This window comes from Hemiscyllium ocellatum, chromosome 6, assembly GCF_020745735.1.
Source record: "Hemiscyllium ocellatum isolate sHemOce1 chromosome 6, sHemOce1.pat.X.cur, whole genome shotgun sequence".
NCBI lineage: Eukaryota > Metazoa > Chordata > Chondrichthyes > Orectolobiformes > Hemiscylliidae > Hemiscyllium > Hemiscyllium ocellatum.
In genome coordinates this window covers 62221550-62361411 of record NC_083406.1, presented here as the reverse complement: position 1 = coordinate 62361411, position 139862 = coordinate 62221550, and the positions used below count along the sequence as shown (strand labels likewise).

The following is a 139862-nucleotide window of genomic DNA, read 5'->3' as shown; positions in this document are numbered from 1 at the left end:
TTCAAACGTCTTACTGAAGTCCATATAGGTCACATCCACCACTCTGCCCTCATCAATCCTCTTTGTTACTTCTTCAAAAAAACTCAATCAAATTCATAAGACATGATTTCCCATGCACAAAGCCATGTTGACTATCCCTAATCAGTCTTTGCCTTTCCAAATACATGTACATCCTGTTCCTCAGGATTCCTTCCAACAATTTCCCCACCACCGACATCAGGCTCACTGGTCTATAGTTCCCTGGCTTGTCTTTACCACCCTTCTTAAACAGTGGCACCACATTAGCCAACCTCAAGTCTTCCGGCACCTCACCTGTGACTATCGACTATCGATGATACAAATATCCCAGTAAGAGACCCAGCAATCATGTCCCTAGCTTCCCACAGAGTTCTAGGGTACACCTGATCAGGTCTTGGGATTTATCCACCTTTGTGCATTTCAAGACATCCAGCACTTCCTCCTCTGTAATATGGACATTTTTCAAGATGTCACCAGCTATTTCCCTACATTCTATATCTTCAATGTCCTTCTCCCCAGTAAATACTGATACAAAGTACTCGTTTAGCATCTCCCCTAACTCCTTTGGCTCCACACAAAAGCCACCTTGCTGATCTTTGAGGGGCCCTATTCTCTCCCTACTTACCCTTTTGTCCTTAATGTATTTGTAAAAACCCTTTGTATTCCCCTTCATCCAATGTGCCAAAGCTATCTCATTTCTCCTTTTTGCCTTCCTGATTTCCCTCTTAAGTGTACTCCTACAGCCTTTATACTCTTCTAAGGATTCATTCGATCTATCCTGTCAATACCTGACATATGCTTCTTTTTTTTTCTTAACCATACCTTCAATTTCTTTAGTCGTCCAGCATTCCCTAAAACTACCAGCCTTTCCTTTTACCGAACAGGAATATATTGTCTCTGGACTCTTGTTATCTCATTTCTGAAGGCTTCCCATTTTCCAGCCATCCCTTTACCTGTGAACATCTTGCCCCCCAATCAGCTTTTGAAAGTTCTAACCTAATACTGTCACAATTAGCCTTCCTCCAATTTAGAACTTCAACTGTTAGATCTGGTCTATCCCTTTCCATCACTATTTTCAAACTAATAGAATTATGGTCACTGGCCCCAAAGTGCTCCCCCATTGACACCTCAGTCACCTGCCCTGCCTTATTTCCCAAGAGTAAGTCAAGTTTTACATCTTCTCTAGTATGTACATCCACATACTGACTCAGAAATGTTTTTTGTACACACTTAACACATTCCTCTCCATTTAAACCCTTATCACTATGATCTGGAGATGCTGGTGTTGGACTGGGGTGTACAAAGTTAAAAATCACACAACACCAGGTTATAGTCCAACAGGTTTAATTGGAAGCACACTAGCTTCTGGAGCGACGGTCCTTGACTATCACCTGATAAAGGAGCATCGCTCCAAAAGCTAGTGTGTTTCCAATTAAACCTGTTGGACTATAACCTGGTGTTGTGTGATTTTTAACCTTATCATTATGACAGTCCCAGTCTATGTTTGGAAAGTTAAAATCCCCTACCATAACCATCCTGTTATTCTTATCGATCTCTTTAAAATCTTGAATTGTTTCCTTTTGCATGATTTCCATTTCACTAGAAGTTTTCTGGCTGCAGGGCCTTTTCTTCATTTTTAAGGTGATGGAGGTTCTGTTAATTGAGAATATCTTTTAAAGTATTCCAGGTGACCACACTAATAGCACTCCGCTCATTCTGCTGGATATTCATTGTGTTGTGATTCTGTTTGAATCATCATCCTGCAAACCTGATATGGTCAATGTTGTTGATTCTCCTATGGTTTTCTGGTAGGCTTTTGGGAGGATGACATACCACCTTTGGGCCAAAGTATCCAGTCATATCAGAAGAATCTCTAATATTTCCTCATAGAAATCATGAACCAAATCAGTCAGTTCTATCAGCAGAGTGAATTGCCTGAATAAATGTCAGCTCTCCTTTGATTTGAAGGAATTCTGATGCTTTCTCATCCTTCACACTGACTACTACATAATTTCTAATAAACTTATCTTTCAAAGCTCTCTACCTGCAACTTCCTACTAGATGACATAAATCTGCTTCTTTTGATTCTTCCAAATGATCACTGATGGATCCTCCCTCATATTGTCATTAAATTGATTTTACAACTACAGTACACAATGCTTTAATCAATGCATCATAATCCATAGTATTTTCTTTTATCCTTTATTTTCCTAGGATGTTGTTAGCTATTTGACATTCAGCATATGAAAATATTTTGCCTTGCATGGCACTGCTTCTTCACATTTAAGTCTGAAGTCATTCTATAACATTGAATCTACTGCTGGCAGAGCTTCTGACCTCATTGCAATCTCAAATCCTTGAGATAACGGCTAGATCTCTATCGCAACTGCCATCTCTAATGACTACTTTGCTTAACTGACATGGATAGATAATTGGGTTTTCCTATTTTACTGCCAAATTGTTCTAATCTTGTATTTTAGTCTCCAGAGTTATGCTGGTTCATGCTTTGAAGTCTTCTAGGATGTGCTTTCTCTTGTGTGTTAGAATCTTCCTTTTCTGTAACATTGTAATTGAAGTCTTGACCTGCTCCTGAAACCCTCCTGCACCATCAAAGTTTCTCAGCTCCTACTCTGACTTAAGAGTCTCCCCATTTCAGCTGTGTCCTTCAGTCTGTTAACTTAAGGTTGTGGCTCAAGAGTGTTTTCCCTCATAGCTGCCACCAGACTTTATCTTGGGCTTTAAACCAATATTTCTACTTGCATATTGGGCTACAAATCTGGGGTATTTGAGAATGTGATGATTGTACATATGTTGTCACTGAGGTTGCTGGCTTCTTTAACCCTTTATGAACCTTAACACTTTTATGTCATCTGTACATAGTAGGTTCTCAAATACAGCTCTTGTGTCTTCTCTGTCAGTGCTGTCAGAGTAATGTGCTCAGTTATATCATCATGATTTCAATGTGTCTCATCTAATCACAGTTCAATTTTGCATTTGCATTCATGATAGTATGGTGGTGGCAGGAACAAGTAGGGCTTTCAAAAAGGGACAGGGAGGGAATGAGTTACTTTCGCCTGGAGCTGGATGTACAGGATAGGCCTGAAGCTCTTCTACTGCAGTGCAACCATTGTATGTTTCTTAAAAATTCTACTGTTTGTAGTGATTGGACCTTTCCAGCTTTTACCACAGACTTTCATTTCAGGTTAAAAACTTGAGTAATTTATGGCAAAATCTGGAAATGGATAAAAAATCTGATTGAAAGGTAAGAAACAATGGAACCTTGTTAGCTGATGTTAGAATGTAAGGAGGGAATGCTAGGTGCATTGCTTCTGTACTATTTCGGATTTAATTTACATTGTTCAGAAGGTCAGTGCATACAGAAAATGCAAAACATGGGAATGCGTCATTGAAACTAAGGATGCAGTCAATGCCAAAATTTTGATCAAATATATTGGCAAAACAGTGACAGAAACAGTGATGTGCTGGGGTCAGAAGTGCCATCTTTTTAATAAGGTACCAAACTGAGGCTGTTCTGGATAAATCCCCAGGACCTGATCAGGTGTACCCTAGAACTCTGTGGGAAGCTAGAGAAGTGATTGCTGGGCCCCTTGCTGAGATATTTGTACCATCGATAGCCACAGGTGAGGTGCCGGAAAATTGGGGGTTGGCTAACATGATGCCACTATTTAAGAAGGGTGGTAAGGAAAAGCCAAGGAACAGTAGACTGGTGAACCCAACATCAGTGGTGGGCCAACTTGTTGGAGGGAATCCTGAGGGACAGGCTTTATATATTTGGAAAGGCAAGGACTGGTCAGGGATAGTCAGCATGGCTTTGTGCCTGGGAAATCATGTCTCACAAACTTGATTGAGTTTTTTGAAGAAGTAAAAAAGGATTGATGAGGGCAGAGTGGTGAGTATGATCTATCTGGACTTCAGTAAGGCAGTCGACAAGGTTCCTAATAGTCGACAGGTTAGCAAGGTTAGTCACATGAAATACTTGGATACAGAACTGGCTCAAAAGTAGACAACACAGGCTGATGATGGAGGGTTGTTTTTCAGATTGGACGCCTGTGACCAATGATGTGCCACAAGGATCGATGCTAGGTCCACTGCTTTTTGTCATTTATATAATTGACGTGGTATGGTTAGTAAGTTTACAGTTGAAACCAAAATTTCAGGAATATGGACAGCAAAGAAGGTTACCTCAGAGTACAATGGGATCTTGATCAGATGGGCCAATGGCCGAGGAGAAGCAGATGGAGTTTAATTTAGATAAATGTGAGGCAAATTAGGACAGAACTTATATATTTAATGAGGAGTGTTGCTGAACAAAGAGACCTTCGAGTGCAGGTTATTAGTTCCTTAAAAGTGGAGTCACGGGTAGATAGGATAGTGGAGCTGGCATTGGGTATGCTTTCCTTTATTAGTCAGTGCACTAAGTATAGGTGTTGGGTAGTCATGTTGCGACTGTGCAGGTTAGGCCATTATTGGAATATTGCATGTAGTTCGGGTCTCCCTATCATAGGAAGAATGTTGTGAACTTAAAGGGTTCAGAAAAGATTTACAAGAATGTTGCCAGGGTTTGAGAGTTTGACCAATAAGGAGAGGCTGAATTGATTAGGGCTATCAGAGGCTGAGAGGTGACCTTATAGAGGTTTATAAAATCATGAAGGGCATGAATAGGGTAAATAGACAAGGTCTTTTCCCCAGAGTGGAGCAGTCCAAACCTAGAGGGCATGGGTTTAAGGTGAGAGGGGAAAGATTTAAAAGGGACATAAGGGGCATCTTTTCATGCAGAGGATGATGTGTGTATGGAATGAGCTGCCAGAGGAAGTGGTGGAGGCAACTGGATGGATATATGAATAGGAAAGGTTCAGAGGCATGTGGACCAAATGCTGGAAAATGGGTTTAGATTTATTTAGTCAAAAATCACATGACACCGGGTTATAGTCTAACAAGCAAGCTTTTGGAGCCCCCTCTCCTTCCTCAGGCAACTAATGAGACAGAAAACATCAGACACAGAATTCATAAGTAAAAGATCAAAGGATCATACAACTTTTGCAAATGTGTTGAACAAACAGAGACAGCTATTACTTTTTAATCAATTAGAATGGAAGTGCAGGTTTCAAATGAATAGTTCAGCCTCCAATCTTTGTGTAAACATCCTTCAAGACACACTCCGGGACATGCAGCAATGCAGAGTTGTTATCAGAGGCTGATAACCATGTTCAATACCCATGAGGATGGCCTCAACCAGGATCTTGGGTTCATGTCACACTACAGGTGTGCATCAAGGCCTCGTCTTCTGCCTTGGGACCTTCCAACCACATGGCATCAATGCGGCTTTCACCAGTTTCCTCATTTCCCCTCCCCTACCTTACCCCAGTTCCAGCCTTCCAACTTAGTACAGTCCTGATGACCTGCCCCACCTGTCCATCTTCCTTCCCACCTATCCGCTCCATCCACCCTTCTGACCTATCACCTTTACATCCATCTCCATCCACCTATTGCACACTCAGCTACCTTCCCCCCAGCACTACACCCCTTCCATTTATCTCTCTATCCTCGACTCTCCCAGCCTCATTCATGATGAAGGGCTTTTGCCCGAAACATTGATTTTCCTGCTCCTCCGATGTTGCCTGACCTGCTGTGCTTTTCCAGCACCACACTCTTGACATATACACACACACTCTCTCACACAAATACACACACACAGACCCTCTCTCATACACACACACTCGCACTGAACACTCTCTCACAGGCATATTCTCCCTCACAACTGTGCACACTCCCTCTCAAGCACACACACTCTTACACACATTCATACACACATTCTCACATGCATATACTCCCTCACACCCACTCCCTCTCAAGCACACACACACACTCACTCTCAAGAGCGCACACATACCCACACCCACATACTCGCCCTCTCTCTCCCTCACACACTCACACATTCACACACCCTCTCACACACACACTCTCTCTCCCTCATACGTACACGGGCTCACACACATATAAACCCATGGGGTGAATTTGCATTTGCAGATACATTTTATTTTGTTCAAAAAGCACATGATCTATGGACAGTCAGTCAATGTGGCACTTCAGAAATTCTTACTTTGGAAATAAAACCTGTCTGGCTCCAAGTTGAGATACAAACTGACTTAAAACATGGCCTCACACCTAAAATGCATTGTCTGACCTGAGGTGTACCTTTATTCTGATAAAACCTGAAGTTATCATGGAGGAGGGACTTGAAAGAAATTCTTGGATTTACATATAAAAAACCTGCACCTCCAATCTAACTGATTAAAGACTTAATAGTCATCTTGGTTATTAAGACTTGTTCAACTTATGATCTCATAATTTGTATGACCCTGTGATCTTTTACTTATAAATTGTATGTAGTCTCTTACACTAGCTGCATTCGACGTTTCGAGCATAAGCCCGCCCCTCCCCCTAGTCCCTCCTCCCTACCCTTTATCTTAGCCTGCTTGGCTCTCTCTCTCTCTTATTTCTGATGACTCTTATTCCTGATGAAGGGCTTATGCTCGAAACGTCGAATTCTCTATTCCTGAGATGCTGCCTGGCCTGCTGTGCTTTGACCAGCAACACATTTGCAGCTGTGATCTCCAGCATCTGCAGACCTCATTTTTTACTCTTACACTAGCTGCCTGAGGAAGAGTCAGGGAGCTCTGAAAGCTTGTGGTTTTAAATAAGCCTGTTGGACTATAACCCGGTGTTGATTGATTTTTGACTTTGTCCACCCCAGTCCAACACCGGCACCTTCACATCACAGATTTATTTAGGACATCTGGTCAGCATGGGCGAGTTGGATCGAATGGTCTGCTTTCGTGCTGCATATCTCTGTGACGATATGACTCCAAGTAGATATGAAATACTTCACAGCAGAACAGAAACAGCATGTTCTCCTAATATCCAAGCCAACATTACTCCTTTGACCAATATTGCGAAGAGCTGATCAATAATTTAATTTTCTGCAATAGTGATTACACTTATCAGCTGTTAATTTTACGTAACAAATTCTTGGGCATCTCAAGATCACGAAAGGCACTATACAAATGGAATTCTTTGTTTATTTTATTTATGAGGCGTTGCTATTTGTAAATGTAATATTTTGTGGTTCTTCATTACAATTGCTGCATGTCAAAAGAAATTCATTAGTTGTGAACAGATGCCAAATATTCTTGCGACACACGAAGTTTATATACAAATGCTATGCAAATACTTCTTTATTAGTTTTTTCTCCTATTTCAATTGAAGTAGGACAATTTAAATTCATATTTGCTTAAAATGTTTTGTTGAATTGCTGGAGTCTGATACGTAACTAGAACAACTATGTGTCTGAAGCTCGTAAAAGAGCAAATATTTACATTACCCTTATTATAAAATCAGAAATATAAATAATTAAACAATTAATTTTAGGTTTTCAACATTCAAAAACTGGAAATAACATGTTTAAGTACATGTATAGATAAATGATAAAAGAAAGCGCAAGGCATTTTGACATGACCTAAGTGTTAGAAACCTAAGAATAACTATAACTGAAAATATTTTGTCTCAGTTACAAAGCAAATGTTTGTACCTGTATATGTGATGGAAGCAAAGACAAGCTCTTGACGAAGATATCTCAAAGTAACTACTTCAGAAGCACATTGTTAAATTTTATGCTTCTGATGAATATCACACAGTAGAGTCATAGTCCATATTGGGCGGCACGGTGGCACAGCGGTTAGCCACTGTGCCACCGTGTTCAATTCCTGCCTCAGGCAACTGTCTGTGTGGAGTTTGCACATTCTCCCCGTGTTCTTGCAGGTGCTCCGGTTTCCTCCCACAGTCCAAAAGTGTGGGGGTTAGGTGAATTGGCCTTGGTAAATTGCCCATAGTGTTAGGTGAAGGGGTAAATGTAGAGGAATGGGTCTGTGTGGGTTGTTCTTCGGAGGATCAGTGTGGACTCATTGTGCCGAAGGGCCTGTTTCCACACTGTAAGTAATCTAATCTAATCATACAGTAGAGTCATACACATAGAGTATGGAAACAGACCCGTAAGTCATGCCAACCAGATATCCTAATCTCATTTGTCAACACTTGTCCCATATCCCTCCAAATGCTTCCTATTCACATACCCATCCAAATGCCTTTTAAATGCTGTAATTGTGCCAGCCTCCACCACTTCCTCTGGCAGCTCATTTCATACAAGCACCACCCTCTGCATGAAGAAAGTTGCCCATGAGCTCCCTTTTAAATTTTTCCCCTCTCACCTTAAACCTAAGCCGTCTAGTTCTGGACACCCCCACCCCAGGGAAAATACTTTATCTATTTACCCCATCTATGCCCCTCATCATTTTATAAACCTCTATAAGGTCACCCCTCAGGGTGCTCCAGGGAAACAGCCCCAGCCTATTCAGCTTCTCCCTATAGCTCAAATTTTCCAACCCTGGCAATATCCTTGTAAATCTTTTCTGAACCCTTCCAAGTTTCACAACGTCTTTCCGATAGGAAGGAGAGCAGAATTGAACACAATATTCAAAAATGGCCTAACCACAGCCTCAACATGACTTCCCAGTTCCTATGCTCTGACCTATAAAGGAAAGCATTCCAAATGTCTTCTTCATTCTCCTACCTACCTGCGATTCCACTTTCAAGGAATTACTAACTTGAACTCCAAAGTCTGTTTGTTCAGCAACACTCCCCAGGATCTTACCATTAAGTGTATAAGTCCTGCCCAGATTTGCCTTCCCAAAATGCAGCACCTCACATTTAACCAAATTAAACTCCGTCTGCCGCTCCTTGGCCCATTAGCCTATCTGATCAAGATCTCGTTGTACTCTAGAGTAACCTTCTTCACTATCCACTAAACCTCCAATTTTGGTGTCATCTGCAAGCCTACTAACTGTACCTTCTATGTTCACATCCAAATCAATTCTATAAATGATGAAAAAGCAAAGAGTATTAGGATGTAAGTAACCAAATGTGATAAAAGAATCTCTGTTTCCACTTCTTTCTATTGGTTTCCATGACTTTCACAGGCATATCCAGATCAACCTCTCCTTAATGGTGAATGTAATGCAATGTGGAAAGCAAACCTTGTATCCAAATAGCATCCCAAGAGTCTTTAGAAGTACATATATTTTACAAAATCAAAACATGGAGACTGAACCAAAGAAATAATTTGGAGATGCTGATTTTGGACTGGGGTGTACAAAGTTAAAAATCACACAACACCAGGTTATAGTCCAACTAGCTTTTGGAGTGCTGCTCCTTCATCAGGTGGTTGTGCAAAAAAGTAGGTTTCAAGGACAACCTTAGATGAGGAAAAGAGATGCTGAATTCTTGCATAAAGACATTAATACAGTAGTATATAAATGTTGATCCACTGATGTAATTTAGAAAACCATACATATGCAAACATGATTAACCCATCATTTAATGAAATTGGATTGAAATTTAAGTTTCATCTCTTCTCCTGGCAAACTGCTTGAAGACTTAACTGAGTCAAAAACGTCAATTCCTGCATCAAAAGGAAGACTGTTCTTTCAATGCATGCAGCAAAACAAAGATGAAAATTATTGCATGGTTATTTATCACCATGCTCAACAGAATAATCAACCAAGAAATTCCTCTACAAAATTAATGATCAAAGCCCAGATTACAACCTCCCATTCTGTCCAAGCATTGGCCAAAATATACGAAATCAGAAACTGCTAGAAAAACCCAACAAGCCTGGCAACATCTGGGGAGAGAAATCAATTAATGTTTCAGGCCCAGTGACCCTTCTTCAGAACTGATTCTAGGAAAAGGTAACCGAGAAAAGGTTAGTATATATTAGATTAGATTACTTACAGTGTGGAAACAGGCCCTTCGGCCCAACAAGTCCACACCGACCCGCCGAAGCATACACCACCGAGACCCATACTCCTACATTTACCCCTTCACCTAACACGACAGGCAATTTAGCATGGCAAATTCGCCTAACCTGCACATTTTTGGATTGTGGGAGGAAACCGGAGCACCCGGAGGAAACCCACGCTGACTCCACACAGAGAGTCGCCTGAGGCGGGAATTGAACCAGGTCTCTGGCGCTGTGAGGCAGCAGTGCTAACCACTGTGCCACCATGCTGCCCAATGCCACCGTGCCGCCCAAATATATGGTGGATGAAGGTGTGGGGGAGGTGATGGAATAAACAATAGGCGGAGCTGGAGCCCAGAGAGAGAGAGAAAAACAGTTGGGCAAACAAAGGAATAGTAACGGTGAGCCTGGAAGAATGAAAAGCTGTTAATGGAACTGTTAGAGGCTGAAAATGGGTTGTTTGTGGTAGCAGCCACATGATGACAAGACCTAGTGTATGGGAGTTAGGCGAAGGACATGGGAGAAAGTGTTCAAACCTTAAAATTATTGAACTGGGTATTGAGTACAAAAGCTTTCAGAGTTTCCAAGTGAAAAATTAAGTGTTGTTCTTCCAGTTTGTTCCGAGCTTCACTGGAACTCTGTAGCAAGCCTGAGATAGAATATCCTTTATTGTCACGTGCATTCAAAATAAAATACACTGAAAAGTGTACACCGCTGCTCATATATATAGGTGCCATTCACAAAATATAATAAAAAAGATAACTTAAAGAGAGTCCAACTTTTCCTTTTCCACTGCCACAGTCCTGCCCCATGCTTCCCAGCCCATGCTGTACCATATAAAGATTCCCACTCCAGGTTTTTCATCCCATGCCATGCTGCAGAAAGTATCTGGCTCTGGGCTACACCAGCCCATACCATTATGGTGAGGGAGTATCCTGCTCCAGGCTATACCAGCCCAAGCCACACTGCCGAGAGACTGTCCCACTCTGGGCTACATCAGCCAAGCCATGCCATCAAAAGAATGACCCACTCCATGCTGCCATCAAGGGCCTACTCCATGTAGACGCAAGAGTCCTGCTCCAGGCTTCACAGGCTGACCAAATGTCTCTGTAGCCACCGCTGCCTCTGAAAATGCCACTGCTCCTCCAGAACTCACTGAAGTCGCCTCCTGACAAAGAGCTTTCTTTATTAGATAAGTTTGAGGAAACAAAAAAGGTAAAAGGGAAAAGAGAAAAAGAAAAATGCAAACGAGGAGGACAAACTCGGGCACAGGAGCCCAAATGCTGCCTACCCTGCCATGTTGAGATAAAGATTATGGCCAGGGAACATGGTGGTGTGTTGAAATGGCAGGCAACAGAAAGCTCAGGGTCATTTATGTGGACAGAATGTAGGTGTTCTGCAAAGGGGTTGCCCAGTCTGCACCTCTTGTCTCCAGTGTAGAGACCACACTATGAGCAGTGAATATAGTACTTCGTTCAAGCTAGTCAATTGCAATCTGCTGTACCAGTCTTTTCAGCCTGAGGTTCACAGCTCCATACATACCAACTGCTCAATGTAAGCTTTTTCCTGCTCTGAAGAGTCTAGTCTTTCCCCATGTTCTGGATATTGTGATCCCTCTCATTCAAAGAAAGGCAATTCTGGTTTGTCACTATTAACCCTCCTCACATTCATGTTCCTATCCATTAGCTTTGTCAGGTTACTGCCATGCTCAAAAACCCTCATCAATACCCCAATGATCTATTGGACACATTTTTGAAAAAATCTGTACCTCTTCCCAGTATTTCCCAATGGATTTTCTGCACAAATCCAATTCCATCATAAAACACTGCCAACTCACTCGTGTAGAGGCCCCTGAATGCCAAGACCAGCTGTATGTATGCCCTCAATTCAGCCTTTTATCACTGGAGCATAAGGTGTTCCAGCTGTTCCTTCAAATCTATCATTTCCTACTCATCAGCGAGTAGAATATCCAACCAGGAGTACTGCATTCTTCCTCCATAGTATCAAGGAAATGCATAAAGGGAACCTTTGCCTGGCCTTGGTCCCATGATCTGATCTCCTTCGCCATGCCTGAGTCTTCAGTGATCTCAAAATAGCTTCAGCCTCCCTCTTGGAATTTGTCAGTTTCAATTCCTCACCCATCTGCCACACCTCAGAGACCAAGATCTAGGCTTCCTCTGTAACTGGATACTTCATTCTTGATGAAGAGCTTTTATGTCTGAAACATTGATTCACCTGCTCCTCGATGCTGCCTGACTTGCTGTGCTTTTCCAGCACCACGCTCTCGGCTCTGATCTCCTGTATCTGCAGTCCTCATTTCTCCTTCCTGGCCCATAGATTGCAGTCAGTAAGAATAGGAGACAACACCTCTTCCACATAATCTTCAATACTGATGCCCCACAAGGCCATGTACTCAGCCCCCTGCTATATTTCTTATGCACTCATGATTGTATGGCCAAATACTGCCCTAACTCAATTCACAAGTTTGTTGATGTCACCACCATTGTAGGTCAGATCTCAAATAACAAGACAGAATACAGGAATGAGATTGAGTGCTTCATGAAATGGTGTAAAGACTAAAAACTTCTCATCAATGTCAGCAAAACGAAGGAGCTTGTCATTGACTTCAGGAAGTGGCATAGAGGCAACACCCCTGTCCGATTCATTGGTGATGAAGTGGAGATGGTTAAGACCATCAAATTCCTGAGAGTGATGATCACCAACAATTTGTCCTAGTCCACCCACATAGACATGACAGTCAAGAAATCACAGCAAAGCCTCTACTTCCTCAGGAGGCTAAGGAAATTTGGCATGCCCACAAAGACTCTCACCAATTTTTATAGATACACCAGAGAAACCATCCTATCTGGATGCACCACAGTGGTATAGCAACTGCTCTTTCCCAAGACTACAGAAGGCTACAGAGAGTTGTGAGCAGAGCCCAGTCCATCACGCAAACCAACCTTCCATCCATTGACTTTATCATACTACCTGCTGCTTTGAGAAAGCAACCAACATATTCAAAGACCCCTCTGGTTATACTATCTTCCACCCTCTTCTGTCGGGTTGAAAATGTAAAAGTTTGAAAACACATATGAACAGTTTCAAGAACAACTTCGCCCCCATTGTTATCAGATCTTTGAATGGACTTCTCAAATGTTGATGTTGGTCTCTCTCTTTCTGCAGGCCTCCTCTGCAGTCGTAACTCTGTATTCTGCTCACAGTTCTGCTACCCTGATGCAATGTGTATGGTATGATCTGCCTTTTTGGCACACAAAACACTTTTCACTGTATGCTGGTACATGTGACAATGACAAATCAAACTCAAACTCAAATCGTATTTTCCATGGCTTAATACCTGTGCTGTTTAATCCTACCAATTATTCCAGAAATGTAACATGTGATTTGAACACAGAGATGCCCCAAATATCATAAATATCATAATTCTTTATTACACAGACATCAGGTATTACAAACATGTAAGCAAGTTAAAGTTAAATAAGGAAGCTTTTATGGTACATATACGGAATGAAGTCTGTGGGTTATTTTAGGCTGAGGAACCCTTTGTCTGGCTGCTCTTCCCACCAGCTAATCCTTCCACCAATGACACCCTTAATTCCAGTGAGAGTCCACTTGACTGCTACAGCTGCCGTCCCTCACCATTACCACATACTGATGGAGGTCCTTTTACCCTAAGACTGAAACTGAATTAAACAGGATTTTTGGGTTGCCTTGCCCTCATTCAATAAGCATCAGGAGAAAAAAAAAACAAAAAAAATTATATCAAACAATATATCAAAGTCTCGGATTTAAAGGGAAAAGAACATATAATTCAAATTTACCCATTTTTCCTTTGACTGTGACTATTCCAATTCCCTTTTAAATGCCTTGATCGAAGCTGCTTTCACCACATCCTCAGCTACACCATTTCATACTTTAATCATTTAATGAACACATAAATTGAATCAGAAGTAGGCCCACTCAGCCCCATGAACATTCTCTATCATTTACTATTATCATGGCTGCTCTGATTAGTCAACATTCCCACCTAACTTCAATCATTTTGCAACCTTTATCGATTATTGACGTACCTCTGCCTTAAAAAGATTCAAAGATCTGCTTCCACACCTTTTGAGGAGGAGCATTCCAAAAACCTTTTATGAGACAAACAGAACAACATTGAAACAGGAATAGGTCATTCAGATCCTCAAGCTGGTTCTGCCTATCATTGAGATCATGGCTGATCTGTGGCCTAACTCCAAATACTCGCCTTTGGCCCATAATCCCTTAATATCTTCATATAACCAAAAAATTTACCTATCTCAGATTTAAAATTAACAACTTATCTAGTATCCACTCATTTTTATTGAAGGAAGTTCAAAACATCTACCACCCTTTGTTGTCAAAGTGCTTCCTAACATCTGAATAATCTGGCCCTAATTTCTAGAATATGCCTCCAGTTCTAGAATCCAATGGAAACAGTTTAGCTTTATCTACCTTTTTTTCCCTGTTAATACCTTGAAAACTTTGATCAGATCACCCCTTAACGTTATAAATTCTAGTTACCCCAGAAGTCCAAGTATCATTTTTTGTAAATCTATGTTATACTTCCTCCAAGGCCAATATATCCTTCGTAAGGTGTGGTGCCCACATCTACTCACTGTGCCCACATCTACTCTAAGTGAGGTCTAACCAAGGTTTGGTATACCTGCAGCTTATCTTCTGCAATCTTGTGGTCCAGTCCTCTAGACATAAAGGCCAGCATTACGTTAGCTCTCTCGATTATTTTCTGTACCTGTTATTGGCATTTTAAAGATCTATGCACCTGAACCCACAAATCTCTTTGGACATCCACTATACTTAACTTCATACTTTCTAGAAGGTATCTTACTCTATTCTTTCTTTGATCCAGAATGGATAACGTCACACTTGCTCGCACTGGACTTCATCTGTCACAGTTTTGCCCATTCACCTAGTCTATTACTATCCCTTTGTACTTTTATACTAATTACATGCCAGCATCCAACATATTTTCTTCATCTTTGTCTTACATGGGTGACCCCTTATTTTTAAGGCTGTATTTATTCTCAACACCATTGTTGGGTGTCAAAATTAATACATGTGAGCAGAACCAAAGTATTACCGGTCAAAGCCACTACCAAACAACAGAATGGCTGCTGCCCATCACAAAGACAGCACTGCTGACATACTCATGAGGCCTGGATCTTTTAAATGTGGTCCCATTACAATAAAGTGTTCAGTAATATTTCAAACTACACATAGAGCAGCCTATACCAAGAAACATCCTAAGTAAAGTTATCATGTTGTATGTATAGTTTCAGCAGTTTCTAATCTCCTGTGTTCAGATTGAAGTTGTAAAGGGACTTTACCCACCAGTGTTACCATTTCACACTGAATGCACCAAGAGGGAAAGTGGGGATTTAATTAATGTTAATGGCCGCTCAACAGACATCATTTTATTGCAATTTAAGTTCTGTTCAGAGAGATCTGGTTCCTCTCAGAAGAGCCTTGTGTTCAGATTTTTATCTGTTGCACTCTTTGTATTTCTTTCAAGTTGGTCTTGTCCAAATGTTTTCCTACCTGTGCAGGTCTTGGATTTGGGAACTCACCTCATATTTTTTGAACACTTACTCGTGGCTCCTGATTCTCCTAAAAGAAGGAGCATCCTTTCCACATCACACTGTCAAGATTCCTCAGGACCTTAAATGTTTCAATAACGTTGCCTCATATTCTTTAAACTCCAAATGATACAAGCTTAACCTGTCCAGTACTTCCCCATAAAACAACTATTCATTCCACATTGTAGTGACTTTAAGAATAGCTTATAATATCTTTCCTATGACAGGTGTTCACCTAACTGGCCTTTAGTTTTCTGCTTTGTGCCTTCATCCCTTTTTGAATGAAGGAATTACATTCACCATTTTCCATTGCAATGGAACTTTTCCCAAATCAATGGAATGGTGAAACATTAAAACCTGTACATCAATCATCTCAGTAGCTGCTTTTTTAAAAACCTGAGGATAAAGTCCAGCAGGATCCAAAAATTAATTAACCTGCAGCTCCAATAATTTGCTCAGCACCACTTTCACAAAATTATAATTTTCTTGAGTTTCTTCCTTCATCCCTTCCATTTTCTTAGTTATATTCAAAAGTTCCCGATAACAATGGAAACCAGAACCAATGATCACAGTTTAAGGATACAGGGTAGGCCATTTAGGACTGTGATCAAAGGAAATCTCCTCATCTAGAAAGCAGTTGGGACAAAAATAAAAGAATGCTTTCAAGAAGGAGATAAATATAGTACTTCGGGCTAAAGGGATTAGATATGAAGAACAGGGTAGTGAGTTTGATGGCACACGAGTGATGTGATCAAGGCCACCTGCTCACCAGCATCACCATTGTATAAGCAGCCGTGCTTCTAAAGATAGAATTCTTGTGCTTGGATCTGTCTGATAGCATCCTGTAATACACTGTTGCAAAATCTCAATCATTGAGATGGACAGCTGCATTCTGCATAACATGGATCCTCGAGGGAGGATGTAGAAGTGGAGATGGAAGAGAAATTGGAAGTGGGGGCCATGGTGGTGGTGGTGTGGGTGGATGCAGAACCCAGTGATGTTCCAGCTGTACAGAAAGGTGACAGGGTGCAGCATGGAACATGATGATCTGGTCATATGCCATGACGATTCATATGATGCAGGAACATATGAACTGAGCCCTTCTGAAAGACGATGAGCAGTATGAAATGCAGCTCACACTAAGGTACCTGTGCTAAAACTTATATTGAAGCAGCCAATGTCTTCAATTATCCCTCCATTCAGGTGAACTTCAAAGTCTAACCCAAGCTACATGTGCAACATGCATCCTATATACATATGTATGTGGTTTCCACATGGATTTAGAATGCTGATGGACATGGTTTTCCATGAGATTGGATAGTCTCCCTGTGAACTCATACACTCAACATCCTGAGCTTTAAGAGCAGCAAGCTCAGGCATGATCCCTCTGCTCCTTCAACCCTCATAATAAATGCCTCAGGGAACTCTAACATGCGAGAGCACTTCTGCTTTTGCTGGTCTAGGCAAAGTCTTCTTTACCATGACTCATGAGACCCAGCATCTGTGTCGAGCTGAGCAGGGCAATGTCTGTCCTCCTTCCTCTGAGGGGGGAACTGTTCACAACTGCCATTGTCTCTGGCACCTTCTGGTGCATATTCATGCCAGGTTCCTGACCAAGTGATGGTTCACTAAACTGGTTGGAGGCACAAGACCTTGCAACTAGGAGTCCCTCAGCTGAGAGGACTTCCAAAAAACAGCAGAAAGCTAATGAATGATCAGATTTATGTATTCTCCTTGCTTTTAGGCCTACAGGACATCCAACTGTCATTTCTGGATGCCAGCCAGAAGGCCTTGAGGCTGGGAGCTGTTCATGCCACAGCAGACCTCTTACAGTATGACCATTTGACATACTGCAGGTTTTAATTGCCATTTTCCATGGTCCACGAGATTTACTCTGGATATCAAGAAACTAAGGCAGTTCTAGCAACAGGACATACCTAATACCTTCATTAGCACAAAGTACAAAACAAATTATTGCAAAAAGATTTTACTCATTCAGTACTTACAATCACAAGTGTACCAGCTTATGTGAACTTGTTCATGGATCAGACCAGGATAGATAATCAGACTGCTCCAACCCAACCTCCAGCTGTTTACCAGACAACCTTCTGAATTAGCTAACCATACACTGAGGCAAGCTTTAGAGTCAGAGAGTCAAAGAGATGTACAGCACAGAAACAGACCCTTTGGTCCAACCCGTCCATGCTGACCAGATATCCCAACCCAATCTATTCCCAACTACCAGCACCCGGCCCATATCCCTTGAAACCCTTCCTATTCATATACCCATCCAGATGCCTTTTAAATGTTGCAATTGTACTAGCCTTCATCACTTCGTCTGGTAGCTCACCCTCTGCGTGAAAACATTTCCCCGTAGGTCTCTTTTATATCTTTCCCCTCTGAACCTAAACCTATGGCCTCTAGTTCTGAACTTCCCCACCCCAGGAAAAGACCTTGTCTATTTATCCTATCCATGCCCCTCGTGATTTTATAAACCTCGATAAGGTCACCACTTAGCCTCCAACACTCCAGGGAAAACAGCCCTTGCTGATTCAACCTCTCCCTACAGTCTAAATCCTCCAACCTTGGCAACATCCTTGTAAATCTTTTCTGATCCCTTTCAAGTTTCACAACATCCTTCCGTTAGGAAGGAAACCAGAATTGCACGCAATATTCCAAAAGTGGCCTAACCAATGTTGCAACATGACCTCCCAACTCCTGTACTGAATACTCTGACCAATAAAGGAAAGCATACCAAATGTCATCTTCACTAATCCTACATATCTGCAACACCACTTTCAAGGAGCTATGAACCCCTGCACAACAAGGTCCCTTTTCTCAACAACACTCCGAAGGATATTACCATTCAGTGTATAAGTCCTGCTAAGATTTGGTTTCCCAACTTGCAGCACCTCGTTTTTATTTGAATCAAACTTCATTTGCCACATCTCAGCCCATTGGCCCATCTGATCAAGATCCCGTTGTAATCTGAGGTAACCTTCTTCGCTGTCCACAACACCGCCAATTTTGGTGTCATCTGCAAACTTACTAACTATACCTCTTATACTTGCATCAAAATCATTTTTATAAATGATGAAAAGTAGAAGACCTAGCACCAATTCTTGTGGCACTCCACTGGTCACAGGCTTCCAATCCGAAAAACAACACTCCACCACCACCCTCTATCTTCTACCTTTGAGCCAGTTCTGTATCCAAATGGCTAGTTCTCCTTGTATTCTATGAAATCTAACATTGCAAACCAGTCTCCTATGGAGAACCTTGTCGAATGCCTTACTGAAGTCCATATAGATAATGTCTACTGCTCTGCCCTAATCAATCCTCTTTGGTGCTTCTTCAAAATCTCAATCAAGTTTGTGAGACATGATTTCCCACGCACAAAGTCATGTTGACTATCCCTAGTCAATCCTTGCCTTTCCAAATACATGTACATCTTGTCCCTCAGGATTCCCTCCAACAACCTGCCCACCACAGACGTCAGGCTCACTGGTCTATAGTTCCCTGGCTTGTCCTTACCACCTTTCTTAAACAGTGGCACCACGTTAGCCAACCTCCAGTCTTCTGGCATCTTACCTGTGACAATCGATGATACAAATGGCAAGAGGCCCAACAATCACTTCCCTAGCTTCCGGCAGAGTTCTAGGGTATACCTGATCAGGTCCTGGGGATTTATCCACTTTTATGCATTTCAAGACATCCAACACTTCCTCCTCTGTAATATGGACATTTTTCAAGATGTCACCATCTTTTTCCCTACATTCTATATCTACCCTGTCCTTTTCCACAGTAATTACTGAGCCTCCCTCCTTTGGCTGCACACAAAGGCCACCTTGCTGATCTTTGAGGGGCCTTATTCTCTCCCTAGTTACCCTTCTGTCCCTAATGTATTTGTAAAAACCCTTTGGATTCTCCTTAACTCTATTTGCCAAAGCTATCTCATGTCTTCCTGATTTCCCTCTTAAGTGTACTCCTACTGCCTTTATACTCTTCTAAGGATTCATTCGATCTATCCTGTCTATACCTGACATATGCTTCCTTCTTTTTCTTAACCAAACCCTCAGTTTCTTTAGTCATCCAGCATTCCCTACACCTCCCAGCCTTTCCTTTCACCCTAACAGGAATATACTTTCTCTGGACTCTTGTTATTTCATTTCTGAACATTTTCCAGCCATTCCTTTACCTGCAAGCATCTGGCCCCCAATCAGCTTTTGAAAGTTCTTGCCTAATACCGTCAAAATTGGCCTTTCTCCAACTTAGAACTTTGACTTTTAGATCTGGTCTATCTTTTTGCACCACTATTTTAAATCTAATACAATTATGGTTGCTGGCCCCAAATTGCTCCCCCACTGACACCTCAGTCACCTGCCCTGCCTTATTTCCCATGAGTAGATCAAGTTTTGCACCTTCTCTGGTAGGTACATCCACATACAGAATCAGAAAATTGTCTTGTACACACTTAACAAGTTCCTCTCCATCTAAACTCTTAACACCAAGGCAGTCCCAGTCTATCTTTGGAAAGTTAAAATCCCCTGTAGGTTCTGTAGATTCTGTAGGTTCAATCTGACACTACTCAGTCTCCAGCAAATGATCAGTTTGATCGATCCAGCAAACATTAAAACATGCCTTGCTTTCCCTGGCTAGTTTAACTCATTAACATTTGCTGATTTTCTCTGGGAAATAGTTCACCTCTTAGACTTAATAAATGTTTACCTCAAGCTCAGCTTGCTCATGCTGTTATCACGTTTATTTCACCCAATCAATTGTATGATATGGACCATATTTTCACATCTGATTCACTGTACCTGTTTTCAATCATGATTCCAGTCTTTCAAATTTACTATAACCGTTCTGTTGGCTACTGCTGAGTTACAACACTTAATCTAACCATACATGTTCGTTCAGCAAAACACAGAAACAAATTAAAACCAGTGACCTTTCTAGTCATTAAGTCGTCACCAGATTCATATCCTTTTTCTTCTCATTTTGTTTCATTTCATTTTGGTTAACCCATCAAACTTGAGGTTAATATCTACATTCAACTGGAGACTTTGGAGGTTGGATATCAACTTTGACACAGAAATATAGGTGAAATTTAAATACTGAAAGCACAAGTGCCTCTCAAAATATTGCTACTATTTCTGCAAGCACTCATAATAAATGCGTTTGATGTAAATCCTTTCTGGGATTGTAAATTCATAACTGGGCTGATATAGAACAAAGAAGTGTAAGGTAAAGGATTACATCCTAACATCTTAGGTATACAGTACATTGCAGATAATTAAAATTTATTGTTCTTTTAATAATGAATAATTCCCGATTGTGAAACCCAAAATTGAAAAATCAGACTTTAGAGTTAACATTTATTTTTGGGAGCTGATTTTCTGACCTCATGCTTTCAGCCACATGCATCAGAAGTAGGCACTGTTTGAGTAAAAACCGAAAGAAATGTGGATGCTGTAAATCAGAAACCAAAATAGAAATTGCTGGAAAAGCTCAGCAGTTCTGACAGCATCTATGAAAAGAAATCAGAGTAAATGTTTTGGGTCCAGTGACCCTTTCTCAGAATTTGCTTGAGTGTCTATTCTCATACGTTCTCTCCAAGCTCTCCTTATTGGGAATGTGATTAATATCAGGTATCCAATTTGTGTTTTAGAAATTTACAGACAGTTATTCAAAAATGAAACTGTTTGTTTAAAAAGAAATAGAGATAACATCCCTAATCTTTTCCTTGGGGACGGTATCATTTGGTGTGTTGTCTTTGTGTCAAAGGCTAACCTAAGAATATACACGTCAAGGTTTAAAGTCTGCTGGGTATAAATGACGCAACCTTTAGATATTATAATCAGTAGTCTGGTCAGGATTACTATTGTTAGAAATATATTACATTTTATTGTCAATTTAAATACTTTTAGATGCATAGGATGATGTCATTGTATGATTAATTGAAGTTGACAAATTAAGCAAACCATTTATTTTTCCTTGCAATCTAAAAATGTTTCATCTCAGGTCATCTTCCAAATTCAGTGATTGCTCAAGTAATTGTACATTTCACCAAAGCAAATCTAATCAGTTAGCATATAACAACTGCAGAAAGATAGTATAGAAATTCTCACCACTACCTACACAATAGTATCTACAGCTGAACAATAAATGACACAACCGCCTGATGAAGGAGCAGTGCACCAAAAGCATGTGCTCCCAAATAAACCTGTTGGACTATAACCTGGTGATGTGTGATATTTAATTTCGTACACCCCAGTCCAACACTGGCAACTCCAAATCACAATAAATGCAGCATCCCTATCACAGTTGGCATTTTTTTAAACAACACTGATTTTAAACTATTATCAGAAGAATGAGTAAGACAAAAACATAGATTATATAAAACACTGAGCAATAAGTATCAGGTATTAAATTACCAGATTGTTAGTTCCACTGTTGTCCTACCAGAATAAAAAGCTTTGATTTAAAAAAAGCAGCAAAACTGTGGTTTAATTTTCTTCAAGACATTAGTGTAGATTAAAAGAGAGTTCATTCTTTGAGCAGTCTTTTTCATATAATTTCTTGGTGTCCAGATGTCAGTCAATTAAAATACACCTACAATAATGCTATTGAGTCATTTACAATCCTTCATAATTACCAAAGAATAGTAATGAAAGATTTATCCAGTTATAAAATTCCTACAGTGTGGAAACAGACGATTTGGCCCAATAAGGTCATACTGACCCTCCGAAGAGTAATCCACCAACACGTTCCCCTGCCCTATTACTCTACATTTACCCCTGACTAATTCACCTAGTGTACACATCCAATTATGGCCAATTCACCATGACCATTTCACCTAATCTGCACATTTTTGGATTGTGGGAGGAAACCGGTGCACCTGGAGGAAACCCACACAGATGTGAAGAGAATGTACACAGACAGTTACCTGAGACAGGAATCGAACCTGGGTCCCTGGCGCTGTGAGGCAGCAATGCTAACTACTGAGCCATCGTGCCACCCATAAATAGACATGACACCAACCAGTAGAGAATTTTCCCCAGACTCCCAGTGACTCCAGTTTTGTTAGTGCTCCTTGATGCCACATTTATGCAAATGCAATATTGATGTCAAGGGCTATCACTCTTACCTCACCTCTGGAGTTCAGCTCCTGTATCCGTGCTTGAACCAAGGCTTAATGAAGTCAGGAGCTGAATAGCCCTAGCAGAACCTAAACTGCGTGCAACTGAGCAGGTTATTGCTGAGCAGGTGCTGCTTGATAACACTGTTGATTAGACTTAGATTAGACTTACAGTGTGGAAACAGGCCCTTCGGCCCAACAAGTCCACACCGACCCGCCGAAGCGCAACCCACCCATACCCCTACATTTACCCCTTACCTAACACTATGGGCAATTTAGCTTGGCCAATTCACCTGACCCGCACATCTTTGTGACTGTGGGAGGAAACCGGAGCACCCGGAGGAAACCCACGCAGACACGGGGAGAACGTGCAAACTCCACACAGTCAGTCGCCTGAGTCGGGAATTGAACCCGGGTCTACAGGCGCTGTGAGGCAGCAGTGCTAACCACTGTGCCACCGTGCCGCCCACTGTTGATGACACCTTCTATCACTTTATTGATGATTGACAGTAGACTGATGGGGTACTAATTGGCAGTGTTGGATTTGACCTGCTTTGTGTGTATAGGACATACCTGTGCAATTTTCAACATTGTTGAATAGATGCCAGTGTTGCAACTGTACTGGAAGAGCTTAGCTAGGGAGTGGCAAATTCTGGAGCACAAGTATTCAATACTATTGCAGAATGTTGTCAGGACCCATAGGCTTTGCAGTATCCAGTGCCTTCAATTGTTTCCTGTTATCCCGTGGAGTGAACTGAAGACTGGCATTTGTAAAGCTGAGGATTTTTGAAGGAGGCTGAGACGTATCATCCATTTTGCATTTCTGGCTGAAGATTGTTGTGAATATGGGAAGCTAGGGAAGTGATTGCTGGGCCCCTTGCTGAGATATTTGTATTATCGGTAGTCACAGGTGAGGTGCCGGAAGACTGGAGGTTGGCTAACAGGTACCACTGTTTAAGAAGGGTGGTAAGGACAAGCCAGGGAACTAAAGATCAGTGAGCCTAACATTGGTGGTGGGCAAGTTGTTGGAGGGACTCATGTGGGACAGGATGTACATGTATTTGGAAAGGCAAGGACTGATTAGGGATAGTTAACATGACTTTGTGCATGGGAAATCATGTCTCACAAACTTGATTGAGTTTTTTAAGGAAGTAACAAAGAAGATTGATGAGGGCAGAGTGGTGGATCTGATATGTATGGACTTCAGAAAGGCATTCGACAAGGTTTGCCATGGGAGTTAGATCTCATAGAATACAGGGAATTTGGATATAGAACTGGCTCAAAGATAGAAGACAGAGGGTGGTGGTGGAGGGTTGTTGTTCAGACTGGAGGCCTGTGACCAGTGGAGTGCCACAAGAATCGGTGCTGCGTCCACTACTTTTCATCATTTATATAAATGATTTGGATGTGAGCATAAGAGGTACAGTCAGTAAGTTTGCAGATGACACCAAAATTGAAGGTGTAGTGAACAGCGAAGAAGGTTACCTCATTTTACAAAGGAATCTTGATCAGATGGGCCAATGGGCTGAGATGTGGCAGATGGAGTCTAATGTATATAAATGCGAGGTGCTGCATTTTGGGAAAGCAAATCTTAGCAGGCCTTATACACTTAATGATAAGGTCCTAGGGAGTGTTGCTGAACAAAGAGACCTTGGAATGCAGGTTCATAGCTCCTTAAAAGTGGTGTTGCAGATAGATAGAATAGTGAAGAAGGCATTTGCTATGCTTTCCTTTATTGGTCAGAGTATTGAGTACAGGAGTTGGGAGGTCGTGTTGCAGCTGTACAGAACATTGGTTAGGCCACTTTTGGAATATTGCATGCAATTCTGATCTTCCTATTGGAAGGATGTTGTGAAACTTGAAAGGGTTCAGAAAAGATTTACAAGGGTGCTGCCAGAGTTGGAGGATTTGAGCTATAGGGAGAGGCTGAACAGGCTGGGACTGTTTTCCCTGGAGCATCGGAGGCTGAGGGGTGACCTTATATAGGTTTATAAAATCATGAGGAGCATGGATAGGATAAATAGACAAAGTCTCTTCCCTGGGTTGGGGGAGTCCAGAACTAGAGGGCATAGGTTTAGGGTGAGATGGGAAAGATATAAAAGGGATCTAAGGGGCAACTTTTTCATGCAGAGAATGGTACATGTATGGAATGAGCTGCCAGAGGAACTGGTGGAGGCGAGTACAAATGCAACATTTAAAAGGGCATCTGAATGTGTATATGAATAGGAAGGATTTGGAGGGATATGGGCCGGGTACTGGCAGGTGGGACTAGGTTGGGTTGGGATATCTGGTCAGCATGGATGAGTTGGACTGAAGGGTCTGTTTCTGTGCTGTACAATTCTATGACTCTTTGATTTATCCTCATTTTTTCCATTGATATGTTGCATTCGCTCATCATTAGGATGGGGATATTTGTGGAGTCTCCTCCACCAATGAGTTGTTTTGTTGTCCACAACTGGAAATGCAACTGAACGTGATCTGGCAGGACTGTGGACTTAAATCTGATCCATTGGTTGTGAAATTGCTTATCTCTGTCTATTATTTGCTGCTAATGTGTGTTGGCACGCAAGTGTTTGGATATTTTGCATGTTGTCGACTCACCAAGCTGAGAGCTCATTTTTAGGTATGCCTGGTACTACTCCTGACATGCCCTCCTGCACTCTTCAATGAACCAGGGTTGATCCCCTGGTTTGAAGGTAATGGTTGAGTGGAGGATATGCCAGGCCATGAGGTTGCAGATTGTGCTGGAGTACAATTCTGATGTTGTTGATGGTCGACAGTGCCTCATGGATGCCCACTCTTGAGTTGCTAGATCTGTTTGAAAACTATCCCATAAAGTATGGTGATAGTGCCACACAGCACAGTGCAGGATATTCTCGGTATAAAGGCAGGTATTTGTCTCCACAAAGACTGTGAAGTGGATGCTCATAGACAGATACATCTGCAGCAGGCAAATTGGTGAGGATGAGATCAAGTACACTTATTCCTTTATCCCATCCCCATTCTGAAGAAGGGTTACCAGACTCGTAATGTTAACTCAGTTTTGTCCCCACAGATGCTGCCAGATCTGTTAGGTTTCGCCAGGATTTTCTGTTTTTGTTTCAAATCTCCAGCTTCCACAGTTGTGGGCGGCACGGTGGCACAGTGGTTAGCACTGCTGCCTCACAGCGCCTGAGACCCGGGTTCAATTCCCGACTCAGGCGACTGACTGCGTGGAGTTTGCACGTTCTCCCCGTGTCTGCGTGGGTTTCCTCCGGGTGCTCCGGTTTCCTCCCACAGTCCAAAGATGTGCGGGTCAGGTGAATTGGCCATGCTAAATTGCCCGTAGTGTTAGGTAGGGGTAAATGTAGGGGTGTGGGTGGGTTGCGCTTCGGCGGGTCGGTGTGGACTTGTTGGGCTGAAGGGCCTGTTTCCACACTGTAAGTAATCTAATCTAATCAAAGTTCTTTGCTTTATTTTTACTTTTCCCTCTTGTTTTTTTTAACCACAAACTGCGGATCCAACCTCGCAGCAATGTCCTTTGGACTTGATAGCTCAGTCAGTTGTGGTGCTGCTGAACCACCTTTAGTGACTGGACATGAAGTCCACAACCAAGAGTTTTCATGTGCCCTTGTCACTCTCAGTACTTCCATGAAATGGTGTTCAACGTACCAATGGGTCAGGACATACCCAGAGATTGTGATGGTGTGGTCTGAGAAATGGCACGGTAAGACTCCTTAAGCAGGACAATGTCAGGCTATTGCTTGGGTAACCTGAGACCACTCTCCCAGCTTTGGGACTAGCCTCCAGATGTTAGTGAAGAGGACTTTACAGAGTCCATAGGACTGTTCTGCCATTGTCATTTACAGTGCTAGATGATCTGTTCTTCTCTGTTCCTTTACAGAGGCTTTTTAACAGTTTTAAAAACTAAGTGATTTGCTTGGCCATTTCAGAGGGCAGGAAAGAACTGGCCATATTGCTGTAGGTCAGGAGTCACACATATGCCGGATTAGCTAAGGGTTTCTTCCTCAAAGGACTTTAGTGAATCATTAGACAATGAATTCTAGATTTTCTTTCATTCAAATTTAAAATCCACCATTTATTATGGTGGGATTCAAAGCCAGACTCCCAGAGCATTATCCGGGTCTCTGGTTTCCTTGTCCAGCGACAAAATCATTACATCAGTGCCTCTCTCTTGACAGTTGTTTCAAATCTGGAAACCAAACTGACCCTAACTTCAATTTGTATCTAACATTTGTCTAACAGGAGCATACTTAACAATTTGCCCTGTATCCTTATTGCTCCATTTGAAGCAGGAGAAAGTGAGGACTGCAAATGCTGGAGATCAGAGTCAAGAGTGTGGTACTAGAAAAACACAGGAGGTCATGAATTCTGATGAAGGGATAATGCCCAAAACATTTATTCACCTGCTCCTTGGTTCCTGCCTGACCTGCTGTGCTTTTCCACCACCACACACTTGACTCCATTTGAAGCAGAATGATACAGAGGCGCTTATTGTATTTTCCTCTGTTTTATGTGGAGGACCAGAGTAGGAACACCCGAAAGCTACAGATTGTAGTAGCAATTTGATCTTCATATCAACAATGTGGGATCCCAACTTAAAGTTGTGAACACAACCCAGTCTGTTACGCAAGTCAACCTTCCATCCATCTATACTTCTCGCTGCCTCAGAAAGGCAGCCAACATCAAAGACCCCTCGCAGCCGAGTTATAATCTCTTCCAACCTCTTTCATCAGGTAAAAGATAACAAAACCTTAAACAGACGGACCAACAGATTGTTTGTACCATACTCTGGGTAAGATGTAACCCGTCTTTATCAATCCGGTTACTGAAATACCCAACTGTCATCACGTGTGCATATGTGAAGCTGAACTAAGTGTCTTCCAAATAACACGCTACTTCCTGAATTCCTCTTAAAATTTTTGGAAAATTCTGGGGCCTGAAGAAACATCAAATGGCACTCTCTGAAGCTGAAACTGACTCGTGTGTATTAATAGTCAAATATGACTTAGACTCATCAGTTAACTCAAGCTGAAGATGGTGACTTGTCAGAACCAATTTTGAAGGAAGTCCACTGCCCTGACAACACCATGAACAGATCCCCCACATTTGGTCATCCTTTGGGGCATCAGCAGTCAGAAGTGTACTAAATGCCTGCTTTCTCAAAAACAAAAACATTGTCACATCAGGTGGCAAATTTACAGATGGAAGAACTTACAATACTCCATGAGGAAAAGAATATCAAACAAAAGTGATTTCCTTGGCTTCATATATCGGAGCTTTGTAATTATTCTAGGGTGACTTGTGACAGTGCAAACCCAATGTTCCCTATAAGGTGCAGGATGTGTGGATTCACAACAACTGGGAACACAAATAGGAAACAGACTGGCAAACATCACACATAACTTGCTGCCCATTGCAGTGTTTTAACAGCTCACAGAAAACAGAAATGGGAAGGAGCTATTGACACTCATTTTCATTACAGTTGGCCCCAGTCGAAAGAATCAATGAGCATAAGGTATTATCCTTAAGTCTGAGTTTATTCCAGGTATGAGTACTTTGAAAATAATAAAATTTATAAGTTGAAACAAAAACACAAATACCATGGTTGCTCTTTAGACTATACCCATATATCTATACCTGTAAGTATATCAATCTATCTATATATACACACACACTGATGCCTAGTTTCCATGATGCCTAGTTTCTGTGTCACGGAAGACTAATGGATAAGGCATTCTGTGCTGCATTATCTACTAGTTCCCTTATGTATGGACACTGACCTTCTGGTGCTCTCTGAAATGGCAAGTGACTGTTTCATGAGCTGCCTCAGCTTTGATTGTTTTCCCATCTGGACAAATCAACACTTATGTTATCAGTCAAGAGAACCAAACCTTGTGCCAGAATGTCTTTGTGGAGGTTATAGGTTTGACAGCCGTAAAGATAATTGTGAACAATTTGAGGGTTTGGCAAAATGACTGTGATGGACTGAAGAGCAACCCATAATCAAAGAAAGACTCACATCTATATTGTAGGAACACATTTAAATTGTGCTGTTCACAACCACCAGAGGTCTCAACGTGCTTTAACGCCAAAGCAGTACTTTCAAAATACAGTCGCTGAAACCAAGGTTTCCAATTTGTGCTCAGCAAACTTTCACGCACAATAATTTGATAATGATTTGGTAATGTGTTTTTGCAATGTTGACTGAGGGATAAATATAGATCAATACACCAGGGATAATTCCAACACTCTTGTTCAAAATAGTACCATGTGACCTTTTTTTAACAATCCAATAGGGTTCAACCTGCAATCTGACATTTGTGTCTCTGACAGTACAATAATCCCTCAGCAGCCAACAGGATTGAATTAATCTCAAAACAATTATTGGGAACAGAATTAGTAATCTCATGGAAAAATACAGTTTGATTCAGAAGAGGTGGCATTGATTTGTTAAGCAGGTAATAGAGAGGGTTGATGAGAGGAAGGCTGTTAATGTAGTGCACATATACCTTCTTAGGGCAGTTAATACAGTCAAGTAATTTGTTAGGAAAGTTAAATGTCATGGAATTTCAGATTCAATCGAGGCAGTATTCAAGATTTGCAATATGGATAAAAAAATGGATGAGTAATAGAAAACAGAGAGTAACGGTTAACAAACACGAAGAATGCAGGAGAAATTCAGCAAGCATGGCAGCAACTGTGAGAAGAGACAGAGTTAACATTTTGTGTCCAAGATGACTCTTCTTCAGGATTGGATTAGAGGGTAGTGGTTAATGGATACTTTCAGATTGAAAGAAGGTTTATAGTGGAATCCCCCAGAGTTAGTATTAGGGACCTTGACTTACAATTTTAAAGTCTCCCACTAACCTTGGGAGAATTGTAAATTGTGACCAGAATTTCAAAAGTATGCTGTCACACAAATGGAGAAGCTGGTGAAGTTTAACATGGAGAAGTGGGAGGTTTTGCACCTTGGTACAATGAACGTGGAATGACAGGATAAAATAATGGGTATTATATACAAGGGTATGCAGGAACAGAGAGAGATCTGTGTGTATCTGTCCATAAATCATTAAATGTGGCAGAATAGGTGGAGACAGCTGTCAATAATGCACTAAGTATAAATAGGGGCAGAGGTTATGATGAACTTATATCAGACAATAGTTAGGTCTCAGCTGGCCACCTCACAATAGGAAAAATATGCATGTTTTGGAAAAAACAAGTATGACTCCAGGGAAGATCAGAAAAGTTAGGACTGTTTTCCTTGGAGGCTTAGTAGAAGCCTTCAAAATTATGAGGTGCCTGGGCAAAGTGGATAGGAAAAAACTGTTCTTATTTGTAAATGGATCAAAAACCAGAGGGTAGAGCTTTCAAGATTTTGCAAAAAAACAACAAATGCAAAGTGAGAAAAAAAATTATTTTTCACACAAAGAGTAGTCTGGGTTTGGAATATATCATCTGAAACTGTGGTGGAGGCAGGTTCAAGTGTGTCTTCCAAGGGGCCATTGGACAATTACTCAAAAAGGAACAATGTGCAGCTAATGGGCAAAATTTAGGAGATTAAGGCTAAATTAAAACGTTTAGAGAGCCAATGCAGACAATATAGGTTGAGTGACTTCCTTCCACACTTTAATGATTCTGTGACTCAGTCAAGTATCAGCCTTTACTATTGCAGTCAGGTTCTGGAATGGAATTTTAATGTACAATCTTGTGATGCAGACTCACAAATGCTATCAAATGAGCCATAGCTGACACAGCCCGATGCGCAGACTGATAAACATGGGACTGATATGTTTAAAATAAAGTAAACATGGGATTAAGCAGGCACCGAATACAATTGCATGATGGGGGCTCTTCTGGTGTCATGGTAGTGTCCCTATGTCTGAGCCAGAAGGTCCACAGGGTGAAAGTGAGGACTGCAGATGCTGGAGATCAGAGCTTACCAAAATGTGTTGCTGGAAAAGCGCAGCAGGTCAGGCAGCATCCAAGGAACAGGAGAATCGACGTTTAAGGCAAAAGCCCTTCTTCAGGAATGAGAAAGGTGTGCCAAGCAGGCTAAGATAAAAGGTAGAGAGGAGGGACTTGGGGGAGGGGCGTTGGGAATGCAATAGGGGAAGAAGGTTAAGGTGAGAGTGATAGGCCGGAGAGGGGGTGGGGGCGGAGAGGTCGGGAAGAAGATTGCAGGTCAAGAAGGTGGTGCTGAGTCCGAGGGTTTGGATTGAGATAAGGTGGGGGGAGGGGAAATGAAGAAGCTGGAGAAATCTGCATTCATTCCTTGCGATTGGAGGGTTCCGAGGCGGATGATGAGGCGCTCTTCCTCCAGGCGTCGTGTTGCCATGGCCTGGCGATGGAGGAGGCCAAGGACCTGCATGTCCTTGACGGAGTGGGAAGGGGAGTTAAATTGTTCAGCCACAGGGCGGTTGGGTTGGATGGTGCAGGTGTCCCAGAGGTGTTCGCTGAAACGTTCCGCAAGTAGGCGGCCTGTCTCCCCAATGTAGAGGAGGCCACATCGGGTACAGCGGATGCAGTAAATGATGTGTGTGGAGGTGCAGGTGAACTTAATACGGATATGGAAGGATCCCTTGGGGCCTTGGAGAGCAGTGAGGGGAGAGGTGTGGGCGCAAGTTTTGCATTTCTTGCAGTTGCAGGGGAAGGTGCCGGGAGTGGAGGTTGGATCGGTGGGGGGTGTGGACCTGACGAGGGAGTCGTGGAGGGCGTGGTCTTTCCGGAACGCTGATAGGGGAGGGGAGGGGAGGGAAATATATCCTTGATGGTGGGATCTGTTTGGAGGTGGCGGAAATGACGACGGATGGTACGATGTATCTGGAGGTTGGTGGGGTGGTAGGTGAGGACCAGTGGGGTTCTGTCCTGGTGGTGATTGGAGGGGCGGGGTTCAAGGGCGGAGGAGCAGGAAGTGGAGGAGATGCGGTGGAGAGCATCGTCAACCATCGTCTGAGGGGAAATTGCGGTCTTTGAAGAAGGAGGCCATCTGGGTTGTTCGGTATTGGAATTGGTCCTCCTGGGAGCAGATGCGGCGGAGATGAAGGAATTGGGAATATGGGATGGCGTTTTTACAAGGACAGGGTGGGAGGAGGTGTAATCTAAGTAGCTGTGGGAGTCGGTCAGTTTATAGTAAATGTCTGTGTTGAGTCAGTCGCCCAAGATAGAAATGGAGAGATTAATCACGCGGCCGCTGCAGCAACCACCGCCATGAACGATGATGTCACTTCAGTCCCCACCGACCATGCAGCCTCCTCGATCGCTGCTCAGACAACTGCCTCCACAATTGCCAGGAAGACCATCGCTGACAGATTCACGGCCTCCACGGGATTGCGGCCTCTGCGAGATCCACAGCCACCGGGAATAACACCGTTTCTGCTGTCGCCGCAGCCACATCTCACCCCGAAGTTGCCTTCGCCACATCCATTTCCGCCCCCAGTGATGTCACTCACTTGCACAACGACCAAGCCGCATGCACCTCCGCCCCCATGCTTAACTCCACCCCCAAAACGATCCCCGCCCCCATGCCGATCTCCACCCCCACACCTAACCCTGCCACCACGCCGGTCTCCACCCTCCCCCTGCCCAACTCCGCCACCACACCTAACCCCATCCCCACTCCCAACTCCAGCCTCATACCAGGTCGTAGCTCCCAGACCTGCCGTATTTTCACCATCCCTCCAGACCTCCCCCTATTTGAGGATGAAAGATCAGTCCTCAGCAGAGGCCTCATCTTCATCCCCCTACATTCCCAGATTAACGAGTTTGACACGCGGCGAGACATTGAACAATTCTTCCGCTGCCTTCGACTCAGCGCCTACTTCTACAACCAAGATTCTCGCCTACCCTCTGATGACCCCTTCTCCCGCCTCCAACACCCTCCATCCACCTGGACACCCCGTGCTGGACTCTTACCCGCCCTCGATCTCTTCATAGCCAACTGCCGCCGCGACATTAACTGCCTCAATCTGTCCACCCTCTTACCCACTCCCACCTCTCAACCTCGCAACGTAAAGCCCTCCACTCCCTCCGCTCCAACACCAACCTCACTATCAAACCGGCAGACAAGGGAGGCACAGCGGTAGTTTGGCGCACTGATCTTTACATTGCTGAGGTTAAACGCCAGCTCGCGAACACCTCCTCCTACTGTCCCCTTGACCATGACCCCAGCTCCCATCACCAAACCATCATCTCCCAGACCATCCATAACCTCATCACCTCAAGGGTTCTCCCATTCCCCGCCTCCAACGTCACAGTCCCACAACCCCGCACCACCCATTTCTACCTCCTGCCCAAAATCCACAAATCTGACTGCCCCAGCCGACCCATTGTGTCAGCCTGCTCCTGCCCCACCGAACTCATCTCTGCCTACCTCGACACGACCCTGCCCCCCTTAGTCCAAGAACTCCCCACCTACATTCGGGACACCACCCACGCCCTCCACCTCCTCCATGATTTTTGCTTCCCCGGCCCCAAATGACTTATCTTCACCATGGACATCCAGTCCCTATACACCTCCATCCCCCATCACAAAGGCCTCAAAGCCCTCCACTTCTTCCTTTCCGGCCGACCCAACCAGTACCCTTCCACTAATACCCTCCTTCGACTGACTGAACTGGTCCTCACTCTGAACAACTTCTCTTTCCAATCCTCCCACTTCCTCCAAACCAAAGGAGTAGCCATGGGCACCCACATGGGCCCCAGCTATGTGGAACAGTGGATATGTGGAACAGTCCATCTTCCGCAGCTACACTGGCATCAACCCCCACCTTTTCCTCCGCTACATCGATGACTGTATCAGCGCTACCTCGTACTCCCATGAGGAGGTTGAACAGTTCATCCACTTTAATAACATGTTCCACCCTGACCTCAAATTTACCTGGACCGTCTCAGACTCCTCCCTCCCCTTCCTAGACCTCTCCATTTCTATCTCAGGCGACCGACTCAACACAGATATTTACTATAAACCGACTGACTCCCACAGCTACTTAGATTACACCTCCTCCCACCCTGCCCACTGTAAAAACGCCATCCCATATTCCTAATTCCTTCGCCTCCGCCGCAACTGCTCCCAGGAGGACCAATTCCAATACCGAACATCCCAAATGGCCTCCTTCTTCAAAGACCACAATTTTCCCTCAGATGTGGTTGACGCTGCTCTCCACCGCATCTCCTCCACTTCCTGCTCCTCCGCCCTTGAACCCCGCCCCTCCAATCGCCACCAGGACTGAACTCCACTGGTCCTCACCTACCACCCCACCAACCTCCAGATACATCGTATCATCCTTCGTCATTTCCGCCACCTCCAAACAGATCCCACCACCAAGGATATATTTCCCTCCCCTTCCCTATCAGCTTTCCGGAAAGACTACGCCGTCCGCGACTCCCTCGTCAGGTCCACACCCCTCACTACCCAACCTCTACTCCTGGCACCTTCCCCTGCAACTACAAGAAATGCAAAACTTGCGCCCACACCTCCTCCCCTCACTTCCCTCCAAGGCCCCACGGGATCCTTCCATATCTGTCATAACTTCACCTGCACCTCCACACACATAATTTACTGCATCCGCTGCACCCGTTGTGGCCTCCTCTATACTGGGGAGACAGGCCGCCTACTTGCAGAACGTTTCAGGGAACATCTCTGGGACACCCGCACCAACCAATCCAACCGCCCTGTGGCTGAACACTTTAACTCTCCCTCCCACTCCACCAAGGACATGCAGGTCCTTGGCCTCCTCCATCGCCAGGCCATGGCAACACGATGCCTGGAGGAAGAGCGCCTCATCATCCGCCTCGGAACCCTCCAACCACAAGGGATGAATGCAGATTTCTCCAGCTTCCTCATTTCCCCTCCCCCCACCTTACCTCAGCCCCAACCTTCAGACTCAGCACTGCCTTCTTGACCTGCAATCTTCTTCCTGACCTCTCCGCCCCCACCCCCTCTCCGGCCTATCACTCTTACCTTAACCTCCTTCCACCTATCATATTCCCAACGCCCCTCCCTCAAGTCCCCCCTCCCTACCTTTTATCTTAGCCTGCTTGGCACACCCTCCTCATTCCTGAAGAAGGGCATATGCCTGAAACTCCTGCTCCTTGGATGCTGCCTGACCTGCTGCGCTTTTCCAACAACACATTTTTCAGCCAGGAGGCCCACATTCAATTTCCACCTGCTCCAGAGGTATATCATAACACGTATAAACAGGTTGATTGAAATATCTACAAATGCGTGACACCAAAATGTGTGGCTGTTTTTTTTGTTTTACTCGCACTCTTATAATAGACAGGGAGGTGAGGGGCCTTGGAAATAATATCAGAAGTATCAGAAGATGGGGATGAACAATCCTCTCCAACTGCTATCAGCAGATATTCTGAATGGCAGCAGCATGGCTGCACTGACTGAAAGTGGGTAGTTAATTAAACCAATTAGGGACCACTTTCTAACCCTCTACAACATGTTATCACCACACAAACTATGGTGACCACCCAACAGTTTACCACTGGATGAAGCCCCCATCAACAATGGCTGCTATAGCCGGAGGTCTCCCATCCAATCCCCAGAGCTTGCCAACAGGCAACTGGAGGCACAATAATCCTCATTATTCAACCTTCTACTCTCTGTGAATTACCAATTTTCCAATGATCATTACATACTATGCTTAATACACATCAACCTTTCTTTGAGTTTGATGGCACAGGGTAAAAAAGATAAATGAAAAGCAGGGAAGTCTTATTGCACCAGAAGTGAACTGTTTGCAGCCATTAATTTGCGAACAGTTGCTGCTACTTTGGAAAAAAGAATACAAGCATGGACTATTTTCTAAACGGTGAGAAGATTCATAAAGCCAAAGTACAAAGGGATCTGGGAGTGCTAGTCGAGGATTCTCTAAAGGTAAACATGCAGGTTGAGTCCGTGATTAAGAAAGCGAATGCAATGTTGTCATTTATCTCAAAAGGGTTGGAATGTAAAAGGACCGTTGTGCTACGGAGACTTTATAAAGCTCTGGTTAGGCCCCATTTGGAGTACTGTGTCCAGTTTTGGTCCCCACAGCTCAGGAAGGACATACTGGCACTAGAGAGTGTCCAGCGGAGATTCACACGGATGATCCCTGGAATGCTAGGTCTAGCATACGAGGAACGGCTGAGGATCCTGGGATCGTATTCATTGGAGTTTAGAAGATTAAGGGGAGATCTAATAGAAACTTACAAGATAATACATGGCTTGGAAAGGGTGGATGCTAGGAAATTGTTTCCGTTAGGTGAGGAGACTAGGACCTGTAGACACAGCCTTAGAATTAGAGGGGGTAAATTCAGAACAGAAATGCGGATACATTTCTTCAGCCAGAGAGTGGTGGGCCTGTGGAATTCATTGCCACAGAGTGCAGTGGAGGCCAGGAAGCTAAATGTCTTCAAGGCAGGGATTGATAAATTCTTGATGTCACGAGGAATTAAGGGCTGTGGGGAGAATGCGGATAAATGGAGTTTAAATGCCCAACAGCCGTGATTGAATGGCGGAGTGTACTCGATGAGCCGAATAGCCTTACTTCCATTCCTATATCAGATGGTCTTATGGTCTTATATGCCTCTACAGATAATTGGAATGTCAACAGAGAACTACTTCTGAGAATTACCCTCAATGAGGAGGCAATTAGTGAAATAATATCTGTTGCAAACAAAATGGTAGATAACTGCAACACAGCCTTTGTTAATATTAAGTAAGGTCCCTATCACCTTCAATTTTAATGCTTTTAATTTCTGCCATGCTATCACATAGGATACATGAAATACGACTTAATTTATAATACACATGTACATTAAACAAGGCATTATTCAGCAAAGATAATTCATCAACTGCATTATCCATTGAACTGCAAAAGCGGTGAGACAAAGTTCCCCAATGTCATTACATTGCTGTCATCTCAAAAGCATAGTTATGTCACTGGCACCCACACTGAGAACTGCTCCCTGGACACAATGCCATAGTCTATACAAACAGAAAGGCACTTCCCTTTAACAAGTTTGTTCAGTCAGTGATCATGCAGTCCAATGTATGATTCCCAACAGTAGTCATGATGCTGTTATCTCAATACAAAGGCAAATTACAAGTGTAATTCTGCAGAAAAGAAAAGTATTTTAGATAATCATAACTAATCACACTTTATGGTAACTGCATACAGAAGCAGAGGGTACGTGCAAGGTTCATGCAACTTCCAAGACCATTGTAGAGCACATAATTAGTACATTGGAGAGTTTGTAATTCATAACTTTTAAGAAATGCTTCATTGGTCATGGAAAATTAGGATCAACATAGAGCATTGCTCTACCAACATAGCCACGGCAAGGCATAACACAGTGATGGCCAAGCCCAAGAGACAGAAAAATTGAAATCATATCAGACAACAAACTGATATGCACTAACTGAGGGTGGAGTGTGAAAAATGGATTCCCATTGCTGACCCCTCTACAAAGATTAGGTCATTTGAGCCACAACGAATAAAAAGTTGACTTCTGTATGGTCCAATTCAGTCTCTTCTAACAGAAAGGCCTTAAATTTAAAAATGACTCAGTACACATTCTACTGTAGGTATTGTTAGAGCAACCAAGTATAAACATTTTTAAAAAATAGAGTTTGGACACAAAAATTCAAATCATTAACAAGAACATAAGAAGAAACATAAAAGATAGGAGTAGGCCATTTGACACCTCAAGTTGACCTGTCCCCAGGCTTCAACTCTCTTTCACACCAGTTCAACTTAGTCCTCAACTCCCTGATATTTCAAAATCTATTTAACTCCTCTTTAAAACTTTTAGTGATATAGCCTCCTGGGGAAGACAATTCTTGATATTTGCTATCCTCTGAGACAAGAAACTTCTTCATATCTCAGTTCTAAATGAGTGTCCCCTTTTTCTGTAACTATGTTCCCTAGTTTGATAGTTCCCCACTTGGGGAAACATCTTCTTGACATTTATGCCGATCAAAACATTCGAAATCTTGTATGTTTCAATAAGATCACTCCTCATTCCTCTAAACTCTAATGAATAAATGCCTAACATTTTTGCCTATTCCTGCTAAGTCAACCACTTTATCCCAGAAATCAGCCTAGTGAATCACCTCCAATACAAATATATGCTTCCTTAAATATGGGAACCAAAACTGTATGTAAGTACTCCAGGTATGGCCTCATCAATACACTGAACGGTTGTATCAGGATGTTCCTATTTTTAAACTTTAACATGTTAGCAATGAAGGTCAAACTTCCAATTGCCTATGTAATGCCCTTGTGTTGCTACACCTGCATGCTAACTTTTTGTTTTGCAAGGACACTCAGCTCCCTCTGTGCTACACATTTTTGGAGTCTCTGTCCTTTTAAATAATAATCTACCGTTTGATTTTTTTCCATCATACTGCATGAGTTCACACTTTCCTACATTAAACTCCACCTACCAAGTTTCTGAATACTTTGTAATAGAAGATTATTCATTGCCAAACATTGCAAAATACCTAACAATTATTAACAGCTAAAACTAAACTTCATAATATCTGTGATTAAGTAATGAAGTAACAACACTCATTAATAATTCTAGCTGATTTGTGATATTTTTGGTACAACCACACCAAAATAAATTTGCATTGCACAAAATGCAGACAGGGACATTAATCAATGTGTCTTTCAATTGGCTTAATTCCTTACTGATTTCTTCCAATCTGGTTTATGGTTCATTTTGCATCAGTGTAGTAGCTTTGAAATTGAGCATTAATCAGAGAAGGTTGATATTTTCAGTTGATGCACTAAAAAATATAGGAAAACTAGATTTGGAGAATCAGATTATAGACAGCAGGCTTTGAGTCGGGAGGTCATTTTGGAGCTGTGCAGGACATTGGTTCTGCCACTTTTAGAATACTGCATTCAATTTTGGACTTCCTGCTATAGGAAAGATGTTGTGAAACTTGAAAGGGTTCAGAAATGATTTACAAGGATGTTGCCAGGATTGAAGTGTTTGAGCTATAGGGAGAGGCTGAATAGGCTGGGGGGCTGTTTTCCCTGGAGTGTTGGAGATTGAGGGGTGAACTCACAAAAGTTTATAAAATCATGAGGGGCATAGATAAGGTGTATAACCAAGGTCTTTTCCCAGGGTCGGGCAGTACAAAACTAGAGGGCATAAATTTAAAATAAGAGGGGAAGGATTTTAAAAAGGACTTAATGAGCAATTTTTTCATGCAGTGGGTGATGCATGTATGGAATAAGCTGCCAGAGGAATTTTTGGATGCTGGTACAGTGATAACATTTAAAAGGCATCTGGTGAGTATAGAATAGGAAAGGTTTCGAAAGATATGGGCCAAATGCTGGCAAATAGAACTAAATTAATTTAGGATACCTAGTCAGTATGGACATGTTGGACTGAAGGGTCTGTTTCCATGCTGTATAGCTCTATTACTGTATGACCGACTTCTTCTCTGTATTCCAGCTTTCTGACTCCAATCCCCACAATTAAGTTCCACAGTCTGCCTAAAACAGCACTAACCCAATGACTGCTTTGACTTTCAATGGACAGACCCTCAGGACTGTCTATGGTCTACCCACTTGGGCAATTTAGCTAGACAGTTCCAAACGATGAGTGACCAGAAGTCTCCCTGAAGAAGTTATTGGAGGCTGCCCTTGACATATGGTGCCAGTACCCCCTGACTGAAGATTATTTTCCTGAATGTGACTAAGGATTACTCCTTTGGACATTCACTGAATCACAGAATTATTATGGTGCAAAAGTAGACCAATTAGTTTATTGTGCCTGCACCAGCTCTATTATTTCGTCCAGCTTTATTATCCAGTGCCAATCTCCTACATTTCCCCCATACACACAACACACTTCCAGGCAATTCATTCCATACTCTTAACAACTCACTGTGTGAGAACGTTTTCTCTCACATTACCTTTTTCTTTGTTTGCAAAGACATGACTTTCAGGCATTGTTTGCTTGCAGTTCATGCTGTGTTTTTAGTATGTACATTACTAGTACATGGTGCAGGTCTGAGATTGCCATGGCATTGTTCTGCACATGTCCATCCTCTCGCCTGATGATTGCTGGTAACCATGGTAAACTGCCTAGTTTTGTACCTCCAAAGTGTAGCACCATAGTGCAGAAGCATACTATAAGTGGGTAGGAGATTTGCCGAGATAGATGGGGTGAGGCTAGCATGTGCCAGTTGCCAATGTCCATGGACATGTTGTGTGTACAGTCACCACTGACCAATGCAGTGGGACTGAGATATTGGTGCTATGTCCAAGATGGAGATGTTAAACTGAGATCAGGCATAAATACTGGGAGATGAAGTTGTAATTCAAAGAGGTGTGTGGGAATGTTTGGATGTTCAGTAATAATGGGCTTGAGAGGGAGTGCAAGGAAGAAAGGAACATGATGATTTTGTGGAGTGGGGTGGGTGCTTGCTTGATTACCAGGTTAGCCTGCACTCACTATGCTAGGCATGACCTGCATGAGATTTCATACACATGTGGTTCTTAAGAATGCACTAGATATGGAAAATGGATGTAACCACATCTGGTGTACGTGGGGTAAGAATGTTTTCTTTTCTATTTGAGCACTGGGGCTGAACTTGTGAGTGATGTGAGGCCCTTCATGAGATATCTGCATTAAACATGCATTTACATAGTACATGCTGAAAGCATCTGAAAAGATAGTGCCTTGTAAGTATATCCAACTATGTGGGATACAAATCTTGGCCACCAGCAATCCTGACCATAACATTGTTTATTACAGTTTGATCATAGTCATCTCTGTGAATCTTGTTTGTTGCTCAAGTTGTGCTGTTACACTCTAAAAGATGAGAATTTCTCCTTGACTACTTTTCTCATGAACTTGCTGCATTTGTTCATTAAGTTCATGACAGAATGTTTGGGGTGAGATATTTTCTAATCAACCTGTTCAGAGGCATCCTTACACACCCTTGAGAAGTTGGGAGCTTAAATCAGGCCTCCTGGCTCAAAGGTAGGGACATTACCAGTGTGCCACAACAGCCGAATGTTTAAAGGTATTAGTGCAAGCATTAATATCTTTATAACAGCATGATAAATGTTAATGACTCTAAATTAGTCCTTCTGACACTGTAAATTAATCCTGAGAGGTATGAAGTCTTATTCTGACAAATGTTAAATATTCAGAAGGATTTATAATTTGCATTTTATAAAAACAAAATGCTTAAGTTTCTTTTGTCTAATTTTTTGATCAGTAATCCAATCTTTCTTTTCCATCCTTTTCTTTTCTTTCTTTTTCCTATCTGACATGCATTCAGTTCCATGAATTTATCCTTCTTCTCAATCCTTCCTATCTTGCCTTCAGAAACCAAAATAATCATTGATTAATGTCATACCTAATGGTAATGGAAAACTGGTGAGTGAAAATTTCATAAGATCTGATTCTGGAGTAGCTTTGTCACCAGCTGGCATTTTCAGCAACATTTCAAGCAAACATGTTTTAAGTTGAGCCTTGCTGGGCAAGACCCTACAACTGCAAATTCTGGCCTAATATATATTCATCCTGTCAATCTATAGACAGGAAGTGTCCAAACTCTTGACAAATGCCTGTATATCTCCCCAGCTGTGTTAGAGTTAACATGCCCCAGACTGATATGCATGGAACCATACGATTGACCATGGACTGCTTCCCAGACTGAGCCCCTGACTAAGACTGACTCAACATGTGATCATGGCCAAACCCTGTGCTGGTGTCAGAGGCCTCCCTTGATTGACTGTGTCAGGATCTTCTGACTGACAGGTGTCTCTATGGACCTCAATGAGAACTATTCCCTGTAGACTTTGAGAGATGGCTGTCAGCTTACTGCACACGCAACATGTTTGTCACTTTGGCTGTTAACACATGCATGATAGACATAGTCATGAATCCTACAGAAAGATGTCCACCCCATTGACTGAGGACTGCTGACAAACTCCTGTTTCTGTGATTGTGCTAAGAGGCCAGACAAGGCAGAAATGCTGTGAACATCCAGGCAAAATCTATTTGAGTGAGAGTTATGAGACCAAGCCATTAGCTCTGAGATGCAGTCTGGTTTGTGTGCTGAGTTCCTGTCCCTGTGTGAAAGTATCTTAGAGCAGCATTAGAATGCTAGTTGCCTCAAGATGCAGCTTTGAGGTGCACAAGTATCTTGCAAGTAGATCAGAGAAGAACCATTAGGGTTCTGAGAAACTGGAAAGTGTCAGATGCCAGTATCCTTGGATGCACGGTGGGTGAGGCTGGTGCTCTGAAGCATGCCTTGAAATTTTGTTAACAGGTGTCCAAGTTGGCAGCCTGGAGGAGCAAGCAATGAGCTGGAGTTGACAGGTACCTGCTCTGACTCTAATGTTGGGAATTATTAACATGCAGTTTCTTCATGGCAAGTGGTAGGAACTGAGCTGAACAAGAGCAGGTCAGAGGCTTGGAATCCTGCAGCAAGGAATTTGCCCTCTGACTCCACAATATCTGTCCACCAACTACAAAGCACAAGTCAGGAGTGTAATGAAATTCTCCATGCATGTGTGCATCTCTATCAATATTCAAGAGGGACACCAGCCAGGACCAAAGAGCCTATTTGATGGGCATCACATCCTCAAACAGCCACTTTCCCCACCACTGATATTTGGTACCAGCAGAGCGCACCATCTACAAGAAGCTCTGCAGAAATTCACCAATGCTTCTCAGATAGCACTTTCCAAACCAAGGACAACTTCTCTCTCTCACATACACAGGCTCTCTCTCAAACACACAAACATACACCCCGACACTCACACCCACACGGACACCCTCTTTTAGGCTTGTACTCCATCACACTCACACACACACTTTACCAAGTTTGCACACATGCAAACACACACTCTCTCACATGCACTCAACTCACACGCACACACTCACATGCACACACACACATAAGTCTATGGGGTGAAATTGTATTTGCAGAATTATATTTGCAGATACATTCTATTTTGTTCAAAAAATGCACAACCTGCAGGCAGTCAATGCAGACAGTCAATCCACGTAATATTTTGTAAATTCTACTTGGAAATAGAACCAGTCTGACTCAAGATTGGGATAGAGACAGACTTTAACCTCACACCTTTAATGCATTGTCTGAGCTGAGATGTCACCTTTTTTTTAATAAAACCTTAAGTTATCTCTAGAACGTGACTTAAAAGAAGTTCTGGGATTTATATATTAATGGACCAAAACCTGCAACCCATTCTAAAAGGTGAAAGACTTAACAACAATTTAGGTTTGTTCAATATATCATTTCAGTTACATGACACTATAATCTTTTGCTTAAATTCTGTGTCTTATGGTCCTGCTCTACAGCTACCTTATGAAGGAGCGACAGTCTGAAAACTTATGCTTCTAAATAAACCTGTTGGACTATAAACTAGTATTGTGTGATTTTTAACTTTGTCCACCCCAGTCCAACACCAGCTCCTCCCCATCCTTCTAGAAGGACAAGGGCAGCCGAAAAATGGGAACACCACCAACTGTAAGTTTTCATCCAAGCCCCTCACCATTCTGACTTGGAAATATTTTGCCATTTCTTCAGCATTACTGGTTCAAAGTCCTGGAGGTCCCTCCCTAACGGCAATATCAGTCAACCTACAGATCATTACTGAAGACATTTTTGAAGGCAACTTATCACCATTTTCTCAAGGGCAAATAGTAATGGACAATAAATGCTGGCCAAGCTAATGATTCTTACATCCCATCAGTGAATAAACATGTAATATGACAAGATTCAGTGTTAATGAAGCTGTGAACAAGCAATAATCCCGATTAATAGGCATCTTGCTGCTGCCTAGCAAAAATCTTAAATCAATAGCCAGGATTTAGTTAGAAGATGCAGATAATTGCACCAAAAGGCAAGTACTTCTCATATGATTATCACAGGTGTCTCATCACTGCTTATGTTGTTCAGGCCTCTGTAAGGTCCTGCCCTATGACACTAAAAACTGATGAACCCAAAGATCAGGTGTTTTTAAAAGAAGTAGGTGAAATAATTGCAGATGCTTGAACTATTTACGGTTAAAGTTTGAAGAACACAAGAGGATTGAATTTGCCTACACTACATCATTACCTCCCTAATAAGTAAGTTGTCACCAGCTCATCTTCTGTATCAAAGATTGCCATTAATGGAACAAGTCCTTACAGGCAATTGACTGGATGGATAAGATCCATCAACATGACCAATCACCGGGCATAGAAAAATTGATTAAAAGTAGATCATTACACATGAGATGAGAATGCCATTTAGAACCTGTGCCACTGTTGTGGTGTCACTACATCTTACCATTTTACACTTATTCCTAAACTCATGACTATTGCAGCTTGTTGTGGCCCTGATTTTTGCAGCTGAATGCTGCATCTTATTTCCTGAAATTATCTGTTGACTCTCCTCTGAAAGATTCTGGTTTGCTGAGGGTCTCCTGTACTGATGAAGATCCACCACTCTCACACCCCCTCAACTTTGGTGACTGGAGGCACTGAGGTCACTGGCAGATGGGATGAAGAATGATAGTTCACCAGTAGAGTGCCCTAAGTTGACACTAGCTGGCACTTCTTGTCTCTCTCATTCTGTGATGGCATCCTTACTACAACAGAAGAAGGGCCAGCTGGAAGGAGTTGTAAGTGCCTAATTACACTGCTCAGTTAGCTACTACTGTATGAAGTCTAGGACCAGAGCAACAGAGTACAAGACTGAGTGCGTATCACGCAACCACTGAGTGTTCTGCTGGACCTGACTCTCCATAAAGTTGTTGACCACAGCATGCAGAAAAATGCAACTTCATTCTCCTATCTTGTCACTTGCCTCACTGTCACAATTACACAGCCATCCTGCTTCCTGGCTAGTTTATCTGCTTCCTCTTTTGTTGGAGTTAGGATTCTTCTGGTGGAGAGATCTCCATTTACCTTCACTCTACACTTTGTGTTATGTGCCAGTCTGTTCTTTAGGCAGACGGGGAAATCTAATGTCATCCCACTGGGCACCTAGCCCCCTTATGTGCATGTAGACCTTATGACAGATCTTGGCCTTCCTAAAAAAATCTAGATCATACTTGTTCTCTCAAGCAACTTGTGCTACTTATTCATCATGAACTGGCTTACAAACATTCAGACCTGAAAATGTGATCTCCCACCAGGCCTTCCTCTCCACTCACATAAATGCATTCCTTTATGTCTTCCTGAGAGCCACACCAGTACCAATTACACTGGATTACAATGGACTGAACATCTGCTAACATCTGCATTGATCTCCATCTGTGACTCCTTAGTCAGAATTTATTTTCATTCATTAATGGAATGTGTGCATCACTGCCTAGGCCAGCATTTCTTGCCCATTCTGAATTTTCCACAGAGCAGTTGAAGGTCAACCACCTTGCTGTGAGTATGGAGTCACTTGTAGACCAGACCAGGTAAGGACAGCAGATATTTTTCCCCACAAGACATTAGTGATCCAGATTGAGTTTTTCCTAACAATTGACAACAGTTTTATTGCCATCAATAGATTCTTAATTCCATGTTTTCTTTTTCAAATTCACCATGTTCCATCATATGATTCGTACCCATGTCCCAAGTACCTGGGTCTTTGGACTATTAGTCTAGAGACAATCACCTCACCAGGATGTCTGGTACTATTTCTGGGGAACATCTCTTGTTATTAGCAGGCCACCCAGAATAAAATCTGCAACAAGTAGTGATTGTAATGAGGACATCGTAGAGTCACCATGGTCCTGCCCTTTCATTCGAAAGAGAGGAACAATGGGTGGTGTTTTAATCTGAGGGTTATCACACCTGAAGCAGGGGGAGAGGTGGAGGAGAGTCTTCAATTATTGCATAAATTGAAATAATCCTGTTTGTCTCACACTGAATTTCAAACCAGCCATCCAGCCAATTGAGCTAAACCAGGGGCCTGGACCTTATAGATTGAGTTATAGAGTCATAGAGATGCACAGCATGAATACAGACCCTTCAGTCCAACCCAATCTAGTCCCACCTGCCAGTACATGGCCCATAACCCTCCAACCCTTCCTATTCACATACACATCCAAATGCCTTTTAAATGTTGCAATTGTACTAGCCTCCTCCACTTCCTCTGGCAGCTCATTCCATACATATACCAACCTTTGTGTGAAAAAGTTGCCCCTTAGGTCTCTTTTATATCTTTCACCTCTCACCCTAAACATATGCGCTCTAGTTCCACGCTAGGGAAAAGACTTTGTCTATTTATCCTATCCATGCCCCTCATAATTTTTTAAACCTCCATAAGGTCACCCCTCAGCCTCCGACACTCCAGGGAAAACAGCCCCAGCCTGTTCAACCTCTCCCTATATCTCAAATCCTCCAACCCTGACAACATCCTTGTAAATCTTTTCTGAGCCATTTCAAGTTTCGCAACATCTTTCCAATAGGAAGGAGACCAGAATTGCACACAAAATTCCAACAGTGGCCTAACCAATATCCTGTCCAACCGCAACATGACCTCCCAACTCCTGTATTCAATACTCGACCAATAAAGGGAAGCATACCAAACACCGCCTTCACTATCCTATTTACCTGTGACTCCACTTTCAAGGAGCTATGAACCTACACTCCAAGGTGTCTTTGTTCACCAACACTCCCTAGGACCTTACCATTAAATGTATAAGTCCTGCTAAGATTTGCTTTCCCAAAATGCAGCACCTCGCATTTATCTGAATTAAACTCCATCTGCCGATTCTCAGCCCATTGGCTCATCTGATCAAGATTCTGTTGTAATCTGAGGTAACCTTCTTCGCTGTCCACTAAACCTCCAATTTTGGTGTCATCTGTAAACTTACTAACTGTATCTCTTATGCTCGTATCCAAATCATTTATGTAAATGATGAAAAGTAGAGAACTCAGCACCGATCCTTGTGGCACTCCACTGGTCACAGGCCTCATTCTGAATAACAACCCTCCATCATCACCCTCTGTCTTCTACCTTTGAGCCAGTTCTGTATCCAAATGGCTAGTTCTCCCTGTATTCCTTGCTAACCAGTCCCCCATAGGCAACCTTGTCAAACGCCTTACTGAAATCCATAGAGATCACATCTGCCACTCTGCCCTCATCAATCCTCTTTGTTACTTCTTCAAAAACCTCAATCAAGTTTGTCAGACATGATTTTCCATGCACAAAGCCATGTTGACTATCCCTAATCAGTCCTTACCTTTCCAAATACATGTACATCCTGTCCCTCAAGATTCCCTCCAACAACTTGCCCACCACCGACGTCAGGCTCACTGGTCTATAGTTCCTTGGCTTGTCCTTACCACCCTTCTTAAACAGTGGCACCACGTTAGGCAACCTCCAGTCTTCTGGCACCTCACCTGTGACTATCGATCAGACAAATATTTCAGCAAGAAGCTCAGCAATTACTTCTCTAGCTTCCTGCAGAGTTCTCAGGTACACCCGATCAGGTTCTGGGTATTTATCCACCTTTATGCATTTCAAGACATCCAGCACTTCCTCCTCTGTAATATGGACATTTTTCTTCCCTGTCCTCTTCCACAGTAAATACTGATGCAAAATACTCGTTTAGTATCTCCCCCATTTTCTGCGGCTCCACACAGAGGCCGCCTTGTTAAATTTTGAGGGGCTCTATTCTCTCCCTAGTTACCCTTTTGTCGTTAATGTATTTGTAAAAACCTTTTGGATTCTCCTTAATTCTATTTGCCAAAGCTATCTCATTTCTCCTTTTTGCCCTCCTGATTTCCCTCTTAAGTATACTCCTACTACCTTTATACTCTTTTAAGGGTTCACTCGAACTATCCTGTCTATACCTGACATATGCTTCCTTCTTTTTCTTAACCAAACCCTCAATTTCTTTAGTCATCCAGCATTCCCTATACCTACCAGCCTTTCCTTTCACCCTAACCGGAATATATTTTCTCTGGATTCTCATTATATTTCTCAAGGCTTCCCAATTTCTAGCAGTCCCTATACCTGTGTACATCTGCTCCCAATCAGCTTTTGAAAGTTCTTGCCGTTAAAACGGGCCTTTCTCCACTTTAGATCCTCAATTTTTAGATCTGGTCTATCGTCTTCCATCACTATTTTAAATCTAATAGAATTATGGTTGTTGGCCCCAAAGCGCTCCCCCACTGACACCTCATTAAGGCTATTAATCTGGGCCAATCAGGGAGACCTGATTGACATAAAAGTTCAATGTTAGGGATATTGAGCCCTGAATGTCTGACTTAGCAAAGGTTCTGCATTTGTAAACAAAAGGTGATTGGTGATGGAATACCATTTCAGGAGGTGCTGCACACATTTTTTGTTCTGAGGCAGTACCCTGCTCTATTCCTGATGAAAGGCTTTTGCCCGAAACGTCGATTTTCCTGCTCCTCGGATGCTGCATGACCTGCTGTGCTTTTCCAGCACCATTCTGATATAAACTCTCGTTTCCAGCATCTGCAGTCCTCACTTTTGCCTGAGGCAGTACCCTGTCTGTTGAGCGATTGGTGGCAGGTCATCAGAATCAACAGCTAGGTAGAAGATCAAATTCACAGTTCCATAAATGGCAAGTGGGTGATAGATAATGGCAGATCAGTTATGGAGGCAGCAGTTGCACATTGCAAACACAGCAGAGTGATGCTCATCAGTTACAGAAAATGGATGCCGTTTATAAATGTGTCTGCATTTTCAACCCCCATCAGCTTTCTGCATCTTCTGAAATAAATTAATGTGTTCCATGCTATATGACTGTATGAGTTTAAATTCTTCAAAGTGTGGTCAAAGTTGGAACTTTCCTCATAAATTGCAATTAATGCTCGGTGGCACGGTGGCTCAGTGGTTAGCACTGCTGCCTCACACTGCCAGGGACCTGGATTTGATGCCAGCCTCGGGCGAGTGTCTGTGTTGAGTTAGCACATTTTACCCAGGAAAGCATGGGCTTCCTCCGGTTTCCTCCCACAATCCAAAGATGTACAGTTGAGGTGAGTTGGCCATGCTAAATTGCCCATAGCATTCAGGGATGTGTCAGTTAGGTGCGTTAGTTGGGGTAAATATACTATAATGGGGAATGGGTTTAGGTGGGATACTCTTTGGAGGGTCGGTGTGGACTAAATGGCGTGTTTCCACACCGTGGGAATTCTATGATATTCTATTAATTTCAAAATGGGATTGTTAGATTTTTAAACCAAATACATTAAGAGATATGGAGTTATGGTAATGATCAACCATGACCTTACTGAATGGCTGGCTTGAGAAGTTAAAAGACCGAATCCAATCCTGTGCTCCGCATGTGGTGAAGGAAAATATGACTCTATTGCTGCCCTTTGTTGGAACATGACAGGCATAACAGCTTTGTCTTCCTTGCAAAGAACAATGCTATAAGTGGTACCTTCAATAATATGTTTAACAGTTGTTCAGCTATGAAGTGGTGAAGGATTGTATCTTTTCACCCCCATGGAAGTAAGGATGCCACTCCGGAACAAATAGTGGATGGAATAGGGGACAGAAGGATGTAAGATAAATTATGGCTCTCCGTACTGAGTACTGTCTCTCAGGGATTCCAAGAACTGATAGCTTCCATTGGACCAGCTATCCTGTTGATTGATGGGACCACTGATCCAGGACTCAAGTGAATGGTAATAGTTGAAATCCATCCACCTGATGACTCATCTTACAGAAAAAGAAGATACACATAACATCCAATCTAATCTTGCCCTTACATAACTCATTTTATTTTGCTGAAATAATTGCTCAATATAATAGTTAATAAATCTCAATTAAATAACTAGTCTCTGCTTTGCTTGAGTTTAAAGAATGATTTTTAATGCAAGCTTGAGGATCATCACCTCACTTTCTGGTTAAGCAGTTTATAGCCTTCTGGTCCAAGCACTGATCAATTTTACATTGTAACCAATGTTTTCTTGGACAGCAGATGATGAAAATGGTTCTGTTGTTACCATTCAGTCAATCTCTAGATCCATCATTCGTTTTGATATTTGTTCCATTTGCTTTGCACCTATCCCATTTATCATTTAATCATTTCCACTCTAAAAAAGATACATTAATTTTGTTCTTTTTCTGGTATTATTCTCTCACTGTGATTACATACAATCTGTTAAATCTCGAACTTTTACAAACTCTGTTGAAACGTAATTGTCCTGAAACATTAGTTTGTTTCCCTATCTCCAGTTTCAAACATTTTGTGCTTTTTATTTCCAAAACCAAAACTGGGCTTCTCTTTTATACATTTTCAGAGGATAGGCACAGAACCAGTTATTTTTAATTTTGCATTAATTTTGCAGTTAAACTCAGCAGACAGTATTTCAGGTATCTCATTTCCCACATCTGATGTTGAAAAGAACTATTTTAGATTTCTTTCTTCTGCCAAAATAACACTTATAATCAGAAAGACTGAGAAGAGAGTATTATTTGCATAAAGTAACCAAGACATTATCCTCTAGCTTCACCTGCTACCGTATTATAAGCATCAAGAGCAGAGATGCACAGAAACCCTTGGGGGTATTTTGAGTTTAGGCAATAGTTTACAACAGGCGATACTATATATCATTCTCAATTTTAATTCCCATTGGCTTCAATGGAGAATGTTTGGCTGTTCACAATATTGCCCAAAGTGAAAACTACTTTCTCAAGTTTTTATGTTCAGCCTCTATAATAAGAAATGCAGTGAATTGTATGATTTAGCAGCATTAATTAAAATGAATAAACTAGTAATATATCCTAAACGAAGAGCCATAAGATTAAAGGACAGAAATAGGTCCAATGCACACAAAAAAAAGCAATGTAGCAAGTGTCTGTCTGCTGGAAACTCTCCTTTCTCAGAATGTAACAATGTAGGATTTTACGTCACAGAAACAGGCTATTCAATCCAACAAGTCTATGATAGTGTTTATACTCCATATGAATTATGAGCCTGTTCCTAACTTACTTTATCTCATCTTTCTCCTTTATGTACTTACCTAGCTTCCTTTTAGTGTAATATACAATAATCAATAACCATCTGCAAACTCCATTCACAACATTTCATAGGGTCATAGAATCATACAGCGTGGAAATTGACCCTTTGGTCCAACCATTCTTTGCAAAACACAATCTCAAACTAAACTAGTTCCACCTGCCTGCTCCTGGCCATTGCCCCTCCAAACCATTCCTCTTCATGTACTTATCCAAATGTCTTTTAAATGTTGTAATGTACCCATATCCACCACTTCAAGGGCATGGATAGGATAAATAGACAGTCTTTTGTCTGGGATGCAGGAGTTCAGAACTGGAGGGCATAGTTTTAGGGTGAGGGTGGAAATATATAAAAGAAACCTAAGGGGCAACTTTTTCATGTAGGGGGTATTATGTGAATGGAATGAGCTGCCAGATGAAGTGGTGGAGGCTGGTACAATTGCAACATTTAAAAGGCATCTGGATGGTATATGAATAGAAAGGATTTGGAGGGATAAGGGCCGGCTCTGGCAAGTGGGACTAGATCAGATTGGGATATCTGATCGGCATGGACGAGTTTCCATGCTGTACATCTGTATGACTCTATGACTTCCTCAGGAAGTTCATTCCACAAGTGAACCATCCTCTTTGTAAAAGATTTGCTCCTCATGTCTTTTTTTAAAATAATGAAATTCCCTATCCTAGAGAAATGACAACTATCATTAACTCTATCTATACCCCTCATTACTTTATACATTTCTATAAGGTTGCCTTCTCAACCTCCTACGCTCCAGCCTTTCTTTACCACTCAAACCTTCCGTACCTGGCAATGTCTTGGTAAATCTCTTCTGAACCCTCTCCAGCTTAATAATATTCTTCCCCTGACTGAGCAACCAGAACTGGACACTGTATTCCAAAGGGGGCTTCAGCAATGTCCTATATAACCTCAACACTGCAACACCGTGGCTCAGTGGTTAGCACCGCTGCCTTATAGCACCAGTGACCTGGGTACGATTCCACTCTCGGGCAACCGTCTGTATGGAGTTTGCACATTCTCCCTATGTCTGCGTCAATTTCTGCCAGGTGCTCCAGTTTCCTCCAACAATCCAAAGATGTGCTAGTTAGGCAGATTGGCCTTGCTAAATTGTCCATAATGCTCAGGGATGTGCAGGCTAGGTGGATTAGTCATAGGAAATGCAAGGTTACAGAGGTAAGGGGGTGGATCTGGGTGGGATGCTGTTCGTTGGCCCAAGTGGCCTGTTTCCACACTGAAGAGATTCTATGAAGAGGGCTTCCCAACTACCATACTCGAAGGAATGAGCAATGAAGGCAAGTGTGCCAAACGCCTTTTTAACAAACTTCAAAGAATTATGTACCTAAACTCCTTTGTCCCTTTGTTCCACATCACCATCCAAGGCCCTAACATGATTTGTATAACCCCTACTCTTATTTGTTGCACCAAAATGCAAAACCTCGCATTTATCCAGAATGAACTCCATCTGCCATTTTTCAGCTCATTGACACATTTGATCAACATCCCTTTGTAATCTTAGAAAACCTTCTTCATTATCAACTACATCACCAATTTTGGCATCGTCCACAAAATTACTAACTATGCCTTCCATATTCTCATCCAAATCATTTATATAAATGACAAACAAAAGAGGAATATTTCTGGCTGTAAGAGCTGCTCCTTATTTTGAGGTATTTTAGGTGCTGGTGGTGATTTCCTCGAACTCCAGGAGCAGCAATTACTGTTTTATATGCTGTTGTATTGTTTTGGAACTTTGGGAAAAAAAGTCAAAACAACAGCAGTTTTAAAAGGGAGAAGAACAGACAAAGGAAGCACATGGTGAGGACAGTGCAGGAGCAAGAGAGACAGAGAACCTGCACAGTTACTGCCTTTGCTGTTTTTGAATTCATGTGTCGCTGGACATTGGAGAGCATCTGGGAAAATTAGCAATCAGTGAATTTCACAACTAATCTTGGAGGAACTGGTTTGGGCGAAGTTCACAACGCAGAATCAGATAAGTTAATTATTGTTTTAAGTCTGTCCAAGAGAAAGGCTATATTAGTGAGTACAGTGGGTTCTTTCTTGATTATATGTTTTCGAGATACGTCTCTTGATTAAACTTAAAATATAAGCCACAGCTATTAATTTAAACTGGTGCAGTATTTTGAAGAGGAATAAGATGGTGTTATTTTCTGGGTCTGTAGATTGTGAAGGAGCAAAAAATGGCCTTTGCAGTGATATGTACCTCTTGTCAGATATGGGAGTTTAAAGAGAGTTTAAGGATTACTGTGGATTTTATCTGCCATAAATGCTGTTGGATGCGAATCTTATCAGATCGAGTGGATCAGTTGGAGAGACAGTTAGAAGCGATGAGGAATTTGCAACAGCAACAGTATGTGATGGATGGCTGTTATAGGAAGGGGGAAAGATTCAGATACAGTCACATAGATGGGTTAACTCCAGGAAGGGTGAGAGAGGTCGGCACCTAGGGCAGGAGTCTTTTGTGGATATACCCATTTCAAACAGGTATGCTGTTTTGGAAAATGTAGGAGGTGATGAATTCTCAGGGGAACAAAGGACGAACAGCCAAGTTTCTGGTATTGAGACTGGCTCTAATGCAATGAGGGCACGTCGGCTTCCAAGAGATCAATTGTGTTAGGGGACTCTGTAGTCCGAGGTACAGACAGACGTTTCTGTAGCCAGCAGAGAAAAAGCAGAATGATGTATTCTTTCCCTGGTGCCAGGATCTAGGATGTCTCAGAGAGGGTGCAGAATGTTCTCACGGGAGAGAGGGGCCAGCAGGAGGTCCTTGTCCACACTGGAACCAATGATATAGGATGGGAAAAGGTTGAGATTCTGAAGGGAGATTACAGAGAGTTAGGCAGAAATTTTAAAAGGAGGTCCTCAAGGGTAGTAATATCTAGATTCCTCTCAGTGCTACGAGCTAGTGAGGGCAGGAATAGGAGGACAGAGCAGATGAATGCATGGCTGAGGTGCTGGTGTATGGGAGAAGGATTCACATTTTTAGATCATGGGAATATCTTTTGGGGTGGAAGTGACCTGTACAAGAAGGACGGATTGCGCCTAAATTGGAAGGGGACTAATATACTGGCAGGGAAATTTGGTGGAACTGCTTGGGAGGATTTAAACTAGCAAGGTGGGACCCAAGGAGATAGTGAGGAAAGAGATCAATCTGAGACTGGTACAGTTGAGAACAGAAGTGAGTCAATCAGTCAGGGCAGGCAGGGACAAGTTGGGACTAATAAATTAAACTGCATTTATTTCAAAGCAAAGGGCCTAACAGGGAAGGCAGATGAACTCAGGGCATGGTTAGGAACTTAGGACTGAGATATCATAGCAATTACAGAAACATGGCTCAGGGATGGGCAGGACTGGCAGCTTAATGTTCCAGGATACAAATGCTACAGGAAGGATAGAAAGGAAGGCAAGAGAGGAGGGGGAGTGGCATTTTTGATAAGGGACAACATTACAGCTGTGCTGAGGGAGGATATTCCCGGAAATACATCCAGGGAAGTTATTTAGGTGGAACTGAGAAATAAGAAAGGGATGATCACCTTATTGGGATTGTATTATAGATCCCCTAATAGTAAGAGGGAAATTGAGAAACAAACTTGTAAGGAGATCTCAGTTATCTGTAAGAGTAATAGGGTAGTTATGGTAGGGGATTTTAACTTTCCATATATTGACTGGGATTGCCACAGTGTTAAAGGTTTAGATGGAGAGGAATTTCTTAAGTGCGTACAAGACAATTTTCTGATTCGGTATGTGGATGTACCTACTAGGGAAGGTGCAAAACTTGACCTACTCTTGGGAAATAAGGCAGGGCAGGTGACTGAGGTGTCAGTGAGGGAGCACTTTGGGGCCAGCGACCATAATTCTATTTGTTTTAAAATAATGATGGAAAAGGATAGACCAGATCTAAAAGTTGAAGTTCTAAATTGGAGAAAGGCCAATTTTGACAGTATTCGGCAAGAACATTCAAAAGCTGATTGGAGGCAGATGTTCGCAGGTAAAGGGACAGCTGAAAAATGGGAAGCCTTGAGAAATGAGATAACAAGAATCCAGGGAAAGTATATTCCTGTCAGGGTGAAAGGGAAGGCTGGTAGGTAGAGGGAATGCTGGATGACTAAAGAAATTGAAGGTTTGGTTAAGAAAAAGAAGGAAGCATATGTCAGGTATAGACAGGATAGATCGAGTGAATTCTTAGAAGAGTATAAAGAAAGAAGGAGTATACTTAAGAGGGAAATCAGCAGGGCAAAAAAGGCACATGTGAGATCGCTTTGGCAAATAGAATTAAGGAGATTTCAAAGGGATTTTACAAATATATTAAGGTCAAAAGAGTAACTAGGGAGAGAATAGGGCCCCTCAAAAATCAGCAAGGCGGCCTTTGTGTGGAGCCACAGAAAATGGGGGAGATACTAAATGAATATTTTGCATCAGTATTTACTGTGGAAAAGGATATGGAAGATATAGACTGTAGGGAAATAGCTGGTGACATCTTGCAAAATGTCCAGATTACAGAGGAGGAAGTGTTGGATGTCTTGAAACGGTTAAAGGTGGATAAATCACCAGGACCTGATCAGGTGTACCCGAGAACTCTGTGGGAAGCTAGAGAAGTTATTGCTGGGCCACTTGCTGAGATATTTGTACCATCGATAGTCACAGGTGAGGTGCCGGAAGACTGGAGGTTGGCAAACGTGGTGCCACTGTTTAAGAAGGGCAGTAAAGAGAAGCCAGGGAACTATAGATTGGTGAGCCTGACCTCAGTGGTGGGCAAGTTGTTGGAGGCAATCCTGAGGGACAGGAGGTACATGTATTTGGAAAGGCAAGGACTGATTCGTGATAGTCAACATTAGGGATAGTGCGTGGGAAATCATGTCTCACAAACTTGATTGAGCTTTTTGAAGAAGTAACAAAGAAGACTGATGAGGGCAAAGAAGTAGATGTGATCTATATGGACTTCAGTAAGGCGTTCAACAAGATTCCCCATGGGAGACTGATTAGCAAGGTTAGACCTCATGGAATACAGGGAGAACTAGTCATTTGGATATAGAACTAGCTCAAAGGTAGAAGACAGAGCGTGGTGGTGCAGGGTTGTTTTTCAGACTGGAGGCCTATGACCAATGGAGTGCCACAAGGATCGGTGCTGGGCCCTCTTCTTTTTGTCATTCACATAAATGATTTGGATGAGAGCATAACAGGTACAGTTAGTAAGTTTGCAGATGACACCAAAATTGGAGATGTAGTGGACAGCGAAGAGGGTTAGCTCAGATTACAACAGGATCTGGACCAGATGGGCCAATGGGCTGAGAAGTGGCAGATGGAGTTTAATTCAGATAAATGCGAGGTGCTGCATTTTGGGAAAGCAAATCTTAGCAGGACTTATACACTTAATGGTAAGGTCCTAGGGAGTGTTGCTGAACAAAGAGACCCAGGAGTGCAGGTTCATAGCTCCTTGAAAGTGGAGTCACAGGTAGATAGGATAGTGAAGAAGGCGTTTGGTATGCTTTCCTTTATTGGTCAGAGTATTGAGTACAGGAGTTGGGAGGTCATGTTGCGGCTGTACAGGACATTGGTTAAGCCACTGTTGGAATTTTGCGTGCAATTCTGCTCTCCTTCCTATCAGAAAGATGTTGTGAAACTTGAAAGGGTTCAGAAAAGATTTACAAGGATGTTGCCAGGCTTGGAGGATTTGAGGTATAGGGAGAGGTTGAACAGGCTGGGGCTGTTTTCCCTGGAGCATCAGAGGCTGAGGGGTGACCTTATAGAGGTTTACAAAATTATGAGGGGCATGGATAGGATAAATAGACAAAGTCTTTTCCCTGGGGTTGGGGAGTCCAGAACTAGAGGGCATATGTTTAGGGTGAGTGAAGAAAGATATAAAAGAGGCCTCAGGGCAACCTTTTCATGCAGAGGGTGGAATGAGCTGCCAAAAGATGCAGTGGAGGCTAGTACAATGGCAACATTTAAGAGGCATTTGGATGGGTATATGAATAGGAAGGGTTTGGAGGGATATGGGCCTAGTGCTGGCAGGTGGGACTAGATTGGGTTGGGGTATCTGGTCGGCATGAAAAGGTTGGACTGAAGAGTATGTTTCCCTGCTGTACATCTCTTTGACTCTATGACCCAGAACTGATCCCTGTGGTACATTGCTGGTGACAGGCCTCCAGTCTGAAAAGCAAACCTCCACCATCTCTTTCTGTCTCCTGCAATTAAAGCAATTATGCATCCAATTGGCAAACATCACCCTGAATCCTGATTTGGAGTTGCCAGTGTTAGACTGGAGTGTACAAAGTTAGAAATTATACAACACCACGTTATAGTCCAACAGGTTTATTTAGAAGCACTAGCTTTTGGAATGCTGCTCATTCATCAGCTGGTTGTGGAGCATAAAATCGTTGGCCACAGAATTTATAGCAAAAGGGTCTTTGGGACAGGCAACAACACAAAGCAGCCAAGCAGAGGCTGATAGCCAAGTTTGGTACCCATGGGGATGGCATCAACCGGGACCTTGGATTTATGTCACACTACAGGTGACCCCATTGCGCGCGCGCACACACACACACACACACACACACACACACACACACACACACACCCATACATTCTTGCAGACCCTCTCACCCTCCCTCATACACAAGTTCTCTCCCATATGCTCACACATAAACAGTCCTACACTTTCACAGACTTATAACCCAGATACTCACACTCACACACATACCCACACTCTGTCACAGACACTCACAGCCTCCTCCCCCGCACATGCACACACACATATTTTTGCGGAGTGAATTTGTCCTTGCAGAATTATATTTTATTTTGTTCAAAATTGCCTGAATCCATGTAAGATTCTGTAAATCCCTTGCTTAGATTAGAATCGGTCTGAACATTTGGGCACAGACAGCCTTACACAGGGCACCTCATACCTTCAATGCATTATCTGGGCCAACATGGCACCTATTACTAAAGTTCACTTGAGAATATAACTACATTCTGGGATTTACATATGAAAGAACCAAAACCAACGTGCCCATTCTAAAAAAATAAGAGACTTAACAAACAGTCTTTTTCAATAAATAATTTCAGTTACATCACTCTGTAAACTTTTGCTATAAATTCTCTGTCCTACGATTTTATACTCCACAACCACCTGATGAAGGAGCAGCGCTCTGAAAGCTAGTGCTTCCAAAGAAACCTTTTGGACTATAACCTGGTGCTGTGTGATTTTTAACTTCGTACACCCTGAATCCTATGTGACCTAACTTTATTAATTAGTCTACCAGGCAAAACCTTGTCAAAGGCTTTACTGAAGTTCAAGTAAACAATGCCTTAATGGTCTGCCCTCATCAATCTTTTTCATGACTTGCTCAAAAGAACTCAAGCAAGTTTGTGAAATATGATTTTCCCTGCACAAAACCATGCTGACTACCCCTAATCAATTTTTGCCCCAAGTGTCCATAAATCCTATCTTTTATAATCAACTCCAACAATTTATCCACAACCAAAATCTGACTCACAAGTCTATAGTTCCCCGTTTTTACCATTGCCTGCTTTCACCAGGTCTTGTTAATGTACCAAAAAATTTTGACCAAAATCTGTACCACAGCCTCATGTACTTTTTGTTTTAATTCATAAGTTTGCATATTGAAAGAGTAGTTATCCTGCATTGCAAGGAAATTTAACTGCAGTTCCTAAATAACAGGAACAGATGAGTGAGGTATTGATCACTGTGATAACCTTCTCACAAAAGGTTATGTTTACAAATTGATGTTTTTCAATAGCTTTGCATTATAGATTTTACAATCTCTACTACTGTGTTTCCTTTCAGTGATTAGAATGTTAAACACTTAAAGAAAAACTTCCATTTATAGAAATACTTCCTATCTTGATCACCAGACATCCCTAAGTGTTTTACAGTCAATTAAGTACATTTGAATTATTGTCACTTTTATAATGTAGGAAACAAAGTAGCCTACCAAACTGTATACAGCAGGGCCCCACAAATAAATAATGAAATCCTGAAAATCGTTTTCTTAGCATTGTTGATAGTCCTTGTCAGTACTTATCCCTCAGTGGGGATAAGTTCTTTAATGTTTTCCAAAATAATGTCGTGGGATCAATTATGTTCACCTGAGAAATCAGGCCTTGATATAATGCCTCATGAAAAATGACAACACCTCCATCAGTAAAGCACTGAAGTGTCGGTGTTATTTTTCTGTTCAAATTATGGAGTAGAACTTGAAGAAAGATGTAGGCAGAGTCTTAAATGGTCCTTAACAACTTGGGAGAATGGCATGAGATGTCTAGCGAGGCTTTTCTCAATGCAGAGAGCAACTTGCTGCATTTTCCAAATAAGTTCATGATGTTGATTCAAGATTCTCGCTAAACAGCTGTGAATGGCCTATAAAGGGGGTTTATTGCTTGTTATCGGTCTCATTAAGAGCACAGCTGCCTCTCAAACGAACAGCTTCCTACCATGTTCCATGAGGAACTGTATGCTGAAAATTGCCATCGTGAAAGTCAGAGTAGATAGCTGACAATGCTCCTCTTGCTCCTCTCGGCTGCCATCTTTGACACTAGGCAACAACATCTTCAGGCGTGAACCAAGGCACTAGCCCCACTACACACCCAGTTACAGAGACTGGCCTCCAACACCTGCCAGCCTTTATCTACTTACAGAATCTATTTGCATGTTAGTATTGAAATGCTGCTACAAGGATAATATATGCATGGAGTCATAGGCTGGACCAGGCTTCATCTCAGAGCTGTTCCTAGAACTAACTCTGTGCCCCTAGTTTGTCTTGCCTCTTAATGCAGGGTGGCATGGTGACTCAGTGGTTAGCACTGCTGCCTCACAGCACCAGGGACCTGGGTTCAATTCCACCCTTGGGTGACTGTCTGTGGGGAATTTGCACATTTTCTCCATATTTATGTGGGTTTCTTCCACGTGCTCTGTTTTCCTCCCACAGTCCAAAGATGTGCAAGTTGGGTGGATTGACGATGCTAAATTTCCCATAGTGTGCAGGGATGTGCAGGCTAGGTGGATTAGGTATCGGAAATGCAGGGTTACAGAGATACAGTCGGATCTGGGTCTGGGTGGGAATGGTCTTTGGAGCATCAGTATGGACTCGATGGACTGAATGGCCTGCTTCCATATGTGGGGAATCTATGATTCAGTCACAAAGTCAGCAGCTTGTCTCGCTGGTCAGTAGTTCACAGTCAAGGGATGGACATGATGCCTTACACCCCATTGTACCAGGTCCTCAAACTCAGTAGGAGCAGCTATAGAAACATCTGTTTCAGCTTCAAGCACTGCCAGAAAAGAAGCCAATGCTGTAAAAACATTTGGAGATGCACATCAAGGAGCTGCAAATTACTTATGACATGGTCTGTTCAGAAATAAATGCCATAAATAAGTAAACAAGCTACATTTGAGGAAGCTGAACGGCTTTTTGAGCAATTGTCCATGTTACAGAAACTCATAGCTGCACTTATTATTGAAAATAGTTAAGCTTTCCTTAGGGAAGAGGGCATGTTTAATTTATACCTTGCTTTTAAGAGAATTCATCTTTAAGAACTCAATGTGCTGTTTGTATACAATGTTGTCAATCATCCTGAAGTCTGCTTTGGGTTTGCAAGCTGCTTACACAGAAATCTGTTGACTTGTTGCGTTGCTTCATGACATTTAATGTGCTTTACTATTTTAGATTAACTGACGAATCGAGTAAATCAATTCCTTACAAAGGATTGATTATTGGGTCATTATCATTAAATTTGTTCATTTGTACATTTTATTTTTGTAAACATGACCACTTATTCAAATGTGGTATTCACTGACTATAATACAGGTCAAGACTTCACATCTGCTGTCAGGCCACAAGACACAATCATTTCTTGGAAATCATATGATCTTACATCACTTCTAAATTATGATGTAAACTATCTTACTTACATGTTTTCATTAACCCTTAATACCACCACATACACGGACACACACACACACACACACATATATACAGCTGTCACTTAAAGAAGAGAAAAACCATAAAGAGAGACGAAAACTGTAAAGGAAGTCAAGCTAGATCAAAATGGAAAAACCCCAGAAGTTAGCCAGAAAATCTTTAGAGGGTAATATAAGGAGATGGGGAAACTAAAGGGAGAATTAACAAAAGGAAAGAATTAAAAGCAGGACAAGCAAACCAGAAGAAAATTAATCAGAAAAGGATAGCAGCCAAACACAATAATGGCAGAAAGGAAGTTAAAAACTTCAAAATACAAATGACAAACATTGATGGGACAGGGAAAGGGTGTTATGTATAGAATTTAGAGAGACATGAGTGAGAAAGTTGAAGAGAGTGCATAAACAGAAATTGTGAAGGTGGTGGAACAAGTTAACAAAATAATGAATAAAACATGGAATTCATCATAAATTCTTCAGGGTAATTAAGGGTACTTAAGCCAAGAATTACGCACAAACCAAATTGAACACAAATTTACCCCCAGGTAGCAATTTGGTGCAGACTAGGAAAACATTCCAGTATGAAGAACAAAAAATTAGACTATTATTTTTGAGAGATTGGTAAAAGCTTTTCAGCAATAACCTGCTCTCTGTTCAGTTTGGGTTCTGACAAGGTCACTCTGCTCCTAATCTCATTACATATTTGAAATTCATGAATAAGAGTTGAACTCCAGAGATGAGGTGAGAGTGACTGTATTTGATTAGGTAACATTTGAGTGAGGCATCATGAGTCCGAGCAAAACTGGAGTCAGTGGGAATCAGGACAAAAATTCTTCACTGATTGGTGTCAGACTTGCACAAGGGAAAGTGGTTGTGGATGTTGAAGATTGATCATTTCATAAAGTCATAGAGTCATAGAGATGTACAGCATGGAAACAGACCCTTCGGTCCAACCCGTCCATGCCTAGATATCCCAACCCAATCTAGTCCCACCTGCCAGCATAGGCCCATATCCCTCCAAACCCTTCCTATTCATATACTCATCCAAATGCCTCTTAAATGTTGCAATTGTACCAACCTTCACCACATTCACTGGAAGCTCATTCCATACACAAACCACCCTCTGTGTGAAAAAGTTGCCCCTTGGGTCTCTTTTATATCTTTCCCCTCTCACCCTAAACATATGCCCTCTAGTTCTGGACTCCCCAACCCCAGGGAAAAGACTTTGTCTATTTATTCTATCCATGCCCCTCATAATTTTGTACACCTCTATAAGGTCACCCCTCAGCCTCCGATGCTCCAGGGAAAACAGCCCCAGCCTGTTCAGCCTCTCCCTATAGCTCAGATTCTCCAAGCCTGGCAACATCCTTGTAAATCTTTTCCAAACCTTTCAAGTTTCACAACATCTTTCTGATAGGAAGGAGAGCAGAATTGCACGCAATATTCCAACAGTGGCTTAACCAATGTCCTGTACAGCCGCAACATGACCTCCCAACTCCTGTACTCAATACTCTGACCAATAAAGGAAAGCATACCAAACGCCTTCTTCACTATCCTATCTACCTGCGACTCCAGACTCCACTTTCAAGGAGCTATGAACAGGCACTCCAAGGTCTCTTTGTTCACCAACACTCCCTAGGACCTTACCATTAAGTGTATAAGTCCTGCTAAGATTTGCTTTCCCAAAATGCAGCACCTCGCATTTATCTGAATTAAACTCCATCTGCCACTTCTCAGCCCAGTGGCCCATCAGGTCAAGATCTGTTGTAATCTGAGGTAATCCTCTTCGCTGTCCACTACATCTCCAATTTTGGTGTCATCTGCAAACTTACTAACTATACCTGTTATGCTCGCATCCAAATCATTTATGTGAATGACAAAAAGTAGAGGGCCCAGCACTGATCCTTGTGGCACTCCACTGGTCACAGGCCTCCAGTATGAAAAACAACACTCCACCACCACCGTCTGTCTTCTAGCTTTGAGCCAGTTCTGTATCCAAATGACTAGTTCTCCCTGTATTCCATGAGATCTAACCTTGCTAATCAGTCTCCCACGGGGAACCTTGCCGAATGCCTTTCTGAAGTCCATATAGATCACATCCACTGCTCTGCGCTCATCAATCCTCTTTGTTATTTGTTCAAAAAATTCAATCAAGTTTGTGAGACATGATTTCCCACCTACAAAGCTATCCTTTTCCATCACTATTTTAAAACGAATAGAATTATAGTCGCTGGCCCCAAAGAGCTCCCCCACCGACACCTCAGTCACCTGCCCTGCCTTATTTCCCAAGAGAAGGTCAAGTTTTGCACCTTCTCTAGTAGGTACATCCACATACTGAATCAGAAAATTGTCTTGTACGCACTTAAGAAATTCCTTTCCATCTAAACCTTTAACACTATGGCAGTCCCAGTCAAAGTTAAAATCCCCTACCATAACTACCCTATTATTCTTACAGATAACTGAGAACTCCTTACAAGTTTGTTTCTCAATTTCCCTCTGACTATTGGGGGATCTATAATACAATCCCAATAAGGTGATCATCCCTTTCTTAGTTCTCAGTTCCACCCAAATAACTTCCCTGGATGTATTTCCGGGAATATCCTCCCTCAGCATAGCTGTAATGCTATCCCTTATCAAAAATGCCACTCCCCCTCCTCTCTTGCCTCCCTTTCAATCCTTCCTGTAGCATTTGTATCCTGGAACATTAAGCTGCCAGTCCTGCCCATCCTTGAGCCATGTTTCTGTAATTGCTATGATATCCCAGTCCCAAGTTCCTAGCCATGCCCTGAGTTCATCTGCCTTCCCTATAAGGCCCCTTGCATTGAAATAAATGCAGTTTAATTTATTAGTCCCACCTTGTCCCTGCCTGCCCTGACTGTTTGACTCACTTCTGTTCTCAGCTGTACCTGTCTCAGACTGATCTCCTTCCTCACTATCTCCCTGGGTCCCACCCCCACCTTATTAGTTTAAATCCTCCCAAGCAGTTCCACCAAATTTCTCTGCCAGTATATTAGTCCCCTTCCAATTTAGGTGCAATTCGTCCTTGTTGTACAGATCACATCTACCCCAAAAGAGATTCCAATGATCCAAAAATGTGAATCCTTCTCCTCAGCCGTGCATTCATCTGCTCTATCCTCCTATTCCTGCCCTCATTAGCTCGTAGCACTGGGAGTAATCCAGATATTACTACCCTTGAGGACCTCCTTTTTAATTTCTGCCTAACTCTCTGTAATCTCACTTCAGAGTCTCAACCTTTTCCCTTCCAATGTCATTGGTTCCAATGTGGACGATGACCTCCTGCTTGCCCCTCTCCCATGTGAGAACATTCTGCACCCTCTCTGAGACATCCTTGATCCTGGCACCAGGGAAAGAACACACCATTCTGTTTTTTCTCTGCTGGCCACAGAAATGTCTGTCTGTACCTCGGACTACAGAATCCCCTAACACAGTTGATCTCCTGGAAGCCGACGTATCCCTCGTTGCATTAGAGCTAGTCTCAATACCAGAAACTTGGCTGTTCGTCCTTCGTTCCCCTGAGAATCCTTCACCTCCTACATTTTCCAAAACAGCATACCTGTTTGAAATGGGTATATCCACAAAAGACTCCTGCCCTAGGTGCCGACCTCTCTCACCCTTCCTGGAGTTAACCCATCTATGTGACTGCATCTGAGACTTTCCCCCCTTCCTAGAACTGCCATCCATCACATACTGTTGCTGTTGCAAATTCCTCATTGCTTCTATCTGTCTCTCCAACCAACCCACCCGATCTGACAAGATTTGCTTCCAACAGCATTTATGGCAGATAAAATCCACAGTAACCCTTAAACTCTCTTTAAACTCCCACATCTGACAAGTACATATCACTGCAAAGGCCATTTTTTGCTCCTTCACAATCTACAGACCCAGAAAATAACACCATCTTATTCCTCTACAAACACTGCCCCAGGTTAAATTAATAGCTATGGCTTATATTTTAAGTTTAATCAAGAGACTCCAGAACTTCACTGCCGGAGCTCCTCAGGGTGGTGTCCTCAGCCCAACCATCTTTAATGCTTCATCATAAAGTTGGAAGTGGGGTGCATACTGATGGTTGCACAATGTCAGCACCTTTTGTGATTCCTCTGATGTGAAGCAGGCCATGCCCAAATGCAGACTTGGCTTGATAAGTGTCCAGTAACATTCATGCAATAAAAATGCAAGGTAATGACTAACTCCAACAAGAACAAGTGTAACCATCACCCCTAAACATTTAATGACATAATCACTGTTTAATCAATATTCTGGGAGTTACCATTGACCAAAACTAAACTGGACTCGCCATATAAATACTGTATTGATGTAAGCAAATCAGAGGCTGGGAATTCTTCTGTCAGTAACTCACTTTCTGATGCTCCAAAGTCTATGTCACCATTTACAAATCACAGAAATCATTCTTAGGGTTTATGCATCACATCATTTATTTGTTGTCTCTGGTTATTATTGACAAAATAATTGAAGGACATCTTGAAACTGCTGCAATCTGTGTGTTGAGATGCTCACAGTTTTATTAGGTTATCAGTTCAGCATCTTCACCAATTGTTTTAAAGAAATGGTATGCAAATTGGATGTAATTACATCACCTTTTGCCTATTGCTGTTGTCTTTCTAAGAGAAAACTACATTTAAGTAGCTTGCTGGAATTCTTGAAGAGATAACAGAGAGGGTAATGTTATTGACATGGTGTGCACAGACTTTCAAAATGCATTTGTTACAGTGGCTACAACAATGGACTTGTGAGAAACTATATTTATAGATTAAAAGAGACAGGAGCAACCCAAGGATACAAAACTGGCTGAGATTTGAAAACAGAAAGTAATCATGAATATTTTTTAGGTTGAGGGGGAAGTTTGTCATGAAGTTTGTACCAAGGATTGGTACATGAATCCTTGCTTTTCCTGTTTTAATTATCTAGCTCTTTGAATGCACAGGGCAATTTCATAGTGTGAGGAAGTCAATTTAGATGTTCAAAGAATGTTGATAAGTTAATCGAGAGGGTGGATAAGTGGCAGGTGAGGTTCACTATGCAGAACTGTGAGATGATCCACTTTATTAGAAAGATCATAGAGAGACAATATAACATGACGAGTACCACTCTTAAGTTTGTGCAAGAGCAGAATAAGCTTGGAATATATGTATGACATTAAAAAGTGACTGGACAAGTAGAAAGAGCAGTTAATAAAAAAAATCTATCCTAGGCTTTATTAATTGTGTCAGATGGTAAGACATCAGTTAGGTTATGCTGATCATGTATAAGACATTAGTTAGACCCAGCTCTGGGCACCACACTTCAGGAAGGATGTGGATTCATTGGAGAGAGTAAAGAAGAGGTTTATTGGAATAGTTCAAGGATAGACCCTCAGTTATGAGAGAAGTTAGGACTGTTTTCCTTGCAGAGGAAATAGTAGATTTTATTGAAATTTTCAAAATTATGAGCAGTTTGAGCAAAGTAGACGGGAAAAAACTGTTCCCACTAACAAACTGATCAAAGGTAAGAGGACACAGATTGAAAGATGCAAAAAAACACAAAAGTTTGTGAGAGACATCTGGAAATTGTTTTTTAAGCTTAATGGAAACACCTATTGCTTTGGAAGGGACTTTTGGGACAGTCTTGTAAAGTCCTTGGATGAGGATTGCAACATAAACCAGGCTCCTGAAAGGAAAAGCATATTGTGAAGTAATTTACCTTAGAGAGAAGCCTTCAAGTTAATCACAGACCAGAAGTGTCGGGATAAAACGCTGAAGAGGATAATTAAAGCTGAGTACATTTAGGCTCCTGGAAGAAGCAATCTGCAATTGAGGTCACAAGTGACTTAAACCTACTGAGGTGTTAGGGACAGGGAATCTGTTATGAGTATTGTAAGGGTGGTATTTTGAGTACTGTACCAGCATGTGTTTTGGGTACTGTGCTTTAGTGTGATTTAAGTTTATATGAGAATGCTTGGGATTAATGGGAAAATAATTTACTGCATATTTAAAAATCTTTGATTTTGAATTACTTAATGATGCATCATTAAACAGATAACTTGGTTTTGATTAGGTGGATAGTCAGATTTTTCTAGGGTGGAAATGACAAATTCTAGAGGGCATAGGTTAAAGGTGAGAAGAGGAAAGTTAGAAAGATGTGTGAGGCAAGAAATTGGTTAGTACCTACAGTGAGCTACCGGAGAGGTTATAGAGATAGATATAATTGCAATGTTTCTTAAACATTTAGACAGGCAGCGAATAGAGGGATATGGACCATATACAGGCAAATGGGATTAGTTTAGAATGACACCCTCCCCATCCCTTGCACTGTTCCCTGCCACCAAATGGGCTCATTCCTCCCATTGACCAACTAGATTGTACCCTCTACCTGCCTTCACTTACCCCACTTCACTGCCCTTGGTCCCTCCTCCCTCTTTATCTGCAGCTCCCTCCCCACACCAACCCATAGTCCTGAAGAAGGGTTACACCCAAAACATTGACTTCTGCACCTCCTGATACTGCCTGACTTGCTGTGTTCTTCCAGCCTCCTGCGTGTCTACTTTGGATTTGAGCATCTGGAGTTTTTTTTTATATCTAATCATGGTCATTACAGGCATGGAGGGCTGAAAGGTTTCTTGTTGTGGTGTACTGTACTGTTCTATGTATGTTATTTTATCTTCATTTATTTTGTTAATAAGCTTCTGGTTTATTCTTCAATCAAAATCTGTAGCAGTGCATGCTTATGTTACAGCAAGAGATAACTTTGTTAAAACCAAAACAATTCAAGATATGATTTATCAAGCCAGATTTTAGCAGGGATCATAACATCATAACCGGGCAGCACGATTGCTCAGTGGCTAGCACTGCTATCTGATAGCACCAAGGAACCAGGTTCGATTCTATGTCTGTGTGGAGTTTGCACGTTCTCCCCATGTCTGTGTGGGTTTCCTCCAGGTGTTCCGATTTCCTCCCACAGTCCAAAAATGTGCAGGTTAGGGGAATTGGCTGTGTTAAATTACCCATTGTTCAGGAATGTAGTTGGGGTACTAGTCAGGGGTAAATGTAGAGTAATAGGGGAATGTGTCCCGGATGGGGTAGTCTTCCAAGGCGGGGGGGGGGGTCCAATGGCTGTTTCTGCACTATAGGGATTCTATGAACATAAATGAAATTGTATTTTAGTCATGTATGTTGCCTTTTCATTACGTAGTGGTTGCTGCTATGATGACATGGATTTAAGGGCATTGCATTCACTCCCTTTCAGTGTCTGTGGACTTATGAAAAACCAAATTATTGTGCCACATCTTTATCAATGTCATACCTTGAATCCTGCTATGTGTAGAGTTAATGGTTGAGCATCATTTGTGAATTTGAGGCACTCATTTGCCAATCCATCAGGTGGTGTTTCCCTGATTAGTATTTCCCTGAGCCATCTGCCTTTTACTACATTAGTTGTTATCATGTGTGGCACTCAGGCACCCTCCACCAGTTCCTCCTCAGCTGTATCTATACTAGTAGAAGTGCAGGGTTGATGATCCACCTTATACACACGAGATGATGTCTGAGAAAAAAAAACTGCATTGCAATGTCTGTCCAGCATATTCTTTGCAGGACACTCTCTGGTTCTGAGCTTTCTTGCGATTGGGATGCCTATACCTATCATTGGTCAAACTCTGGCTTCTACCCACCTTGGCATGGCGAAGCCAATCCTGTACGACCACAGGCATTTTCTCTTCTCATTCAAGAGTAATGTGCATTGAGGCTAAAACATTGACATGGGAGGTCAAAGCCATGTCCATGTGCCCTCCCTTTTTCACTACTGAGTTTTTCCCTCTATCACATTCAAGAAGTATTCAAGGGACGGCACAGTGGTTAGCACTAGGGACCCGAGTTCGATTCCCGTCTGTGTGGAGTTTGCATATTCTCCCCGTGTCTGCATGGGTTTCCTTCGGGTGATCTGGTTTCCTCCCACGGTCCAAAGCTGTGCAGGTTAGGTGAACTGGCCATGCCAAATTGCCCATCATATTAGGTCCATTAGTCAGGGGTAAATATAGGGTGGGGAATGGGTCTGGGTGGGTTACTCTTTGGCGGGTCGATGTGGACTTGTTGGGCAAGTGGCGTGTTTCCACCCTGTAGGGAATCTAATCTAAAGACCTTTCTTTGCCTTTAAGCTTCAGAATTATTTCTCCCACCCTCTTATCAATAAAGAGTGGCAAGTCAGGATTGTCAAAGTTCAAACTAAATCTAAGGTGTCTCTGCCACTTCTTAAGTTTAAACGGGCCCTCCATCAACTTCTGCACTCTTTCTCTTATCTTTGTGGTTCCAAGAGCTGCCTTTGATTTTTAGAGCTGCAGTAAAATAATTCTTTGAATGTCCCTTGTTCTACCCGTCATTATAGTGATTGTTTGTGAAATCTACACATTTCAAATGAAGTACATGGATTCTTTTTACTTGAAGATCTTTGGTGGGTTTGTTTACAACTAAAACTAGTACAGACAAGAGAGTCACCCTGAGACATGTCCTTCTGAGGGTGTTACAATGCAGAATGGCTGCCTGGTCATGTGAATGGCATCCAGGTACTTCACGTAACTGCACATTGCATTTCTCAGAGGGACATTATTTTAGAGTGACAATATATCGTCCACATTTTTATGAAAGATAGCTCTTGTATGCCACAAGTGAAAATGGGTGACATGGTGGCACAGTGGTTTGCACTGTGAGAAGGGTTAATTTGTTCTGCTCACATATAAAAAATTGGATGTCCCAGTTTTTTTTTCTGTGTCTTGCAGGCAGGATAATCTGTAAATGCTGCAGTTTAAGGAATAAACTAATCTCACATTGTTTTTGGGTGGCATGTGACTATGGAGGAATGGCCAGGGATTGCTTCTTGCGTGCATGACTCTCTGTGATGTAAACCCTGTATAAAGGGAGGACGGTCCCCTTGTTCCGGTAGCCTTGCTTGACACAGTCCGCAAGCATCACAAAGAGTGTTGTGATCCTCCAAAAGCTTGTACTTGCTTAAATAAATTGAAGCTGTTCACAGAGGTTGGCATATTGCAGTTGCAACAAGCGTGTAAGAATCTCAAGAAGGAAACCTAACAGCTGCTGCCTTACAGTGCCAGGGATTGGGATTCGATTCCACCCTTGGGCAACTATCTGTGTAGAATATGCATATTCTCCACATGTCTGTAGGGTTACCTCCGGGTGCTCCGGTTTCCTCCCACAACCCAAAGATGTGCAGGTTAGGTGAATTGGCCATGCTAAATTGCCCAATGTTCAGGGATGTGCAAGTTGGGTGTATTAGTCAGAGGAAATGTAGAATAATATGGTAGGGGAATGGGTCTAGGTGGGATACTCTTTAGAGAGTTGGTATGGACTTGTTGGGCCAAATGACCTGTTTCCACACTGTAGGGATTCTATGACTGAATAACAGCAACATTTGTTTTATAAACATGGGGATTGTAAAATTTGTAAGCACACAGAAAATGAAAGTAAGATTTATGAGTATGAGTTTAAGTTTCCTTACTTTGCTTTGCTGGGTTGGGAACTCTTTCAGATTTTATTAAGGTGCAATCTTCTGAAGATGTGGGATTTGCACTGTTACTCTTGATTCACAGATGTGTTATCAGTGGGTTGAATGGTGTCCTGATGTTCCATCACACTGCCATTGTCTGGTATTATTTTTATGTCCACTGTGTGCAGTTGGCTTATTGTGCATTCCTCTTAGGTGGCTTCTGTTCCTCATCAATATTGTTCAGTTCGGTATTGTGATTTTGTAAGAGCTGATCTCATGGCGCACTTTGGACACGCTTGTGAGCATTCAAGTTTCCATGTTGGGGTGTGTGACACTGATCTTTTGACATACACATTGTAGAGGTAGCCTGCACCTGTGTGCCATCTTCATCCTCTCTTGTTTGCCAAGTCGTGTTTTCCACATCTGGGAAAATTTGGATAAGTGGTGACTTGGCAAGTTCATTCTCAATTGTCTTCCAAACATGATCTCTGTTAGTTGTGTTAACACCACATCCAGACATGTCACACTGAAGTGCAAAACTGAAATGCAAAGATTTCATTTTGTTGTCCTATACTTCGGGATGAGTGATTTAACAGTGTGACTCATTTGCTATGCAAGACTGTTTGATCGGGGTCATTTGCCAATTATGTCACATGGTTCATCCATTTGACACAAATGTCCTTGAAGACTCTTCTCATATAGAGTCATAGAGATGTACAGCATGGAAACAGACCCTTCAGTCCAACCCATCCATGCTGACCAGATATCCCAACCCAATCTAGTTCCACCTGCCAGCACCCGGCCCATATCCCTCCAAAACCCTTCCTATTCATATACCCATCCAAATGCCTCTTAAATGTTGCAATTGTACCAGCCTCCACCACATTCTCTGGCAGCTCATTCCATACACGTACCACCCTCTGCCCCTTAGGTCTCTTTTATATCTTTCCCCTCTCACCCTAAACCTATGACCTCTAGTTCTGGACTCCCCGACCCCAGCGAAAAGACTTTGCCTATTTATCCCATTCATTCCCCTCATAATTTTGTAAGCCTCTATAAGGTCACCCCTCAGTCTCCGATGCTCCAGGGAAAACAGCTCCAGACTGTTCAGCCTCTCCCTGTAGCTCAGATCCTCCAACCCTGGCAACATCCTTGTAAATCTTTTCTGAACCCTTTCAAGTTTCACAACATCTGGAAGGAGACCAGAATTACACACAATATTCCAACAGTAGCCTAACCAATGTCCTGTACAGCCGCAACATGACCTCCCAACTCCCGTACTCAATACTCTAATAAAGGAAAGCATACCAAACGCCTTCTTCACTATCCTATCCACCTGCGACTCCACTTTCAAGGAGCTATGAACAGGCACTCCAAGGTCTCTTTGTTCACCAACACTCCCTAGGACCTTACCATTAAGTGTATAAGTCCTGCTAAGATTTGCTTTCCCAAAATGCAGCACCTCGCATTTATCTGAATTAAACTCCATCTGCCACTTCTCAGCCCATTGGCCCATCTGGTCCAGATCCTGTTGTAATCTGAGGTAACCCTCTTCGCTGTCTACTACACCTCCAATTTTGGTGTCATCTGCAAACTTACTAACTGTACCTCTTATGCTCGCATCCAAATCATTTATATAAATGACAAAAAATAGAAGACCCAGCACCGATCCTTGTGGCACTCCACTGGTCACAGGTCTCCAGCCTGAAAAACAACCCTCCACCACCACCCTCTGTCTTCTACCTTTGAGCCAGTTCTGTATCCAAATGGCTAGTTCTTCCGGTAATCCACGAGATCTAACGTTGCTAATCAGTCTCCCATGGGGAATCTTGTTGAACGCCTTACTAAAGTCCATATAGATCACATCTACTGCTCTGCCCTCATCAATCGTCTTTGTTACTTCATCAAAAAACCCAATCAAGTTTGTGAGACATGATTTCCCATGCACAAAGTCATGTTGACTATCCTGAATCAGTCCTTGCCTTTCCAAATACATGTACATCCTGTCCCTCAGGATTCCCTCCAACAACTTGCCTACCACCGAGGTCAGGCTCACTGGTCTATAGTTCCCCACCCTTCTTAAACAGTGGCACCACATTTGCCAACCTCCAGTCTTCCGGCACCTCACCTGTGACTCATTGTCAGAAAGGATTTCTTCACGTGCACTTGGTAACCTGAAAATGGCACTCAGCATGTCTCATAGTGTGTGTCAGTTATTCTGTCTGTTTTATGACCATATGGTCATGGTATAGTTCTGACAATGTACACAGGCAGAGAACTTCAAGCACAATCACTTGTTCATTTTTTAAAAAATTACACCTCCTGACATTGTAGTCTGTACTTTTACTGGCAGTTGATGCAGCCGGGGTGGTGCAAATGCCAATGATTTATATCAACTCATCTCCAGTGGCTTGTGATTGGCAACTAATTATTCACTGTAGAAGCCAAACAGGTAGTAGAGCAATCTTGTGATCAAAAATTCAAAATCAAGTATTTCAGAAACTACGTTGGGGTAACTGGATTGTCTTTGAGATAGACTTTTGGATCTGAATGCAATGGGTTTGCCACATTGTATGATGAATGTTCCCAGCCCTTTCTTCGAAGTGTCGATTTCCAGGATTGTCTTTGGTCGTAATCCTGTGGCATTCAGTTTTCTATTGACGTTTGTTTGAGAGATTCAAACATATCTTAATGGTACTTCTTTCATACATAAGGTATGCATTTCTATCTAAGCTCACTCAATAGTGGTGCTTTGTTGAATAATTTGAGTTGTTTGGTGCCAAGAAGTTGAAGAATCCAAGGCATCCTGAGAGTTTTCTTTTGTCTTGTCTTACATTTTCAACTTTCCAAGGATAGGGTCAGATTCAACAACTTAGGTATATAGAGTCTAAAACAATTGTTCTGACTTAGATTCACCTGGCACTTCTTGCTGTTGAACATAGTCCTTTCAATTAATGAATGAAGATTCTGATCATATTCTTATTTGGTTTTGCCCATTCCCATAATACCATTGACAACATATACATATTCAGGTACATTTTCTATAATCTGTCCTTGTACTGCTGAGACAGATTTTGACTGACAAAAAAACAAAAGGTAACATCTGGAAGCAATGTCTTCCAAATGGTATTCTTAAGTACTGGCTTCATGTGATTCCTTAGCTAAATGTACCAACCATTATCCATATTTGATAATAAGATTACTCTCAGTTTGAGAAAAATATCACTCCAATGAATTTGGATTTCAAAACTGAAAGAATTGAGTCCTTTGTGGGAAACTCCTTAGAGAAAGATTTAACCATCTCAGTCCTTTTTTAAGTATACACATCATTGAACAACATGGTTCTGAGTGGTAATGAACACAATGGATGATGTCACTGCATTTCATGTCATCCAATGAACACTTAAGCATTTCTTCTATATGTAAGCTGCTTTTTCTGGGAGGGTGTATTGATGGAATTACATCTTCTCTGAGTACAATATTTTTATGACATTCAGCCTGTCCAAATATAAATGCTGCAAGTCCTGGATTGACTCAATGTAAGTATTCTCATTCTTTTCTGCTATCACTGATACAGTTTTGACCCCCTGTGTAGTCACAACCCCATGTTGGTCACCCTGCTACTGCTGCTTCACTGGCTCTCTGTTTACATATTTGGTTTCTATGCTGAATTTCCACAGTTGCATTGCATTATTATTGTACCAATGTAAGGATGAATGATCCTTTAATTTGCAGTTAATTTAGTGGAGGTAAGATTGATTCCATTGTTGTGTTTCAAGTTAAAAAGCAGAACAAAGAAGCAGCAAAGCAGACTTGAAGACGAAGGTGAGAAGCAGCCGATGTGCTGGCCAGATGAATTGGCCATGCTAAATTGCCCACAGTGTTAGGTGTCTTAGTCAGGGGTAAATGTAGAGGTCTGGGTGGATTACTCTTCAGAAAGTCGGTGTGAACTTGTTGGGCTGAAGGGCCTGTTTCCACACTGTAGCAATTTAATCTAATCTAAAGTTACAACAGAAGTCAGAAGTTCCCAGAGAACAGAAAATTGAATGAGTAAAGAAAACAGTAGGGAACAAGGCTTTCTTTACCAACTGTGAATACCTCTGAGCTGAGAAAAGCCAGGCAGGGAGATAACCAATTCAAAATCATGTTATTTGATAGCTATTTAAACATTTAAAGGAAAGAATTCTGGCCCAGAAGCTGCAACAGGACACAACCAAGCAGAAAGTAGGGGCACCAAACAGCATCACAACAGCAACAAAGAGTGCATTAGACTTGCATAAACATAAGCTGATTTATAAAGTTCACAGCAAGACTGACCCAAAGCAAATCGGAACAAATTCCACCCAGAAAACCCATGCAGGTGTTCCACATTGTGAATATAATACATTATGGACAAGGTCTTGCAACCAGAACCTTTTGCCACATCAACAACATTTGCCCAAAGATTAGATTACTTACAGTGTGGAAACAGGCCCTTCGGCCCAACAAGTCCACACCAACCCGCCGAAGCGCAACCCACCCATACCCCTACATATTACCCCTTACCTAACGCTACGGGCAATGTAGCATGGCCAATTCACCTGACCCGCACATCTTTGGACTGTGGGAGGAAACCGGAACACCCGGAGGAAACCCACGCAGACACGGGGAGAACGTGCAAACTCCACACAGTCAGTCGCCTGAGTCGGGAATTGAACCCGGGTCTCAGGCGCTGTGAGGCAGCAGTGCTAATCACTGTGCCACCGTGCCGCCCAAAGAAAAACAGGAAAACACACAGATTGACACAAGAGCAAGTATAAAGATACCACCATTGCCAATATGTCCTAGTACATTGTGGTATCTAAATGTAACAATAAATGAGGTAAATTGATTACATATACTTGAAGATATCTGGCATATTTATTTATAGCTCAAATTGGTTAGGCAGTACCAAATATTCTTGGGACAAATCCTTTGTCTTGCATGTTACAATACAGAATAAAGACATCCAGGTGCAGAATAAGGCTTTGGTCATTTAGGACTGAGGTGATAAATATTATCACTAAGCATTTTTAACCTTTGGAGCAATCAATCTTAAAAGGTTGTATAGTCAATGAGTGTTTTCAAGACTGAAATCAATAAAATTTTGGCAGTAAGGAAAGCAAAGTGTAAGGACATACAATGGAAAGTAAAATTTATTTTTATTCACTTGAGGGACAGAGGTGGCATTGGTTGGGTCAGCAATTAGTGCTTGTCCCTAGGTGCCCCTGAGAAGGTGAGTTACCAATGTAAGAATTCATCCATGATCTTAATTAATGGCACAGTCAGATCAAAAGGGCAATATACTCTGCTCTTATCAATTCTGGCAACTACATTTTAGGAGAGAAGCTTTAAAGCCTTAAAATGTGAAGAGGGTACAGAAGAGGGTCACAACAGTGCTTCCAGACACCTGGGGATTAAGTTACGTGGATCAAGAGGAGAAGATGAAGTTGTTTTCCTTCAAACAGAAAAGTCTAACAGGCAATTTGATAGAAGTGTTTTAAATCATTAAGAGTTTGGATGAAATAAATAAGGGAACATGTTTCTAAATTATCAAAGGTTCACTAACCAAAGACACCAGTTTAACGTAATTGTCAAAAGCATAGGAACATGAAGAAAAAGGTTTATGCAATGAGCAGTTAAAATTTGTATTGTGAGGGATCTTAGAATAGCAGATTCAAAGTCAACAGTATCCCTTAAACATAATTGCGTAAATTCTTGAAGCAAAAACAATTGCAAGATTAAAGGTAAAGAACATTGAAATGGGATTCAAAAACAGAAATTAGTGGCAGCATCTGGGGGGAGAAAAAACAAAGTTAACATTTCAGGTCCAGTGAGCCTTCTTCAGAATTGGATCAAAATGTTAACTCTGCTTTCCCTCCATAGACACTGCCAGACCTGCTGTACTTTTCCAGCAATTTGTTTTTGTTTTTGATTTCCAGCATCCGCAGTTCTTTGTTATCTTCTGTTTAATGGAAATTGAACTAACTGGATAACTCTTTGAAAGAGTCAGCAGATATGTTGTTCTAAATGGCCTGTGCTATCCTCTTCCATGGTTAGTCACCTTGGTAAATGTTTTTCATGACCTTTACATGCTGGAGTACTCGCCCATAAGACTAGTAAATATTAAAACATTTACATAACTAAGGTGTGTACAAATAATGTATTCTGAACTGGATATTTATGTGTTTTGCAGGTGTCTTCGTATGTCTTGTCAAATACTTCTGATCAAGAAAACATTGGTAACGTTTGACAAATATGTATTAGCTTTCTATGTTATCTTTCATTGTAAATGAATCTAGAGAGCACCAGTTTTGATCAGATTCACTTAATTTAATCACATCTATTTGGATTCTATTATTTTTAGTCTTTCTGCTGACTGCCCCCTACCTCCTTGCTTTAGGACTAATGTTTACTTAGGGTTCTAAGTTTCTGCCATGGATCTTCACGTGACTGAACGGATTGATTTTTATTTTTAAGTACATGAGGAATACTCCACAAAGTGATGGAATCCAGAATTCAGGCTTTGTCTCTTTCACTGCTATTGTTTATCACATCAATAAAGCCATGAGTTTCAAATAATGATGCAGCTTAATGAACAAATTGTCATTCTGAGAGATTGGTGATATGCTCCTCAAAGCACAATGTTGACACTATATTTCAAGGAGAGCTTCAGTTTTCCTTGAATCATTCGCCTTTGACAGTTGAGAGAATGGGTCAGAGTAAAGCAGATATTTTTCAGCTATAAAGACAATGCAGCCATTTAGTTGGCAATTATTTTACTGAAGTTTTTCCTGAATGCTCATAGCCCTGACTTCAAGAAATATAAATTCATTGCTGATTAACATCAACTTATCTTCTTTGTTCCCTGTTATTTCTTAAAATTAACAATCCAAACCTGACTATCGGCAGAAAATTTATCAACCATGACCAGAGATCTTTTAACAAAACAAATTTAATTTTATATTTCTATCAAAGAAATATATTTGAGCAACTTAAGTAACTTGGTGAGATGCTATTGAATCATACAGCATGGAAACAGACCCATCGATCCAGCCAGTCCATGCTGACCATAATCCCAAATTAATCTAGTTCCACCTGCCTACACGTGGCCTATATCCCTCCAAACATTTCTTATTCGTGTACTTATCTAAATACCTTTTAAATGTTGTAATTGTAACCACATCCACCACTTCCTCTGGAAACTCATTCCTCACAAGAACCACTATGTGTAAAAAAAAAATGCCTTTCATGGTCATCTTGAAATCTTTCTCCTTAAAACTGTGCCTCCTAGTATTGAAATGCACCAACCTAGGGAAAAACACCTGCCATTCATCTTAGACATAACCCTCATGATTTTATCAACCTCAGTAAGGTCAAAGTGTGTGTCACACTCACACACTATCAAGCACACGAACACACACTCTCTCACACGCACTCACACACAAACACAAATAAGTCTATGGGGTGAATTTGCATTTGTAGAATTATATTTGCAGATACATTCTGTTTTTGGTCAAGAAACACACAACCTGTAGGCAGTCAATCCATATGACATTTTATAAATTCCTACTTTGGAAATAGAGCCAGACAGTCAGAAGGCAGACAGACTCCACACAGAACATAGAACATTACACAGAATGTTGCAGCAGTACAGGACCTTCAGCCCTTGATAATGCGCTGACCTGTGGAACCAATCTGAAGTTCATTTAACCTACACTAATCCATTCTGATCCATATGCCTATCCAATGACCATTTAAATGCCCTTAAAGTTGACAAATCTATTACTGTTGCAGGCAGTGCGTTCCACGCTCTAACTTCTCTCTGAATACAGAAACTACCTCTGTCATCTATCCTATATCTATCACCCCTCAATTTAATGCTACGTCCCCTAATGCTAGCCATCACCAACTAAGGAAAAAGGCTCTCACTGTCCTCCTTATCTAACACTGATTATCTTACATGTCTCAATTAAGTCTCCTCTCAAACTTCTTCTTTTGTAATGAAAACAGCCTCAAGTCCCTCAGCCTTTCCTTGCTTTCCCTCCACACCAGGCAACGTCCTAGTAAAGTAAATCTCCTCTGAACCCTTTCCAAAGCTTCCACATACTTCCTATAATGCGATGACCAGAACTTGTATGCAATATTCCAAATGTGACCGCACCAGAATTTTGTCCAGCTGCAGCGTGATCTCATGGTTCCGAAACTCAATCCCTCTACCAAGAAAAGCTAATACGCCTTATTCCTTCTTAACAACCCTATCAACATAGGTGGCAACTTTCAAGGATCTACGTACCTGGGTACAGAGATCTCTCTGCTCATCGACATTACTAAGAATCTTACCATTTGCCCAGTACTCTGCATTCCTTTGCTCCTTCCAAAGGCTCCATCAAACTCCATTTGCCACTTCTCAGCCCAGCTCTGCAGCTTACCTACATCTCTCGGTAACTACAGCATCCTTCAGCACTATCCACAACTTTTCTAACCTTAGTGTCATCCGCAAATTTACTAACCCATCCTTCTATGCCCTCATCTAGATCATTTATAAAAATAACAAACAACAGTCGACCCAAAACAGATCCTTGCAGTACCCTACCAGTAACTGAACTCCAGGATGAATATTTCCCATCAGCCACACCCTCTGTCTTCTTTCTGCTAGCCAAATTCTGATCCAAACCACTAAATCCCCCTTAATCCCATGTCTCCGTACTTTGTGCAATAGTCGACCATGGGGAACCTTATTAAATGCCTTACTGAAATCCATATATACATCAACCGCTTTACCCTCATCCATCTGTTTGGTCACCTTCTAAATAAACTCAATAAGGTTTATGAGGCACGACCTACCCTTCACAAAACCATGTTCACAATCCTTAATCTACTTATTCCTCTCTAGATGATTATAAATCCTATCTCTTATAACCCTTTCCAACATTTTACCCACAACCGAAAGCTCACAGGTCTATCATTTCCAGGGTCATCTCTATTCCTCTTCTTGCACAAGGGAACAACATTTGCTATTGTCCAGTCTTCTGGCACTGTTCCTGTAGACAATGATGACACAAAAGTCAAAGCCAAAGGTTCGGCAATCTCCTCCCTGGCTTCCCAGAGAATCCTAGGATAAATCCCATCCAGCACAGGGGACTTATCAGAACACTTCCCAGAGTTATTAACACCTCCTTCTTATGGACCTCAATCCCATTTAGTCTAGCAGCCTGTAACTCTACATCTCTGGAACTATTTGGAGGCCTGCAGAAAACTCCCAACACGGTAACCTCTCCTTTCCTGTTTCTAAAACTGACGCAAAGTATTCATTTAGTGCTTTCCCAATCTCCTCTGACTCTACGCACAACTTTCCACTACTCTGCTTGATTGGCCCTAATCTTACCCTCGTCATTCTTTATTCCTGATGTACCTATAGAAAACCTTAGGGTTTTCCTTGATCCTATCTGCCAACGACTTCTCATGTCCACTCCTAGCTCTTCTTAGCTCTCTCTTTAGGTTTTTCCTGGCTAACTTGTAACTCACAAATGCTTTAACTGAGCCATCACATCTCATCTTAACATAAGCCTTCTTCTTCCTCTTGACGAGAGATTCAACTTCCTTAGTAAACCAGAGCTCCTGCACTCGACAACTTCCTCCCTGCCTGACTGGTACATACTTATCAAGGACTCGCAATAGCTGGTACTTGAACAAGCTCCACATTTCAATTGTGCCCATCCCTTGTAGTTTCCTTCCCCTTTCTATGCATCCTGAATCTTGCCTAATTGTATCATAATTGCCTTTTCCCCAGTTTATAATTCTTGCCTTGCCGTTTCCATCACATAACCTAATTGTGGTCACTATCACCAAAGTGCTTACCTACCTCCAAATCTAACAACTGGCCAGGTTCATTATCCTACACTAAATCTAATGTGGCCTTGCCCCTTGTTGACCTGTCTACATACTGTGTCAGGAGACCCTCCTGCACACATAGGACAAAAAGTGACCCATCTAAAGTACTTAAACTATAATATTCCCAGTCAATATTTGGAAAGTTAAAGTCCCTCATAACAATTACCCTGTCACTCTCGCTCCTATTGAGAAACATCTTTGCTATCCTATTCTCTACATCTCTGGAACTATTTGGAGGCCTGCAGAAAACTCCCAACAGGGTAACCTCTCCTTTCCCTGTTTCTAATCTCAGCCCATACTACCTCATTAAACAAGTCCTCAAACATCCTTTCTGCAACCAAAATAGTGTGTCCTTGACTGACAGTGCTACACACAGCCACTCTTTCACCATTTTCTCTGTTCTTACTGAAACATCTAAATCCCTAAACACACAATACCCATTCCTGTCCCTGCAATACACACGTCTCTGAAATGGCCACAATATCAAAACCTTAGGTACCAACCACTGCTGTAAGTTCACCCACCTTATTCTGGATGCTCCTGACATTGAAGTAGACACACTTCAAAGCAACTTCTTGTGAGCTTGAAATCTTAGTTCTGACTTTACTAAGCTTAACTTCCCGTATACTCAAACTACAATCTTGGTTCCCATTCCCCTGCTGAATTAGTTTAAACCCACCCAAAGAGCATTTGCACATTTCACCCCCAGGAGATTGGTACCTCTCTGGTTCAGGTGAAGGCCATTGTGTTTGTATAGGTCCCACCTAAGTCAGAAAGAGCCCCAATTATCCAGATTCTAATCCAACACCTTTAATAGATTATCTGAGCTGTCACCTTTTTTTTTATAAAACCTTAAGTTATCTCAAGAATGCAGCTCAAAATAAGTTCTGGGACTTACATGTTAATAAACCAAAACCTGCAAACTATTCTAAAAGGTGAAAGACTTAATAGCAACCTAGGTTTATTCAATATATTATTTTGCTATAAATCCTGAGTTTTATGATCCTACCCACTAGTTACCTATGAAGGAGAAGCACTCTGAAAGCTAGTACTGTACTTCCAAATAAACCTGTTGGTCTATAGCCTGGTATTGCGTGAATTTTTAACTCTCTAGAACTAGGCATCAGTTTTAAAATAAGGGATCATTTATTTAATTTGGTGGAGCAGATTCAAGGGCCTGAGTAGCCTGCTGCTGCTCCTAATTAGTATGTACACTTTTAAAAAATGAATACCCGGTTTAAATCTATGTTTTAAATCTAAGTTTGTTTCCAGAATTTTTCCCACTGGAGTCAACAGTATTCAAAACATATCAACGCAACTTATTGTTTAACAAGTATGGAAAATACTGGCACATAAACAAAAAAAAGCGCTCACCGTACTGACTACATTTTCCCTAACAAATCACATTGTGTCATTTGGGAATTTCCTCAGTGGTTATACCATGCCTGTGTAACATCAGTAATGGCCCTTCAGAATATTTTTCAAGAAAACCAGGGAATGGGAAGATGACAATTGATAAAGGAATTCAAGCTAAGTATCGAACGATCATATATTTAACAAAAAGCTGTGTTTACAAAATATAATCGACAGCAATGATGAAATATATCAAAGAAGATTACAAAATGTCTTCCCCAATTCTTCACAACGAACCCTCTAACCACAATCGTGTGCAACTTTGAGCCGGTCACATGTCCACATCCCAGCCTGGATGGGAATCCACGTGTCCAGATGACGTAACTCCTCCAGCCCACACAACACCAGAAAGTGTGTGTATGCACACGACACCAACCGCCGCCCCGCCCTAATGGAGGAAAACAGCGAGACGGGAAACTACAACAGGAAGCACCAATCAGCTGTCGTACTTCATGGAACGTCACAATGCCTTGACTAACGCCGCCCAAAGCCACAAATGGGAAGCAAGTGGATTGTGTGCATCACGACGACCATCCAATGGGCTTTGACTGTAATCACAGCCCATTGTGACGCTCTTGAATCGTTTATCCTGATGCAGCCGCCATTTTGTATTAGGAAAGGAGAGAGGACACAAGTGCTGAGCTGTGCGGAGCGGTTTAGCATTGTTTTTTTCCCCCCTCCTTGCTTTTGAGAAAGGACTTCCGTATCATGTATATGTTTAGGGAATAACTACTTATATTTAAAGGCAAATATTATTTTACTATTTAAGCGCTGATAGCGAATCGAATTTAATTTTTTTTAAACGCAACGATGGCGGCGGAAGATACGGCCAAGGCGGATGCCTGTAAAGAATATCAGTCGTCGCTTGAAGACCTGACTTTCAACAGTAAACCCCATATCAACAACCTGACTATCCTGGCCGAAGAGAACCTGAAGTATTCGCCGGAAATCGTCAAGTTAATCGAAGCACAAATAACCAAGGTTTTTAAAATCTGTTTTTGTTTTTATTTTATTTGAATTGAAAATTCGGATTTTTTTTTTAAAAAAAGAAAAGTCGAGCCTTTGTTTGATCGACTGATCCGCCGTGTTTCTGCCGTCCCACACCCTTTTGCTGTCGGTGTTGTAATGTTAATCAAGATGGCGGCGGGGGCCCAGGGCTGGCGCACAAAGACCGACCAACGATCAGGCCGCCCGCGCCGGCCGCGCCGCCTCTCATCGTGCGTTGCCTTTCTTCCTTAAAATATATATTTTTTTAATCTCCATTTTTCTCTCAAACACGCCCACGGTCAGATACTAGCCAAGGTTTTTAGATCTAGGTGTGGAGCGGGCACTTGTGTATGATTTTACAGTCAGCGAGGTTTGCGAGTTTTTTTTGCCCCCTCACTCCGGACGGAGTAACTCCGCTTCTAATCACTCCGGCGCCAGCGGCTTGTTCGCAGTTGGTGCGGGAACAGCCGCCCCGACCCAGACCGCAAGAGACGCCATGTTGAGTGTTCGAGTTGCTTCGTAGTTCACTAAAGCCTTTCGTTAAGTTTCGCGTGTTTCAAGTCGGGCATTGTCTAGTGTTCTCTTAGACTTACTAATAGCTTAAATTTTGGAATTCCCCAGGGTGAATTAAGACAAATTGTTCCCCCTTTGAGCCTTTGCCATTCGCTCTTATTTCTTAGTTCCACCCATTTCCTTCGCCTTTGTTTGAATACATTTCTAACGTAATTTGACATTAATTGAATATAAACGAGTGTAGTTGGGTTTTTCACTTTGTAACTGGGTCAGCAAATTAAGTTTCCTTTAAACTTTAGACTTTTAATTTAACGTGTTTTAAATGGTAATGTTTAAATGGTTCTTTGAAAAAATGTTAATAAAGAAAATGAAATACGTTCTTTTGTCTTATTTCTTTCACAGACTTACAAGGTTTTCATTAGTGTTTCATTTTTTCTTTCAAGAGCGCATGTCACAAAGCTGAATGCTTGTGGTGAGGTAACAGGTTGTGTCTTTTAGGAAAGAAAGTTGACAATTCTCTTAGATCTTAAAAGCAACATGATTAATACTAAAATGTACACGTAAAGATAAAATCTAGATGTCAAGTTAGAATTTTAGATATCCAGATGTTTTTCTGTATTTGCCCATTAGTTTTGCTTAAAGTTCCTTGCAAATTCTAAGTAAGGCTCATTCTATAGGCCTTTTACCAAACAGCAATGTAACTTTAAAATCTGACCCCAGTAATAGTTATTAGCACAGGCATTTTAGTATGAGCTTTTAATATTGCCTTACGCCAACTGACTTATAACACATGGGACCAAACACAAGTGTAATTTTGATTACACTCTACAATGCTTTAATTTGACTTTATTTCATGGGTTATGCAACGTAAGTCTTATCTGCCACTTCTGTTTCCCTTACAAAGCCAGAGTGTGAGGCCGGTTTTATAATTTAGTTTTATTTCATTAAAGAGCACAACTTTTTTGTAGCAACTTTTATTTCAATGCCACATTTTAAAATTAAAGACACTACTTCATGAGACCAAATATTTTTGTTTGGTTCCAGTGTGTTTGTGAACACAGTTGGCACTTTGGGACCTGTCTTACCTCAAGTCGAGCAGGATTGCTTCCAGTACATCATGCTTGCACTTAACATTTTGATATTGGGCAAAATCACAAGCACGTGTCTGCAGTTGCTGATTTCAACCAATGTTGCATTTGGCTCTCAAAGCCTTGAGTCACTTGTTCAGTTTTGTTCATGTCTGTTGAAAGTGTTCTTGATTTTTAACCAATGTGCTGGATCAAGTTGGGGTGCTGCAACTGATGCTGTTGCATACTGTCTCACTACTATGGCGCATGGTTCCTTAGGATTTAAATTGCACAACCACTGGTTATTTTTGCTGGCAATGGTTTATAACATTGACATTAGTTTTGTCCTTGTGACCTACCTGCTGTTTCTGGCTTCCTTTTTAAAAAAAAATCCACTTAATCAAAAGAATTCACTAAAATTATATGGATTCCATAATTTCAGTACCAGTACCATGAAGTTGATTGTGACATTACTCAAGAAAATAAATACTGTCTTCAAGTTTGTTTCTGGAAGATTCTAAATAGTATGGCAAAACCATTCTGCCAGTAGATTGCTGAATTAGTGTGGATTGTTCCAGTGGGAACTGGATTTAGTAAAGTAACAACATGGCATTGCCTAAGCCTAGAACCTCAGACTGGTTGTGAATTTGCCCTAAAAATCTGAAGTTATGGTGCCCACTAGCTTCAATTTAATGCTGCTCATCAACATCTCAGCTTATCGTTTAAAAGTTGACAGATGGTTGAGAGTAAGTGGGCATTTTTTAGGAGCAGGCAGTACACCTCACTCCCTGCACCGAAACTTTTGACATTGCTCAATTACCTGCAGCCCCAGTTAGCTGGATTGAGGATATAACTGGTGAAATGTTTTATAGTTCCAGCAATCTGAGTTGGAAGGAAGTTACAACAAAATTTTTGAAATTGATATTTCCCTTCCTAACAGCAATGTGGGTGTACCTATGCCACTTGGCTTGCAAAACTTGAAGATGGTGGCTCAGCACCTTTTTTCAAGGGCAAACACTGCGGACCCACATCCAACGAAAGGATTAAAATAAAAGGTTTACAATTGAGTAGACATGATTTTGTAACACTACTCATGGCATAAATCTGTTCTCACTTGGCATCTAATCATGGTGATGCACAAACTTGCATATTAAATGGGACATTAATTGCAAATACCAAACCACTTTGGTACTGACTCATTTCAGGCATTGCCTGATGTAATTTCACCTCAATGTGCGCTTCATGGATGTATTGGAGATCATTTTCAATAATGGTTTTGGTGTAGAAGGGAAAAAAAATGAAGCAGACAAATCATGTGGCAGGATTTAAATATAAGCTTTGATTAAACAAGGATTTCTGTAATATTACAAAGAAAGCAAATTTTGTAGCTCATTGACGCTACAGCCTTAACCATTCCTGAGTAAACTTCAATCGGGTAAAGTTGTGACCAGCAACATGAAATTGTAAGTTATAAATTTCAGTCATTTCAAGGTCACACTATTGCAGCCAGTTCCTTGACTTAAACAGCAGATGTTTTGAAACAATAGTGTCATTAATGCAAATTCTGGAGTAATTGTTGAAAAAGGAAACTGAATGTGAAGGACACACTCATTCAGCAGTGCTGACAAACTAGTGATAGGGGCCTTTTGCATGACTTGCAAATACCTGTTAGGTTTCCAAGATAATACTGCATGTTTTATACTTTCAACCCAGGATTGATTCTCATGTTATTTACAACACTGCTTAAGCTATTAAACATGATTTGTAATCATGTGCCATGGAAGTATCTAACCCTGATACTTAAGGTCTGAAAGCCAGGTGGAATCAAGTATTTTGGAAATTGCTGATATGCATGATTTTTAAAAAAAACAGTTGCACCATACAGCATTGGTCATGTCTCATTCACTCCACATATGCAGTGCCACATGCTAGCTTCTAGAAAACCATGGACTGCCTTCGGGAAGATATTAATTAAATTTTTCATAGTGAATTAAATCCATATCGCTTTTGATGGAAGCAGATCGTAAATGAGATTTTGAAGATGCTTCATAATAAACCTTGTGGTTCTTTCTCAAATGATGTACTTCAACATACAGGTGTAAACAAATGAAATTTCAACTCTAGTTGTAATTTTTTGGTTTGATGCATCTCGGTGCAAGGAATTTTAAGCTGAAAGTGTTAAAATACAGAATTTGAAAACTAAATTGTTGGGTTGGAATGGATATAGGCTAGTCTGGAGGATCACCAATGTCTTTGTTAACAAGACTGAAAGATACATGAAGATTAATGTCAGATGTGATTTGATTCTGGACTATTAACCCACATTGTTATCCTGCAGCCTCTTCCCAATGTCAAATATTCAATATGCAGTGCTATCTTGGACTGAGGTGAGCATCACATGGTCAACTTCCAACATTTACTTGGCAGCCATGAAGTGAAATCTGGACGAAGCAGTTGTATAACTGTTCCCTGGCATTGTGAATCTGTAGGCTGATGTGCATTGATGCCCCTTTTTGCCAGAGAAATGCTGCTTTCGAACTGAAGTAGATTCATGTGACCACATGATTCCTACAGATCCAAAGATGTTCATTTTGCAATGTTCTGTTTGCTGTTACATAATTAATATCTAGCCTACCATGTGATCAAAGTCTGAAGGCAATTTTAGGTAACCTACATTTTCTTGAACTTTATTGAATGAATCTGTTTGCAATATTTTGCAGGTAATTTTAAGTTTTGTGTGCAAGTTGTGCAATCAATATTTCTAGGTACAGAAATATTAAGGTTATCTTAGTGCATAACCTCTTTGAGGACAATGTCAACAATACATTGTGTGTTTTGCAGGTGGTACTTTATAGTTTTGTTTTTCAAAATCGAACATTCTAATACATAGCTCCATTTTACAAAATGCAAATAATTAAAGACTTTCAGACACGCTTCTCCTTCTATGGAAGGGAATTGTGTGTGCAGAATCTACAGGATTGGTAACTTGGTTTGTACATTAAGATTTGAAAATGTTCCACATTGAAGTAAGCTTCAGGAATTGACTGGAGCAAAGACCAAAGAGATCTGCTCTCTGATCGATAGTGATAAAATTGGCCTGGAGTAGTGTGCTCCAGTTGATCTCCTCAGACTAAAGAAGGAAAGATCAGAACATGAAAAAAAATTGTTGTTGGGAATGAAATTGGTGATGGCATTGATGTGTCAACACTAAGTTAATGAGATTTTGGGTAGAGTTGGAATTGAAATTTTCTTAGTGAAAATATGAAGATCAAAGGGATGTCAAATATGTGCAAGTCTAGCTTCTATTGGCAATAGAAATTTAGAGGAAAACTAACCACGCGTTTGCACTAAGTAGTTGGGTAACAAATGGGTAGATTAAAGTTTCATTGTAAACTGAGGTGATTAGAAGCATCCAGTTATGAAGTACCATCGTTTTCTGTTTAGTGACACAGAATTTGATTACTTTCTATCAAATTTATATTGCATTCAAAATTGGCAGTAAAAATCCATTACATTTTAAATACAATTATATAGTCTGCACTCTTGTAGGGGGTTATCAGCATCAAGCCAAATTATAGAATTACTGTGATTGGGGTCAATATACAATTTATCCCAAATTATATCTGTTGAGAAAATAACTGCATGCAACTGCAAAGGTAGAGGCTGTAATAACTTGAACACAATCCTTTGGTGTGAAAGAGCACAGTTTACAAATTACATCAAGTTAAAACAGATTTTACTTGTCTTTGATTGAATGTTTGAAAAACAATGCATCTTTACTGCTGTAACACAAATGAAGAATAATTGCATATTTTTCAGAGAATGTGGAAGACTTGCTTTGAAGTTCTATATGTGGAAGTAAACTGTTATAAGCTTTTGTAATTTGTAAATATAGGTTTCAGTCACTTGAGATTGTTGTGATTTTGTTTAATAGACCAAATTCTGAAACTGCTTACACTGCTAGTCTCTAATCACCTAATATTATTTGAAGAATTACAGAATTCAAGGAAAATCCTGCAAGTCGTGGCAAGCTATTCCAGCTGTAATGTTTTAATATATGATTTAACAAGAATTGCTTTGTTTTGTTTGTTTATCTAATTTCCTAATGTTCTGAGTTTTCCTGTTGCTGCAGGCCCCAGCTTCAGAGAAGCTTCCAGTAATGTACCTCATGGATTCCATTGTGAAGAATGTCGGAGGAAGCTATATTTCACTCTTTGCTCAAAACTTAAGTCCTATATTTTCTAGTGTTTTTGAAAAGGTATCTATACTTTAATCACTAGAGTAAACATGAATGTATATTTTTGTACACTTATTTGAATGCTTTAATTAGGTATTATAACCTCTTAGTGGAAGATTTGTGCATTTATTTATGGAGTTACATGGGTGAAATTCTTATTCTCTGTGCTTCAGTAGTTTGATTGAAATATTGAAACACTTCCAATTGTGTTTCTAATGGCATTTTATATTGAAAAGTCAAGTTAATTTTTGAACAGTGATCTCACTGCTAAAGATTATATTGGTTGACACCAATGGAGTTTAGTATCTTAGCTAAAGTGATTTAGTTCATTTGGCAGCATATTAATTTACAGTAGAAAAGTTGTGACCCATTTAAGTTGGTGATTTAATTTTGGCAAACAGACTTTCACTTCAGCTTGTGTAAGTTTTACTCCAAGTAAACGTAATATTCACACACTGGAATTGCGTATAGTATTCCTTGTTCCCATTTTAGCCATTGTTTAGAAGACCCAAAACGTATAAGTAAGCAAATGCATCACTTATTATTAGAAGGATTTGACACATTTTAGTTGCCAGGTGACTTTTTTGCATCTTTTTATTTGCATTCCTGTAATCTGTGGCTGAGGTCTCACTTCACTTTTTTTAGGTAAATTTCAGAATTTTTCTCTCAAATAAACTGCTAGATTAAATAAAAGTTAAGCATGCTATCTTAACTGGACCATATGTGGAATGTACATGTCTAGATGTTCCTATTGCATTATATAGAAAGCTACAAAATTGCATTTTCAAGTAAAGAACCAATTTTAGACCAGTTTCTAATGGACCAGTATTGGAAACTTACTGGTTATACCCACGTGTCAAATGGATCAACAGGAAGACTGTTCCAAAATTAACTTGAGATGCGTCTTGTATACGTGCTGAGTTCTTTGTGTTGAGAATTTACATTTTGAACATAATAGGCATTTGTTCATAGATTCATAGAGATGCATAGCACAGAAACAGACCCTTCTGTCCAACTCATCCAGACCGATCAGATATCCTAACCTAATCTCGTCACATTTGCCAGCATTTAGCCCATATCCCTCTAAACCCTTCCTATTTATATACCCATCCAGTTGCCTAATAAATGTATTGTACCAGCCTCCACGCCTTTATCTGGCAATTCATTCCATCTCTGCATGAAAACCTTGCTCCTTAGGTCCCTTTTTAGATTTTTCCCCCTCACCCTAAACCAATGCCTTCTAGTCCTGGCCTCTCCCACCCCATGGAAAAAGGCTTTGTCTATTTACCCTATCTATGCTCCTCATTATTTTATAAACCTCTATAAGGCCATCCCTCAGCCTCCGATGTTCCAGGGAAAACAGTCCCAGCCTATTCAGCCTCCCCATATAGCTGAAATCCTCCAACCTTGGCAACATCCTTGTAAGTGTTTTCTGAACCCTTTCAAATTTTACATCATCCTCCTGATAGGAGAGACACCAGAATTGCGCGCACGATTCCAAAAGCGGCCTAACCAACATCCTGTACAAATGCAACATGACCTCCCAACTCCTATACTCAATGCTCTGACCAATGAAGGAAAGCATACCAAATGCTGCCATCACTATCCTATCTACCTGTGACTCCGCTTTCATGGAATTATGAACCTGTACCCCCGAACGTTTTGTTCAGTTCTATTGATACCATTGAATAAGACCAGGCAATAGTAAATGGAGAAAGTCAGCACTTTGGATTGGTGAATGTTAATGCACGTCTGCAATTCCACAATGCAGCATTTGAACACTGACTTGGTCATTCTCTGCCTGATACTTATGACATTTGAAATTTGCATAATAAAAACTGAACTTCAAAGTATGGTTTCAGTTATGTACTCAAATCTTATTCTATTTTTTTGATGCTTTTTAATTGGAAATGTGACTTAACCATATGCGTTACTTTTTAAACTACACTGCAATCCTCTTGTAACTGAATAACGTGAAAAATCAACATCACAATGTTGATAATTTGCACTTAAAAAATGTCCGTGCAATGGGAGCATGTAGGCAACAGTTGTGATTCTAGTGAAGAGTACATTATTGTAAACAGTCTCAGATTTGCATTGTCAGCTTTCCACAGATGCAATTGGCTAACTTTGTGTTCAGTTCTAATTCAAATTATTGTACATATTTTATCAGTTATTTGTTTCGTTTGTCAACTTATTGTCACCCTTTCCCATTTAAATGCTTTTTACTTGTGCTCATCAAAAACAAGTAATTTGGGTATAAAATTATTTCCAGTTTAAGACTTGCTAGCAGAATCCAGCACACTGTTTGTACATCTTGTTGTGCAATATATACTAACTCTTGCTTTGCCACAGCAGCATATTTTGCCTCAAATACTTCTGAACCAGCATTATTACGTACTTTCCTTTCATCAATTGTTGTGGGTTGTTAGGTAATTCTGAATTGCAGAATTGAGATCGTCCTAATTATTTGAAGCTTTATTCAAAGCTTGTCTGCCTTTAATCAGTTAAGATTGGATTTTAAACTTGAGTATCAGAGGCAAGAAACAAATAGGCTAAACTCAACACACTACCCTGTTGCCTTTCCAGGCTATTTTGCTTGGTGATATTTTAATTTAAAAAGCAAAGTTCAGTTATATCCGTACAATGACAGTGATGTGTTGAATTGTAATCATGGCTTTACAAACTGAATCTTGTCACAAATAAAATTTCCAGTTCAATACTTCAAGCATTCCTCTGTGTGACCACAAGGAAACTCTTTGTTGATAGAGCTTTGAGGGATAACTTCATGTTCCAACTGAATTTATTTCAGAGATTTATTGTTAATCTAATGTGTCTGGGGAACTACATGCTTAAAGTGCAGTTACTTCCCAAGTACAGATAGGTTATAGAACAAAAATGAAGATAGTTATTTGTGTAAAGTACCCATACTCTGTAATCTTCCAGTAACTGAATGAGATCTGGTCAAAAAAAACCTCTCCATGTGTTTGACTGCAAAATAAATTGTCAAAGCAAATTTAAAGCTATGTTACTTAATGAATAGATATATTCTTTCTGGATTATAGGTATGCTTGTAAGAATATGTAAGAGGCATTTAACATTGCATAAAGCTGGATAATTGTTTTGTTCTTAGGTGGATGAGAGCACTAGAAAAAGTTTGTTTAAATTGCGTTCCACATGGGATGAAATGTTTCAACTGACGAAACTTTATGCCTTAGACGTCAAAATCAACAAACTAGATCCTGCATGGCCTATTAAACCTTTGCCACCAAATGTGAATAGTTCAAGCATTCATGTAAATCCCAAGTTTTTAAATAGATCGGTAAGTATTACAGGAATTCTCAACTATAACATAAGGAAAATGTTACTCTTCCAAGATGAATTAATGTGATTGCAAAAACTAACGTTTGAGTGTAAATAAAGAAAATTTGCAAAATGTTGTGGTCCTTCTTTTATTTGGCATTTCTTGAGCCAGTTTCCTCGGAGAATTGTAGAATATCCTGGTCATAACTTCACTTTCTCATTACTCGTAGCTTGAAGAACCTACCACCTCAAGTTCCACAGTTGCTCCTATTAACTCAGCTAAACAAAACATTGCTGAGTCACAGAAAAACGTAACACAGGAGCAAGAGCAGTTTATAAGACAACAGCTGTTAGCAAAACAAAAACAGTTACTTGAGTTGCAACAGAAGAAGTTGGAACTGGAATTAGAGCAGACAAAGGCACAACTGGTAAGTTCAAAGTCCTAATCGCTAAATGTCATAACGTTAGAGGTAATTTCTGTAGTGATTGAGGTCTAATGGGTTTGAGGTAACAGTGCTCCTCAGTAAGTTTTATTTCCGATAGTATTTCATTGTGATATAAAGGTAATGCTACTGCATCCCAAATTTGTCCAGAAAATGCAGTTGTGCAAAAAAAAACGCCCATTTTGCTGCTTCAGTTGCATCACAGCACTTGCACCATTTATTTAATTTGCAGTGTCCATTTGTATTCATTGTTTGCATTTAGCAGCTGTCTTGGACTGTACTTTTCATGACCCATCTCATTTGAGGAGTGGTGGATTGGCCCTGAAAATGTGAGGTTTAAGCACAGAACAGGAATTTGGTCTGGGTTTGTACGTGATGGGTAACTGGCAATTCAATCAGAAATTTGGCATGGCCTTAGTCCTGAGAGTGTTGGATTTGAGAAGGTGTACTCTTATTAATAAAATTTAATACAATACCATTTTGTGAGATTCAAACATTTTTTTGCTTTTCTGAACAACTTGGTTTTGAGAGGGAAATCATTTTTAACCAGTTGATTGGAGTGCTTTGAGGAAATAATGTGCAGAGTATAAAGGAGAAACACTACAATTACGTCGATATGAGACTATGCTTTGCAGTTACACCATGGTGGCTTAGTGGCTAGCACTGCTGCCTCACAGTGCAAGGGACCAGGTTCATTTTCACCATAGTACGTTCTCCAGATGTCCTTGAGGGTTTCCTCTGTGTGCTCCAGTTTTCTCCCAGTCCAAAGATGTGCAGGCTAGGTGGATTGGCCCTAGTAAATGTGTGGTCACAGGGATGAGGTAGGTCAGGGTGTGATGCTATATAGTGGGTTGGTGTGAACTCAGTGGGCCAGGTGGCCTGCTTCCGCACCGTAGGGATTCTGATTTGGATGTAAATGTAGCATCACCTCAACAAAGGATCAATCCTTCACGACTTTCGAAGTTGACCTATGGATGAGTTTCCATTTCCAGACCGAATAGACTTTAGACAAGGAGAGAGGGTAGATGTTTAAAGCAGCCAAATATAAATAGCATTACACATCCAAAATTGAAATTGAGAATGGATTGGTGCTGATCCGTTGTTGGGAAATTTTTCACTCTGTTGTGCTTCCATCAGCACTATGAAGCAATCACAGAAGAAATCTTAGCAATAACATGTAAGATGTGAAGTATGTTGTTGTGCAGCATTCACGTCTATGAACCTTCATTGTGGTAGGTGGCAGTTTTAGTTAATACCAGTTATTTAAACACCTTACATTTGTACAGCGAAATGAAAATGCTACTTGGCAAGTAGAAGATTGTGGGTACGTTGAGATTTCAGTTATATTTAAGATTTTACTGCAATCCCCGAAACATTTTGGAAGGCTGATTTTGTTGGCTATGCTCAGTTGAAGTTTGAAATAAAGTAGTGTTTGTACAAAATAAACATGTAGACCTCAATACGCCTTCTCTCGCCTGAAGAGAGTTGCAAATAGTTGAGGAAACACAGCAGGTCCAACAGCATCTGAGGAGAGAAAAGAGTTAATGTAATAGTCCAGTAACCCTTTGTCAGAAAATTCTGGAGAAGGATCACTGCACTCAAAATTAACTCTGTTTTTCTTTGTTTTAGATTACCAGCATCCTCCGTTCTTGTGTTATTATAGAGTTGGGTTTTGGTATAACCCAACATTTCTGCTTCGCTTTTGTTCTAAAGAGTCTTCAACTTTAAGCATCGGTGAAAAATAAATTGTTATGAGCAGAGGTGTCTTGTATTTTCAACATGCACAACATTTTATTTTTATTTTCGGTCTCAACTGACTATAGCTAACAAAATCAAGTGTTGGAAATATTAGAGTTTACTGGCTAATAAATGTGTCGAGAGACAAAGTTAACATTTAGAATTCAATATGATATTGGAGAACTGAATGGATGTAGAAATGTATTGGAATTGTTGAAATAGGCATATTTCTGATTCCCTTACATTTCTGAAGAGGGGTCACACTTCTCTCTCTCTCTCTCTCTCTCTCTCTCTCTCTCTCTTTTTCTCTCTCTCTCTCTCCCTCCCTCCCTCCATAGATTGTGCCAGATCTGTTGAATGTTTCTCCACTTTATTCCAATTAGGTTTACTGAATGCTCAAGTGTCAGGACAGTTTTTGCTATGACCGATACTCTTCGAATTAGTGTATTATCATAGCTTCATCATTTGCCTTATTTTAAAGCAAGGAAGATTCTAAAATAATTGTGCATTAACCTTCAAGTTAAAGCATTATTACTTTGGATTTGTTTTTAATTTTCCTCCATTTTTAGAGTCCTACGGTATGAATACAGACCCTTCTTCAGTCCATCTTGACCATGATTCCAAACTAAACTAATCCCGTCTGCCTGCACTTGGCCCATATCGCTCCAAACATTTCTTATTTAGTTGTCGAAATGTCTTTTAAATGCAACTGCCCCATCCACTACTTCCTCTGAAAGTTTGTTCTATACATTAAGCCACACGTTTTTTAAAAAAAAAGTCCCTTGTCGTCTTTAAGATTTTTCTCCTCTCTTGAAATTCTCCACCTTAGGGGGAAGAAAAGACCTGCCATTACTTTATCTATACCCCTCATTATTTTATAAACGTTTATAAGGTAACCCCTCAATCTCCTACACTCCTGTGAAATAAGTCCCATCCTATTCAGCTTCCTTATAACTTACTCTTTGAAGATTGCTAGAATGTGTCAGGCTAGGCTGCAATTCAGTAGTTGTTGCCTTCTCATCCCCTGTCAGTCCAAGGGGCTGCTGTTCTTGTGATGTCGGAGATGTTTATATGGCAATTTGAACGTTGGCTATTTTTGGGATGACTGGTGACGAAGCAAAAGTAATCTGTTCGTGGTTTTTATTCATTTTATTTTTTGGATAAAGTTTGCTGGCATGATGAGCATTTATTGTCCGTACTCGATTGCATTCAAGGTGGTGTTAAGCCACTTTAAGCATTTCAGTCTGCTGTTGTCAGTGCTGTTTGGGATGGGTTTTTTTTTCAGGCGTTGCCTTTTTGACAAGGAATCGCAGTATAATTTTGAGTCAGGGTGATGTGCGACTTAGAGTTCCTGTCCATCTGCAGTCTTTATCCTTTTGAGTTCGTAAAGTGCATTGAGGTAATCTTGGGTATGTTTGTACCATTAATCCTGCATGGTACATGTTGCCACTGTCAAAGGTTGAGGAATTGAATGTTTAAAGTTGCCAATGTAGAGCAGGTTGTTTTGGCCTGCATTTCATTAATCTTCTGTTATTGGATATTAAACTCAAATTAGGCAAATAGAGCAGTCCATCACACTTCTGATTTGTCATATAGGTGGTGGGTAGGTTTTGGGAGTCAGGAGGTGACTTTGCACTGCTGTATCTGTGGATAGTCAGTTAAGTTTCTTGTTGACAGTAATGCTAAGAATGGCCGCGATATTTACTTTCTACATTGTAGATAGTCATAACCTTTCACACACAAGTTGTGCATTGATATTAAGGAATTACGAATGTGGTCACAGACTACTTTGGCACCTGACCCATTGCAAATTATACCAAACGTGACAATCAATGAGCATCACAATTGTGGACAAATGATATTGAAGGCTGTTGAAACAATTGAAGCTAGTTAAACTCATACCATTGTCCTAAACTAAGATGATTGCCTCCAGCAGTTGTAATCGTGTATGATGGGTATGACAGTAACTGTGGAGAATACGTAATGTCACTGGTCTAGTAAAGAACCAAGCCATTGCTCGAAGGGCTCGAATCCAGATAATATTTGAATTCAATAAATGAATTCCTATTAAAAGCTAGTTTACTGTTGATCATGTGATCATTGTTACTTGTCTTCATTAGGGAAGAAAGTCTAATGTCCTTGCCTACATGTGACTCCAGACCCACAACAGTGTGGTTGACTCTTAACAGTACTTGTGAAATGATCTACGCAGCCACCAGATCAAGGAGAAATTGGGAATGTGCAATAAATATTGGCCCAGCCAGCAAGGCCTAAATCAAAAATAAATAAAACCAGAAAAAAATGCTGTTTGATAATCGAAATATGCCACATCTTCTGGTTCCCCATTATCCATGTGTATGCTACTTAAAATAGTAAACACTTATTTCCCTTTCGTAAAGCCAGACTCTTTTTGATCACATTTCTCTTTTTAAGTATTTTGCTATATCCACCGCCGCCATAGATGCAAGCGGCTTCTGTTTGAGACACGCTAGGCTATCTGAACTATAGTTTTCTGCATTCTGCTTGCTTCTTTCTTTGAATAAAGGTATTACATTTGCTGTTTTGCAACCCATTGGGACCTTTGCGGAAGTTTAGGAATTTTACAAGTTTAGAATCTGTCCATCTATCATTTCTGCCAATTCTTTTAAGCTGCATCTAAGTTTCTAGCAAAATACATTTTGACATTTTGAAATTTCAATTCCCCCACTTGTGATAAGAGGGTCAATATTGGCTTTGGTTGCTTCTCTTTTATTCAGTAGCTTGTAGAAATTCTTAATACTGTTTATGTTGGTAACTAGCTTTTTCTGCTTTGTACCTCCTTAGCATTTGAGCCATTCTTTGGCTCTTAATCTGTCCAGTTCTCGGACTTTTCACTAATCTTAGATTCATTGTTAACCATTCTTTCACAATAGGTTACATCCTTGCTGAGAGTACTAAATGTCCCCTCTGAAGTCTGCCATTCCAATTCTTCTGTCATACCTTTGAACATAATTTTCCAGTCGACTGTAGCTAGCTTTGCTGTCTTATACTCATAGTCACCTTTTATTTAGGTTTGAAAGCACTTGTCATGGATCCACAGTCCTCCCTTGTCAACCTAACCAAATTTCACATGATTACTGTCCACCTAGAGTCTCCTTTATCATGAGGCTATTGATAAATTCTTATCTCATTGCAAATTGCCAGATCTAGGAGAGCCTGTTTCCTGGTTGGCTCTAGATTGTACAGAAGGCCTTGTATTAACTTTGTTTTTCATATTATCTTTATCAGTTTGATTCTCCTAACATGCACAAAGGTCTAAGTTGTGCCTCATCACTCTGCATTTGTTATATACCATGTTGTGTGCTATGTTCTTCAATGTGACTATTTAGGGTGGGTGGGGGGTGTCGGTCATCCCTGTAAACTAGTATAAGAAATGACCTCTTGCCTTTTTTTTAAAACTCTGCCAATTGGTTCTACATCTTTGCATTTTTTTTTAACACCATAATTCAGATTCTTTGGGCCCAACATATCTGCACTGGTAGACATCTTGTTTGAATTTAAGGCCATTTCTCTGTATGCTATTCATGTCATAGTTAATTAACAGAGCTGCTCTGTGATCACTTGGTTGCTTCTTGTCATTCTGCTGTATCAAATACTCCTCAACATTGATCACTTTTTATCCATGTCGCTGACTATGCAGTTCCCTCTTTCACAGTACTGGTGCCTGTGCCCTATGAATCAAACTGATTTCTTTCACACCAGTCTTTTAATTGCACACGCCATCTGGATTCTTAACTACAGACACATACATCTAACCCTTCCTACCATTACACCACTATTCTTTCCCCCTCCTTGAATGATTTTCTGTGTCATTTTAGTTGGTCATTTAGCTCGTGTACCTTGTCACTTTTATCCTCATCTAAAAAAGGTAGCATGACATCAAAATACTGTTGGACAATTGAGGTCTGAAGTTCCTATACTCTTGCCTTCTGTTCCTTGACCTGCCTGACTTGCAATCTAATTTTCCTATTCGTGCCCACTGACCAAATTAGAAGACATTATATTAAGAAGTACGATTGACTCCTGAATCAAAGTATTCAGCTAACTTCCAAATATGCCGATGTTTGTAGCTCATTGTCCAGCTAAATTACTGAGCTACAGTCAGTAATACAAACATTTGTTCTGGATCACATTGGCAACCAGAAATGCTGTCATCCTGCAAATGTGGTACTTCACGTTCCCTGTCTTCTTTAATGTGTTTTAAATAATTAATGATTTATTCTATTTAACTATTCTCCTTTTATAAATTTTACTGGATAGTGCATCTTATTACCATTACTACCAATACAACTTAGTAAATAGAATAAACTTTTACCATTTAAAAAGCAATTCAAAACTTTATTTCGCCCTCTAATTTTCTACTACTTACACACATCCCTGAAAGAGCTGTTATGCACCAGGCAATCATTCACCAGTTTTCCTGTGAAGTCACTGTTCACACTGAACGAAACAACAGTTTTTAGCAAGCAGCTTGTTTCTTGTCCTTCTGACAGCTATTGCCTGTTCCAAGGTTCTCCTCTTGCCCACTCCTCTAAAATTCTTAGCTGTAAAATTCTATCAAGTGGGTGATATCTTGATTGAGATTATGAATAAATCCTGGTTGAGTGTTTTTGAATTATAAGAAGTAACCATCATTCAAAAGCGCCATGAAGTAAACTGCAAATGTTGGAAATAAAAATAGATTTCCTAAAATGTATAGGTCTGTTAGCATCTATGGAAAACAGGTTAAAATACAACTTTACATCCAATGTGGTCTATATATTTCAGCATTTTCAATGGTTCTTGGTATCAACTTCTGACAGATGGTTAAAAACTGTTTATTGTTTGAATGCTAAAGATTTAATGAGTGCAAAAAGGAATTATGAGAAAAATATATTTCCACAAAGGCTTAATGCATGGTTCCATTCTAAATTCGAATGTTAAATGGTTCGAAGTATTTTAATTTCTCCTAACATTTTTATGTTCTTTTTCCTCTAGATGGCCTCACTTGCTTCACAACATACTACCCCTGATTCAGCAGTAAACCTTGGACATGCCAAATTACATGTGCCAATCACAAAGGTTTCTCCTATGCTTTCAATAGGAACAGGAAAGCCAACTCCAGCTACAGTCAGACCCTTGCAACAAGAATCAACAGAGTTAGAAAAACTCCAGGCACCAAATGTCAGTGATACCAAAGCATCAAATAGAGACCCTCGGATAAATAGGCTAAGTCAGCAGTCAACTCATTCAAAAGATCCTGTTAAAAAAGAAAGCCAACTCCAAACTGAGAAATTAGAGAAAGCAGGAAGCAAAAGAAATAGCCCAGCTGGAGGATCTTCTGAAAGGGCAGAAAGTCAAATTAGTATGTCAAAACAAGAAAAAGATAAAACCAGTGAGAAGTTGGTAAGGAAGGAGTCCAAAGGTTCAGAAGGAAAATCTAAATTGGTATCACCAGCGAAAAATAAGTTGCCTGTTAAAAATACCAAAAAAACAGATACAGAGAAAGTAAAGGTGGAAGTCAGTAAAAGAGATCCAAGATTGCGCAAGTCTTCTCAAGACAAGACTGATAAAGTAGAAACAAAAGAGAAGAGGACAAATGTTGAAAAAAAAGAGGATGATCAAAGTAAAGGAGCTGAACGTAAGCCTTCAGCAATAAGAAATAAAGCAATTAATGGCATTCTGTTGAAAAATGAAAAGGATGGAAAAGAAGTTGGAAAAGATGTTTCTAAATCTGGAGGATTCAATTTTAGATCACATTCTAGATCTTCAAGGTCACGGTCTCCAAGATCTCGGTCCCCAAGATCTCGCTCACCAATATCGCGATCACCTGTGTCACGCTCTGCCAGACAAAGAGGCCGATTGTCACCAAAGAGGCGACGTGCAAGTGTTTCACCACTTTCTAAAACCCAGGAGAAAGAAAAGTCTGTAAAGAGACCCCTTTCTGATGAGTATAAACAGAATACTAATAACTGGGAACGTCGAGATGTTAGGAAAAAAGGCAATACCAAACCAGAAGTAAGAGACCCAAGGAAATTGAAGAGAACACGGGAGGATAGATGTCAAGAACAACAGGTTGCACGGCCTGAAAACAGAAATTCTCCAAGATCGTCTCCTGAGCCAAAAGAAAATGTAGAAAACTGGCATGACCAGCCATCTGCAAAAAGATGGAAGTCTGGGTGGGAGGAAGCTAAAAGGTAAGTTATGAATGTACAGGACCAGAACAGATTACTGTTACAAATGGTTGTTACTAATCTCTTGACATCCATTGGTCATGTACTTAACGGGAAAATAGCCAACTTCACCTTGAATGTTTTCGAAGTATTGTACTCTACATAGTTCTGCACTGAGTGTCATTGGTATGAAGTAATTAAGTCTAAAGCTGTTCATTTCTTCCCACACTTGATTTGTTTAACTACTATTCAAACAGGAATCAGGTTTCCTTTGCTAGGTTAGTTAATTGAGACAGTTCACTATATCAATATTCCTTAATGGAGTGGGGCATTTACTGAGCCATGCTTTCCACTTCATTCTCTCCTGGTAGTTCAGATCATAGAATCTTGCAGAAGAATGTAGACAGAATTTGGCTGCCGATATGCTGCCCTTCTAATGAACTATCTAGTTTATCCCACCTATTAGCTCTTTAATTATGTTGCCTCTTAATATATTACCAGTCTTATACTTCAAAGCCAAATGTGCCCTGTGCCCAGAATTAGCTTCTGAAGTTTGTTTTATTTCTTCATCTTTGCAGCCAAGAAATTGTGGTGTTCACAGTGACCGACATGTCAGTCCTGGGATCCTCCTTAATGCAGTGATGCAGCTTTTGTGTTATCATGTGTGTGGAATGTACATGTATTGTTTACTAGGTTTTATTACCTCATGTTTCATTATATCTGCCATTTATCAGTCAGTTCATCCCAATTCCACTTAATTAATCTACAGTTCGACCCAGTTTTTCTTAAATCTCCATCACCCACACTTGTAATTTGAGTTATTAGAATATGCACCTAACATTAATGGGCACCTATGGGATGAGGAGTTTACTGGTTGATCAAGTGGTTCACAGAATCAATCTGAAGATGCACAATAAGACAGAGAAACTAATGCATGGGGTATGCACATTACTGTTATACTTTGTTTACAGCTTAAATGACTTATTGCAACTTTGCCAATAAGTTTTATTTAAGGCAAAGAGCCTTCTCACTCGCACCCTCCAGTATTTGAGTTATATGATCTTTCATGGTTTGAGTTCATAAGAATCCAATTAAAACAGTTTGCTGTATAGTTAGTGTAAACAAAATGCTAGATCTGTACATCTAAAGAGAAAGTCACATTTAAGAAGTGTTTCTTCATAAATGTTGCCAGACCTGTCGAGTATTTCCAGCTGTGTCTATTTGAGTTCTTGCAAGTGCATCATTTTCTTTTAGTTAAAAATCGCATAGCACCAGGTTATAGTCCAGTAGGTTTATTTGGAAGCACTAGCTTCTAAAGGCTATAAATTCTGAGTGTGATCTTGACCTCCACAACCACCTGATGGAGTGGCACACTCAAAGCTAGTGCTTCCAAATAAACCTGTTGGATGTAACTTGGTGTTGTGATTTTTAACTTTGTCCACTCCAGTCCAATTCTGGCATCTCCAAGTCATTTTCTTTTAATTTAATTGGTTCCTCCCAACATTATCTATCAAGAATTGAAATTGTAATTTTTCTAACGACCCTTGAGAAAGTCTTCACCTTCACTCTTTATTACTGCATGATACAACTTCTCTATATAGTATGTTTGTGAACTGTCTTCAGGAATTGGGGCTTCTGATGATGGCTACTGCCATATTATGAAGTAATAGTACTATCAGTTGGGTACAACATTTTAGTTGGTTTCCAAGAAGTCTGTAAATATATGGTTGAAAGTTAGAAAAGGAGGAAGATTATTTCAGTTTTTTTGGGGATGTGCTTAACGAAATAAACTTCGAGGTTATTTTATCTCTAGTGCTCTAAAGGAATCATTACAACCAAAATGTTACATGTCAAATTAACAAACAAATATGTCAATATTTGTTTTATAGCTTGAAACAGAAACAAGAAACTCCTTCACATGGAAAGTTTCCTCATCAACCGAAGGAAGTATATTCTGGAAGTAAAGGTATTCTGTCACCTCGAACACCAAGACAGCAAAGGATGAGTGTTGATGCAAATTTACAAATCCCAAAAGAATTGACATCTGCTAACAAGAGAGATTTGTTGAAAAAAGTAAGTGGAAATGTATGAACTATGTCTTGGTCACCTGTTAAGTTGGTACACGTCAAATGTTTAACAAAAAGTAAAGTTAGCCAGTTTGTGAAAAGTAGAGTGTCATGCTAGAAGAGCACAGCAGGTCAGGCAGCATTGAGGAGCAGGACAGTCAACATTTCAGGCAAAAGCCCTTCATCAGTTTGTAAAAAGTGTCCGTCACATAGTTATGTTGCAGAAAGGGTGAGTGAACAGTTGAAAGGAGGTGGAAAATTTCCATGCCTCATCCAATGTTTCTTGATAAAACTTCTGAAAAAAGAATGTTGATTTCCAATTGCCAGTCAATGGCTTATTTCGAGTCATAGAGATGTACAGCACGGAAACAGACCCTTCAGTCCAACTCGTCCATGCCGACCAGAAATCCCAACCCAATCTAGTCCCAACTGCCAGCACCTGGCCCATATCCCTCCAAACCTTTCCTATTCAAATGCCCATCCAGATGCCTTTTAAATGTTGCAGTCCTACTAACCGCCACGACTTCCTCTGGCAGCTCATTCCATACGTATACCACCCTCTGCGTGAAAAGGTAACCACTTAGATTTCTTCTATCATTCCCCTCTCACCTTAAACCTATGCCCTCTAGTTCTGGGCACCCCCACCAAGGGAAGACACGATATCTATTTATCCTATCTATGTCCCCCATGATTTTATAAACCTCTATAAGGTCACCTCTATTTAGTTGATGTCTAAATGAATATTAGGAAAGCTTGTACAGGTCATTCTGCTATAATGTGTGTTTTGTTAACGTGAATTTGCTGTAACATGATTGACTAATTGGGAGCACTTTCTAAAGTTTGAACTTGTAAAATGTGTTAACTGTCAGGCAATTACATTGCCAATTACGTTAAGCGCTGTTTCTAAAGTTTGATTTTTCTATAATGTGGGGTTGTACAAGAACAAGACTAGCACGTTATAGAAGAAGTACCTGTACCTGTACAGCAATTTGTAGTCTGACCTTTGAATAGTGTGCATTAGGTAACCTGCCTTGTACAATCACTCGGAGATTAACCATTCCCAGCAAGGAGCTTGTTCTGTTTTGTTTTTAAGCAATAGTTACATTATCAGTTTATCAAGCATTTTACGTGGTCATATATAGCAGACCTTAGTTTTACAATTCTGCACATCCAACTTTCTTGATGATTCTTGTAGCTAGCTTAATGCAGTATCGGAATAGATTGGAGTTGAACATGAGGTAGTATGAAGTGAGCCGAAGGAAGATAAAGTATTTTGTAAATTATGAGCTAGTAATGATTAAACAAGATCAGTGGGTCAGTCTAGAAGAATGGGCATGATCTTAAAATGAGAGTTATAACATTTAGGTAATGTGAAAAAAAAATCACTTCATATAAAAGGTGAGAAGAAATTTGGAACGCATTCTAAAAAGCTGTTGTGGCTACGCCTGCTGAAAATTTCAACAGATTAATGGACCTTTTAATTAAGCAAGGGCATTAAAAGATAGGGAACCTAGTCAATGGTAAGTTTACATTCCAATATACTTGTTGATTTATTCAGAGCATGAAATAAATTAATATATTCTTGCTAAACCCATCTAAAATGTTGGGATGAATGAAATCAATCTTTTTGTGTAAGAACTGTGAAGCTTCAGTTAAGGAATGAAGACGCTGGGTGTTTTACATAAAGTTGAGAAATATTGAAAGCTACACTAGTTAATATCACCTGAGCAAGAATGTGATAAATGTATGTAAACCACGCTCTTTATATGAGGACCAGATTATTGAGGGAATATAACCTAACAAGATATGTGACGTTTGGTGTAAGGTCAGACATTGATGAGTCACGAAGTACTTTTGCTTTGGATTGAGGAAGAAATAGGTTACAGAAGTCTCGCTCTGAAATGAGCATTGCTTTCTTATGGGAAGAGTGATTGATGAGCCTTAAAAATATATACATTGTGATTCTAATATGCTCATATTAGAAAGATAAACCTCAGTAGAATAAGGAAAGCAACTTTTTGTTAGGAAATGTAATGTATCATCAAGTCAGTTGGCATCTCAGTGTTTTGCTGAAAACTTGACAAGTCATTGGCTTAATGTTTAAGATTAATGCAATTGGTTATGTTTTGCAAAGAATATTCCATATTTGTATCCGTACCTTGCTGGTCTGCTCTTGATGCTCCCTTTCTCTTGTGATGACTCCTGTTTAATTGTCATCATGGGCAGTAACAGCACTGCATTTTTAATTAGTCTCGGCTTTTTGAGCAATCAGTTATCAGCATGGAGACATCATGGTGTAATTTTACAATTTATATCAATGTATGTGCTGTGAATTAAAAGAGAACTAACCCATTTTCTTCAGTGTCCAGGCGATGCAAAGTTCAAATTCACTTGCTGTTTTGTTTCAAATTCTATTTTGAAACTGTTGTTAGACATGGCAAAATATGTATTTTATTTGTGCTTGGCTTTTCATTTATTCAAGTTTATAATATTGTGTTTTTGTAGGCAAATCAGCGACTGGCAGCTGGAGAAATAAGTTACGATGAATTTCTTGTTGTTGCTCATCAAATCAATCAGCTGTTCCAGTATCAAGAGGAAAAGAGTAGATCTAGTGACTGGCAAGGAACCCATGTTACTCCCAGGGGTTTTAAAACTGAACTGAAGGGAGAATCTCCATTAGCTAGAACCCAAGGTAAAGGTACACCATTATCTGAAGCAGAAATGAGCTATCTTGAGCACATGTCTAAATTAAAAAGAACCAGGGTTCAGTTAGAACAATCACATGAAATAGAACCCCGTTGGAAAACAAGAGAGGCTCATAATAAAGATGTATCAGGTGATCTCTCGCTTAGTAACAGAGAAGATGGTGACCAGGGCAGTAAGTCTCCAAATGTGGCCAGTCCTTCATATTCATTAACTGAAAGGCATGATACAAGAGGTACTTGTCAGGAAAGGAAACCTGGAGAGAAAAGAGAAACAAGTGAGAGTGGACGTGGACATTACAGTGAAGGAAGGCATTCTGAAAGAAGAAAATTGTGTGACGTCAAGCCTGCAAGACGATCTCCTGCTGGTGATAATAGACAGTTGCATGAAAAACATTGTGATCATGTCTCACCACTTCGTCAACGTATGAATCCTTTAGTAGATGAGGAGAGAAACCAAAGTAACGTACGGGATAGCAAAAAACATGTAGATGAGAAGTTAATTAAACAAGTGAAAAGTTCTCCAAATCCTGAAGAACGATACAAAATAGATTCTAATCATGGAAAGTTGTGTAACAACTGGATAGAACCCAGGAACGAACACCTTAAAGATCAGCGACAGGGGTCGAAACATCAGCCTGTGGTTGAAAAAGACCTTCAGGAGTTTGGTCCAAGAGATGGACAAGGTAAATTTAGAAAAATAATTGATAGTTTTCTCAATGCACTTGATAAAATTATTCTTTCTCTGGGTACAATATACAATTACCAGTCACTAGCACATCAATATCTTCCCCAGAGGTTTGTGAATGCGTTTATTGTCTGTGAAAAGAATAAAAAATATGCTGTTCAAACTAAAGTGTGTGTGCTCAGTACATTTTTTTTCTTCAGTATTTAAGGTTTTATCCACTAGTTTAACAAGTATAGCTTTTGCAATTTTTAATTTGTATTGAAGCGCTAACACCAGTTGTAGCTGCTCTTTATTCAATTGACAGAAGTAGACCCAGAGGAAATGCTACCAAGCAGTCATTGTCTTCTGATGTGTGTGCAGTTCAAAATGTTATGAGTGATTAGGAGTGAGAATCTGACTGAAAATAGAGTATTCTTGATTTACTACAGATCCTAAATTCTCAAAGTACTACCAGAGCTCCAGCTAAGATCAGCTAACCACATAATTGGTGGTTAGCACTGTTGCCTCAGTGCCAGGGACCCAGGTTTGATCCTAGTCTCGGGCGACAGTCTGTGTGGAATTTGCACATTCTCTCCGTGTCTGCGCAGGTTTCCTCAGTGTGCTCCGGTTTCCTCCCACAATCCAAAAATGTGCAGGTTAGGTGAATTGGCCATGCTGAATTGCCCATAGTATTCAGGGAGGTGTAGTTTGGTGCATTGGTTAGGGGGTAAATGTAGAGTAGGGGGAATGGATCTGGGTGGCTTATTCTTCTGAGGGTGGTGTGGACTTGTTGGGCTGAATGACGTGTTTCCACACAGTAGGGATTCTAGGATTCTGTGAAAATTGATAGTGGTACAGGGCCTTGTAAAGTATCTCCATGTTAAAGTAAAGGTCAATTTACTCACTGAACCGTGGGAATTCCTTTCCACATCAACAGGCTGCAATACGTTCTCATACACATCTGTATAGGTCCACTTTTTGCTACTTTCACATTTTGTGGTTGGCCACTTGCACTGGAGTTTCTGGGCAGGAATTCATGACGCTATTTTTGCTTGTGCTAATAATTTATCTATGAGTACTACCTGTTGAGCTTTCCATGTCTAATCTCTGTATGTCAGACTAGAGTAAATATTTGCAGTCTGATCCACCTTTCAAGTATCACAGATGAGCTTGATTAATGCCTACATAGACATTTTTCAATGTCATTTAGTGGCCAGGAATCAGATATCAAATAATAGATTTTGCCAATTTTCTCTCGCCTCTTCTCCTCCACCCAAACCTCCCCCCACCACCATCCATTTTGTAGGAAATGAGCACTGAAGCCACCAATCATGTCACCAATGCTTAGCTGTCTTTGTCCGCAAGAATCCAATAAAATTCTTAATAAGGAAGTTTAATTGAACACCATTACAGTTAAAGGTGGTAATATTGGATAATTATTGCCAAAATCACTTGCATGCTCATTGGTTTGTCCTAAGTTGAATTTGTGTGGCAGTAGATCCCCTAGTTAGGCTGGGATAGTTATTGTGCAGAAAAATGTGTTGCTGGAAAAGCGCAGCAGGTCAGGCAGCATCCAAGGAGCAGGAAAAGCGATGTTTTGGGCATAAGCCCTTCTTCAGGATCTGCAGTCCTCACTTTCTCATAGTTATTGTGCAGTCATGCAGAGACATTTTTCCAGAATGGTTTCAGAGTTCTACTATACGAGTGAGTTCATGAATTTTCTTATTGGTTCATAAACTTACTAAACTTTAAAGCTTATGAGTTCACTCAGTGTTGCAGATACTAAGATCAGGTACAGCTGGGTAACTGAAATTAAGCCTATCAGGTTAAAGCATATAGAATCGTTTTATTGTGGCAATAAAATTGACTGCTATTATAGTAAAGTAGCAAAAAGTCTTTGAATACTTTACATTGAATCTCAGAATCCTATCTGGTGTGAGTGTTTCTCTAGAAATGAATGATTCAATGTAATTTCTCTTTTAGCAGATATAAAAAGAGAAGAATCAAGATCTCATTGTGACCGTCATTCAGAGGAAAGACCTTATGATGCAACTCAGAGAAGCAGTGGACTTGTTGAAAGCACAAGATTACGATCTGGGGCACATGAAATGCCTCAGAGGTTTAGAGAAATTGCTGATAGACCAGGGCAAGGAAAATCTGGTTCTGGAAGAAATCTAGAAAAATTGAGAACTGAAGAATCTATTGAATCAGATAGGACATGGCTCCGTAGTAGAAATGGATCTCCGAGCTGTGATGGATGCATTGCTGGATCTAGAGTAAGGTTACAAGAACCCCCTGAACAGGTTATCCAACCAATTGACGGTGCCCCTGAACAACCATGTCATTGGATTGAGGGTATTCCCAGACAACCTAATGCACACTTTGATGGTCCAGGTGGTTCCCGTATTGGACAGCCTGGTGCATGCTTTGATGGTCCACACCGAGGACTGCCTGGTGTATGCTTTGATTGTCCAGGTAGTTTACATTTGGGACAGCCTGGTGTGCGCTTTGATGGTCCAGGTGGCCCTCGCTCTGGGTTGCGCTTCGACAGTTCTCGCCTTAGACAACCTGGACCACGTTTTGATGGTCCTCGTATGGGACAACCGGGGTTACGCTTTGATGGTCCTCGCCCAGGACAGCCTGGACTGCGCTTTGAAGGCCCACATCCAGGACAACCTGGGACACGCTTTGGTGGTCCACACCCAGGACAGCCTGGTACATGTTTTGATAGTCCATGTGGTCATCCTGGACAGTCTGGGATACACTTTGAGGGTCCACAATCTGGTCCTCGCATTGATAGCTCACACCCTGGGCAACCATGTGGTCACTATGATAGTCCAGGCGGCCACCCAGGTCAAACTGGCGCACGCTTTGGCCCACATTCAGGTCAGCTTGGCTCACAATTAGATAATCCTGGAAATCATCGAGGGCACGCTCGCTTTGACCCACACCCTGGGCAGCCTGCCATTCACTTTGATGGCCCTCATCCTCGACAGCCTGGTACACGCTTTGATAGTCCAGATGGTTTAGGTCAGCCCTGTATGCGATTTGATGGGCCCCAACCTGGACACCCCAATATGCGCTTTGATGGCCTAGGTCCTCGTCTAAGGCAGCCTGTCACATGCTTTGATGGTCCACATCCTGGGCAGCCCAATACACACTTTGACGGTCTTGGTGGTCGTCCAGCACAGTGTGCAGTGCGATTTGATGGCCCACAGATTGGGCAAGCTGGCACACATTTTGATAGTTCAGGTAGTCACCCTGGACAACCTGCAATTCGTTTTGATGGTCCCGCTGGAACTCGTTATGACATTATTTCTACACAACCTGGGACGTTCTTCGATAATGCTCGTGGGCCGCAGTTTGAAGGCACCTCCATGAATCCTGATCCTAGATGCAGTGTTGCTGGTCACTTATTTAATGGTCATCCACCAAGTTCACAGTATCAAGGAAGAGTATTTGATGGACAGCCTGGACCCAGATTTAATGTGCCTCAAGGATCTCATTATAATGAATCTGCTGTACATGGAGCAACAACGTTGGCTAACCCAGCCTATGGGCCCACAGGTCCTTGTTTTGAAGGTCAGACATCAATACCTCGTTTGGCAGGACCCCATAATAATGACCAATATGATTCAGCATGTGGAACATTTTACAACAACAACCTTCCTGCATCATTACCTGAAAATATGCGTCAATTGCAGCCTGTAAGTATTAACACATTAATTCTTTTTTATGGGAACATGTTCTGTCAAAAACAAATTGAGAATATTATTTGTTTGTTTCGATATTTTGGATATGAAGGAGTAAAATTAATTTCACATTACCAGAACTTACAAATCTGGGCACTGCAGCAATTGTGGGAACTATTTAACCAGTAGATTTAAGTTGAAATACTATTGTGCCATAAAGTCATAGTCAGACAGCATGGAAACAGACCCTTTGATGAAACCAGCCCATGCTGACTAAAGAAATTCAATAGTTCGTTTCAGTGGCACGTTACTGACCTGTTAAAATCAGCATAACTAATTTTCCCCCTATGATTTGGGTAGGAAGGTGCTCTTTCATGGACATCTCAAAGCTCTCCACAATCAAAATACAACTGGAATTTGCAGTTAATATCAATTTAATCTTTTAAATGAGGCATTGAAGAACTAATGAAATTGTATCCAATACCCTCAGGAGTGGAGGGTAGAAATGGAAAGAAAAAATAACAACAAACTCTTAGGTGAAACAGCATAAATTTAAGGTGTGATCTCTGGATATTTTCATGATATAACTTTATATTTATTTTCCAGGTTAATACCATGACTGGTTTTTCTCACAATCCAATTCCTTTTAGTCAAAGTCAGCAGTACGTAACCCCCCAGTCTTCTGTTCCGGTTTCACAGATTCAGCAAGGTATGGCTTTTCTGCTGATGAATTGAACCAATTAATTTCTTCTGCTTTGATTTACATTCACAGTAATTGGCAGCCACATCTTTGACTGACAATATGTTAGTATTACAAAACCCTTTTGCCTTCACTGTTGTTGAATGTTATTTCCTCTGAAATTCCAGTATTTTTTCATAACTGACTAGTTTGACCAATCCATTCATGTTTCTTCCCTTGCTACACACTGTACTTTCACTGTTTATCTGGTAATTGTTTGAAAATCATCTGCCATAGCTTTTCTTTCTTCACACTATGCCTTTACCTACCAAAACGATTTATGCTCGCCTCCCACTGACTATTTATATACACAAAATCCATCTGTGGTATCAGCCATAAACATGTCAGATCCAATTCAAGGCTGTGAGCTTTTCACTGTACGATTTGTCATATTCATCTGACGTTCAGGATTTCCTCAAATTAGATACAGGGAACAAAGTGTCATTATCTTGTGGTTCACGACAAACTCAATTCCTTTGCCACTGACTCCTTGTGGTCACTGTTGGAAACAAACTGACTATGCAACAGTAGTATTCTGTTTAATTCTCAGCTGAACTTCTAAACCAGTGTTGTTTATTTTCACCTTTGCAGTGCTACTGGTCTATTCTGTCTCAGCTCATCCACTGAAACTCTCAACTACATCTTTGTTTCTTGCAAGCTCAACTATTGCAATTATTTTACTGGCGAGCCTCATTTTGTGCACTGTATAAAAACTGGAACAAATCTGAAAATTGTGCAGTGTTTTTCATCTATCATCTCTATGCCTATTATCTATGTTGGCTCCTGATGTGGCAACACAGTTGAAAATGCTTATACTTGTGCTTACAAAGTATTTCAAAACGTGTTTTCAGATTTCTTTAATCTCCCTGCTGCAATTTGCTGAGACCTCTGCATTCTGATTCTGGTCTGTTTTGTATTTTCACGTTTCATCATTTCACCATTTGCAACCATGCTTTCAACTACCTAGTTGTTGACTCATAATGTTTGTGGCAAGAATAAGCTCAAACAGGAGAATGCTGGTGGATGGTGACTATTTGGACTTGTATTCAAAGAAGCCAGCTGTGTGTAACAGATACATGGAGTGAAATGTCTGAATCATTATAGCATGAGGGTTTGTGCACTTCAATTATACACAAACTGTCTGACTTGGTATGCCCCTAGTGTAGTTTTGTTTAGAAATTTTCCAGAATGTAATTTTTATGGTAATAATGAGAATGATGTTCGTATTGTAAATATTGCATTAAACAGTTTATTGTTCAAGAACTCTTTTAAAATTGATGTTCATGGTCTGAAGTCTTGGTTTTGAAATAGCAAATAACATTTTAATGCTGATAAATTAGTGTGGTCGTGAAGTATCTTGCTACTGAGCTTATGTTGGATTTTTGCTGCCATTAAAATTGATATATTTAAGGAAAATGCTTGACTCCATTCAGTCAAGAGCATTAACTTGCCTTTTTTGTAACCAAAGTATTTTATAATATCACAGGATCATCTTTTGCACCTTTGGAAAATCATTTGGGGCAGTTGGATGTTAATGAATTGTTTTCAAAGCTGCTTTCGACTGGAATTCTAAAGCCAAATCCAGTAGACTCTGCTCCAACACGTAAGATGTTTTTGTAGAAATTTTTTAAACAGTGCATTATATCTTGTCTTCAGAAAGCTTAAATCAGGGTGTAACTTTTATTTCAATGAATTTAGAGTCTGATGTGGTTCCAGAAGGTGATTCTCAGGTTCAAACAACAATCGAAGATGATGAGGAGGAAGAAAATGAGGAAAACATTCCAGATCTTACTGGCTTTCAAATTGAAGAATTAAAACAGTAAGTAATTTCTAACTAATTCCTGACTCTGCTTCGCATTCAGAGAAACTGATTTGAAGATTGAGTTCTCGTCAAGCTGAAGGAGATCTGATCAAAGCAATCATAGGTTAATTTTCAGTTCAACTTTCGAAACAAACATTCCGACCATATGTTACGTTGATTCCATTAATGATAGTTCAAAATTTATTCTTCCTTATTTGTTTACTTAATAGACAGTTGAAACATAATACATCTTTGAGATTGGTGACATGTACTCCACTACCCAATAAACACACACAGTGCTTTGGAAACCATTTTTTTTGCAGTGAATAACAATTAGATTAATTCAGGAAAGAAAAATAATTTATCCAACTTTCATTTTGTTGATTTCTACATAGCATTTTGTGAATGGTTAAACATTTTAAAATTATGAAACCAGTTGAATTTTTAACTTAGCAGTTAATGCTGACTGCATGCAATTATGCAGCATAGATGAATATAAACTCATCATACCTGGAAAAAAAAGCCCACTTAGATTGACTGTTCTTTCTCTACAGCCTGCTGGTCTTTTCAAACCATCTTTACAGCCATTGGTTGAAGTAAACCTAACTTTTGAGTAGCCTTGATCAACTCACCTTCAGTTCAATTGATAACAGACTTAGTTTAGATATCTTGATTTTCGACTTATGTGTTTGAAGAGCAGTTCTGCAACCCACTGTCATAAGAGTATTTTTTGTGAGCTCAAAGCTGTTTTGAACTGATACGGCTCTAAGTTTTAAGTTTCATTAAAAGAAAAGCCTTAAAAGTTAATGACTTTATTTGATAACCATGTAACAAAATTAGGATTCCACATATAACTGCATGCCAGAGAGTCAAACACAAAATACAGAAAACAATCAACAATGCTTAAGTGAAAGCTGAAATGTTGTCAGGATGATCACAACCTGTTTGAAATTACCTGAAATAAATGAGACTTGCTTAGTTTTGTTCTGTTGTTACCAATCAATTTCTCTTAATAGAATCTGCATGCTAACTTCCATCGTATGTGCTTCTGGACCTTTAGTAATTGCTTCAGTGGTACTTCAAACTAAATTTAGGGCTGTTTTTATATGGTCCCAATTAGGTATAAGATTTATATATTTTTGAAGAATTGAGAAAGAAAGTTGTGCTTGGTCTTAGAGTTGTTTGACACCACATTCTGCTTCTGGATAATTATCTGTGCAACCTTTAACTTTTGATTTCACTGTAGAATTGTTCTCTGTAAGAATGACATGTGGGATTGGCTTTCTTACATTAAGAAAACAAACCATCTGCATTGTGAACGTTATAGGAGCTGGGCAGGTTTACATTGCAGTTCAGAGTGGGGAAAAGTTAGCATGTTCATAGTTCTACTTCTGTAGATTGTCTCTCGGTTGAAAATTAGTCATCAAATGTAATTGAACTCAGTGTACACATTCTAACTGAAAGTTACAGCATAATGTAACTTGGAGAATCCTTGTCTCTATCAAAAACAAATGGGAGATCATTATTTATAGGCACGTGAACATTAATTGCATTCAAAGAATTAGTAAGGAAATTACTTGCCTAGTTCAGTCCTTAAGTTTGTGCATAAGCAGAAACTGTAAAAGATGCATGCTTTATATTAAATTCTTGTTTCAATGTAAGTAAAATATCTGTTGAAGAGAGCAAACGTGTCTGATTTATGATGAAGAGCTTGAAAGTACTGAGAAGTCTCCAGCATATAAAAGAATTGAGATGAACAAAGACCTCTAAATGTTTTGTCAAGAAACTGAAATAACTTTTGTATTGCATCATTATTGAGCATTAGATGTACTATTAATTTATCTTTAACAGGAGATACGATGGTGTTATCGGTCGACTATACACGGGAATTCAGTGTTACTCTTGTGGAATGAGGTTCACAGCGTCACAAACTGATGTTTATGCAGACCATTTAGATTGGCATTATCGTATGAACAGAATGGAAAAGGATATCACTAAGAAAGTGACTTACAGAAAGTGGTACTACAGTTTAACTGTAAGTTTAAAGTACAAAGATTTTTGTACTAGCTGTTCTGTAGCACAAAACAAGTGAAGGCCATGTAAGAGAACTCTGAGACAAATAAGATTGATTGGACCAGAATGTGAAGAAGCAGATATAATGTGAGGGGAAGAATGAGGATTGGACTAGAAAAGTTTTTTAAACTGGTATTGACAGAGAGAATGTCAGATTACATATTTTGTAAATTAGAAAATATAAATGAGGTTCTCTATATCCCCATCAACTCGGGACAATTAATGTAGCATGAGGTGAAACACTCCCTTTAATTTATGTTCTAATGGGATACTTAAAACCTTGCCTCCCACTGAAGCTTAGGTTTTAAATTTTTAAAATGATTGCATTTACAAGATGGTGATGTTTAGAATTGATCAGATCATCCTCTGAATCTAGGTGCCTTTGGGACTTGCCTTTAAAACCAATATTCAGTTTTAACAAATATTTTGTGCTGAAGTTGTTTAGAGATCCTTTCTTCATTTAACTACCCCTTTATGAAGTTTACATACAACTTTGGTTCTGTACCTTTTTGCCACGCTCTGGCTTTCTCCAGCTTTTCCAGCCTGGGCTGTCCTCTGTTGAGGCACATTTTATTACCAGCCAAATGTTTCCATTATTTAATGATACAAATCCAGGAAAATGTTTTATTGCAGGTCATATGTTTAGTATCCTGAGAGTTTTGTTAATGGATGCCTGCATCCTCAGTCACAGGATTTATAGATGACTGAGTTTCTATGAAAGGAATATTCTTCCAATTCATTTTATCAGTGGTGTTGTTTTTGAGAGCTCTGGATAAGAGAGGTAGATGCTGTTACAAATCTATTATATATCTCTGCTTGAAATATATTTTCCTTTTTCTGTTTTCACATCTGGAATAATTGTTTTCCTCAAGATAGATAATCTGTAGGAGTCTTTCTTCCCAGTATGTAAAACATCCAAACAAGTTTAAATCAAATGGGAGGGGACATCTGAATGACTGGTCTTGGTCATTTTGAAGACTCATCAGCTTCAGTTCAAACTGGGTCTTGTTTGATGTGTTCATAAGCTTAGTTAAACTTGATCGTGTTCATCTTAAGTCACTGGTTTCCTTTTTTTTGAGTCCTTATTCATAAACAGCAAAATAGCCCTGTGCAAGTGTACATGCTATCTTTGAGGTCACCTGGCTGAGACACACTGTCGGAAGTGCCATTGATGTTACCGTGCCTGGATGTGTTTGTTCACGTGCCCATTGTAATCATCAGGTTGGAGGTAAGATGCAGGAGGCTGAGACTGACAATGCAGAGCTTCCCCTCCACAGATGGTGTCTGCCATGTACGTCTCCTTGCTCCTTTGTCTAGCTGTGGCTTCCCATTGCTGCACAGTCCTTTCCAGCCATCACGCTGCCTGCAGAGGGGATCTTTCTGGCACTGTTGCTGCACCTGTTCCTTATCCTCCATTCAAAGGTGGCATTTGCAGCTTTTTTATAACTATTTTTACTCCACAAAAGTTTCCAGATGTAGAATTCAGAATTGGAAAATTGAAAATTGGCAGTACATTTTTACCACTATCATCACAGGCTCTTCTAAGAGTGTCACTGGATATTCTATTTGTTAAGAATGGTTCCAAATTTTGAAAACAACACAGAAATGTTAAGGAAATGAACTGTTGGGTTTTGAAACATTTTTGCTTGCATATTCTCAGGACTGGATAGAATTTGAAGAAATTGCTGACTTGGAAGAGCGTGCAAAGAGTCAGTTCTTCGAGAAGGTCCATGAGGAAGTTGTACAGAGAACGCAAGAAGCTGCAAAGGAAAAGGAATTTCAGAGTGTTCCTGCTGGGCCTGCTGGAGTACATGAAGTAGGTTTGTTAATGAAATGCATGTGATTAGATTGTATGACAGTTTCATCAGATTTCCATACAGCTTTACTTGTATGCGTGCAGAAGGTACCAATAGTTTGCTTGTTGCCCAATCTTAAGGGGATATATTAGGTTCTTTTCTGTGCAATATACTGAGCAGAATAGCCTGACGTTTAGAGATGTCGCTCCTCTTTTGGGTCTAATATTTAAAGAGCTGACTTGTTGGAATGGGTATATGAATAGGAAGAGTCTGGAGGGATATGGGCCGGGTGCTGGCAGGTGGAACTAGATTGGGTTGAGATATCTGGTTGGCAATGGATAGGTTGGACTGTAGGGTCTGTTTCCATGCAGTACATCTCTATGACTCTATAACAGCTTAAAGATAATGAGATGAAACATTCTGTTTCTTAATTCTGGAAATTCCAGAAGTTCTACTTACTGGTTAAGCCTTTGGAAAGTAAGATACTTACAAATCTGGAAATGATGGTGGTCACACAGACAGTGATTGTTCATAACATTCTCTGCTCCAGTTGAGTCTAATATCCTCAATTAGAATTTTTTCTTCACTGTGATCTTAAGAGAAATCTGCAGATTGCCTTCGAACAGTTACAGCAGCAGGAATTTTTTTTTTCATGTCAGTCTATCATGAACATTAGCAATGGAGTTTGATCTAGCTGTGTATATGTCGTAATCAAATATGAGGAGAAAGCGAAAGCAGATCTGGATTGAAGGGGGAAGAACGGAGGCTTAAGGTAGATCCCCAATGTTCAAAACAGCCATTTGTTGGAGGATTGTAATCAGTGCAGGAGTTGATTTAAAAAACGAGTGAAGAGACGTGAAAAACACTGGCAGGCAACATTAAGGAAAATCCAGAGGTGTTTATAAGTATGTTAGGAGTAAGGGCCAATTAGGGACCAAAGTGACAATGTGTTCAGAGCTGGAAGATATAGCTAAGGTTTTCAAAGGAGAACTTCCTATCTCTATTTCCTATAGAGAAGGATTATGTGGGCCTAAAAGTCGGGACAGGGAAGTTGTGATATAATTGAATGAATTAGCAAAATTGAAAGTGGATAAAACCTTGGACTAGATGAGAGGTATCCCGTATTATTGTGGGAAGCAAGGGAGGAGATTGCAGGGGCTCTGATATGAATTTTCAAATCCTCTCTGGCTACAAGAGAGGTGCCAGTGGACTGGAGTTCAGCTATTATGGTGTCTTTGTTTAAGAAAAGCATGGTGGGGGTAAACCAGGAAATAGTATGCCTTACATTTGTGGTTGGAAAAAGTACTGAGGGACACAACTAACCTCCTCTTAGGCATGATTATGTGGGGAAAATCAGCATGGTTTTATATTGCTCATCATTAATCCTTTTTGGAGCAGGATTCCTGCAATTATTTTGCAAGCTCTGGTTCCAGTGGTAAATATTGAATTTTCTTCACACAATCAAAAGTCTCAGTTATACCTCAGTAAAGGCAGAGTTGCAGAAGGTGAAGACACAATTCCAGTGACCATTTCCTCTATTTAGAGTGTTAACTTTTCCATCTCCTAGAATAGATAATAGATCTCTCTGGTGAGTATAGTGAGAGTAGCACCAACAGACCAGTGGGAGGGATTGTGTTGCTGTCTAAGATTTTGTTATGGGAGTTGGAATGCATTTTGTACTTTTCAAAAAATTGAACCCCTCATCCCTGAAGTTGGACTGTGGGAGTTGATTAATTGAATTGGCTTTGTTTTCCTTTAATACTTGTCTTGTAAAAGGATATAAAACTTCTGAAATTGCTTATCAATGTTTTTGTTGTTATAGTTTCTTAAAAACTAAGAAAGAAATTGTTTAAGCCTAAAAATCAACATCTTTATTATGAATAATAATAGTCTCAAGGTTTTCTTTTAAACTTGATACCAAAGCACTCAAACATGGTAAATGCAGTGCCATTTGCAAAAGACTACTGTAGTGTGGAATGAGCAGAAGCTTCCGTTACAACATGGACACCTCAGATTGCAAGGGGGCATAATACGAGAAAAGAGACAATATGTTATGGATATTTCATTCTTACTTGGGCAGCACAAGAAGTCAGGAGGAATATTGTCACACCAAGCATGAAGAATATTAAATGACTACCTGCAGTTTACAAAAACGGAGTGGTATTCTCCAGTCACTGCTTTCCACACTTTGTGTGGCATACCTAGAACCCCAAACATGCAATTTTGGAGCTATCCAGATCAAACATGTTTGTTCTCTTTGACTTGGGCTGCTGTATTTATCAGCCATGTTTTTTTTTCCTGTACTTGCAATGTCTCTATACAAAATAGCAGCTTTAACCTTTTTTTAAACCAACTATTCAATTTTCCCCCTGCTCTTACCCTAATCTGCAACAATTTTATGTGCATATCAGAATCCTGTTTTAATACCTTTAACGCTGACCTAGACCTAGTTGCACCTGAGGTGTAAAAGGTTACATTTGGAATAATTAAGACAACAAAAGACACTATTCCCAAGTATATAATGCTAGGGCTGTAATAAATAACGTTCTAAAGTGTTTACATTCCGAATTCTATGATCACTTTAAAGGATAATGACCAATTATTCATAATAACACAGAAGCTTAAAAGACGTGTACAAATCAGTTGTCAATTCCAGAGGTACTGTGCAAACTTTCAATTTGTTCTGAGCAAAGAAAGAAAATTACACTTCCACTGGAGTCCCCTCCAATATTTTGGGGGGATGGGGAAGCATCCCATCAGAAGAGTTTTGAGTTTAGCCTACCCTAAATCTAGACGTATGCTGCATTGTATTTGCAAGTAAATATATTCATGTTTATCAAAAAATTTAATATTTGCCCTAGTTCTAACAAACACATTTGTAATTTTATCTGGTAGGTGTGTGAAATTTGTCAAGAGGCTTTTGAGCAATATTGGGATGAAGATGAAGAGGAGTGGCATCTAAAAAATGCAATTCGTGTGGATAGTAGAGTAAGTATTGTAAACCCAATAATTAAATGCTTTGGAATGTTCAGAGTTATCACTTATAAAGAGCTATGGTCACTGTTGGCCATTATTTGAAAAAAGATAGCTTGGCTGAGGTGTTATCAAAAACTCATTGGTGGTTAACCCAGTAGATTATTGGACCATAAAGTAGAGGAGCAGAATTAAACCATTTGTCCTATCAAGTCTGCTCCATCATTTGATCATGGCTGATATGTTTCTCAATCACATTTTCCTGCCTTCTCCTTGTAACTTTTGATTCCCTTACTAATCAAGAACTTATCTATCTCTGACTTAAAGACACTCAATGACTTGGCTTTCACAGTCTTCTGCAGCAGTGAGTTCCAGAGATTTACCGTTCTCTGGCTAAAGAAATTCCACCTTCTCTCAGTTCTGAAAAGGTTGTACCTTCACTCTGAGGCTCTGCCCTTGGGTCCTAGTCTCTCCTATTGGAAATATCCTCTCTACATCCATTCTATCCAGGTGTCTCAGTATTCTAAATTTCAATGAGATGTCTCCTCCTCCACCTAAACTCTCAAGTACAAGCCAACAATCATTTCTCATATCCCCAGGATCATTCAGTAAACCTTCTCTAGACCTCTTACAATGCCAACACGTTGTCCCTTCCATATGGGGCCCAAAGCTACTTATAATATTTCATGTGCAGTTTGACCACAGCCATATACAGCTTCAGTAGTACATTCCTAATCTTGTATTCACATCAGGATGTCTACAATACTAATGTTACGTTTGTCTACATAACTGCCATATAAGTCTGCATTTTAACCTGAAGAGAATCCTAAACTAGGACTCCTAAATCCCTCTCTTTCAATTTGCAAAGTCTTTGCCCATTTAGGAAAAAGTGTATGTTTTTTCTTCCTACTGAAGTGCATAACCTCATACTTTCCCATATTGTCTTCCATCTGCCACTTTTGTCCAAGTCCTTGTGCAGCCTTCTACTTCCTCAACCACTACCTATTCTTCCACCTATCATCTGCCAACTTTGTAACAATGCCCTTGTTTCCTTTGTTAAAGTGCAAAGTTATGTTCCTAACCCAGCAGAACTCCATTCATCACTGGTGCCTTCCTGAAAGAAATCTTTTATCCACCTACTCTCTGCCATCTGTCAATCAGCCAATCCTCTATCAATGCCAGCACCTAACAACTCGGGTTGTTCACAGCATCCTGTACGGCACCTGGTGAAAGGTCTGCTGGAAATTCCATTAAATCACATCTTCTAGCTATCCTTTGTCTAGATATATATCATTCATGTGAAATAAACAGTGGAGGAGTGCAAAACAATCACGTTTTGGAGATTATCTCTTAATCCCTTCTGAATGTTGCACATTAAACTATTTGTCATTATCATGCCATTATTTTTCCAGTTAGATCTGGCCCATCTGTACTAACTGCAAGTGCTAAGCTGTGACCTAATGCTTTTTTCTAATCTAGTTTGTTTGGCAGAACCAACAGAATTTGAAATCTATTTAACAGCATAGATATTTCTCTAATTACTTTCACCTTTGATATATGAGCTGATATCTCTATCATTTCTTTTAGACATATCATCCAGCATGTTATGAAGATTACAAAAATGTGAGTATGAACATGAAGTATTTTTATCAGAAATTATATAAATATAAGTTGAAATATATTTGATATACAAAGTAGAATTTAAACAACATTTTGAACAGCAAAGTTTGGATGTAGTGCCAAGAATCCTACAGCAATTCTGAGGTGGATTTTGTACTGTTTACAAGAGCAGTATGTAATTAAGAATATAAAATTCAGATAAAAGGAAATTTTAATTGTTTTATCAAATATTCATTATGAAAACTGCTTTTAGATGTTCATATTTTTCATTACCTTTTTAAGGCTTCATTTACTGATACAACTCCATCTCCAAGTGAAGCTCCGATAGAAAATCCACTACATTCAGTCCTTAAACAGGAACAGTTGACTGGTAGTAGCAAGACCTCTGATGCCACGAACAGCTGTGAAGATACTGGGAATGAGCGGAGCTGTGTCTTGACAAATGATAATAAAACTGAAAAAGATAGTGCACCTGTTAAAGTGGAAGCAGTCTAGGTCTTTGATGAAGAAAAATGATTTTTTTTCACTATTACAAACTTGAATATTCGAAGAAGAATCAGATGCAAGATGACTGGTTGGATTTGATGTATCCTTTTGTATGAGGGTGACTTTCATATGACACTGAAGTGATACTACCTCTTGCTATGTTGAAATCATTGGGAAACTTGCAAAGCAGCAATAGTACATGTTACCTTCAAGGAACATGTCAAATTGAAACCATTTGTTTTATATTTTTTATTATTTGAGGCAGGGATCTCAGCAGAAGTTATATTGAATACATTTTGGTATTTGTATGTTCAACTGCATGTGCAGTTCAGGTGTGTATTACTGAGTGCTGCAAATGAATGAATGCACTTGGGGAATGAAAATGTTACTTTTGTAAGAATGTAAATTCTAAAACCAATAAAATATTTTTGAAATATGGTTTGTGTACAGTTGATGCAAAGTATTTAAGTTGATTTTTTATTTATGGTGCAATTGAATGCGTAAGTTTATTTAGGAAATAAAATTTATTATAAAACTATGGGATCTGAACTATTAAAAACTGATAATAAAACTTGATATTTACCTAAGTTACTTTGTTCCTGCATTCGTAGTTTTGATTTACTAAATCTTCATACAGCTAAAGGATCTATGCACCTGAAACAAATGCAGTGTTGAAACCATTAGAAGTTAACCTTGTATGTACTGAACTAAATAAACCATCTCCATACAAAAATTTTCTGTTTTTTTATTTATATAATTCTCAATCTGAGTAACATAGAAAATCTGAATATTAGCTTCAATCAGGCAACATTATGCACAGTATTCCAGCCACCATGCATTTTAAATTTGGTATTAACTAAATTAAGCAGCAAGTATTTCTGGTTTTGAGATTTTATTTGATATGTTCCATGGGAATGAATAGGGTTTCATTCAAGTTCATGCCATTTAGCTAGATGATCTGTATTTTCATACACCTACCCTAACACTTTTTTTTGTGGGAGAGTGTTACTGCTTAAGCCAATATATGTTAGCACAGTAGAAGTTTTGCAAACTAATACATGACATGGTTTGGAGATGCAGGTGTTGGACTGGGGTGTACAAAGTTAAAAATCACACAACACCAGGTTATAGTCCCAACAGGCTAAATTGGAAGCACACTAGTTTTCGGAGTGACGCTCCTTCATCAGGTATTATTTAATTTGACTACTTGCTGTACCTTTATGCTGAGTTTAAGTACAAAGGCCAAACTAGCTACTCTATCTTTCAAAGTGGACATTCACATTTTCCCACATGGTATTCCATCAACCAAACCTGCTTTAATTATTCTATAATAAGATTGGTGAGGTATTATGTCTAAGGAACAGGAGATTTGACGTTTCGGGCATAAGCCCTTCAGGATTCCTGAAGAAGGGCTTATGCCCGAAACATCGAATCTCCTATTCCTTGGATGCTGCCTGAACTGCTGTGCTTTTCCAGCAACATGTTTTCAGCTCTGATCTGCAGACCTCACTTTCTCTTCGAGGTATTATGTCTAGCACACACATGTTGGACTAAGTATTAATCAAGTTTTCTGTATAGGAATCTGGGTAACTGATAATATTGAGTAAATTAGCTGGTGAACATACAAACTATGTCTTACAATTTCAATTGTAAAAGAAAATTTAATGAAGTTTAAAATATGTGGATGAAAGTATGTATTGAAAATTAGAAGGAAGTGTGCTAAGAGATGAGGTGGTTGAACAATACAAGGTTAAATGGAGTGGAACCAATACTGAAGATTAAATCTAATGAACATCGTCTGCTCTTAGATCAGCAAATAGAAAAGATCTGAGGGAGTAAGTACTGCAGGAAAGCTTTGCAGTTATGCAATGTGACAAAATTATCAAAAGTTGTGGAACAATAATGAAGTTGAAGAAATGGCTTCATTGGATATTGGGGTATAGTTTTTAAATCATTTATGGGATATGGGTGGTATTGGTAATATTAGCATTCGTTACTTTAATTTTATTTAGAATCAACTTGTTGAATTGATGTATTCTATACAATGAATGAACCCCATAGTTGTCTATGAAAACCTGGGATTTTGGCTGAACAACATTTCAAAGACTTGAGGGGACAGGGATGTTGTCGGTTAGACTTGGAGGTGATAAGGTGCAGTTATTTCCAAAGAAAAGTAGGCTTCAAGATGCTGATTTTCATGATCTAGGAATGTGAAGGGGACAACATCATTGCCTATTGTTTATGGGGCATGTCTCACTTTCCAAAACCTGTGATTAAGTACTGAAGGAAAAAATAATATTTTGAGACGGTGTACTTGGATACTGTCTTGGTCCTATCTGACACTGTGATTGGCCAGCTGAAAATTTATTGGTGCAAAGCAAATTAATTTCCAATCTATGTTATTATATGAGTTTAATATCTAAAGTTACAAACCGAACATGACCTCGAGGGGGTTATAACACCTCGTGCTTGACTAGCTCCCTGGACGGTCTGAATTTCCGAAGACCTGATGGTGCTGAGCTGGTAACGGTGGGAAGTAAAATGTTCACAAAACGCGTGGTCTTGGAGGAGATGCTGGTGTCTGGCTGAACTTCATAACTCTGTTGATAAGTAAATTTATTTCCTGGCTGACGACTTTCTCTCATTTACCAATGGGTACTTGGTTTTTATGTGCCCTCCTTGGATGTTTGCTGCATTTTCTTTGCATCAGCCATAGTGATGATTAAATACCTGAATATATGCCGGCTCCTGATCCAAGCAAACACGTACTGCTTAATTTTCTGAGGATTCACTTTTGGTACTGAATACAGGCATTCTGATATACTGCAACAGTTGCATTCCGAAAATCACTATACACTTTCAGTACAAAGTTCATGTTATCCAAACAGCATCCACAATTTGTCAATCATGTTATAGCCAATTCGTGTTGACAAAACATGCATTATGCTATAATGACCTGTATTGCAAACATTGGTGAACATCCTTACCTTTGACCTTACAGAGGGCAAGTCATTGATAAAACAACTTAGTTTAGGACAAATTCTAAGTTGATAGATGAAAAAATACCATGCTGGTTTAATTATGGGGGAAACGAAGTTTGGTTGTGTGTAAGAGCACTTCTGGATATGAAAAAAGCAATGGAAAAAAAGGCAAAGTCTTAAAGCAGGGTTTTTGTGCTGCCATGGTAACATCCCTACCTTTGGCCCAGATGACCTAGGTTCAAGTCCCACCTGCGCAAGACATGTTTGAACAGTTTGATACAGCAATAAAGTCCTAAAGAAATACTCTGCTTGGCTGAGATAATTTAGTTTTAGCAATGACAAAAAAACATTTCTGCAAAACATAATTTCAGACAGTTGGGTTTGACTTAAACTGAGCCACAAGTATTCAGCAAATTATTGGTTAAGTGCAACCCTATAACACTGATGAGAACACCTGTCATTACATTGCTGCTGATTGAGAGTACACTGGTCGAGTTGTAATTGGATAAATTAGACTTGCTCTGCTTTTTGTGGCCAGGACATAACTGGAGATGGTACTGAGCTGGCAGGTTGGAACTAGGTAAGGTAGGGGGACAGGAAATGAAACTGGTGAAGTCCACATTGATGCCCTGGGTTGAAGTGTTCCGAGGTGGAAGATAAGGCGTTCTTCCTCCAGGCATTGGGTGGTGATGGACTGGTAGTGGAGGAGGCCCAGAACCTGTATGTCCTTGGCAAGCGGGAGGTGGAGTTGAAATGTTCGGCCACGGGGTGGTGGGGTTGATTGGTGCAAGTGTCCCAGAGATGTTCCCTAAAGCACTCTGCGAGAAGACATCCTGTTTCCCCAATGTAAAGGAGACTGCATTGGGAGCAATAGATACAATAAATGACATTTGTGGATGTGCAGGTGAAACTTTGATGCATGTGGAAGGCTCCTTTGGGGCCTTGGATGGAGGTGAGGGGGGAAGGTGTGGGCACAGGTTTTGCAATTCCTGTGGTGGCAGGGGAAGGTGCCAGGAGGAGATGGTAGGTTGTTAGGGGTCGTGGACCTGACCATATAATCACGGAGGGAACGGTCTTTGCGGAAAGTGGAAAGGGGTGGGGAGGGAAATATTCCTGGTGGTGGGGTCTGTTTGTAGGTGGTGGAAATGTCGGCGGATGATGTGGTTTATGTGAAGGTTGGTGGGGTGGAAGGTGAGGACCAGGGAGGTTCTGTCCTTGTTGCAGTTGGAGGGGGTGGGGTTTGAGGGCGGAGGTACGGGACGTGGATTAAATGTGTTGGAGGGCATCTTCAACCGCATGAGAAGGGAAATTAAGGTCTGGTGTGTTCTGTGGTGGAACTGGTCCTCGTGAGAGCAGATACGGTGGAGGCGGAGGAATTGAGAAAAGGAGATAGCATTTTTGCAGGAGGTAGGATGGGAAGAGGTGTAATCAGGTAGCTGTGGGAGTCAGTGGGTTTGTAAAAATGTCAGTGTTAAGTCGGTTGTCATTGATGGAAATGGAGAGGTCCAGGAAGGGGTGGGAGGTGTCAGAGACGGTCCAGGTGAATTTAAGGTTGGATGGAATATGTTGGTGAAGTTGATGAACTGCTCAACCTCCTCAGGGTAGCACGAGGTGGCGCTGATGCAGTCATCAATGTAGCAGAGGAAGAGGTGGGGAGTGGTGCCAGTGTAACTATGGAAGATGGACTGTTCTACATAGCCAACAAAGAGACAGGCATAGCTGGGGCCCATGCGGGTGCCCATGGCTACCCCTTTTGTCTGGAGGAAGTGGGAGGATTCGAAGGAGAAATTGTTAAGGGTGAGGACCAGATCAGCGAAACAAATGAGAGTGTCAGTGGAAGAGTACTGGTGGTGACTTCGGGAGAGGAAGAAACGGAGGGCTTGGAGGCCCTCGTCATAGCGGATGGAGTTGTCAAGGGTTTGGATGTCCATGGTGAAGATGTGGACTTGGGGCTAGGGAAATGGAAGTCTTGGAAGAGGTGGAGAGTGTGGGTTGTGTCTCAAATGTATGTGGGGAGTTTCTGGACTGGGGAGATAGGACAGTATCGAGGTAGGTGGAGATGTGTTCGACGGGGCAGGAGCAAGCTGAGACAATGGGTTGGCCGGGGTGGTCAAGCTCGTGAATCTTGGGAAGGAGGTAGAATCGTGCGGTGTGGGGTTCCTGAACTATGAGTTTGGAAGCTGTGGGTGGGACATCTCCTGAGGTGATGAGGTTCTGCATGGTCTGGGAGATGATGGTTTGGTGATAGGGGATGAGGTCATGGTCGAGGGGGCAGTAGGATGAGGTGTCTTCGAGTTGACATCTGGCTTCAGCGGTGTAGAGGTCAGTGCACTAAACCATCACTGCACCCCCTTTATCTGCTGGTTTGAGGGTGAGGTTGGGATTGGAGCAGAGGGAGTAGAGGGCTGCGCGTTGTGAAGGTGAGAAGTTGAAATGGGGGAGGGAGGTAGACAGGTTGAGACGGTTAATGTCTCAGGAGCAGTTGGAACTGAAGAGATCGAGGGTGAGTAATAGTCCAGCACGGGGTGTCCAGGTGGATGGAGTGTGTTGGAGGCGGGTGAAGGGGTCCTCGGCAGGTGGGCAGGAGTCCTGATTGAAAAGACTTGAACCTAGGCCTTCTGGCTCAAAGATATGGACATAATCAAGGTACCACATGAGATCAGACATACCTGGCCAAATTATAAAGGAATATGTATGACTTGCTAGCCATTATGGAAACTTGATTGCAGCAAGGTTTACCAGGTTAGGAGTCTGAATATTATAGTCAATTTGACATTTTGGATAGACAGATAGATAATTCTGTAAATTAAGGATGAAATTACTATTATAACCAGAGATGATCTTAGCTGGAATCAGCAAGGATGTAAATTCAGTTTTGATAAAGAAATATAGGAAAGGTAAGAGGTCACTTGCAGAAGTAGCTTACAGGCTCCCTCAGTGGTTACACTACAGAACAGAACACATGTGAAGAAATGAATATGCAAGAGGTACTGCAATGATCATCAGTGATTTCAATTCATTAAATGAATCAGATTGCCTGGGAAATAAGACTGTAGAGTATAATGGGACAATTTCTCAAACTTCATGTTCAAGAGCCTATCAGGGAGCAAGCAATTCTATAAATTCTGAAGAAGAGTCATTGTGGAAAGAGTCACTTTCTATCTCCACAAATATTGACAGATATGCTGAGTTTCTCCAATACTTTGTTTTTCAGATTTTCAGCATCTGCAATATTTTGCTTTTATTTAGGCTATTCTAGACCTGGTAATAGACATTGAGATACAATTAATCACAATGGCTAAGTGGTTAGCACTGCTGCCTCACAATGCTAGGGACTTAGGTTCAATTCCACCCTTCAGTGTGACGTCTGTGTGGAGTTTGCACATTCTCCCTGTGTCTGTGTGGGTTTGCTTCTGTTTCTTCCCACAGTCCAAAGATTTGGATTTCCAATCATCCAAAGATGTGCAGGTTAGGTGGATCAGCCATTCTAAATTGCCTGTAGTGTCCAGGGATGTGTAGACTAGGTGGATTAGCCACAAGGTGGGTCAGGTTAAAGGGATAGGATTAGATGCTCTTCAGATGGTTGGTGTGGACTTGAGCCAAATGGCCTGTTTCCTCACTGTAGGGATTCTATGAATAATGTCATAGTAAAGAAGGTTCTCTGTGACACCAATTACAGAATTTCACATTTGCTTTAAGTGTGAGAAATGTTGGTCCGAGATTAATATTTTAAACCTAAAAAAAGTTCTGAATGCAAATTTTGCTAAAGTGACCTGTAAAGTTGCCATACTCCACCCAGACCATAGCACTACTCTCAGAGAGAGATGACTGGTGATGGTTTAACCTGAGGGTCACCCTGCATCAGATGAGAGGAGAGATTGAGAAGGAGAGACTCATGGTAACCTCAGCTGGTCAAAGAATTGAACCCATGCTGTTGGAATCAGTCTGCATTGTAAACTAACCATCTGTGCTGCCTCCCAAGCATTTTGCTTTCTGGAGGTGACAGATGTAAATGACAGCTTCTCTAGTCATGCAAAGCCATCTCCAGCATTGCCTTTCAGCAAACTGCTGGGAGATTGAAAGGAAGGTGATGACCTAGTGGTATTTTTGCAAGAATCCAAAATTCAGAAATTCAGCTAATTTGGGACCTGAGTTAGAATCATAGAACATAGAAAGATACAGCGCAGTACAGGCCCTTCGGCCCTCGATGTTGCGCCGACCGAATCCTACCTAACCTACACTAGCCCAATAACTTCCAAATGCCTATCCAATGCCCGCTTAAATGACCATAAAGAAGGAGAGTTCACCACTGCTACTGGCAGGGCATTCCATGAACTCACAACCCGCTGTGTAAAGAATCTACCCCTAACATCTGTCCTATACCTACCACCCCTTAATTTAAAGCTGTGTCCCCTAGTAACACCTGACTCCATTAGCGGTAAAAGGTTCTCAGTGTCGACCCTATCTAAACCCCTAATCATCTTATACACCTCTATCAAATCTCCCCTAAACCTTCTCTTCTCCAATGAGAACAGCCCCAAGTGCCTCAGCCTTTCCTCATAAGATTTTCCTACCATTCCAGGCAACATCCTGGTAAACCTCCTCTGCATTCGTTCCAATGCCTCCACATCCTTCCTATAGTATGGCAACCAAAACTGCACACAATACTCCAGATGAGGCCGCACCAGAGTCTTATACAGTTGCAACATGACCTCAGGACTCCGGAACTCAATTCCTCTACCAATAAAGCCCAGTACACGATATGCCTTCCTCACAGCACTATTTACCTGGGTGGCAACTTTCAGAGATCTGTGTACATGGACACCAAGATCCCTCTGCTCATCCACACTACCAAGTAGCCTACCATTAGCCCAGTAATCCATCATCTTGTTACTCCTACCAAAGTGAATGACTTCACACTTAGCTACATTGAATTCCATTTGCCACCTTTCTGCCCAGCTCTGCAACTTATCTATATCCCGCTGTAACCTACCACTTCCTTCCTCACTATCCACAACTCCACCGACTTTTGTGTCATCCGCAAACTTGCTTACCCAGCTTTCAAGCCCTTCCTCTAGATCATTTATAAAGATAACAAAAAGCAATGGTCCCAAAACAGATCCTTGTGGTACACCGCTAGTAACTGCACTCCAAGATGAACTTAGTCCATCAACTACTACCCTCTGTCTCCTTCCAGCCAGCCAATTCCTAATCCAAACCTCTAATGTATCCTCAATGCCATACCTCCGTAGTTTTAGCATTAGCCTACCATGGGGAACCTTATCGAACGCCTTACTAAAATCCATATACACAACATCTACTGCTTTACCCTCGTCCACTTCCTTAGTCACCTTCTCAAAGAACTCAATAAGGTTTGTGAGGCACGACCTGCCCTTCACAAAACCATGCTGGCTATCCTTGATCACGTTATTCCTATCCAGATGTTCATAAATCTTATCCCTTACCATTCTCTCTAAGACTTTGCCCACCACTGAAGTCAGACTCACTGGCCTATAGTTACTAGGGCTATCCCTACTCCCTTTCTTGAACAAGGGGACCACATTCGCTATCCTCCAGTCCTCTGGTACTATTCCCGTTGACAATGACGACATAAAAATCCAGGCCAATGGCTCTGCTATCTCCTCCCTAGCTTCCCATAGGATCCTAGGGTAAATGCCATCAGGCCCAGGAGACTTATCTATTTTCATCCTCTCCAATATTCCCAGAACCTCTTCCCTGCATATTTCCAGGCCATCCATTCTAATCATTTGTGACTCCATATTCACGTCAGCAACAGTGTCCTGTTCCTGAGTGAATACTGATGAAAAGTATTGATTTAGTGTCTCTCCAATCTCCTCCGCCTCCACACACAACTTCCCACTACTATCCTTGACTGGACCGATACCTACCCTAGTCATCCTTTTATTCCTGAAATTTAATTTTAATAAAAGATATCTGGAATTAAGAAACTACTAATGACTGTTGGAAAAACCATCTAGTTCACTAATACAGAGAATGTACCATCCTTTGCTGGTCTGGGTTAGAAGGACTCCATACTTAGAGCAATTTGATTGACTCTCAACTACCCTCTGAAATGACTTAGCAAGCCATTCAGTTATGTCAATCACTACAAAGTCTCAACATGGCTGAGGAGCTGGTGTATGGGAGAAGGATTCATGTGTTTGGATCATTGGAAGCTGTTTTGTGGTAGAAGTGACCTGTACAAGAAGGACAGATTGCACCTAAATCGGAAGGGGATTAATAAACTGGCAGGGAGATTTGCTCAAGCTGCTCAGGAGGATTTAAACTAGCAAGGTTGGGGGGGAGGGGAGGTGGGACCCAAGGAGATAGTGAGGAGAGATTTCAATCTGAGACTGGTACAGTTGAGAACAAAGGCGAGTCAAACAGTCAGGGCAAGCAGGAACAAAGCAGAGAACAAGGGACGACTGATAAATTAAACTGCATTTATTTCAATACAAGAGGCCTAACAGGGAAGGCAGATGAACTCAGGGCATGGTTAGGGACATGGGACTGGGATATCATAGCAATTACAGAGACGTGGCTCAGGGATGGACAGGACTGGCAGCTTAATGTTCCAGGATACAAATGCTACAGGAAGGACAGAAAACGAGGCAAGAGAGAAAGGTGAGTGGTGTTTTTGATAAGGGATAGCATTACAACTGTACTTTGGGAGGATATTCCCAGAAATACATCCAGGGAAGTTATTTGGATGGAACTGAGAAATAAGAAAGGGATGATCACCTTATTGGGATTATATTATAGACCCCCTATTGGTCAGAGGGAAATTGAGAAACAAATTTGTAAGGAGATCTCAGTTATCTGTAAGAATAATAGGGTGGTTATGGTAGGGGATTTTAACTTTCCAAACATAGACTGGGACTGCCATAGTGTTAAGGGTTTAGATGGAGAGGCATTTGTTAAGTGTGTACAAAAAAAATTTCTGATTCAGTATGTGGATGTACCTACTGGAGAAGCTGCAAAGTTTGACCTACTCTCGGGAAATAAGGCAGGGCAGGTGACTGAGGTGTGAATTGGGGAACGTTTTGGGGCCAGCGACCATAGTTCTATTAGTTTTAAAATAGTGATGGGAAAGGATAGACCAGATCTAAAAGTTGAAGTTCTAAATTGGAAGAAGGCCAATTTTTATAGTATTAGGCAAGATCTTTCTAAAGCTGATTGGGCACAGATGTTCACAGGTAAAGGGACAGCCGGAAAATGGGAAGCCTTCAGAAATTAGATAACGAGAGTCCAGAGACAGTATATTCCTGTTAGGGTGAAAGGAAAGGCTGGTAGGTGTAGGGAATGCTGGATGACTAAAGAAGTTCAGGGTCTGGATAGAAAAAAACAGGAAGCATATGTCTGGTATAGACAGGATAGATCGAGTGAATCCTTAGAAGAGTATAAAGGCAGTAGGAGCATATTTAAGCAAGAAATCAGGAGGGCAAATAAGGGAACATGAAATAGCTTTGGGAAATAGAGTAAATGAGAATCCAAAGGGTTTTTACAAATACGTTAAGGGCAAATGGGTAACTAGGGAGAGAATAGACCCCCTCAAAGATCAGCAAGGCAGCATTTGTGCAAACCCGCAGGAGGTGAGGCAGATACTAAATGAGTATTTTGCATCAGTATTTACTATGGAAAAGGACATGGAAGATACAGAATGTAGGGAAATAGATGGTGACATCTTGAAAAATGTCCATATTAGAAAGGAGGAAGTGTTGGATGTCTTCAAACGCATAAAAGTGGATACATTCCCAGGACCTGATCAGGTGTACCCTAGAACTCTGTGGGAAGCTAGGGAAGTGATTGCTGGGCCTCTTGCTGAGATATTTGTATCATCGTTAGTCACAGGTGAGGTGTCGGAAGACTGGAGGTTGGCAAACGTGGTGCCACTTTTTAAGAAGGGCGGTAAGGACAAGCCAGGGAACTATAGACCGGTGAGCCTGACCTTGGTGGTGGGCAAGTTGTTGAGGGAATCCTGAGGGACAGGATGTACATGTATTTGGAAAGGCAACGACTGATTAGGGATAGCCAACATGACTTTGTGTGTGGGAAATCATGTCTCACAAATTTGATTGAGTGTTTTGAAGAAGTAACAAAGAGGATTGATGAGAGCAGAGCGGTAGATGTGATCTATATGGACTTCAGTAAGGTGTTCGACAAGGTTCGCAATGGGAGATTGGTGAGCAAGGTTAGATCTCATGGAATACAGGGAGAACTCGCATTTGGATACAGAATTGGCTCAAAAGTAGAAGACAGAGGGTGTTGCTGGAGGGTTGTGACCAGTGGAGTGCCACAAGGATTGGTGCTGGGTCTGCTACTTTTCAGCAATTATATAAATGATTTGGATGTGAGAATAAGAGGTATAGTTAGTAAGTTTGCTGATGACACCAAAATTGGAGTTGTAGTGAAGAGGTTACCCCAGATTACAACGGGATCTTGATCAGATGGGCCAATGGGCTGAGAAGTGGCAGATGGAGTTTAATTGAGATAAATGTGAGGTGCTGGATTTTGGGAAAGCAAATCTTAGCAGGACTTATACACTTAATAGTAAGGTCCTAGGGAGTGTTGCTGAACAAAGCGTCCTTGGAGTATGGGTTCATAGCTCCTTGAAAGTGGAGTTGCAGATAGATTGGATAGTGAAGAAGGCGTTTGTTATGCTTTCCTTTATCAGTCAGAGTATTGAGTACAGGAGCTGGGAGGTCATTTTGTGGCTGTACTGGACATTGGTTAGGCCACTGTTGGAATTTTGCGTGCAATTCTGGTCTTCTTCCTATCAGAAGGATGTTGTGAAACTTGAAAGGGTTCAGAAAATATTTACAAGGATGTTGCCAAGGTTGGAGGATTTGAGCTATAGGGAGAGGTTGAATAGGCTGGGGCTGTTTTCCCTGGAGCGTCGGAGGCTGAGGGGTGACCTTATAGAGGTTTACAAAAGAATGAGGGGCATGGATAGGATAAATAGACAAAGTCTTTTCCCTAGGGTGGGGGAGTCCAGAACTAGAGGGCATAGGTTTAGGGTGAGAGGGGAAAGATATAAAAGGGACCTAAGAGGCAACATTTTCACTCAGTGTGTGTACTTGTATGGAATGAGTTGCCAGAGGAAGTTGGAGGCTAGTACAATTGCAACATTTAAAAGTCATCTGGATGGGTATATGAATAGGAAGGATTTGGAGGGATATGGACCAGGTGCTGGCAGGTGTGACTGGATTGGGTTGGGATATCTGGTTGGTACGGACGAGTTGGACCAAAGGGCCTGTTTCCATGCTGTACATCTCTATGACTCTATGAAGGAAATAGATTTGGACAGACCTCCTGGCATCAACCTAGGAATGGAAAAGACAATGGCCAAAATAGCTCTGTCGACCTTGCAGAGCCCACTTTATTAACATCTAGGGGCCAGTGCCAAAATTGGAAGGACTGTCTCACAAGCAACAGCCTGACATCATACTCATGAATTCATACTTTACAGCCAATGTCCCAAACACACCATCCCTATCCCTGGATGTGTCCTGACTCACTGGGTTATGACCCAGCAGAGGTTATGACACAGTAATATGCAGTCAGAGGGGACTTGCCCTGGGAATATTCAACATTGCCTTCAGACACCATGAGGTCAAGCATGGGTTAAACATGTTTCAGGTTAAATATGGGCAAGGACACTTCCTGCTGATTACCACATACTGTACTCCTCAGCTGATGAATCAGGTACTCCTCCATGTTGAACAACACTTTGAGGAAGTACAGAGGATGGCAAGGATGCAAATGTACTCTGGGTGGGGGATTCTAACTATGCCACCAAGAATGGCTCTATGGCACTGATCAAGCTGGTCAGGTCTTACGTGATGGAACTGTTAGACTGGATCTGTGGCAGGTGGTGAGGGAACCAACAAGAGGGAAAAACATACTTGACCTCATCCATATCAATCTGCTGATTGTAGATGCATCTATCCATGACAGTATCAGTAAGAGTGACCACTGCACAGTGTTTGTGGAGACAAAGCCCCATCTTCACCTTGACAATACCCTCCAAAATGATGCGTGGCACTATCACTGTGCTAAATGGAACAGACATTTGAACTGAGTTAGCAACTCAAAACTGGGCATCCATGAAGCATTGTGGGCCATCAATAGCAGCAGAATTGTACTCCAGCACAATCTATAACCTCATGGCCTGGCATATCCCCACTTAACCATTACCATCAAGCCAGGGGATCAACCCTGGCTCAATGCAGAGTGCAGGAGGGCATGCCAGGAGCAGTGCCAGGGAGACCTAAGCTGACGTGTCAACCCTGGTGAAGATACCAAACAGAATTATTATGCCAAATGGCATAAGCGGGAAATGATAGGCAGATCTCAGAGATCCCACAATCAACAGATCAGATCTAAACTCTGCAGTCCTGCTACATCCATTCATGAATAGTGTGGATATTTAACTCACTGGAGGAGGAGGATGCTCCACAAATATCCCTAACCTCCATGACGGAAGAGACAAATACATCAGTATAAAGGAAAAGGTTGCAGCAATCTTCAGCCAGGAGTGCTAAGTGGATAATTTATCTCAGCATCCCCCAGATGTATGCAGCTTTACAGATACCTGTCTTCAGCCAATTTATTTCACTCCACGTGATATTAAGAAATGGTTGGAGGCACTGGATACTGCAAAGACTATGGGCCCTGACAACATTCCGGCAATAGTAATGAAGATTTGTACTCTAGAATTGGTTGCTCCCCTTGCCAAGTTGTTTCAGTGAAATTACTTTTGGTTGGCATGTACCTGACATTGGAGAAAATTGTCCAGGTACCTCCTGTATGTAAAGATTAGATTAGATTCCCTACAGTGTGAAAACAGGACCTATGGCCCAACAAGTCCACATCGACCCTCCGAAGAGTAACCCACCTAGTCCCATCTCCCTCTGACAAATGCACCTAACACTATGGGTAATTTAGCATGGCCAATTCACCTGACCTGCACATCTTTGGACTGTGGGAGGAAACCGGAATACCCGGAGAAAACCCGCATAGACATGGGGAAATGTGCAAACTCCACACAGGTTGGAATCGAACCTGGGAGCCTGGTGCTGTAAGGCAGCAGTGATTACCAATGAGTCAACATGCCGCGTTGTAAAAAGCAGGAGAAATCTAACACAACCAATACCACCCCATCAGCCTACTCACAATCATCAGTAAAGTGATGGAAGGTGATCAACTCTGCTCAGCAATAACCTGTTCAGTGATGCTCAATTTGGATTCCACCAGGGCCACGCAGCTCCTGACCTCATTCCAGCCTTGGTTCAAACATGGACAAAAGAGCTGAATTCCAGAGGTGAGGTGAGAGTGACAGTCATAGAACATAGAAAAATACAGCGCAGTACAGGCCCTTCAGCCCTCGATGTTGCGCCGATCCAAGCCCACCTAACCTACACTAGCCCACACAAGGACTAGCCTACACTAGTGCTTGACATCAAGGCCATCTTTGACCTGGTGTAGAAAAACTGGAGTCAATGGGTATCTGGGGGCAAACTTCAACATTGGTTGGAGTCATACCTCACACACAGGAAGATGATTGTGGTTGTTGGAGGTCAGTCATCTCAGCTTTAGGACATTTCTGCGGGAGTTCCCCAGGCTAGTATCTGAGGTCATCAGCTGCTTCATCAATTCCCCTCTCTCCATCATAAGGTCAGAAGTGAGGATGTTCGCTGATGACTGCACAATGTTCAGCACCATTTACGACTACTCAGATAGTCAAAAGTCTATGTTCAAATGCAACAAGATTTGGACAATATCCAGGCTTGAGCTGACAAGTGGCAAGTAACATTCACACCATAAAAATGCCAGGCAATACCATCTCAAATAAAATACCCTTGCCATTTAATGGTGTTACCATCACTGAATCCTCTAATATCAACATCCTTGGGTTTACCACTGACCAGAAACTCAACTGGACTTGCCACATAAACATGGTGGCTATAAGAGCAGGTCAGCATCTAGGAATACTACAGCAAGTAACTCACCTCCTGACTCTCCAAAACCCATCAACCATCTACAAGGCATAAGTCAGCAGTGTGATGGAATACCCCCCACTTGCATGGATGAATGCAGCCCCAAAAACACTCAAGAGGCTTGACCTCATCCAGGACAAAGCAGTCGGCTTGATTGGCACCACATCCACTAAGATCCACTCCCTCACCTGCGACAATTAGTAGCAGCAGTGTGTGCTATCTACAAGTTGTGCTACAGAAATTCACCAAAGATCATTAGACAGCACCTTGCAAATCCATGACCACTTCCATCTAGAAAGACAAGGGGAGCAGATATATGGGAACACCATTACCTGAAAGCTCCCTTTTGAGCTACTTATCATTCTGACTTGGGAATATTTTGTGCTTCCTTCACTGTTCCTGGATCAAAATCCTGGAATTTCCTCCATAATGGCATTGGGGTAAACCCACAGCAAATGGACTGCAGAAGGTAGCTCATCACCACTTTCTCAAGGGCAACTAGGGACACGCAATAAATGCTGACCAGCCAGTGACACCCACATCCCATAAATGAATTTTAAAAAAGCTGCAACACCTTGGATACCCTGTCATTCAGTAGACAGTTTGCTCATCCACAGTTGCAGACCCCTGAATCACATATCTCAGGTTTTGTTGGAATGGCTAATCCCTTCTTTTCTTTCTCATTCTTCTGAGAGATTTTATAATCAACCTGTTCAGAGAGGTTATTAGACAGCTCTGAAGCAGCTGGGGCTGGAACCTGGTTTCCCGTCACAGAGGCAGGGACACTGCCACTGCACCACAAGATTGATAGCAGAGAAACTTCATAAGACACTTCCCCAACATCATATTTTTTTTTTCGTCTGCTTTATTATGCCACCTGTGAAATCATGTGGTTTTGGATGGTTAATAGTTCAAATTGTGATACACAGTATATTACAATTACGTGAAACAGATTGTACAGACCAGAGCATCCTTACCTAGCCATCATTACAAACATACAAACAAGGAATAAGAGTAAGCCCCTTGGCCCTTTGTGCCTGCTTTGCTGTTCAACAAGTAAATGACTGATCTGATTTTAACCTCAATACTATATTTCTGAAAATCCCTGATAATCTTTCATTCCATTGATAATCAAGAATCTCTCTCTCTCTCTCTAGCTTAAAATTCTTTAATGATTCTACATCCATGGCCTTTTGAAGAAGGGAATTACAAAGACATACAGAACTGAAAGACAAAATGTTTCCTATCTGTGTTGAGCAGACCCTCATTTTTAAACTATGATCCCTCGTTCTGGATTCTCTGGCAAGAGGGAAAATCCTTTCAACATCCACCCAGCCAAGCCCCCACAGGATCTTATGTTTCAATTAATTCACCTCAGACTACTCAAAACTCCAGAGGCCTTTCCTGTCTTCATAAGGTAATCTGTTCATTCTAGGTATTAGTTTAATAAACCTTCTCTGCTTCCAATACATTAACATTCATCCATAACCATGGTTACCAGTACTGTACATGGTATTCAGATGTGTGTCTCACCAATTCCCTGTATAACTGCCCTACTCTTGTATTGAATTCCATTGCAATAAAATATGACATTCTGTTAGCTTTCTTGATTACATGATTTCCTGGTGAGTACCTGCATACTAATCTTCTGTGATTCATGCAGTGGGACACTCAGATCTCTCTGCATCTCAGAGCTCTACAACTTCTCACCATTTCGATAATATGTTTTTTTTTTCATTCTTTCTGGAAAAATGGACAACTTTGTATTTTCCCATTTTCCAGAATTTTGCTCACTCATTTGACCCATCTACATTCCTGTGTAGGCTCCTTATGTCCTCTTCACAACTCAGAATCTTTGTGTCATCAACAAATTTGCTTATCATACTTTTGACCCTTTCATTCAACTCATTCATATAAATTGTGAAAGATGAGGCCTCAGCACTGACCCCCTGACACGTGACTTGTGACATTCTGCCGGCTTGAAAAAGATCCATTTATAGTGACTCTCTGCTTCCTGCTATTCAACCAATTTTCATGCCAATCTGTTACCACCAACATCATGAACTTTTACTTTTCACAATAATCTTTGATGTGGCACCTTAGCTTTTTGAAAATCTAAATACAATATATCCACAGGTTGCTCTTATCTAAAACATAAGTTACTTCTTTTAAAATGTCAATAAATTAGGAAACATGATTTCCCTTTGAAAAAACCATGTTGGCTCTGTCTGATTACCTCAAAACTATCCAAGTTATAATGTCTTTAAAAATAGCTCCTAACATTCTCCATAGGACAACTAGCTGTCCTCTAGTTTTCTGCTTTCTGTCTTTTTGAATAAAGGAGTTACATTAATTATTTTCCAATCTAAAGGGATCTTCACTGAATTTTAGAAAATTAAAAGCAATGCATCAACTATTTCACCAACTACTTATTTTAAGGCCATAGGATTAGGATCCAAGAACTTGTCAATTCACGGATTCAACAGTTTATTCAGTGCTCTTTCATCGGTAACTATGATTTTCTTGAATTCCTCACTCTTTTCAATTCCTAGTTTTTAGTTATTTCTGGGATGCTACTTGTGAACATTGATTTAAAATACCTGCTCGATTTGCCTGCCATCTCTTTATCTTCCATCACTAATTCCCCGGACTCATTTTCTTAGGATCAACACGTATTTTATTAAGTCTCTTTTTTTTTAAATTCCTGAGAAACTGTTTCATATCTGTTTTTATATTTTTGGTTAAAATTCTCTTGCATTGTAATGTTTCCTTCTTATTAATCTTTTAGTGATTCTTTGCTATTTTAAAAATTCTGTTCAATCTGCTGACCTGTCACCTATCTTTGCACAATTACATGTCTTGTGTTTGAGTTTGATTCTATTTTTGACTTTATTTACTTAACAGGTGGGGTCTGTCCCTTAGAATATTTCTTATTTGTTGGCATGTATCTAATCTGCTTTTTCTGGGATACCTCCTTAAACGTTTGCCACTGCATCTCTATTGACTATCCCTTGACCTAAATTTCTAGTTAACCTCCGCTAGTTCTGCCTTCATGTCCTGCTTTTGCTTAAATTCAAAATAGTTAGCTTGGATCCATACTTCTGTCCTGTAATCTGTACATAAAATGCTACCCCGGGATAATTTCGTTAGGTTAGTGACTAATCTCATCTCACTGGGCAAAATCAGGCCAAGTCGAGCCTGCTCTATGGAGGAGAAAGTAAGGTCTGCAGATGCTGGAGATCAGAGCTGAAAATGTGTTGCTGGAAAAGCACAGCAGGTCAGGCAGCATCCAAGGAACAGGAGATTCGACGTTTCGGGCATAAGCTGCACTTTTCCAGCAATAAATTTTCAGCTCGAGCCTGCTCTGTGGCTGGTGCTATGACATGCTGGCCTAAGAAATTGTTCCAAATATTCAATGAATTCCTCCTCTACATTAATTTTTCCCTTTTAATTTTTGCAGTCAATATATGTTTATGTGCTTGTAAGTTTGTCATTTCCTCACTTTCATTTCCAACATTAACCTCTTTTCCACTTATTGCCATAAGACCAGAAGACCATAAGATATAGGAGCAGAGTTAGGCCATTCAGCCCATCAAGCCTGCTCTGCCATTCAATCATGGCTGATTTGTTTCTTAACCCCAGTCTCATGCCTTCTCCCCAAAACCCATGATCTCCTTACTAATCAAGAACTATCTATCTCTGTTTTAAATACACTCAATGACTTATACTCCACAGCCTTCTGCAGCAATGAGTTTCACAGATTCACCACCTCTGGCTGAAGAAATCCCTCTTTATCCCAGTACAAAAGATCTGTACCTTCACTCTGGGGCTGTACCCCTGGGTTCTAGACTCTCTTAATAATGAAAATATCTTTTCCACATTCACTGTACCCAAATCTCTCAGTATTCTGTAAGCTTCAAACAGATCCCCTTTAAACTGCATAGAGTATAGACCTAGAGTCCTTAACTGCTCCTCAGGTGACAAGCCTATCATCAATTGGATCATTCTTCTAAACCTTCTCTGGATTCCCTCCAACACCAGTATGTCCTTTCTTAGATTCGGGGCCCAAAACTGATCACAATATTACAAATGTGATCTTACTAGAGCTTTATACTGCTTCAGAAGTGCATTTCTGCTTTTGTCTTCTAGCCCTCTTGAAACGAATGCTAACATTTCACTTGCCTTCCTACCTAACTGAACCTGCATGTTAAACCTAAAAGAATCCTGGAGTAGGATTCCCAAGTCCTTTTGTGCTTCAGATTTCCAAAGCCTTTCCCATTTAGAAAAATGTGCATGCATTAATTC

At 40.8% G+C, this 139862-nt stretch overlaps 1 protein-coding gene across 4 annotated transcripts; it reads left to right on the top strand.

Moving 5' to 3' along the window:
* Positions 1–82087: 82087 nt before the first annotated feature.
* pcf11 (PCF11 cleavage and polyadenylation factor subunit) lies at positions 82088–121264 on the top strand. 4 transcript variants are annotated; one of them, XM_060825997.1, is made up of 16 exons: positions 82088–82444; positions 88163–88288; positions 91401–91589; positions 91801–91998; positions 98767–99965; positions 101831–102014; positions 104513–104699; positions 107363–109083; positions 109675–109777; positions 111294–111410; positions 111506–111626; positions 113460–113643; positions 115342–115497; positions 118373–118465; positions 120038–120073; positions 120353–121264. In XM_060825997.1, the coding sequence occupies exons 1-16, from the start codon at positions 82274–82276 to the stop codon at positions 120563–120565; spliced, it is 4998 nt and encodes a 1665-aa protein (XP_060681980.1). In that variant the 5' UTR covers positions 82088–82273; the 3' UTR covers positions 120566–121264. The 4 variants fall into 4 exon arrangements, with proteins under 4 accessions (XP_060681980.1, XP_060681979.1, XP_060681978.1 ...); XM_060825996.1 differs by having other exon boundaries at positions 107360–109083; XM_060825995.1 differs by having other exon boundaries at positions 104513–105395.
* The last annotated feature ends 18598 nt before the right edge of the window (positions 121265–139862 follow it).

Excerpts from the sequence above, each read along its gene's own strand:
- pcf11 (XM_060825994.1), top strand. The coding sequence starts at position 82,274 with ATGGCGGCGGAAGATACGGCCAAGGCGGATGCCTGTAAAGAATATCAG. Across the intron at positions 102,015-104,512 it reads AGAGAGATTTGTTGAAAAAA|GCAAATCAGCGACTGGCAGC; the intron begins GTAAGTGGAAAT and ends GTGTTTTTGTAG. Across the intron at positions 118,466-120,037 it reads CAATTCGTGTGGATAGTAGA|ACATATCATCCAGCATGTTA; the intron begins GTAAGTATTGTA and ends CATTTCTTTTAG.